Source organism: Sorex fumeus, unplaced genomic scaffold, assembly GCF_029834395.1.
Source record: "Sorex fumeus unplaced genomic scaffold, SorFum_2.1 ptg000171l, whole genome shotgun sequence".
Taxonomy (NCBI): Eukaryota; Metazoa; Chordata; class Mammalia; order Eulipotyphla; family Soricidae; genus Sorex; species Sorex fumeus.
This window is the reverse complement of record NW_026606228.1, coordinates 6711638-6855816: the sequence shown is the minus strand read 5'-3', so window position 1 is coordinate 6855816 and position 144179 is coordinate 6711638. Positions and strand designations below refer to the sequence as shown.

At 43.0% G+C, this 144179-nt stretch overlaps 1 protein-coding gene across 1 annotated transcript; it reads right to left on the bottom strand.

Moving 5' to 3' along the window:
* Positions 1–60320: 60320 nt before the first annotated feature.
* OCRL (OCRL inositol polyphosphate-5-phosphatase) lies at positions 60321–143862 on the bottom strand. The gene is made up of 25 exons (XM_056107754.1): positions 143790–143862; positions 138109–138304; positions 131282–131361; positions 128295–128333; positions 114606–114716; positions 114095–114184; positions 113726–113846; positions 113467–113637; positions 111763–111864; positions 111091–111205; positions 108683–108799; positions 108383–108585; positions 105555–105666; positions 103832–103941; positions 101762–101897; positions 86630–86740; positions 85815–85980; positions 85309–85544; positions 71992–72078; positions 71442–71465; positions 66103–66219; positions 64963–65047; positions 64231–64358; positions 63114–63225; positions 60321–62915 (listed from the first exon to the last, which is right to left on the bottom strand). The coding sequence occupies exons 1-25, from the start codon at positions 143860–143862 to the stop codon at positions 62791–62793; spliced, it is 2967 nt and encodes a 988-aa protein (XP_055963729.1). The 3' UTR covers positions 60321–62790.
* Positions 143863–144179: the final 317 nt, after the last annotated feature.

Genomic DNA, 144179 nt, shown 5'->3' with positions numbered 1-144179 from the left:
CTTCCTTCCTTCCTTACTTTCATCACACCCAGTGACAGTCAGAGGTTACTCCTGGCTCTGCACTCAAGAATTATTCCTGAAAGTGCTTGGGGGACCATATGAGATGCTAGGGATTGAAGCTGGGTCGACTGTGTACAAGGCAAATGCCTTCCTTCCTAAATGTTCAGCCCCCATAGTCTTTTCTGATTTGGGCCATAATAACACTGGGCTGCTTGAGGACAAGAACCTGAATGTCTGCACCTTTTATAACACTTGTTTGTTATTGTCCCTCCAAGTTGCAAGAAAGTAGGATCCATCTTACTAGTCTCAGCAAACAAAATCCTTTGGTGATATCATTAGCCATAAGTTAAAAAACCTTGAGCACTGTGCTGGGAACAACAATCCCCAATGAGAGTCTGAGTATTTTCTTGGACTTTGCCCAAGAGTGTAGCTTTCAGAATGAGCTCCGAATGATGGACAGAAAGATTCAAGTTCAAATGCTCAAGACCTAGCCTGTGCTTTGTCCTTCGTCCTTTGTCCTCTAACCACACCTGTAGCACTTCTAAGGGAAAAACCAACAACAAGCCTCTTCTGCTCCCTGGGTTTGGCCTCAGTTCCTCCTCAGACAAATGAATGGAGTGGGAGCTGCACTCCCCTATAGGTTACTGCCTGGAGGGCTCCTCCTCTTCCCATCCCATAGGGGTAGTGACAGGGGAAAGCTTTCAAGTTTCTATCACTTGGTGACTGTATTACTCTCCTAAGCTTCCCCTCTCTTATCTATAAATAACATGCAAGTGGCCATTGTACCTCCTATGTTGTTCTCTTCAGGTCCAACTAGACACTGAATCAGGGGACCCAGGTCTATGGCTCAGTGGCAGAGCACATGGAGCATTGGTCATGAGTTCCACTTCTGCCTCTGTCCCACATGCCGAAGCTGGTCTCAGTAGCTCTGCCCTTTGTGATTCCCAGCACCTAGGCCACGCACTTGTGAGAATTATAGTGGAGAAAAGAAGTGTACAAGCACCTCAACCAAGTAGCAGACCCCCAGCAAGCAGAAGTGTGTGAGCTCCGTGATTAAGTGAGCGACCCCTGGTCTTTACAATAACGACAAAAGGAAAGGGAGGGGGACACTGGATGTGACTAGAAGAAATATTTGCTCACCACTCATCTGACAAAGGGTTAATAGCCAAGATATATAAAGCACTGTAAAACTGAACAACCAGCCCCTTCTAAACATGGTGAGAAGAGATGAATAGACATTTCCTCAAGAGAGACATAGAGACAGATGGCCCAGAGGTAAAAGAAAAGTGGTCTGTTCCTCCACTGCTGGCAGGAATGCCAACTGCTTCAGCTCTTTTGGAAAACAGTATGGACGATCCTCCAAAAATTAGAAATTGAGCTCCCATTTGACCCAGCAATACCACTCCTGGGAATATATCCCAGAGAGGCAAAGAAGTATAGTCAAAGTGACACCTGCACTTGTTTGTTCATTGCAGCACTGTTTACTATAGCCAGAATCTGGAAAATACCTGAGTGCCCGAGAACAGATGACTGGTTAAAGAAACTTTGGTACATTTACACAATGGAGTACTATGTAGCTGTTAGAAAAGATGAAGTCGTTAAATTTACATACAAGTGGTACTACATGGAAAGTACCATGTTAAGCGAAATGAGTCAGGAAGAGAGGGATAGACATAGAAAGATTGCATTCATCTGGGGAACATAAAGTAACAAAATAGGAGACTAACACCCAAGAATAGCTGAGATAAGTACCAGGAGGTTTACTCCATGACTTGGAGGCCAGCCACACATGCTAGGGGAAAAGGCAGCTCACATAGAGAAGGGAGCACCAAATAAAGGGCACCAGGATGGGAGATGCATGCTGAAAGTAGACTATAGACCGAACATGATTGCCACTCAATGCCTCTTTTGCAAACCACAGCACCCAAAAGGAGAGAGAGAACAAAAGGGAATGCCCTGCCACAGAGACAGGGTGGGATGGGGGGGTTGGGGGGTGGGAGGGATACTAGGATCAGTGGTGGTGGAAAATGGGCACTGGTGGAGAGATGGGCACTCGAACATTGTATAATTGAAACCCAAGCACAAAAATCTGTAAGTCTACAACTGTACCTCATGATGTTTCACTAATAAAAATTAAAAAAAAAAAGAAAAAGAAAAGTGGTCTGTCTCACTGAGAATCCAGGGGATGCACAGCCCTAGAAACACCATAATGTCAGTTTAGTTCAGACTTCTCACTTCCACAACTATAAGATGACACAGTTTTATTTCTTTGCACCACAATGCTGTGACTTTCTATTACAGTCCCAGCTTCTTAAACATTTTCCACTCATGACTCCTTTTTATCTGAAAAAAAAAATGTAACACAGATGAGCAGTGCCAGAAACAGTTGGGATTTATGATGTGTTTGCCTTCACTTATGGGCCATACCTAACCCTGCTCCTGACTTAGTGCTCTGAGGTCAGACCATGTGATGATGAGAACCCAGGGTCCCATAAATGAAAGCAAGTGCTCACTACTGAGTCACATCTTCCAGCTTTATGTGTTTGAATTTCAGCTACTTTTGCACATTCAGAAACCATTAACTCTGGCCATGGTTTGGGGGATCCCCCCCATAGAGTAGAGGGCTGTGACCTACAATTTAAGAAGCTTGGAGCTAGACTGTACAAAGATTCCAATTCTCTGGAGACCCGAGCAGGAGCTAGGCCTCCCAAAAGATACTATAGAGGGAAAACATTCTCCCTGTACCCCCAAAACACATAGACTTACTGGCCCCAGACCTTCTCTTCCTTCAGTGGAGCCTGAAGTAAGGAGTAAGGTGGTTTCCCTACCTCACTCTTCCTCCTTCAACTGGAGAATATGATGGATATGCCATGTTTCTCTAGCAGACAACATGACACTCGTTGTATTAATAGGTGCTCAATAAATGCTGGATGAATGAATGAATGGACATGCCAACGAAAAATAGGCCACAGTCTCCTTCCTGCCAGCCTCCATCTCCTAAAAATTAGTTCAGCACCAAGGTTTGAGAGACTTCAAAGCAACCTTTCCATGGAAAACAACCATGGATCTGCCCTATCATAGGGCCCAATTCTTGCCTGTCACACTGACTTCGTGTCTGCTCCAGAAAAAATCCTGTCTTCAGTGTCTGTGGAACAATTCACTGGCAATGGGGAGCCCTGTGTAGTGGATACTGCCAAGGGCGCATCCTGTCGGCCCCCCCTCCGTGCACATCTCCTGGGGGGGAGTTCCCAGGCAGAACGACCTTGCTGGAGTTTCCATGGTAACAACACTAGGCTAATGGGTTGCCAGGGTGATGGTCTGCTATTGCTAAGATTGCACGGGACCGGACCACACAGGGCCAAGGAGTTGAAAAGATGCTAATAACACCTTTCGAAGTCTCCATGGCAACAACGCTCCAGCACCGGGTAGGCTTTGTCCCAAATGCAGATTAAGCCCCCACCTTCCACAGTCCTCCTGGAAGGCCTTGGGAGGGAGGCCATGGGCCCAGCGTCCTGGGGTGCTGGCTCCTGCAGCTCCTCCCTAGGAGGAAGAGCCAGGTCAGAGGCTTGGTCCCCCTTTGAAGATCCCTTTCTGCCCCAAGTCTCCTCTCCATATTGCTCTTTGAGTGTTTGGTTAAAGAAGCCTGAGTCTGGGCAGTTAGGACTGTCAGGGAAAAGGCTGGGGCAGAAAAAGAACATAGGCTAGGTGAAAGAAAATGGAATTTTGAAGCAATTAGGGGGCTTGGTCATGTCTTGGTGAGACTGCTCCCATACCACAGGGTTCAGGTATATTCTGCAAAGCAGCAAAACTAAGTGTCTTCTCCCGTTAGGAGATCCAGGAACGTGTGTGTGTGTGTGTGTGTGTGTGTGTGTGTGTGTGTGTGTGTGAGAGAGAGAGAGAGAGAGAGATGAGACAGAGAGACAGAGACAAGAGAGACAGACAGAGAATAGAGGTATTAAAGCACTTGCCCTACACACAGCTCACCCTGGTTCAATCCCCGGCATGGCATAGCGACTCCCAAGCATGGCCAGGAGTGAGCCCTGAACACAGAGCAAGGAGTAAACTCTGAGCTTTACAGATGATGGCTCAAAAACCTAATTCTTCGACCGCCTCCCAACAAAACAGAAAGAGAAAATTCAGGTATATGGAGCCAGCCTTAAAGCTGTGTTTAGCCCCGTGGCACCCAGGAGTTCCATGGAACCAGGGCAGGAGTGGGCAGGTGGCCAAGTCTGCTCCTTTCAGGTTTATTCTTCTCCCCACCACAGTACCTCTTGAGACCGCTGTGAAATACAATCTGAAAAAAGTGTGTTTTACTTAGGTAAGTTCCTCATAGTCCAGACGGAGAAGCTCACTGGGAAGCAGGAAGGGCAGGTGGTCGCATAGCCAGTTATTACTGTAACCAGAGCTAAAACCAGGACTGTTTGGGACTGAAGAAATAGTACAACAGCTAGGGCGCTAGCTTTGCATGCAGCTGAGTGGAGTTTGATCCCCGGCGTCCTATATAGTCCCTGGTGTACCATCAGGAGAAATTCCCGAGTTAGAGAGCCAGGAGTAATTGAGGAAGCATTACTCCCCATAAACCCGGGAACTATGAACTTCTAGATGACACATAACTAGAGTTCTTGGAGTTCCCGAGAACCACTGGGGCTTCTGTCTTTATCTCTCTTCATGGAGATCATACTAAGGATCCAGCATGAGGAAAAGGTTTCCATCGCAGTGACAGGGCAAGAATGTTCTCAATGGATCTTCCAGATTGGGCACTAAAGCTTTTTAATTGAAATACTTTTAATTAAAAACTTAAAAGATTGAGATTCTGCAGTTTCCAGTGTTGTTAATAAACGATTTCTCATGTACATCATCCTAACACCATATCTATCACCAGTGTACCTCCTCTATCTCTCAGGAACCCCAACACTGCTCCTTCCCAACCCTCTTCTGCCAACTCAGATGGGGCACTTTGACCAAGTGTGCTTTCTGTCCTAGGCAGCATCTGATTTCTGTAGAACAGGCTGCTTAGGCATCAGTAATGATCTTCATTTGGCAGATGAGAGGAAGGGTGCTTTAAGGATGAGCTGGAGTGGGTGGCTTAACTAATAAGCATTGCTGGAGTGCCAACACCTCCTCGCTTGTTCCAGCAGTCAGCATGTGGGATGCATGCTGACCTAGGGCCACACTCTGGTTACTGTGAACTGAGGTGGGTGGACACATCAGAAGCATCAGAATCTTCTCTCCTCCAGCTGCTCTCTGTCTAACAGCACCTCCAAGCCTTTCCCCTTCAAGGATAATAGTCCAAATAGTCAAAGTCCAAGCACCTATGACTTATTCACACCCCAACACAGCCAGAACAGGCTGCAAAGTAAGTTGTGCACTAGGGTGGGGGAGTGTGTGATGGCAAAGATGGCTGGGGGACAAGCTTGGCTTCCCAGGGAGTTGCCCAGAGCATGCATAGGGGATTCCTCTGGGGTTCAAGGAACACCGATGTCCTCCTCTGGACACTCTTCAACCCTCTCTTGGACTCTAGCTCTAGTCAGATTGCTTTTCCTCCCATCCCTGTGTGCCTCACCCCTCTCCACACGACAGAGTGCCCCCTTTTCCAAGAGCTGGTTGAATCTGAGAAGTTAAAAGGAATACATATCCAAATCTTAGACTCAACAGTACTGAAAACATGAGTTCTAATCTTCAACCAGTGAATTTTTTCATGTGCCTGTCAAGGTGGCAGGTGTGGGGTGGGGTGGTGGGGTGAGGGGGGGTGGATGGTGCATGGTCACACTGGTGGAAGGGAAGTTGACACTGGTGGTGGGATTGGTGCTGAAACATTATATGCCTAACATTCAACTATCTTTGTAAGTCATGGTTCTTTACATTTTTAAAAAATTTGAGGGCTGGAGCAATAGCACAGCGGGTAGGGCGTTTGCCTTGCACACGGCCAACCCAGGTTCGATTCCCAGCATCCCATATGGTCCTCTGAGCACCGCCAGGAGTAATTCCTGAGTGCAGAGCCAGGAGTAACCCCTGTGCATCGCCAGGTGTGACTCAAAAAGCCAAAAAAATTTAAAAAGAAGAAGAAAGAATAAAAAGAAGAATGTATAAATGAATGCTTACTGGGGCTATAGCACAGTAAATGGTAGGGCACATGCCTGCATGCAGCTGACCTGAGTTCAATCCCTGACACCCCATAAGATCCTCTGAGCATCACCAGGAATGATATCTGAGGAGCAGAGCTAGGGGTAAGCCCTGAGCACTGCTGGGAGTAGCCTTCAGAGATAGATAGATAGATTTTGTAACGTGTGGTGTGTTGTATTAATGACAGGATTACCATATTCTTCTCCAAACAATCTGACTCCAAGCTGTCCCCTTCCCCACCATCAACTGCAATGTTCCCCTCTCCAGCGGCTCCTTCCCCTCTGCCTTCTAATGCACATCGAGCTCCCTTGACTCTCCATTGACATGTTTTACTTTCACCACCCAAGTTCTGAAATGAATGGTTTTTGTCAGCTGCCTTCATTTACTCAGTTTATAGTCTGTCATCTGACTTCTGTTCTCTGACTTTCAGCTCTGTTCCACCTCCCACCCCATCATCCTCCTGGAGAGCTCTGCAGGCATTTGATGTTTCTGCTCCTGCGTCCACCTAAGGCCTTAGGTCTGGGTGGTAGAGAGCCCTCTACGATGCTTCCCGTGATCCTGGCCAAAAATCCTCCTCTCCTATATGAACCGGACCCGGTGGCTGGCTTCTCAGGGAAGATAGCACAGGAGAGGGACACTCATTTCCAAGCTAGATCCTAAGATTGTGACTCCTGGCTTCCTGGCACTCTCCTGCCAGCTCTACAGCAGCTAAGTGCCACATTTTGAGCTGCTCTATGGATAGTTCACATGACTGGGGATTTAGGGCAGCTGACAGCAGGCAAGACCCTTAGGGTTTCAGTATAAGGGCCAGTGCATGCCTCTGAGGGCTCCTCCCAGCAGTCTCAGAAATGAGCTAGAAGTAAGCCTCTCCCAATTGTGGTATTTGCAGTTTGGGCTAACACTTGGACCACAGCTTGTGGGAGATCTTGAGATAAAGGGTCCTGGGAAACTGAACTCCATTCCTGTCCTATACAAACATGTCCTATATATTTCAGTCCTATTTATTAAATCATTAGTAGCTGCCAGTTTTTTTAAGCTATGAAGTTTGGGGGGGTAACTTGAAAATAAGCAAATCGTTAGTTGTTACTTTCCAGTTTTGTATCTGTTTTGTATTTTGGCTAACCAATTAATACCAAAGAGAAATCTGTTGAGTTTAGTGAATAGGGCACAATGAAATCAACAGATAAAAGTTCATTGCCTATTGTCTGGGAATTAATGATCCCCAACACACAGGTGAACATGAATATAAGCACTCAATCATATAGTATCTGTGTACCTAGTATCAGAAAGCATTGTGTCACCCTTGCCCCATGAAAGCAGAAAAATATCTAGAAATTCAGACAATTTAAATCTATTCATGGGAGAATGACAACATAAATTGGTGTACAATTAGACAAACTACAAAATGTCATGTAGTTTGCAAGAACAATATGCCTCAATATGATAATTTTTAAAGACCTGAAAGTTTAGTGGATTAAGTTGCAAAAAACATTGTGTAGATGCTATCATTAATGTAAAGTTTAAATTATTTCTATACAGTTTATATTCTTTACACAATCTAGAAATTGATTGCAGACATAATCTAGCAACAAGCATAAAACATGCTCCGGAAGGATCGGAAAGGTAGTCGAGGAGATAAGGCATCTTTTCTTTTACACTCCCTGCCCCCAGTAACAGCTCATTGACTGGCAAATCCTTTCTTGTTCACCTTTCAACAATATCTAGATTCTACTCAGGCCTCACCACACCCACAATTTTCATAACATGAAAGATGCCATCACCTGGATTCTTTGACATGGTTGTTTGGTTTTGGTTTTGAAACTACGCCTGGTTGTGATCAGGGATAATTCCTGGCTCTGAGCTCAGGGATCATGCCTGGCAGCCTCAGGGGACTAAATGGGGTGTCAGAGATTGGATCTGGGTCAGTCGTGTGCAAGGCAAGTACCCTACCCATTGTACTATCTCGCCTGCATAAATAAATAAGTAAATAAATAAATAAATTTCTTTTGTAAAGTAGTTCACAATATTTGATTACATTTAATATTCAAACACCAATCCCACCACCTTCCCACCACCACATTTTAGATGTTTCCTTCCTGAACCCCTACCCCTGCCCCTAAGTAGAACTGAAATCATATATTTTGTATTGTTTGTTATGAAAAACCACTGAAAATGCTACAAAAAAAGTTTGCTTAAAGAAAGAGTGTGAATATTGTTGTATTTCACCCAGGGGCCATTAAACCCTTCTGTAAGTGATCACTAACATGTTGTTAAAGGTTGAGCCTTGTGAGCTTATGTGTGTGTGTGTGTGTGTGTATCTGTAAAAAACTTTCCCTTTAAGATTGGTTGCCTCCTACTTTGAATCCCATCAAGTGTGGTGTGGCACTCTTGGAGTATGGTTAGGGTATGTGGTATGAAGTGTTGTGCAGCCAGAAATGCGGCCCCACATTCCAAGAATAGATTGACTCATGGGTGAGGCTTGGCCAGAAGCATGTGGAAAGTGGCCGTGAGCATGGCAGTGGGTGTCGCCTGCATTTTTTCAAGAGTCTCCAGATTTGTCTCCTTGTTTCTGTCCATGTCCCCCTATAGTCTAGTCTCAGTATGGCAGACTGTAATCATCCTTTACAATCTAAGTCAGAACATGACCAGGTCTTATTTTTCTCAGACCCTCTAGTAACTCCACCTCCCTCTTTAGAATAACAAAAAAGTCCCTACAGGATGTGGCCTCCATTTGTCTTCCAACCTAACTGCTGCTATTCCTCCTTCGGGCCTTCCCCTGCAGCTACATTACCTCCTTGTTTTCTGTTGTTCACTCTAGTCATATTGTGACTATTGGAACTTTGTACCTCTAATTCTTGGTTCCTGAATGTTTCCTATAGATCATATTGGTCTCCTTCCACCTATCCTTTTGTTTTTTGTGTGTTTTTGGGTCACAACCAGCAATGTTGGGTTTACTCCTGGCTCTGTACTTAGGAATTACTCTTGGCAGTGCTTGAGGGATCATATAGGATACCAGAGATTGAACCTGGGTAGGCCACATGCAAGAGAAGCACTCTACCCACCCTATTGTTCCAACCCCTACTTCCTCATCTCCTTCAGTATTGTTTAAATGCCATCTTCTTGTAACTATTCCCTATCCACCATATTAAAAATCACAACTTGTTTCCTTACTATTCTTTCTTCCTTTATTCTATGTGTTACAGATAAATAATATGCATATCACTTCTTTGTATATGGTCCTTCCCTCCTGCCACTTGGATGGAAACTCTGGAAGGCCAAGGGCTATTGTCTAGTGTGTTCTCTATTGCATTTCCAAGTTCTATGAACCTGACACACAGTAGGCAGGGTTGGGGGGTCGCCTCAACCCAGAAAGGTTTTGTCACTGTTAAAGACTTTCTAGAAGAATCTTGCCCACAGCACGCAAAAGGAACTTTTGGTTCTGCCTCACTTGATGATTTCTCTGAACAACATGGTTTGAGTGAGAAAGCATATGAAAGTGTGCAGAACTGTGCGGCAATGGGTAAGATGCGGAAGAGGGGTATGACTGTGTGTGCTTATGTGTGTGTACTTTTGTGCCTGTGCTTAGTGCAGAGAAGGGTCTTTAAGGTAAATAGGAGACGGAGGTCCTATTAGTCCCTCAGATTCAGTCTTTGGTCTCTAACAGGTGTATTTGTGCTGCTATGGCCATTTTAACCGGATCCTGTCAAGCAGTGTCCCCTGAGGGGTCAGGAATGGCAGTGACTCTTTGGCCAAGCATCTCTGAGGAGGTGAGGGGAAGCTTCAGGCATTTCCCTTCAAGAGTCAAAGGAATGCCGGAGAAACCCCGAGAACAATGGGGAGCTGACAGCCCCTCTGAAGACCTGTGACGTGGGCCCTGAGGGGGGCGCACAGCTGTTTGCTAGAACTTGGGGCAGAGGAGAGGGGCTGGCCGGGATACAGAGGAGCCACAGAATCCTTGAAGGAGGAAGCCGGAAGCAGCTGGGGATGACACCGATAGGCATTTCCCCCCTCAGGATGCCCTCCCGCTTTCTTTACTGCCGCTGCAGCTGCAAAAGCAAAAGCCATTACTTCCCTCTTGCCCCAAATAGTCATCCTAGTTGTAGGACTCCCAGCGTCCAGCCTCCCTCCCTGTCCCTGAAGAATGCCCGACAATTCCCTCAACCCAAAGTTGAGCGCCCTGTGGGTCAAACAGAAAGCTACGCTACTCTACTCAGAGGTGATTGTCTTCCACTGACTCCATGCCTGACCCCAGGCTGGTGCTTCATTTGCTACAAATGCTAGTTCTGTGGGCCTCTGGCTCTGGAAGAGGACTAGTCCTCTTGCCTCTTCATGGAAGCCCACAGCAGTGTGGTCTTGCTCACAAAGAGCTTAGTCAACAGCAAGCTGGGGCTCAGGACACAGAGACTTCTCTCTCAGTAAACAGAGACTAACCCACCTCAGGGGGGTTGTTACAAGACTTCCCAATCCCACTTGGCACTTCTTTCCAATCTGTTTGGCACCTCAGAAAGCTGGAATCAGGTTTTCATTGACAATTCAGGTGATTACATCACCTCCCCGACTTAAGTTTATGGATGTCATAGCCATACCTCATAGTGATTCTTAAGTACTACCCAACGGGAGCTGGGAAGGAAGGTTGGGGTAGTTCTATGCAATTTTTAGTAGAGAACTTCTGTCTGCCCCCTTTCTCTAACACTTTAGAATGAAGTGAAAGGGTGAAGCGGTAATATAATATGTAGGGCATTGGCCTTGCATGCTGCTGACCAGAGTTCAATCCCAAGCAATCCAAATGGTCACCTGAGTCTACCAGGAGTGATCCCTTTTATTGCAGAGCCAGGAGCAAAGCCTGAGCACTTCTGGGTGTGGCCGAAACAAAATAAAATAATAGAGTGGGGTGAAAATGACCTTTATCTGATGTCCTGATTAATAGTACTGCCAACAGCCTCTCTGGCTCCCGATCAAGCTGCTTAATAGCCATGATCCCAGAGACTCAGAAACAAATCTCGAAACCCAATGGTTTTTGGCAGAAATGTGTCTGGACCCTGCAGTAGGTTACTGTCGCCGGGCCATCCCGGGGGGAAAGGGTGCTGCCCTCCGCCTGCTCCCCCTTGGTGGCTCAGTGGCCGCCATCCTCCAGAGGCCATTGGACAGTCATGTTTGGGCCCGCAGTGACGAGACATGTTGGGCCTCACGGGATGGGGGTGGAACCGGTCCTTTCCTCCCCACCCCAACGAGACCCCAAGTCATCGTCAACAAACAGCTTCTCTGGCTCCTGATCAAGCTGCTTAATGGCCATGATCCAAGAGATTCAGAAACAAATCTCGGAACCCAGTGGCTTTTGGCAGAAATGCATCCGGACCCCGCAGTAGGTTACTATCACCAGGCCACTCCAGGGGGGATAGGGTGTTGTCCCTCTGCCTGATCCCCCTAGCCGGCTTGGTGGCCACCATTCTCCAGAGGCCACTGGACAGTCAGGTTTGGGCCCTCAGTGATGAGACACATGGGGCCTCGTGGGATGGGGGTGGAGCCAGCCCTTTCCTCCCTGTCCCAACGAGACCCCAAGTTGCCGCCCATGAATGGCCTTTCTGGCTCCTGATCAAGCTGCTTAACGGCCATGATACCAGAGATTCAGGAGCAAATCTCGGAACCCAGCAGGTTTTGGCAAAAATCCCTCCAGATTTAAGTGTTTAAATTTCAGAATTTCAAAATCGCTCGGCCTCTACTGCAGCCATGCGACATCATATGTTATTCATAACCAGCAGTAGAAAACAAATTGTCTATGGTTGCCTTTTCAGCAGATCTGAGTGTTGGGGTAAAATCTCAAATAATAATGGTGGGTCTGGTGTCAAAATAATGAATGCGATCAAAGTAAAGAAAGAGTAAGGTGGAAATCATCTGCCCCACAGGTAGGAGGAGGGTGTGGGATGGGGGTATACTGGGGTTGTTTGGGGTGGAGAATGGGCACTGGTGAAGGTACGGGTATTTCATTGTATGACCGAGACTTAGACCCGAAAGCTTTGTAACTGCTCTCATGGTGATTCAATAAACAAAATTATAGAAAATGAAAAAAAAGCAAGGTGGAGTTCATGCCCAATTCAATCAGCTAATCAGTGGCTGAATAAATAGCATTATTCCTACATAAAAAAAGAAAAAAACAGTACTCCCAGATGTAGCCCACAAACCAAAAAAGAAAGGAAAAAGAAAATGACTTTGATATAGGGGTGGCTCTGATTTAACGCTTAATTTTCTGGGGACACACCCAGCAGTATTCAAGGTACCATAGACTGAACCCAGGCCTCTTGCCTGCAAAGCATTGCTCCGTCTCTTCAGTTGTTTCTCTGGCCTTCTACTCTTAATTATAATAAGAATAAATCCCGAACTCAACCTTGTTTCTAACAAAAAGTTGCTCATTTGTGAACTTTGGTACTTTAATTGTAGTTACACATCTCACAGCAGATCTGTTGTTGATAGAAATAGTACCATCCAGAATCTGCTCTGAAATTTGATTGTATAAGAAGAGTTCCAACCAGCGGCCTCCCCTGGATGACTCAGTTAGGGTGGGGGGTGAATATGGGTCCAGACAGCAGGCTGTACCCCAGGACAGCACCCAGGCTATGCATGTCAGAAATAGCTTTCTTCAAGTCACCTTGGATACTGGGAGAGCGCCTGCTCACTAGCGCTCTGGGTAAATAGCATGAAGTGAAGCTATTTCAGCATCAGTGAAATGATGTAGGGACACAAACAAGCACCAGAAAGCTTGAAGGCAAAAGACTAGCATCTGTTGTAGGCGAGGTCCGGGAGACATGCAGACACAGGGAGCCCTCCAGGAGAGAAAGGAAAGGGTACTGAGAACACTCTGCTCTTCCAAACCATCACAGACCATGCCATGTCACTTTAGATCTCTCAGACCCGGGGCTGGGGGAGAGGTGGGAGAGAAACGGGATATGCTGTCAGTGTAAAACATACTGGGATTTGAAAGCTTGGTACAAAGAAGAATGTTAGGCTTGAGGTCAGAGAGATAGCACTTGCAGGTAAGGTGCTTACCTTAACATGCCTGACCCCAGTTTGATCACCAATATCACAATACGATCCCCAAAGCACTGCCAGCATTGATCCCTGAGCACAGAGCCAGGGGTAAGCCCTGAGCACAACTGGGTGTGACTCCCTCCAAAAACTGAAAAAAAAAACCCCGCAAATAATGTTAGGCCAGAGATATTGTTTAATGGGCTAAGCACATTCCACACCTGGCAGTGCTCAGGGTTTACTCCTTGATTAAGTAATTGATCTGAATTCAGGCTCTGAACTCATTCCTGGTGGTCTTGGAGGACCACATAGGGTACCATTTGCAAGGCAAATGCCCAACCTACTGTACTGTCTCTGGTCCTACACAAAGACACTTATGAGGGTGATGGGGATGTTCATCATCTTGATTATGGGGTATGGTGTCACAGTGTCACAGGAGCATTCATATGTGAAAAATTAACAAATGATACACTTTATTTTCAGTTTAGGATCAGGAATATAAGTGCTCAAAGGTGGAGTGCTTGCCTGGTATGTGTGAGGCTCTGCATTGAATCCCTAGTTTAAACCTCCAAGATTATTATTTGTTTATGATTTGTTTATTATACCCTAATAATTCAGTTAAAACATTCTTTGGTAGTTCTTCCATTGCTTCCTGAGAGGATACAACACTAAATTCACCCATCTGTGTTTTCAACGTAGCTATCAGAAAATTTTAAATTACATGTGTGGTTTGCATTGTATTTCACTGAGACAAGGCATTTCTTTCTTTTAAAAATATTTTTTGATCTAGCATTTCTAAGTCCTTTTATAGATCATGAAATTGAGGCTCGGAGAGGATAAAGAGTGTACTTGTTGGATGAGTTTAATAAAGAAAAGCATTACTAATAACAAAAACCCCACAGAACAAGAACTGCTGATATTGGTTTAAAAGAAATCTTAGGGGGCTAGGTGTACCCACCATCCACCCCAACAGAGTCCTGGCAGCTGAAAACCTCCAGAACCCAATTGACACCTGCTCATAGCTGATCTCCATAGGCTCAGGATGAGCCCCTTATGAATGAGAATGAATCTTCTGGAAAAACCAGGTACACAGCTTTTGTGACTGAAATCTCCAGGCTGGCATGGAGTCAGGAAAGGGTGACCTCTCCCACATCTCCCTGTTCTTCCAGGAGCCTGACAGTCATGCCCAAGAACTGCCTCTGGTGCCATATAAGTTCATTAATGGTCACGGTCCAGAGACTCACAAATAAATCTCAGAAGAGACCAACAAGCTGCAGAGATGCCTCTGGACTCCAAAGTCACCATCCAGTTAAAATTTTAGCACCAGCTCTATCACCCTATTTAAATTTTTAGAGTATCTGAAGCGTGCGACATCTCATACTCTATGCCCCTGATGTGTCAAGAGTAACACACCACATTTGATGGGGTATAAAGTAGAAGGCAACAGATCTTGATTTAAAAATAAATATACAACAATTTTCATACGCTTTCCTCTAAGGAAATCTTTTTAGATCATTTTTAGCAGATTATTCATGACAAGCAATACAAAATAAATTATTTAGGATCTGCCTTTGGGGCAGGCTTAGTGATGGTGGGAAAATTCAAAATAATGGCTGTGGTATTGGTGTTGTAATATTGAATGTAATAAATTATTGTGAACAACTTTATAAAAATAAAATTGAAATAAATAACAATAAAAGAAATGTTAGCTGAGTTATTAAGTGTAGAAAAGAATACCTTCATGCCCTGTTTTGGTGCCAAAGGTTGAAGGGGCAGGGGATGAATGTGGATCTCAGAATCTCTGAATGAAAAACATGAGGGACAGAGTAAAAGGGGGCCAGGAAAAGAAAAGAGACAGAAGTTTGGGCTGTTTGTGATGAACTCCCACTCCCTTAGATTCCACCTGCTAAAGACTTTCAAGAAATCTGCTGTTCTCATTTTCTTGGTGGCAGCTAAGAACAGGCTTTGGTTTCATGCCTTAGTTAAGGTCGTAAAAACAGAGCAGGCCTAAATCCTGTAGGTATCTGGGTGTCCCAAGGGAATATGTCTTCTCTTTTCCTCCACCTCCCCTTCAATTCACAAATCCCTTAGGTGGAGTTCTCATTTTGCACAGGTCATTGGCATAGGGCACAAGAGGGCTTCAAAGCAGTGGTACTTCAATTTCTTTCATTTCAATTGTTTTTCAAATCACAGTAACTCAGGATCCATTAGCATAATGCAAATGGTAAAAGTTAGGCAAATGATTTGAGTGACAAGCTGCCTCCCTGCCCTTCATTAAGTAATTGAACCAACCTTTCCCTTCACCATGCTAGGCCCTCAAAAGTACACAAAGCATCCATGGTCACTTGAAGCCTACAGAGAAATCATTTCAGCAAGAGGTGACACAAGCAAAGAACAGAAACATAGAATCAGAATACTCAAGGTATAGGGAGATGTTGTAGGGCTCCTAGAAAATAACATGGTGCCAGAGAGAGGTCAAGTTCAGCCTCAGTGGATAATGGGCAGGACACTGGCTGTGTCCATAATCCCTGCTCTAGAGTGATAGGGGTGGGAGGACAAGTGGGTGGCATCTGAAGGTCTAAGATCACTAGCAAGTGGTTTAATGCATGGGAAAGTGAGCAATGGGTTGCATTTCTTGGGAAGGGTATGTGAGGCCTATGGCTCTGATTTCCTGAATTATCTGACTACAATTGGTGAGAATAGCAGGATTAGAGCTGTCATAAAGCAGCCAAGATCTGGGTCAGATATGTGGCTCAGGGACCAACATGGTAGAAACTTTGATGCATCCAATCACTATGTCCTGTCAATCGTGCCCCAGTCATGCCAAAGCTTTCAAGGAAGGCATGATCAGGAACTAGCAGTGGATGGTATGAGCCATTCCCAGCAGTTCACACATCATAAATAGCTGGTGTTGTGTCCTTCAGCTCCTCTTGGGGAGGTCTTCCAGGGCTGAAGAGTGATGGTGCTGTCATCTCTTATCTTCCCTTTCTAACTTCACTTAATCATTCAATAACAATCTACAGGTGCCTCCTGGATGGAGGTGGAAGGAGTTCTGTTACAGTGAGCTCCCACCCCAGGCTCACTGACATAAATGCATATACTGTTGTTATCCCAAGTGGTTTTCCAGGACAGATTCAGCTAAAAAGCTTAGGGGAGTTAGAATAAGGAGAGACCAATGCTAGTGGGGTAGATAAGAAAAACTTAATGAGAGAGGCTGCACCTGAATTTGACTTTGAAAGAGGGAAAGGGCTGAAGTGATAATATGGTGGATAAGGTGCTTGCTTGCCTTGCATGCTGCTGACTGAGTTTCATTTGTGACACCACCCAACTTCCCTCAAGCACTGACAGCAGTGGTCCCTGAGCACAGAGATAGGAGTGAGCTTATAAGCCCTGAGCACTGTTGGGTGCAGCCTCAAAACCAAAAACAGAAGAAGAAGAAGAAGAAGAAGAAGAAGAAGAAGAAGAAGAAGAAGAAGAAGAAGAAGAAGAAGAAGAAGAAGGAGGAGGAGGAGGAGGAGGAGGAGGAGGAGGAGGAGGAGGAGGAGGAGGAGGAGGAGGAGGAGGAGGAGGAGGAGGAGAAGGAGGAGGAGGAGAAGGAGAAGGAGAAGGAGAAGGAGAAGGAGGAGGAGGAGGAGGAGAATGGGAAGAAGAAGGAGAAAAAGAAGGAGAAGGAAGATAAGAGAAGGAAAGGGGGAAGAAGGAGAAGGGGAACAGGAAGGAGGAGAAGGGGAAGAGGAAGTACAGGAGAAGGAGAAGGAGAAGAGAAGGAAAAGGAGAAGAAGGGGAAGGGGAAGTGTAGAGGAAAGGGGAAGGAGGAGAAGGAGGAAAAGAAGGAGAAGAAGGAGAAGGAGGAGAAGTAGAAGAAGAAGAACAAGGAGGAGGAGGAGGAGGAGGAGGAGGAGGAGGAGGAGAAAAGAGGGTAAGATGTGGATACTAATTCCTAGCCCTTTATGTAGTTCTTACAACATGAGATATCTAAATATACTTGTGAGTTCTAACCGTAAACCTATGAAATAAGTTCATCATACTTTCTCCATTTAACAGATTGGGAAGTCGAAGACTAGAAAGGTTAAATGATATTTCCAAGGTGACACAGTTGGAGGCTGATGAAGCTCTGAATTAAATCTAGACTGAGTCTATGCTCAAATCTGTGATGCTACATGCCTCTTGAGTGGACAGAAACAAAGTAGAAGAAGAATGGTCTGAGAAAGAGCAATAAAAGAGTCACGGTTGCAAGAAAACATGTGGTCGCCTTGTGGAAGCAGAGATGAGTCTGTTATGGCTGGAGGGGTTGGTGCATGAAGGGGAATAGTTCTAGATGTGCTAAAAAAGTAAGGCATCTGAAAGCCTTAGCTTTCACTCCTGGTCTGACTGAAGCAAGGAGGCATGTGTCTCTGAGTCCAGGCCCTGATAAACCACTGCTATCCACTTGCCTGGGTGCCTTGCTGAGCCCCACTGCCATCCACTAGGCTTTCAGGTGGGGGTGTTCATATGGGGACATGAATGGAAAATCCATCATGTTCAAGGCAGGAAATTCCACAGTGAAGGCCTCTTATGCCGCCTCATTGCAGCAAGACTCATCACCCATGTGAGGCAGAGACTGTTCCTGTTTTGTTTGTTTGGGGACTGCGTGTTGTTATTCCTTACTCTGCCTGTGTTTATATCCAGGGGAATGTTTGCCATCCAAAAAAAGTCCAAAAAAACAAAGTCCAGGCCGCGCCCCGCCAACACAGCAACTACAAGCCCTTCATTCTGGCATTTCCGCCTCACTCCCACCTGATGGATTTCTTGATTGAACAACATCAAAGATTTTCTCTGGCTTCCTTCGCATCTTCAAGGGACTGATGCTGACAGGAAGCTATTTGGCTCTGCGAGAAAAGCAACGTATAGACTTGACATCCTTGACTGTCTCAAGCCTGGGGAAGAAGCAGAAGCAGCCTGCTGGGCAATCCACAGCCAACAGGACCAGGGAAGGCAAGGCATGAACAGTCAACCCCCTCCACCACCCACCTGGGGCACCGGGGCACCATCTGCAGGAGCTAGCAGAGCCAAGACCAGGGCAGGCATCCTCAAGCAAAGGTTATATTGAATCAGATTTGAATTTTGTTTTGTTTTCTTGGGGGGATCACACATGGGGTGCTCAGAGCTCACTTCTAGCTCTGTGCTCAGGACTTACTTCTAGCTCTGTGCTCAGGGATTGCTCCTGGCAAGGCTCGGGGAAACATATGTGGTGTTGGGGATCAAACCCAGGACAGCCATGTGCAAGGCCATGTACTTTACCTACTGTACTATCTCTGGTTCCAGATTTTATTTTATACTCCTAGGTGGGAGACGGCTTGGGCTATATACCCAGTAGTGCTCAGCTGCTATTCCTGGCTCTGTGCTCAGGATCGACCCCTGGTAGTGCTTAGGGAAATATATATGGCATTAGGGATTTGATCCAGGGTTGGTGGGGTGTAAGGCTAGAGCCTTAAACTCTGCACTGTCTCTAAGTTCCTTGAATCTGATTTTGCAAGTGGAATAGAAAGCAGCAAAGAGAACACCATTGACCTCCTGATGAAGTTCTGTAATTTGCAGGGGGAAAGACTGAGACTCAGAAGGAAAAGAGGAGGAATATGAAGAGGCCCCAACTGAGAAATTAGGGAGAATGGTGCAGAAAAATGAAGGAATAGGGCCATAGCGATAGTACAGTGGGTAGGGCATTCGCCTGGAATGTGGCCAATTTTGGTCCGATTCCAAGAACCCTAGATGGTCTCCCAAGCTCCTCCAGGAATGATCCCTGAGTACAGAGCTAGGAGCACCACCGTTGTGGCCCAGAAGTCAGAAGAAAAATGCCAAAAGGTAAAACGAGACTACAGAGGGGGTAGGAGAGAAAGAGCTTTGCTCCAAGTCTTCTCCAAAACCTCTACCACCATCTGGCCAACGCTGCCTCTTGTGACTTTCTTTTGTGCCCACATCTGGCCCCGACCTGGGTACTCTTCTCATGTTCAGGCCAAACCTATAACTCTTCCACGCTTTTCTACCTGCTGGTCCCAGCTCTCAGCTCTCCAACAGCTGACTGTGTCCCTTTGATCCCCTCCTTGTCTGCCACCTCATCCAATTCTGCCTCTCCTTCAAGGTCCAGCCCTAATCCCACTTTCTCTGATGCTCTTCAACATTTCTTTGACACAAACTCCAGGCAGCCTAGTTTATCACTGGGCCATATAGGAAATACTCCATGGGTTTTTTCTCTCCCTCCGGTGGAAGATTCCATACTCCATGAGTCTGGCTAGATAGCAAGTCCTACTCCCCCTTCCTTCCCTCCTCTTGCTGGCAGTAGCCCAAAGTGAGGCAGTCCTGTTGGCCACTAAAACATACTGATATGATTGGAGCAGAAAGAGAGTACAGGGAATTAAGGCAGTTGCCTTCCATGTGTTGGACCCAGGTTCGATCCCTGACACCTTATATGATGCCCTGAGCATTTCCAGGAGTGATCCTTGAGCACAGAATCAGTAGTAAGACCTGAGTACCGCTGGTTGTGGCCTAACCTATACCCCTACTGGAAAAAAAACATACAAACATTATTCCATGAGCTTCCCATCAACATTGACCTGGGAGGTGGGAGATTGGAAAGTTAGCACAAAGAAAGGGGTCCCGGAAAATAATCAAAAGAGTCTCTGTCTGGGAGAAGAAACTACTTCTCAAGGAAAGATAGAGAGGGAAGACACATTTCCAGTAGCCAAGATGCCCAGGGTAGGGGTTGGGGGAGGAAGAGAAAACTAGTGGACTTAGGATAGTACAGTGGGTAAGCACTTGCCTTGCACCGGGCTGACCTGGGTTCTATCTCAGGCATCCCATATGGTCTCCTGAACACTTGTAGGTGTAATTTCTGAGTCCAGAGCCAGGAGTAACCTCTGAATATCACCAGGTGTGACTTAAAACCAAAAAGAGAAAGAAAACTAGTTGTCCAATAATGATTTCCATTGCACAGGCAACTTCACCTCCTGTCAGAGGCACAGCTAGAAATGCAGCCCTGCTTCATTACTGGTTTTTTTTTTTTAGTTTTTTGTGTCACACCCAGCGATGCACAGGGGTTACTCCTGGCTCATGCACTCAGGAATTACTCCTGGCAGTGCTTGGGGAACTATATGGGATGCCTGGGATAGAACCCAGGTCAACCCGGTGCAAGGCAAACGTCCTACCTGCTGTGCTATCACTCCAGCACCCCATTACTGTTTCCAATCCACTCCTTATGCCTCTAGCTGAGCGGGAGCCTGTGAGATGGGAGTATGGCGGGGCAGACAACACTCTCTGGCCTGGACCCTGTAAGTTATGATAGATTGGGGGCTGGTGAGGAGCAAGACCAAATTGGCCCTTGCATGACACACCTCTGGATTTCTCCTCCTAATCTTCCTGGCATCTAGCACAGTGCCAAGTGCACAGCCAGACGTTGCTCATTTATGAGACATTTGCTGTGTGACCTTTCCACAGCCCTGCACTGTGCTGGGCACCTTACAAGGGTTATATTCTTTCATTTTGACACCCCTATGAGGAAGATGCTGATTTTCTTGTTTCTTGTTTTGGAGGAAAAGGTGTTGAGTCACACCTGGTACTGCTCAGGGTCTATTCCTGGCTCTGTACTCAGGAGTGACCCCTAGAGGTGCTTGGGGGACCATGTGGTGCCAGGAATGAAACAAGTGTCGGTGGTGTGTCAAGGCAAATGCCTGAACCCCTGTGTTATTTCTCTGGTTTGTGCTGCTGATTTGGGGGGGGGTGGATTGCTTTTTTGGGGTTCAACTCAGGGCCTTGCACAGAGGCGATATTTGCTACATATGTGCCACACCCCCAGCCCAAAGGTTCTGCTTCTCCCCTCTCTCTCTTATTTTGGGGCCACATTCGGTAGTGCTCAGGGCTTACTTCGGTCTCTGCACTCAGGGATCATTTCTGGCTCTAAGTGACCATATGCAGTAACAGAAATTGAACCTGTGTCAGCCACGATAGAAGGCAAGCACCGTACCCATTGTACTCTCTGGCCCCCTTGAGTCTCATACATGAGAAATTGGGGTCTGGGGAGATATTACAGTGGGTAAGGTGCTTGTCTTGCAATCAGTCAGCCCAGATTCAATTCCTGGCACCCAAAATGGTACTCTGAGACCCCCAGAAATGATTCCTGAGCACAGAAGCAAGAGTAAGACTTGTACCCCCACCAAATCACTTGATCACTTAATCACTTATCATTTGACATCCCATTACTCATCAATTTGCTCGAGCAGGCACCAGTAATGTCTCCATTGGTCCCTGTCGCTTGCTAGTGTAGCCCAATGACGTCTGCTTGCTCCAGGAACACGAAGAGTTTCAAACTGATCATTCAGGGCCTTGATGAAGAAGTCTAACCATTTCGTAGGTGGATGGCCATACAATCTTTTGATGTTCCGTGGATTCCAATTGGTAATGACTCTAGTCCAGCGGTCATCTCCAAATCACGTTACATGTCCAGCCCATCTGATTTTCGACGCCTTGGCAAACGACACAGCATCCATGATTCTTGATCGTCGATGGAGGTCGGAACTCTGGATTCTTTCTCTCACTTGAGAGAAGCATGATACTCCAAGCATAGCTCTTTCGAATCCTTTTTGGGAGACCCAAATAGCATTCCCATCCTGTTTTCATAGGGCCCAGGTTTCTGAGGCATATGTTAATGCAGGAAGAACAGTGGAATTGAAGAGATGTGCCCAGAGCCGGAGGTTCTTCATCCTCCTAGCTATTTCTTCGATGCTCTTGAAGGCGTTCCAAGTCGCTCTCTTTGTGCTGTGCAACTCAGGTGCCAGGTCATTCGTCATGTTGACTTCTTGAACTAGGTACACATAACTGTTGCATTCAGAGATGTTCGTTCTGTTGATAGCGAATGGAATGTCAGGAGTGAGACAGTTTCTCATGAACATTGTCTTCGTGAGATTAAGCTGGAGTGGGACCTTTCCATATTCATGGTCGAAGTCGGCCAGCATTTGTGCTGCTTGGCTAATGTTTGGTGTTATTAGAATGATGTCATCACTGAAGCAGAGGTGGTGTAGTTGTCGACCATCTATCTTCACTCCCATTTCTTCCCATTCCAGTCATCGCATGAAGTTCTTGAGGGTGGCACTGAAGAGTTTCGATGAAATGGTATCACCCTGCCAAACCCCTCTCTTGACATCGATGATCACCTCCCTGTAGAATGGTGAGTCCTGGTAATGAATCCGTAATACAGCTCACAGAGAATCCTGATGTACTGAGTTTGAATGCCCTCTTTGGCTAGGGCTTCAATGACCGCTTCAGTCTCAACAGGATCAAAGGCCTTCTTTAAATCAATGAACGTTAGACAGCGGCATCTTGAGCTCCTGAGAAACCTCAATGAGATTGGTTATCATGTGGATATGGTCGATCGTGCTGAATCCTTTTTGGAACCCGGCTTGCTCACGTGGTTGTCTTTCATCTAGTGTTCTACTAATCCTATTCAGGGTGACTGGAGCTTGTAGACTACAGACAACAAGCAGATGGGGCGATAGTCGCCAACGTCGTGGATGTCTCCCTTCTTGTACAGTAGTACAGTCCTGCTGGCTTTCCACTTGGATGGAACCTTGCATTCAGACAGGTAGCATGTGAAGAGCTGAGTCAGTGTATTGATGAGTACTGACGGCAGATTCTTCAGGTATTCGGGTCTGACCTGGTCTGGGCCAGTTGCTGTTCACTTCTTTACTGCCAAAATTGCGTGTCGAATTTTGGAAGAGAGAACATTGGGAATGACATATTTATGTTGTGGAATTTGGTATGTGGGCAGGTGGATGTGGCTATTGAAGAGATTCAAGTAGAAGTCATGTATAATCTTCTCCATTGCCCTTATGGAAGATGTGATAGATCCATCAGGACATTGGAGGGCAGTCATCTTGGTCTTGTAGTTGGTGAAGGACAGGCAGGTGTTGCGAATGCTTTTCCCGGCTTCTGCTACATCTGCCAGCACTGCTGCTCTTCTCTCTTTGAGGTCTTCATTTATCGCTTCTCTGCACTGCTTTGTGAGCTCAGATGTTCTCTTGCGGTTGCCTGAGGCAAATGAGCTCAAGAGTTTTCGAAGACAAGCGTCTTTTTGTGGCTCTCTCTCTCTCAGAGTTCCTCGCACAATCATGAAGGTGCTGAACGAGTCGATCGTATTCTTCATCAATGTTCCCAATGACGGCATCTTCCCATGTTGCCCCAATAGTGCCAAAGAGCTCCCAGTTGGTGGTCATTCTGGGAGTTCTCTTCTTAAACTTTGCAGCCCTTTCTCCTCGCTCTGTGAAGAAATTTTTCACGAAAGAGATGGTGGTCCAATCCCGTTCGGATTTTGTGACAACAGCGATATCGGTCAGGCAAAACCATAGATTGAATATGATGTGGTCAATTTCATTGTGGAACCGTCCATCGGGAGATTCTCATGTCCAAAGTTTAGATTCGGCCTTCTGGAACTGTGAGTTACCATGAATGGTCTTGGTCGACATGATGAACTCAGATAGTCTCTCACCTTGTTCCTTCCATTCTAGGCCATGGGTCCCGATGTGGAGTTCTTCAGCTGATCTTCTTGGTACTATCTTGGCATCAAAATCACCGACAATGATCTTGTAGAAGGTGTGGTCTTCTTTATAGAACTTTTCCTGCTCCATGTAGAACTTCTCAATTTCTTCTTCATCATAATTGGATGTTGGTGCATAGACAACGAAGATAGAAACTGCTGGCAGTGAGCCACATATATTTAAGTGTAATCATCCAATTTGGGTTGTTAGGCATTTGAATGAATCAATGCTCATGGCCAAGTTCGTGTTGACAAGGACACCAACACCACCAATGCCTCTTTTGTCGCATGTTCCGAGGAACAGTTCTTCTCCAGTGTCAAAAACGACATGATGTGATTGATGCCTTCTTGTCTTGTTCAGACCAATGATGTCGTACTTGATCTTTCTCACTTGCACCGTCAGATCCTCGATAGATGCATCTGATGCCAGTGTACGTGCACTGAAAGTATAGACGGTCATTTTTGTCCTTCTTCATTTTGGCAGCCTAGTTCGGCCTTGAGATTTTATCAGCCTCTCCTTCCTCATCCTTCTTTTTTTTTTTTTTTTTTTTGCTTTTTGGGTCACACCCGGCGATGCACAGGGGTCACTCCTGGCTCTTCACTCAGGAATTATCCCTGGCGGTGCTCAGGGGACCATATGTGATGATGGGAATCACACCTGGGTTGGCCACGTGCAAGGCAAATGCCCTACCCGCTATGCTATCACTCCAGCCCCCTTCCTCATCTTTCTTAATGCGGCCGTATTGGTGTCTCTTTCAGGGATAGGGGAATGAGACCCATTGTATTTACTGTTTTTGGCATATCGAATATGCCATGGATATCTTGCCAGGCTCTGCCGTGCATGCAGGATACTCTTGATAGCTTGCCAGGCTCTCCGCGAGTGATAAAGGCTTTTAGGGCAGCCTCTAATCACCCTTGCAGGTGTTCCCATGGTTCAAACTATATTTGAACCCCGTCAAATATGGAGTGGCAATCTTGAAAGATGGATATGAAGTGTGTTATGATGTGTCAGTTCGGAAAGCATCCTGGAGTGTGGCGGCTGCTGGGTAGTGGAGGTAGTGGAGGTAGTGGAGGAAGTGGAGGTCTGCTGATGAGGTACCGGTAGGGTGGGGTTTCTGGGTGTAATCCCTGGGTCCCGAAGATTGGTGGAAGCAGGCAGAGGGCAGGGTAGGGTGGGGTTTCTGGGTTTAATCTGGGTCACCAGAGATTGGTGGGAGCAGGCAGAGGATCTCTGTTCCTGGGTCCCATTGAGCCTGGAGTCCAAGGTCACAAGGTGACGAAAAATAACAATACAGAACTCTTTCGAGACCCTGTAATTGGAATGAGTCCACTTTAAATCCTTTAACGAGGATTCATTGGAGGGCAAGTCTGGTGCCAGCAGCCACGGTAATTCCAGCTCCAATAGCATACATTAAAGTTGCTGCAGTAAAAAATAGCTGCCCCCACCAAATAATAATAATAATAATAATAATAATAATTTTATTCAGATATAGATGAGAAGGGACTTTGTGCCAGGCTGTTTCCACTTGGGGAGCCCCAGAGGGGGGTGGGCAAGAACCCTCCCTGCCCCAAGGGACCCAGCCCCGGCAGCCAACTTCCACTACCCAACCGCTGCCATGTTCCAGACCACTTTCTGGATCGCTTTGCGGTCATGTGACACATCATGGAACACTTCCTACCCATTGACCATAATTACCACACCATGTTTGGTGGAGTTCAGACAGTAGGCAACAGAATAAATAAAATAAATAAAGGCCCTCCCGTTGATCATCGATTTGCTCGAGCGGGCCCAGTAACGTCTCCATTGGAGACTTTGTTGTTACTGTGTCTGGCATATCGAATACGTCACAGGGAGCTTGCCAGGCTCTGCCGTGCGGGCGAGATACTCTCAGCAGCTTGCCGGCAACAGAATATATATATATATATATATATATATATATATATATATATATATATCTCGGAGTGCCCAGCAAGCTACTGAGAGTATCCTGCCTGCAGGGACAGAACCTGGCAAGCTACCCATATAGTATTCAATATGCCAAAACCAGTAACTATAATGGGTCTCATTCCCCTGACCCTGAAAAAACCTCCAATCATTGGGAAAGACGAGTAAGGAGAGGTTGCTGAAATCTCAAGCTGGGACAAATAGAGACATTACTGGCGCCTGCTTGAGTAAATTGATAAACAACAGGATGTCAGTGATACAGTGATAGATGAGAAAAATAAATGCCCCAAAAGTTTAAAAAGACTTGTCTGAAGGCATAATATTCAAGTTTCAAGTGCCACTGATGCTACAGTATGATTCGAAATTCCATTCTGTTGAACAAAGAGACTGGAACCTATGAATAGGATCTCCTCAGTCCTACTCCCAAGCAAAATATGCAAATATATGAATCACAATACACCTTCCAATGCACATGCATGCACACAGACTCACCTACATACATGCTGGGCTTTGTGAACATCTCCCTTAGGGTAAATGTTGCAATCCCTAGGACGGAAGTTTTTCTCCAGAGCCAAAACTATTGGGATTGGAAAGGGAGGGAGGCCCTATGCCAACACAACCTTCCTTGAAAGCTTCAAAGCCAGGACATGATCAGCTGCGCCTCTCAGCAGGGAACAGATAAACTGGCCCTTTAAGATTTCACTAAATCTCTTGAGTTTCCCCCTCACCCACCATATTTGTTATAGGAGGGACCAGGGAATGTGCTCCTTTCATCATAGCAGCTTCCCAAGCCTCTGTCTGTGAAGCAAGACTATGAGGTAGGTGCCTAAATGGGGCCATGTCCATGGTGTTTATGCTAAACTCCACCCAACAATTGCAGAACCGGATCAAACATGAGACCTACTGCTTAGGCATTGGCAAGCCCAAGGTTTTGTAAGTACAGTTAGGCCCTCAAGAAGCACCTTCGCTCTAGATCTCTGTCTGGATCTCTGCTCACAGTTTCTGAGACTTTTCTTTTTTGCTTTATTTATTTTTGGGGCTGGAGCGATAGCATGGCGGGTAGGACATTTACCTTGCACGCGGCCAACCTGGATTCGATTCCTCCGCTCCTCTAGGAGAGCCCGGCAAGCTACCAAGAATATCCCGCCCACACGGCAAAGCCAGGCAAGCTACCGATGGGGTGTTAGAGATGCCAAAAACAGTAACAACAAGTCTCACAATGGAGACGTTACTGGTGCTCATTTGAGCAAATCGATGAACAATGGGACGACAGAGCTACAGTGCTATATATTTATGTATTTATTTATTTTGCTTTTCGGGTCACACCCAGCGATGCTCAGGGATCCTGACTTTGCACTCAGGAATTACTCCTGGCGGTACTTGGGGCACCATATGGGATGCCGGGGATTGAAGCCAGGTCAGCCGCGTACAGGCAAATGCCCTACCCGCTGTACTATCACTCCGGCCCCAGTTTCTGAGACTTAACCGAGATTTTCCCGAGCTGCACTGTTCCTGAGAGTTATCCCAGACATCCTGATTAAAATCGTGTCTGTCTCTCATGCTTCCTACCCCCCACTAGTTATTTTTAGGCCTTTGGGCCACACTTGGTGATACTCAGGCTTTACTCCTGGCAAGCTTGGGGGGACCATATGGGTTGTTGGAGAGAAAATCTTGGTCGGCTGCATGCAAGACAAATGCCCTACCTGCTGTACTATCTCTTCAGTCCTGTGAAGCCCCCATCCCTGTTCCCCTATTACTTCCCTTTCTCAACTTCTTCCTTCTCCCTGAATTTCTTTGTTTCTCCAGGAGGATTTCTCATCGAATCATGTTTTCCATAGCTTCATTTTCTTCATCATCAGTCTTTTATTTGCATAAAAATACCATGAGGTTATTGTTGTCCTTGCACCAAGAATAGGCTCATACACATAGCTGTCACTCCAGAAATGTGTGTTGGAATGATTGCACAGATTCCCATAAGTTCTGGGCATGCTACAAAATATTGGTGCAACACTTTGTAGCAGTGACCTGATCACACTGCGTAAATGATGACATTGATGCAAGTCTCCATCCTCAGCCATTTCTAGGGAGCAGGGCTGATGCTGGGAAATGTAGCCATGAAACTGACCAGAGTGAGATCTACACTTAGAACAAAGAAAAATTCTTCTAAACATGGCTTCCCTGCCAAGATTAGTGACTGTGATCATGACGCTGGAGGAAGGGCCCTCCTGACGGAGGTTCCAAACTATTCAATCATCTACTAAATCAATGAGAGAACTCAGCAGTGCTCAGGGAGCATAGAGAGCACGCATCATTGTTTATCAGTAGACAGGATCTAAACTGCAAGAGGAGCTGATGTAGCACTTCCTAAGCAACCTAAGTAAACAACAACCACAACAGAAATAGGGGAATTCCCCTGATACAGGCTAATAATAGCCCATTTCACTCCAGCACCCTGATTCACCATGTGACTTCAAGTGACTCAGTTCACTTCTCTGGGCCTCCGGGTCTTTGTTGGTAAAAATAGGAACCAGAAGGTTAGAAATGAGAATGCTCCAAGGGGCCAGCACATCAAAAGCATACTCTGCATGTAGGAGGCCCACATTCCATCCCTGACACAGCATAGTCTCACAAGCATCCAATGGCAGTGACCTCCAAGCACAGAATTGTCCCAAAGCACTTCTGGGTGTGGTTCCCCCACCACCACCAAAATTAGGAACCCTAATGGTGCCTATAGGGCTGCTGTGTGGCTTAAATGATTTAATAAGTTCTTAGAACAATACATGCAACATACTAACAGGCTCTGTATAAATGTTACTGATTTGAAAACAAGTAAGTGTGTCTAGGAAAAATCTATACTCTCCCTCTACCTGTATCCAGAGCAAAAGCTGTAAGCACAGTCTAATGTTAGCTATTACTATAGCTGTCAGCAGACGATGCTCTGCTGTTGCTGAGGAGTACTATTTATATTTGATTTATGTATCTTCTGTAAGACACCACCAACTCCATGAAGCTGCCAATGACCATGACCACCTAGAGCAGAGTGTGTTAAACTTACACACGGGAAGATACTCACTTCAATCTCTCATGAGGCTTTCACTCAGGACTTTGCTAACTCTCCTGCTACTTTAGAAATCAAATATTAATTTTCTGTGTGTTTTTTGAGCCATACTCAGTGGTTCTTGGAGGATGCTCCTGGATCTGTTTTGGGGGTCACTCCCAGCAATGCTCATGATACCATGTGGTACCAGGGGTCAAACCTGGGCCTCCTGCGGACAAAGTGTGTGCTCAGGCCACTGAGTTATTTCTCTGATCAGAAATCATACATACTCTTCCAGAGGAGTAAACAAGAGTGCATCCTCTCGTAGGGGAGACTTAATTTCATTTTTAAAAAGTATTCTCCTGGGGCTGGAGTGATAGCACAGCGGGTAGGGCATTTGCCTTGCACGCAGCTGATCCGGGCTCGATTCTCAGCATCCCAGATGGTCTGCCAAGCACCTCCAGGAGTAATTCCTGAGTGCCTGAGCCAGGAGTAAGCCCTGTGCATCGCTGGGTATGGCCCAAAAAGAAAAAGAAAAGATAAAAAAGTATGCTCCTAGTGTCAGAGAAATATTATAGGGGTTTAGATGTTTGTCTTTCAATTGAACTCACTGGTTTGAATGCCAGCACTGTGTGGGGCCTTACCTTGCATGTGGTTGACCCAGGTTTGGTCACTGGCACTGCATGTGGTCTCCCAGGCAATGCTAGAAGTGATCCCTGAGCACAGAACTAGGAATAAGTCCTGAGTCAGGTCCAGAAACAAAAAATATATTTTCTTCTCTTTCCCTTTTGTGGCTGTTGTGGTGATAAGAACACACACACACTTGATTGTGAAGCTTGCACACTTGCCTTGGATCTATGCCAGGGGTTGCACACTTGACATTAGTACTCACACACTTTTACCTGTCGTGCTTTCTGGGGACCCCACATTCCAGTTACCGTACTCACACATAGTCAGTTGTGGTATACTGAAAATCACACACCTAGATGTGGCCCTGGGGCCCCCCAGTAGCATAGTCTTGGGGCTGGAGCGATAGCACAGCAGGTAGGGCATTTGCCTTGCATGCAGCCCACCCGGGTTCAATTCCCAGCATCCCATATGGTTCCCCGAGCACTGCCAGGAGTAATTCCTGAGTGCAGAGCCAGGAGTAATCCCTGTGCATCACCGGGTGTGACCCAAAAAGCAAAAAACAAACAAACAAAAAAACCAACAGTATAGTCTTTGGGATTACATTTAGCTTGTCATTCCAGAGATGAAACTTGTGGCCTCACTGGCCTTCATTTTGCAAGGCAGGAGATTTTTGTCGTTGAGCTATCCCCCAGCATCCTATTGTTGACTACTGTCCCTAGACGATTTATTGCATCTCCTTACCTTATTTAGTTTTTACCCAGAAGTTTGTACCTCTTGATTGTCTCCACCTATTCCTCCCTCCATTCCTCTGTATTCTACCAATCTGATTTTTCTTGATAGTTTCTGTTTTGATTAGTTTTGCTTGTTTGGGAATATTAATTTAGGGAGCCTCCCTAGTGGTACTCCCAATTCTGTCCAGAGTCCCCCAGATGATTCTCAGCAAACTGGGCAAGTGATTCAGTGCAAAGGAATGAGGGTGTGATGCTACTTGGGCCCTGCAGTGTCAGGAATGCTCGGGCCACCTCGGTGATGCTCAGGGACTTGCAGGGCTGCACGCAGCAATGCTCAGGGACCATGTGATGCTGGGAATTGAACCTAGGTTTGGGGCATGTGCCCTGCTGTGCTATCTCCTGTCCCTGGAAAATGATTTTTTGAAAGATAAAAACAGGGCTCATTTCCTTTTTATTGTGGTTTACATAACAGGTCACAATAGTGTTAACATTTATGGTTTTATTGTACAAAGCTACTGAGTCTTCACAGCATCAAAATGCCAAAGATCCTCCACCACTTTTTTATGTCACTTCCAGTCTCCCTATTCCTTCCACACCCAACCTACTTCCCCATGACCATTTACACTTAGTACTTAGAAATCTCTGGGCTGGAGCGATAGCACAGCGGTAGGGCGTTTGCCTTGCACGCAGCCAACATGGCTGACTCGAGTTTGATTCCTCCGCCCCTCTCGGAGAGCCCGGCAAGCTACCGAGAGTATCTCGCCGGCATGGCAGAGCCTGGCAGTACCCGTGACATACTCGACATGCCAAACACAGTAACAAGTTTCATGATGGGGACGTTACTAGGCCCGCTCGAGCAAATCTATGAACAACAGGAAGGACCGTGAAGGACCGTGACTTAGAAATCTCTATCTTGCAATCAAAGGTCAAGGGTTTGTCCTCATTCAATACTGCTCTCTTGTTTTCTGTCTTTATAGAGAATCATAAAGATATCATATCATAAAGACAGCCTGACTGTCTCCACCAGGGCCCAACAGCTGAAGACCACCGAGGCCCAGCCAAGGCCATGCTGGGAGCACTCTCCACACACTTGGATGAGCCTCACGCATAAAAGAACTGACAGAGGAACCCAGGTGTGTGGGACCCGGGGCTGAGATCTCCAAGCCTGCACAGTTTGGGACTGGACCTGCCAGTAACTAGACAGTTACACCCACCAACTGCCGTGTAACTCCAACAACGGCCAGGATCCAGAGATCATCACACTCAGCTCCCGCATTCTCGGCCGAGCGACATCTTATCATCTCATTCCTAATTTGGTCAAACTGGCAGGCTACCAAATGTAACATGCCCACACGGCAGAGTCTGGCAAACTCCCCGTGGTATACCCAATATGCCAAATACCAGTAACAATGATGGGTCTCATTCTCCTAACCCTGAAAAAGCCTTGAATATGGCACTTAAAAAAAAAAAAATCTCAGGGCTAGGACGAAGAAGACGTTACTGGCACCTGCTCGAGGCAATCGACGAACAACAGGGTGGTCGTGATCGTGATCGTGATAGAGAATCATCTGGTATTTTGTTGCTCTTCCTCTGGCTTGTTTCACTTATTATGGTGCCTTCTAGTTTGATCCAAGTCACAGCAAACTGCAAGATTTTATCTTTCCTTATAATTGTGTAACATTTCATTGTGTATATATTCTACTTCATTATTTATTAGTATGTCTTTAGGCATTTGGGTTGTTTTCATATCCTGGCTATTGTGCGTAGCACAACAATGAACATACCTATGTATGCACAGATCTTTTCAAGTTAGTTTTTTGTGTTTTTGGAGCTGATGCCAAGAAGTGGGATTGCTGGGTTATACAGAAGCTCTGTTCTTACTTTTATGTTTATTTGTTTTTAATGTGTATTTTGATTTGGGGTTTTTTGTTTGGTTTGGTTTGGGGCCACATCCGGCAGTGCTCAGGGTTTATTCCTGGCTTTGCACTTAGGGATCTTTCTTGGCAGTGCTCAGGAGACCCTATGGTGTGCCATTTGTCAAACCCACATCAACTACGTGCAAGTGTCCTAACCACTCATTATCTGTCCAACCCTCTTACTCTTACTTTTAATTAATTTTGGGCCACACCCTGTGATGCTCAGTGCTTATTCCTTGCTCTGTGCTCAGAAATCACTCCTGAAAGTGATCAAGGGACCATATGTGGTGCCAGGGATTGAATTCAGGTCAGCCACAGCAAGGCAACAGTCTGGCCCATTACATTTTCTCACTGGCTCTGTTCATCTTAAAATTTTATTATACTTGGGGGCTGGAGCTATAGTACAGCAGGTAGGGCATTTGCCTTGCACACGGCTCACCTGGGTTTGATCCCTACCATCCATATGGTCCCCCGAGCACCACCAGGAGTAATTCCTGAGTGCAGAGCTAGGAGTAACCCCTGAGCACCGCTGGGTGTGATCCAAAAAAGCAAAAAGAAAAAAAAATTATACTTAAGGCAATGTGCTTATAATTGTGTTGACATTTGTTCTATTCTTACTTTTCTGAGAAATATTCATATTGTTTTCCATAGAGATTGAATGAGACAACTTTTCCCACCAACAGTAAGAGAGGATTTATTTTTCACTGCATCCCTACCAACACGGGTTGTTTCTAGTATTCCTGATATATGTCATTCTCTTGGGTGTGAGGTGATAGCTTATTTTCATTCTTATTTGCAGCTCCCAGGCAATAAGTGACCATGAAAACTTTTTTTATATGCTTACTAACAAATCATATACCTCTTTGGGAAATAATGTCTATTCATCTCCTCTCCCCATTTTTTGAAAGGGTTATTGGTTCTTCATTGTTTTCTACTTTTGTGAGTACTTTACATATCTTAGGAATTAACACTATATCTGATTTATGGAAAGCAGATCTTTTCTTCTGGCCTAATGGTGTGATTTTAAACAAAAATTTAACAAAATTTTCTTTTGTTTGGCAAAACCTTTTATTTTTTTAAATTTTTATTAGTGAGACACCATAAGGTACAGTTGTAGACTTACATATTTTGTGCTTGGGTTTCAATTATACAACGATCAAATACCCATCCCTCCACTAGTACCCATTTCCCACCACCGCGGATCCCAGTATCCCTCCCACCCCCCATCCCCCCATCCCACACTACCTCTGTGGCAGGGCATTCCCCTCTGTTCTCTCTCTCTTTTTGGGTGAGGCAAAAACTTTTAAATCTGATGTTGTCCCAAATTTTTTATATCTGTTGATGTATGATTATCTGTGTAACATTTGTGTTCACATCTTGAGCAGAAGGCAGAATCAGCTTTAAAATAAACATAGGGGTTGTTTTTCCTACACCTTCCCTGAAGGATCTTATTCAGAATTAGGTCCCAGGTCCTGGCTCCTTAAACCTGTGTGCCAGACAGTCTTAGGTGTGTGTATTATTTTATTTAATTTTTAATTGATTTTATTTAGTGTGATATTATCTTATTTCAGAGTTGATGTTTGACCTTCAATATTTTCCTTCATAGGCACAGCTCCATCCAGAGGAGAGTGTATATCAAAGATGGTGCTCAACAGATGTCCATCAGCTTCCCAGCATTTCCCAGCCTCCTGTTTGGCTAATTTTGGACCACATGACTTGTTCTGTCCAATGAGGAAGCACTGAGAATTATGCACGTAATTTCTGGGCTGCATTTGTATGAAGGATATTATCACTGTATCACTTTCAGCCTGTTGTTCATAGATTTATTTGAGCAGGTGCCAATAACATCTCTATTCGTCCCAGCCCTGAGATTTTAGCCACCTCTCCCTACTCATCTTTCCCAACAATTGGAAACTCTTTCAGGGTCAGGGGAATGAGACCTGCTATAGTTACTGGTTTTAGCATATCGAATACACCACGGAGAGCTTTCCAGACTCTGCCCATGTAGGTGGGATACTCTTGGTAGTTAGCCGGGCTCTCTGAGAGGCATATATATATATATATATATATATATATATATATATATATATAATTTGTTGCCTACTGTCTGAACTCCATCAAACATGGTGTGGAAAATGTGTAGGAAGTGTCTTATGATATGTTGTGCAACCACTTTGCATCCACGCGGTCTGGAAAGTGGCCTGGAGCATGGCGGTGGTTGGGTTGTGGAGGTCGGCTTCCGGGGTGGGTCCCTTGGGGCGGGGAGGGCTCTCGCCCACCCCCCGTCTGGAGTGCCCCTGTTAGGGCACAACTCTGGATCTCCGATGGGCCTGTCCCTCACACCCCGAGTGAAGTCAGCCTGGTGCAGAGTCCGGAGGCACGGTTATGGGAGCCTCATTTATATTCCTGTCTGGGAGGAGCAGCCATGAGTTCTGGAGGGTGATCAATGAGATTATCTGGTGCTGGTAGGGTGTGGCTTATGGGTGTGACCCATGGGTCACGGGAGACTGAGGGAAGCAGGCAGATGATCTCTGCTCCCGGGTTTGTTGAGTCCAGAGTATAAGGTCACAAAGTTCCGCATTACCTGGTAATGAAGGATATTAATTCAGGTTAAATGAGTCCATGAGATTGGGACTCTGATAGGATAAAATGGGAGCGCTTGTGAGAGGAGACACCAGAGAGTTCTCAAAGACATGCAAGCCAAGAAGAATCCTCACCGGAACCATGAGGACACCTTGATCCAGGCTTTCCTAGCCTGCAAAAGTTCTCTTGGTTATGCCACTGCATTTGGTATTTTTGTCATGGAATCTCAAGCTAGTACAAATCAACTTCTCCATTGCTCTCTTCCTTTGCTCCAAGGTTATCTATCATCCAATCTGCAGATTTATTTCGGCGTCACATCTAGGAGTGCTTAAGTCTTACTTCTGGTTCTGCACTCAGGAATCACTTTTGGTGCACAGGGGACCATATGCAGGGCTAGATATCTTACTGGGGACAGCCATGTGCAAGGGGAATGCCTTGCCCCCCTGTATTATATCTCTGGGATGCTGCATTAGATTTTGTATAACCAAGAACAGTCCTCTCTGGTGTTAAACCACTGTATTTCTTTGTTGCTGCAGCATTACCCAGACTCTCCTGTACAGTAGCAGAGGAAAGGTTATGGTTGACCATGTTTTTCCAAACAAGATCAAAATCAGATGAGTGCCACCAGCTGTTTTTCCTCTGGCTCAGCTTGTGTAGAGACTAGGTGTAGCCTCGGTGAGTTCTGGATATACAGATAGAAGCAAACTGCTTTAAAAAAAAAAGAAGCAACAGCAGCAAGCTGTGCTTACCGGGCCTTGGGATTCAGCCAACAATAAAGATGTAAACTGCTCAAGGAATTCATTGAGGTTTCAAGCAAGAAAACAAGAGCTCCAGCTGCAGAAAAGTCTGGGAAACCCTGGGAGGTAAAGCATTGTTTCCAACAGCCCCCATTGAAATGCATACCAGCTCTCTGGAAGGGGGGGTGTTCACATGTATTCACTAACAACCAGGAGGCACATTCTTAAGGACCAATTTCTTTGGGGAGGGCTCTAGGGACTGACCGGGGCCTCAGGGCCACCCTGGGTCACAAAGTAGGAGGTAGACCACACAACTTGGCCCAGGATCCCCTCCCTCCCCCCCCCCCCCACCCTGGCCTGCCTTGAGGAGCTTTGAATTTCACTAGGAAATGGAGGCCATATCAAACTTCAATTCCCGAGTCTTTTCTTACTGATATGTGCCTCTTGGGCCAGGTCACCTGCACCGTCGCACCTTTTTTTTTCCAAGTAAGTGGCAAAAGCATTTGTACCCATCTGATTTTAGCTTCAAACTCCATCTCCTTTTTCAAAGCCTAACTCAAACTTGATCTCCTCCCCCATCACCACTTATGTAATGCCTGCTGATTTCCTAATAACAATAGCTATAACCAACATGCTTTTGTAGTGTTGAGGATGCAGAACAGGGTCTCACATCTATAAGACAATGTGCAATATATATATATATATATATATATATATATATATATATATATATAATTGGGGGCACACCTGGCTGAGTTCAGGGCTTACTGTTGGCTCTGCCCTTAGGAATTCTGTCCTCCGGGACCTATATGCAGTGACATGGATTGAACCAGGGTCACCAGCATGCAAGGCAAATGCCTTAACTCCTGTATGATCTCTCCATTCTGCTCCCTACTCTTTGTATACAACTCCTACCATTTTTTCTTCATTTTACTCTATGTCATATCATGTCCTCTTTTCAGCTCCTGAGGAAGATGTTATCATTATTTATGTCAGAGGAAACTGAGGTTCAGTGGGGGAGAAGAGAGGATTATTTAGCTAAAGACATTTAGTTTAGTTCATGGCAGAGTTGGAACTCTGCTTTAACCATCATTCCACCCTGTCCCCTACAGCTCAGTCACCATATAATTTATTTTTAATTGCCACCCAATTTCTGTAGTCTTTTTTGAGGTTAGGAATGGCTTCTGCCAACTGGTTACTAATTAGTTTTTTTTTGAGCGGCACTTTACTGTTTATCTAGGGCTTCTACATATTTAGATACTATCTAATTTTGGGTATATTTCCAAGACATCATTCTCAGTTGATAAACTGAGGCACAGAGACTTCCAGGAGTTGCACATCATGCATCTAATGAGGGACAAGGGGATGTTCTTTGGACTACCCCGGGTGCCTCTCACTTGCAATTTGGATCTAGCTAATTTCTTTCTGTTTTCCTGGCCCTACAGCGTTCTAGGCCTCATTTTCATTCACCTCTCCATCCTTAGGGTTTGGAGCTGAGTTATGCCGATTCAACTGGGCTTGAGTGGAACTTCCCCAGTAGCCCCTGAACTGGCAACTAGGGCCCAAACCTGAAAACAGTCTCATAAGACAACTTCCAACAACTAAGTTGGAGGGTGGTTAATGCTTCTCTTGGGGTTTATTAAAGGACCTCAGAATACACTCTACTGCTCCCAGTCCACCTCCCCCCCCCCGCCCACACAGGCAGAACAGGGGAATCAGGAGGCTTAAAACTAGTACTGTGGATTCTCCCTCCTTGACAGTGAGAAGGTGCCAATGAAATTTCTATCAACGATGTCATCATTATTCATTGCTGCACTTAGTACAATAGCTAAGATAGGGAATCAACCTAAGTTCCAATAACAGATGAATGGATTTTGAAGATGTGGTATATATACACAATGGAATACTAAGCAGCTCCAAGTAATGATGCAACCACATAATTTGATGGAACCTAGTTAGAACTGGGAGATAGCATTCTGAGTGAAGTAAGTCAGAAGAAGGACAAACACAGAAAGATCTCATTCATCTGTGGCATATAGAATAACTGGATGGGGAAATGTAATGTAGTAAAGGTAGGGTTTCCTAGATCACTGTTGACCCCCAGACTATAGGGTGAAGGACAGAGAAGGAAAGAAATTGAGGAGGGAAGTAATGGGGACATAGAAGTCAGGGGCCTCAGGTATATTAAAAAACAACAGCTCAAATTAAAACAACGACAAAAACACCGAGGGATCCGTGAGAACAGAATGCCATGTCATTCCTGATTAGACATCTCCTTTAGGCATTTTGAACTTTGTGGCTCTGCCCAGAGCCTCCAAGAACCAAGGGAAAAGGGAATAGAGGGAAATAGAAGGGCAACAAATAGGGGCAGCGGACATGAGAGGGCTGGACACATTTTTTTTTGATTCACCGTGAGGTACAGTAACAAAGCTTTCATGATTGACCTTCGATCATACAGTCATCAAACACCCATCCCTTCACCAGTGCACGTTTTCCACCACCAAAATCCCCAGTATCACCCCCATTCCACACCTCCCCCTGCCTGTGTGGCAGATAATTTGCACAATACTCTAAAGTAGAGAAAGGGCTGGACACATTTTCCTCAGTGGGCATCCCTGAGGGAAAAGGGGCTTCAGTAATATTACCTTATTCCACCAAAGACGACTGGCTTTTGGATAAGGGGACCCAAGTAATGGGGGACATTGGGGGTACTATTGGTAGCAGGTGTGTGTGTGTTTGTGTTTGTGTGTGTGTGACATGGGAAAGGGTGGTGGTTGGAAGTGTTAGAGTCCGAACGAGCACCCATCAAGGGCAGAGAACAGAGCCGGTAATGCAAATCACATAGCGAGGTTTATTGTTCCAGCTAGCTGGGGTCCAAGTATCTGCCTGATGCAGCGGGGTTCAACAAGGACCTCAAGCACTAAATTCAGTGAGTTCTTAGACCTTTTTTGGTCCACGACATCCAGTCCACTCCCTAACAGTTACATTCCGGAGATCTAATCTTATTCCGGGGATGTAATCTTTGATAAAAGCATCTGCTTTTTCTGCCTTTCTTTTTTTTTCCCAAGTGGTAAAGGTTTTTTTTAAAATTTTTATTAGTGAAACACCATGAGGTACAGTTGTAGACATAATTTTTTGTGCTTGGGTTTCAATTATACAATGATCAAATACCCATCCCTCCACCAGTGCCCATTCTCCACCACCACGGATCCTAGTATTCCTACCACCCCCTCATTCCCCCCATCCCACCCTGCCTCTGTGGCAGGGCATTCCCTTTTGTTCTCTCTCTCCTTTTGGGTGCTGTGATTTGCAAAAGATTTCTGCCTTTCTTGTTCCTGGAAGAAGCCTAGGTCACTCAGAAGGCAACAGAGCCTGTCATGGTGGTTCTCATGCCAAGTGGGTCCTAACAGAAGAAGTGCTGCCTGCCTCCTATCTCCTCCCAATCAGGGAACTCTGAAGGGGGGAAACCTCAAGAACCTTCTCAGTTTCGAGGAATAACTGAAGGTAAAGAAAATCATTGTATGTCAGTACCCCCATTGAATTGACACAATACTAGATCAGCTACCCAGTGGCAAACCTCATGCATGTGACCCTTCCAAAGTCAGACAGGTTTAACAGCTGTTGAAGGGGGAAACAGGACTTCATTTTTTTTTAGGATTTCATTTTTCATTGCTGTGCCCATGCAAGAGCTGGTGAGCATTTCCCAAAGATTTCCACACCAGTCACTGCACCTGCTTCACCCTTATCGCTCCTGTGTATAGGTGCTGCAGGACTCTTGGGTCAGGGCCCAGAGTTTCCGTCTGGATTCATGGACTCGTGCAAGTCCCTGGGAATACTTTAGCCATGGGTGGTAAGGATCCAGGGATATGAGCTTAGCACAACAGCCACCCTTGACTGGGATGTGCAGCCCAGATGATACTGGCAGCAATGTGGTGGGGGAAATACACACCCCTAGCAGACACGAAAGCCTAGGAGAGATTGATGAGTAAAAGAGTAGGGACTGGACAGTGGACAGTGTGGTTGTGTCACCGTGATCGGCTGAAATGACAGTCTCTCTATAGGTTTCTTATGCAGACTCAATGAAATGGGATCCTTTCTACTGCGCTGGGGCTTCCTGTCACTGAACGAACACCTTGGGGCAAGTCTGCCATTGGCCTCTAATGAACCAAAGTATGCTTTTAACTACCTGAAAGCAGGTGTTAAAGTGACAAAGGATTTCTTAACTACTAGAAGGCAGAGGCTGGCCTGAATGGGCTCGTAAGAGACTTCCCTGTTTTGTGTTTCTCCGTTTTAAACAAAACAACAGCCCAAACTCTCCTCAGAACCGAAGAGTGGTGTCAAGGGCCAAGGCGGCCCTTTCTCCATTAGGCAGCCAGCAACTGAAGAAAATTGAGGTTATTTTGCCCCCTAGTGTCCACTACTGTCAATGCACTCACCACCCAGAGCCAATCTGGGTTATAGGAGCGTTAGAACCATTGAACTTCAAGCACTCATTCACAAATTCATTATGTGCCTTTTTCATTGAGTGTCCCAGTCTGGGAAAGCTGTATCGTACACTGTGGGTACAAGGATCAATAATGCCGCCACCTCGTCCTTCAAGATGGTGCAGTCAAGAGGGGGCAGATGATTTCTAGAGGGAGGAGATGATTTTGATGCAATTAGGTGCTCTCTCTTGTTATGTGTCACAAGAGGGTGTTCTTGGACTGAAGAGACAGTACAGAGGTTAAGATGCTGACCTTGCACGCGACCGACCCCAGTTCGATCCCCAGCACCGCATATGGTGCCTGAGCACCATCAGGAGTGATCCCTGAGCACAGAAAAATGACTTGTCCCTGAGCACCACTGGATATAGAACCCAAACTGAAAACAACAACAAACACAATTGGATATTCCCTTGTTAACTCAGTAGTTCTATCTGAGAGTCATCCAGAAGACAAAGCAGTGACAGGCTAAGGGAGTAGTAGTAGAGTTGGACAGAAGTTGAAAAATTCAGGAAGTAGTCAGGACCTAGAAATGAGAGATCTTGGGGTTTTTTGCAGTTTTTTGTTTTGGGGCCATGCCTGGTGATGCTCAGGGGTAACTCCTGGCTCTACACTTAAGAATCACCCCTGGTGGTGCTCGGGGACCATATGGGATGTCAGGGATTGAACCCAGGTTGACTGCATGCAAGGCAAGTGCCCTACCCACTGTGTTATCTCTCATACCCTGAAGAAGTTAGAGATTGTGGGCACATGGCTGACCCGGGCTTACCCCCTTTACCTAACAGAGTTCTTAAGCTGTGCTAGGAGTTATCTCTGAGAATAGTCCGTGAGCACTTTCAAAAGTGACCCAAAACACCCCCCCCCATATATTTTTTTTTTAAAGATTAAGGATAATGAAAGCGAGGTATCACATAGATACCTGTTTCCTGTTTGGGATGTTTGTTGTGTTGGGTCTTCTAATTGCATCCCAACAGCAACCACAACACACACTGACACCAAAGGTCTTTCCAAAAGCATCAGAGATAACTGTTGAACCTAGGAGTCAAGATCCCCATCCTGATCTTGGCCTACCTCCTTCCCGGCAACTCTCTGTTTTGTGCTTGCTTGGTTCTGTGGTTTGGTCTCACCCACTTGGCCTCACTCATCATCAGTCAGAGCGTGGCACCTGGAATCAAGCTGCAGTCACTTTAGGGCGCTGTCTTTGCCTCTTTGGTTACAGTGAAATCAAATCAGAGAGTTGCAGGACACCCACCCAGGGGCACCAATGAGCTACAGCGAGTGCTGGCTAAAGTGTAGTTAGTGGTCCTTGTAAATGAAGTGTAAGCACAGCATCCTGAACATCAGAGGTCATTGATGTCTCTTTATTTCACAGCAATTTCCATGCTCAGCATCAGCAAAATCTCCCTCTTTCCTTTCAACGGTGGAAGTCACAAGTAAAAACAGGAGAAAACTAGAAACGGCAAAAGCTGATAAAAGATCAGAAGCAGCGAAATTCAGGGGGAAAAATACCCAAACAGCAAAAGCCACAGAGGTCACCAAAGCAGCTTACAGTCCCAGTAGCAAGAGGGAACAGGAGGAGCAGATGTAGAGGTAGTGGCCCCACTTCTGGGTAGCAGCAGCAGCAGCAGCAGCATCTACAGAAGTAGCAGGAACAGTAATAAGGGAAAAGCCGTCCAGGAAAAATCCAGGAGAAAAGTCCATCAGAAGAAAGGAAAACGACTCTCAGTGGATAGGGAACTATCCTTCAGAGAAGAGGGGAAAAGGGGGTGATATCCTGGAGCTCAGGAGACCCCTCCTTATATAGGTTAGCTATCCCCTGTAGTCCTCTGATACGTTGCCCCTCAAACAATCAGATAGCATAGGGATTAATAGAAAATTTTCATTATCTGGCACCACCCTCCTCACTTTCTTTGTAACTTCTGCACCACCTTTTACAGCAACGAGCATGGGACCACCCAGTCCAGTCCTGGCTAGCACAGACCTATCCTTTCGGAGAGGAAAATCCCAAACATTCCCAGAACACCACAGATTTCCCTAGAGACTACACACACACACACATACACACACATGTGTATGCCACACATACACACAGACACGCACACACACAGACACGCACACACGCACACACACAGACACGCACACAGACACACATAGACACAAACACAGACACAGACACACAGACACACACAAACACACAAACACACAAACAGACACGCACACAGATACACATGGACACAAACACAGACACAGACACACACAGACACAGACACACAAAGACACACAGAGAGACACAAACACACACAGACACAAACACACAGACACACAGAGACATACACAGAGACACAGACACACACAGACGCACACAAACACACACAACACAAAAACACACAGAGAAACACACACAGACACAAAGACACAGACACATACAGAGACGCACAGAAACACACAGAGACACACAGAGACACAAAGACACAGACACATACTGAGACAGAGACACACACAGAGGCACACACAGATACAGACACAAAGACACAGACACATAGACACACACCCCAGCACAGAGGCATACACGCATACACACATTTTTGCACACACCCAGAAAGCTGGGATTAGAATGGTGGACCAGCTCGGCAAGTATCCACATCTCATGATGCAACACTGCCGTCCAGTGGTCACATAGTACACTGCATGCTGACAGGAAGCTAGACACTGGTTTGAAAATAGGGAAAAGTTTACACTCCAGATCTGTGACCAGGCAGGATCCCTGTGTCCTGCCCCCACCTCCTCAACATGGTCCTGCCCTGGTGGTGTCCATCGATCAAGAATGCTGTGATGGACCCAGTCTTATGAATTGTTTGGAGCTCTTGCTGGTAACAAGGCGGTCTAAGACGACAGATACCTAAAAAAATTAATCAACTAGCTCCTGAGTGCTTCTGTCTTGAACATGACCCAGGGAGGTGCTTCCGGGTCAGTGTTCAAAATCCTGAGCTCCCCATGTTTGAAAGATACCAGCTTACAGATAAAAGGAGCTATGTGATTGAGAACCACACATACCTGCGTGTGGACATTCTCATATAGAAAACAGGGGCTCTCCACTGTGGGCTCACTGACAGTCAAACACTGGGGCGAGCCCCCAGAGACAGTGACTACTGAACTCTTTAGCAAACCTGTACCCTTGCTTGGGGATCCAGTCAGAAAAAAAAACCTATCATCAATGGGGCACTAGAGAGTGCCTCCCCTCTACACCAGAGCCTGTAAGTCTGGAGCAAGAGCCAAGGTTCTTCGGAACTGAGAGGTAGCCAGGCCTCAACTGACCTTGAATGCTGGAGCGCAGGGCTGATATAGAGAGTAATTTAAAGAGTCTCTTAAGGGGCCCAGTGCAGGAAATTCAGTTTCTGGCTTTAATTTAACTCTGACTCAATGGGAGCCGAAGAACACTCCAGGCTATGGCAAGGAGGCTGACATGAATCACTGCTGGATTCTCCAACATCATGTGCCGTGAGGGAGTGAGGCCCCTCTTGCTTAGAAAGGCATGCTTGGGCAGGAGCAATAGCACAGCAGGTAGGGCATTTGCCTTGCATGCGGCCGACCTGGGTTTGATTCCCAGCATCTCATATGGTCCCCTGAGTACCGCCTGAGTGAAGAGCCAGGAGTAACCCCTGAACATCGCCGGATGTGACCCAAAAAGCAAAAAAAGAAAAAAAAAGAGAGAAAGAAAAGTAAAGAAAGCCATGTCTTCTCACTAGCTAGTAATTTGGGGCCATCACCTTTTGTAAAGCCCCCTGGAAATTTCTGCGAGCAACAGAGACATAATCCCATAGACTAGTCCCGAGGTGAATGACCTATGGCCAGTCTACAAGAGAAGATGATATCCAATAGTGACTATTATACATTCCCTGGCTTTGAGTGGTCAGGAAGGTGAGCCCATTCACATCTGTGCTACCCCTTCCTCCAGCTGTCTTGCCTCAGCACCACTGTCCTTCCTCCCTATCACCCCCCTCTGTAAAGCTCTGATTCAGCAGCTTCCCACTGAGGCAATGACCTTCCCATTTGCCTTGAAACTTTCTAAATCATTTGAAACATCATGGGATAGTAAAAGAGGCAAGGGAAGAGAATGTTCCTGCATTCTTTTGGTGTTCAGCAAAAGATAACGGTGAAGCCTCCATAAACTTTAGACATTTCAATCTAGCCCCAGGGACCAGAAAGGTTTTGTTGACTTTTGAGGCTATAAATAAGGACTCTTAATTAAGGCGCCTAGTCAATCAAGTACCAGAAAATAGAAAGACATGATCATGAAACCCCAAAATTAACAGCGGCTTTAAATACCGGTTTTCTAATGGGGGAATAGTCATTCTCCTCTGCCATCTACTAGTCGCAGCTGCAATCAGTAAAATCCTTGCCTTTGGAAGCCGGAGCCTCTGTGGGAGGCAGAGGAGTAACCCTTGCTGCCAAACGGCCCTGGCAAACTTGCTTCGTGTACTGCCATGACACTGAGTGCTAATACTCCTTAACTTCTAAGGATCGCAGTCAAGAGGGGACCTTGACTAGCCAAGAGATCCCGAAGCTGTCTGCTGTCAAGTTGGCCCTGACTGCTAGAAGCTCAAGGGCGAGAAGCCTGCAGATTCGAGGGACAGATCTAGCCTGGGATTTAAGGGAGTGGCATAAGGAAGACCTAGCTCCATGCCCACAAGGCTCCTTCCAACTACCCACGTGCCTGAGCAGGACACTGTGCCCATTCATCCCAACACACAGATGCTTCTTTCTTTGATGCAATAATATTTTCTTCATTGTCTGCCCGTTTCTAAAAAGTAATATATGGTTGCTGTAAAATGTTTGGAAAACCATACAGGCGAGTCTAAAATAAAATCACTAAGGGAACAGGGACAAAGATTAACACTAGAGCGCTTGCTTTGTTATTTTGGGTTTTTGGGCCACACCCAGCGATGCTCAGGGCTTATTCCTGGCTCTGCGCTCAGGGATTACTCCTGGTGGTACACGGGGGATCAAATGGAATATCGAGGACTGAACCCAGGTTGGCTGCATGCAAGGTAAATGCCCTAGCCGCTGTCTTATCGCTCCGGCCCCCTGAAGCACTTGCTTTGAGTGTGTGAGACTCTGGGTTTTATCCCCAGCACGGCCAAAAAAAAATCATTTATGTTGGCACCAAAGCATGACTTGGGGAACTTTAATGTGATCTCCCTCAGCATCCCCATAGACACCCCCAATACACATACAATTTGAGGAAAACCTCTGCTTGCTATACAATGGTAGCTTGCAATTTTTAAAAAATTTTTTTTTATTAGTGAAACACCATGAGGTACAGTTGTAGATTTACATTTTTTTGTGCTTGGGTTTGATTATACAATGATCAGATACCCAACCTTCCACCAGTGCCCATTTTCCACCACCATGGAGAATATCCCCCCACCCCCATGTCCCCATCCCCCCCTGCCTCTGTGGCAGGGCAATCCCCTGTGTTCTCTCTCTCCTTTTGGGTGTTGTGGTCTGCAAAAGAGGCATTGAGTGGCAAACATGTTCAGTCCATAGTCCACTTTCGACATGCATCTCCCCTCCTGGGAGGATCCTCCAAACACCCTTTATTTGGTGCTCCCTTCTCTATCTGAGCTGCCCTTTCCTCTAGAATGCCCGACTGGCCACTAAGCTATGGAGTAATCCTCCTGGTGCTGATCTCAGCTATTCTTGGGTATTAATCTCATATTTTGTTACTTTATGTCCCCCAGATGAATGCAATCTTTCTATGTCTATCCCTCTCTTTCTGACTCATTTCGCTTAGCATGATACTTTCCATGTTGTACCACTTGTATGTAAATTTCATGACTTCATCTTTTCTAACAGCTACATAGTAGGTAGCTTGCAATTTTAAGGCAAATTCCCTTGAAAAAAATCTTGGGGGGGGGTGTAGCACTGTAGCACTGTCCTCCTGTTGTTCATCGTTTTGCTCAAGTGGGCCCAGTAATGACTCCATCATGAGACTTGTTGTTACTGTGTTTGGCATATTAAATACGTCACGGGTAGCTTGCCAGGCTTTGCCATGTGGGCGAGAGACTCTCAGTAGCTTGCTGGGCTCTCCAAGAGGGGTGGAGGAATCGAACTTGCATCGGCCGGGTCGGCCGCATGCAAGGCAAACGCCCTACCCACTGTGCTATCACTCCAGCCGGGTTGGGGGCGTGTACTGTACTTTATTAACGGTATATGACAAGGTGGGGCTCCCTAAGCCCCTCCTCTTCTCCAGGGGGTCTGGAATGGAAACTCAAAGTCAGGAGATTCTCAGTGTTGGATGAGTGGGGGAAGGACACCTCAGCAGCTGAGGGCCTCTCTCTTCTGCTGAGTGCTCTCACTGGGGCTGGTGGTCCTGGGTGGTGCTTCCTTCTTAGGGGCCATGTGGACCATGAGGTCCAACACCTTATTGATGTAGCCAAACTCGTTGTTGTAGCAGGAAATGAGCTGGATGAAGTGGTCATTGAGGTCAATACCAGCCCCAGCATAGAAGAATGGAGGAGTGTGTGATGATGTCGCAGGAGACAACCTGATCCTCAGTGTAGCCCAGGATGCTCTTGAGGAACCTCTGCGAGGTCTGTTCCTGATTTTATCCTATTTGGCAGGTCAGATCCAGGACAGACATGTTGGGAGTGGGGACATGGAGGGCCATACCAGTCAACTTCTCGTTCGTCTCTGGGATGACCTTGCCCACAGCCTTGGCAGCGGCAGTCACACCAGTTTCCCAGAGGGGCCGTTCATGGCCTTCTGGGTGTCAGTGATGGCTTCCTTTGTGGTCATGAGTCCGTCCATGATGCCTAAATTGTCATTGATGACCTTTGAATGGTTTCTAAACCTTCGGGAAACCACAATGCCACTACCAGAGTTATTGCTGTATATAGAATGGAACATTGACTCCTGCGTTTTTGTGCCCATGAATTATTGGATAACATTGAGTTGAACTTGCTCCTCCCACAGGGAGCTTAGGTTTATTGAGTTTCAGTCAAGGCACACCCAATTCCATCAGACACTTCTAATCCTATATTGCTTCTCTCTTCCTTTATGTACTTTGCATGGTTTAGCAATGTCCTTTTTGTATAGACACACAAAGACAGTTGATGCTATGCTTTTGTAACATGGGAATTAATTGACTCCGAATAATATTTACTCCTGGGCATCAATCATATTACTTGACTTAAACCTCAGTTGACCTTACTTCTTAACATCCCCAAAAGGGGGGTCCTGTGAGGGACTTGGATGGACCCAGGGCAAGCTATAAGCTACCCTTGCATAGAAAAGGGACAAGCTAAGCACCATACGAAGTATAATTTAGAGCACGGTCATAGAACAAACTCTGTTATGACCCAAAAAGAAGTAACTGAATAAGGCCTTGCTGGGGTTAGGAAAGACTAACCTGGCCTGAGGATTGTAGTCTGAGATACTAGTGAGATGTCCTCAGGAAGTGCCACTCTTTAAGCTTAATATATCTCTTACTCTGTTCATACAAAATAACTAGAAATATTAGTAAGAAATAAAGTTAGTATGATTGCTTAAATGGATTTCTAGCTAAGGAAATGAGAAAGCAATATACCCTTAGATGGAATCCCGCCCTGAGCAGATCTCCTAGTAATCTAGAGTGCTGAATCCCCAATTGAGATTTTGTCCTTGATTTAATCTCCTAGAACAACTTCTCCTGAAGGAGGGGCTTTGCATCTGTTTATTATGATAATGTTCAACCACGCCTATGTGTACCCCCACCCTTCACGATTTCTATATAACTACGCTGTGAGAGAAAAATAAGTGGTTGTTAATTACCAACCAGCTTGTGGCCCCATTCCTTTGCTCTGTTCCTGTTTGTTCATTCATCTGTTGTCATCGACTGGCAAGGGGATGGTTCTCAGCCACCGGATGTACCCACAGTTTGAACTCACAGTGAAGTATTTATTTTTATTAAGGTTTAACTGACATATGACTTTATAGTAGTTTCTGACATACCATGTACAGATTTGATATTTGCAGATATTTCTTAATTATCAATACAATAACTCTAGTTATTGATGGATAGCATCACCATACACTTGCACTTTCAAAATTTTTGATATTTGAGCTATACCCAGCAGCGCTCAGGGCTTCCCCCTGGTTTTGTACTCCAGGAATCATTCCTGGTGGGGCTCAGAGGGCCATATGCGATGCTGTGGATCAAACTGGGGTTGGCTTCATACAAGGCAAGTGCCTTAACTCCTACACTATCTCTCCAGCCCTAGTTAACATTTTTTGAGATGACATCAGCTCTCTTCACAACTTTTAATTAGACAGTATATTATTATTAATTAGTGTCACCATGCACCTAGTGATCTGTATTAGCTTTATATCTGACTTTTCAAATGTTGGTATAGTCTACAAACCTATCCTTAATTTCCATTCACTGTCATATCTTCATATTGTTACAGTGGATAACTGGCTAACTTTTGGGTCCTTGTGAACAGTATGGAAGATGAGCAAGCCAAGCACCCAATTTTGTCACTGTTGCGACTCTTTTATAGCTATTTATTTCCTAGCTCTGTATAGGTAGGTATATTTCAGCAGGCTGCAGGAACCACAGATATGGGAACTTCTGCTTCTGGGACAGCAACCCCATGACTGTTCACTACTTCTCACTGCTGCTCTGCCACTTGCTACTTCTTGCTTCTGTCGCCTTCTTGGTTTTTGCTGCCTGGGTCCTTGCCATCTATCTCAGTCCATGCGTGGCTGCTTGCTGCTTCCTGCAGCCCATAGCTCCACCTTTCTGCTACCATGTGTCTGTCAGTCCTGTCATTGCTGTTCGCATCTCACAGCATCTTCTCTCTGTTGTGTTTTTCCTACCATACTTCTGTACCATCTGCCAATCTGGTCTCGTATGCTGTTTTCTATGCTGTATATGTTATTTATCCCCATCCTTAGCTGTTTCTACAGTCTGACTGGGTGTTTTTATAGTACACACTGACACTCAATGCAAGAAATGTTGAAAATTACTGGGTTATCTTATCTGTGCCCACTCCATACTTCTGCATTAACAATATTTTTCCATGTCACTATTTCTTAGCCAACAACATTTATAAATGCTGTGTAATACTCCAGTTCTGGAATGGGTTTACTTGCTTTCTGATTCTGATGGCTCTATAGATGGTTTCCAGCTTTTTTGCTCTAACGTGTCATGCTAGGATGATCATTTGTGATCTGACACCTTTATGATCCTCCAGGATCATTTTCTTGAAGCAGAATTACCAGGATGACTATTTCCTTCCATAGCAATGTTTCCCCACACATATTGCCACTTGGCTCCCAAAAGGGGATGTTCATTTCCTCTTCAATAAGCAGCAGGTATGGGTAAGGGGAAGGTGATACTGGAGTAACATAGGACACAGATTGTTGTGTCCCAACAGATCAATGTCCAGTGTAAGTGTGGGATATCACAGTAAGAAGAGGCAGGAAGTTGTCTCAGGAAGTTCCCAATCTACTGGAGAGAACAAGTTGGATCAGATAATCTAAGTGTACTTACAAATAGTGATGCATGCTTGGAGGAGAGGAAAGGGTGCAAGGAGAGGGTTGGCTCCAGGTGAGAGGGAACAGACAGCAGCCATGGGCAGAAGGTCCCTCATGGCTGAAATCCAGACAATGAGGTGACAGAACATGAAAGGAGACTGGAGTTTATGACAGACCCATGTTAGGTCTTGTGGGTTCTAGAAAGAATTCTGAGGAGCTACTGACAGAATGGGTTTAAATAGGTGATGTGGTCTCACTTGCCTTGGGAGGATCACTCGTCAAAACAAATAAAAGTTTTAAATTTAAGCCATGGTAAGATGGGTGTGAAGGGGCTTAAGAAAATTTACCATTGGAGCCATTGTTAGGGCCAGATGCTAGGAATGGAATGATCAGCCAGCCACATACAATGCAAAGCCTTAACCCTTATACTGTCTGGTGCCTCAGAATAGCCTTTTATGTTTGGTTAGTTGGGCCACATCCAGCGGTGCCCAGGGCTTATTCCTGTGTTGGGAGCTAATATGGAGTGCCGGGAACTGAGCCTGGGTTGACGGTGTGCAAGGCAAACGCCCTACACGCTGTCCTGTCCCTCTGACCCCCCATTTTTAAACTTACCTTAGTATGAAGAACATTCCATTGTATTGTTGAACAAAGTGTTTTCATCATGCAAAACTGCAATTACACTTATTAAACAAGCCTGTCCCATTTCCCAACCTCTCCACCCCTTGGCAACCACCATTCTACTTTCTATCTCTTTAAATTCCACTATTATGGATGCCTCATGTAAGGAAGATTGTGCAGTATTTGTACTCCTGTGACTGGCTTATGTCACTTAGCATAATGTTCTCATGCTTATCTTCGTAGTATGTGTCAGAATTCCCTTTTTTAAATCCCCCCCCCATTTTTTTGCTTTTTTTTGGGTCACACCTGGTGTTGCACAGGGGTTACTTCTGGTTCATGCACTCAGGAATTACTCCTGTGGTGCTCAGGGAACCATATGGGATGCTGGAAATCGAACCCGGGTCAGTCGGGTGCAAGGCAAACGCCCTACCTGCTGTGCTATTACTCCAGCCCTCTAAATCCCCCTTTTAAATTATGAGTTTACCTCTTGGTTAATACTTAACCTAGCAGTGTAGACTTGGACCCAACAGTGCTGGAGGGTGGAGTGTGGGTGGGAATGATGGCCAGGGCCACACCCAGAAGTTTTGGGGGAGGAGGCATTGATGCCATGGATTGAAATTTTGCACATGCAAGGCACGAGCTCCATCCCTTTGAGCTATATCCTTGGCAATTCCCTTTATTTTAAAGGCAGAAGGATATTCTGTTTTTCCTTTGGTGGGCAGTTGTGTTACTTCCACCCTTGAGCTATTGTGAGTGAAAATGCTACGGATATGGGTATGCAAATATCTGTTGAAGTGCTGGCTTTCGATTCTTTTGCATCTATACTCTGAAGTGCAATTGCTGGATCATATGGCAGTTCTATTTTAAATTTTTGAAGAACCTTGAAAATCATTTTTGAAAAGCAGATTCAGCAAGAACGATTTTTCTGCCTACAAAATTATAGACAAGAGTACTGAATGGGGGCTGGGGAGAATATTGAGCACAAAAGCAGTGAGCCAAGGTCAGGTTATCTGCAATCTCCCACGTTTGGACCTTATTTTAAAAATTAAGTCATGATGTCCAAAAAGGAGAAGGGGGAGAGGGAGGGAGACGGGGAGAGAGAGGCATAGAGGCAGGAGGCAGGCTCGGGGTGGTGATGGGAAGGAAACTGGGGACACTGATAATGGGAAACGTACACTGGTGGAGGTATGGGTGTTTAAACACTGTATGACTGAAACCTAATCACGAACAGCTTTGTAATGGTCTATCTCACAGAGATTCAATACAAAATCTTTAAAAAATTTACAGTGAGATATAGTTACAAAATCATTCATGATTGGGTTTCAGTTACACAATGTTCCAACACCCATCCCTTCACACGTGTTCCTTTCCCACCACCAATGTCCCCCATTTCCCTCCCACCCCACCCCACCCCATCTTGTCTCTATGGCAGAAACCTCTCTCTCTCCCCCCTCCCTCTCCTTATAAGCACTGTGGTTTGCAATACTGTTATTGAAAGGTCATCATGTATGTTACCTCCTTTGAGCACTCAGGTCTTGTCCAGAGAGATCATTTCCAATTATCATTGTCATAGTTGGTCACAGCCATCACCAAATTCAAACTCTATGGGCCTGGGGTATCTCTTTGAATCCATTTCTAACACAATTTTCAGCTTCCAGTTTCTTTCCATCTCAGTTTCCTCTGCACTGTCAGAATAACCTTTCCAACGCATTGCTTTGATATGGGTCTCTTTCCATCACATCGCTTCTTTCCTACTTGTTGTCTTACCTTCCTTTCCTCCCTTCCTCCTGCCTTCGTTTGTTCCTCCCTTTCCTTCACCCTTCCTTTCTTCCCTACATCCTTCCTAGAGGCAATCAATCACCTAGCTAGTTATGCTAGGAAGCCCAAGAATGGGATCGAGAGATAATGGGATGAGGAGTGTGACTGAAGGTTAGGCACAGCATGGAGGCTGAAACATTCTAGGGTGTGTACAAGCAGGGATTTCTGGGTAGAGAAAACATAAGCACAGGCCCAGAGGTAGAGTGGCAGGAAGGGGAGAAGATTCCGAGGTGGCAGGAGTCAGATCCTTCAGAGTTTACCTCTAAGTGTGGCTGAAGCATTCGAGTATCAGTATGATACTGGGTACTTTTAAAAACGTGCACATCAGAACCATATGAGTCAATATATTGGAAACATGTGACTTAATCTATGATTATAATTTTGAAAAATGAGCTTCCTAAGGAGGTGGCGTGGGAAGTGGGAGGGTATTTGAGACATTGGTGGAGGGATGCTGACACTGGTGGTGAGATTGGAGTTGAAGCATTGCATGTCTGAAACGCTATTATTCATATCAGTGTGCCCAAATTAAAAAAATTGAAAAATAAAGAAAAACAAAAAAGAAATAAAATGTGGCTTTCTTTCTTCTTCTTCTTCTTTTTTTTTTTTTGATTTGGGGCCACTCCTAGCAGTCCCCAGGGCTTACTCCTGACTCTGTTCAGGGATCACTTTTGGCAGGCTCGAGGGACCATATGGGGTCCAAGGGATTGAACTGTGTTGGCCACATGCAAGGCAAAAATACCCTACCTGCTGTCGTGTCTCTGGCCCCAAATGTGGACTTCTATACCCCATTTAAGACTACTGAATTAGGGGTAGGGGAGATAGTATGGAGATAAAGACACTTACCTTGGATGTGACTGGTGACTATCACCATGGTTCACATCCTCAGCACCACATAGAGTATCCTGAGCACCACCAGGGATCACTCCTGAGCACAGAGCCATGAATAATTTCTGATCACTGTCATTGTAGCCACCCCCCCCACCAAAGCAAAGGAAATACATAGACCTACTGAACTAGAGTTCCTACGGCTGGGGTCTGGAATCCTGTGTGTTAACAGTTCCAGGTGGTTATCCTGAACTCTAAAATTAGAGACCACTGATGCAGGGCCTGGGAGGGCATGGGAAAGTTCAGGTATTATGGAAAATGCACAGAGAAATCACCAAAGGGATACTTGCTATGGGGAGAATGGATTGTAGGGTAGCAAATTTAGAATCCAGAAGACCCTCTCAGAGTTGGGGTGGGTGGCCTGCCCCACCACTCTCCCATACTTCTGGAAGCCCTAGCAACTACACTCACATCCCATAGCCACAGCTATGTAAACAAACCCTTCGATCCAGCTCTACAGATACTGGAGTTTCTGGTGTGTTGTGCTGCATATGCCACATATGCGGCCTTATCATGCCTCCAAATTCCATGATACTAACATCCCTGGTATAAGCACATCAAATTAGACTGGGAAAGTAACACAGAAGCCAACTAAGATCAATAAATGGAAACAATGAAACAGAAGGCTCAACTAGCAACAAACATCTCAGCAAACCCTCAGACAAGGAGTCAGTGACCCATGGTGAGATTAACAATTTTTACAAATTTTCTTTTACTGAATTATTTTTTGATAATTCCATTAACCATTTAGTTATAACAAGCAATATAAAATAAATTATTTTGTGCCTGCTAAGGGGACAGGTTTGGGGTGGGGGAGTGGTTGATAAATGGGAAAAATGGTGGAAGGAAAGTTGCTATGGTGGTAGGATTGGTGTTGGAACATCGAATGGTCGTAACAACTGTATTATGAAGAACATTGTAAACTATGGTGTTTAAATAAATTAAAAACACAAAACCAAGAAGGCACTAACAAGGGATGCTGGTGGCTTTGAGCAGTGTAACAGCAGCGAGGTGATGAGAAGGATGTGAATGGGGCCAGGTTGTTGAGGTAGAGTTGACAGGAATAGGAGAAATCAAGGCTAATTCTTAGATGTTTAACCTGAGTGCCTGGGTAGATAGATAATGTTGACATTCTCTCAGGATAACAGAGGATCTGGGTTAGGAAGCTGTCAAGAGATGAGTTGTAAAGGGCTGGAGCAATAGCACAGCGGGTAGGGAGTTTGCCTTGTACGTGGCAGAACCGGGTTCGTTTCCCAGCATCCCATATGGTCCCCTGAGCACTGCCAAGAGTAATTCCTGAGTGCAGAGCCAGGAGTAACCCCTGAGTATCGCCGGATGTTACCCAAAAAGCAAAAAACAAAAACAAAACAAAAAAACAAGATAAGCTGTAAAAGAATTCTAAGGACATGAGAAGTTGGATATGGCTTGAAAGCCGTACCTGCTGAGTGGAGTTATTATTTAATTTGATACATGGGAGAGGGAATCCAAAGTGGTTACAAACTGAAGGGAAATACTTGAATTTTCAGGCATTTTAGACTATGCCCCCAATTAATTAATTCATGCCCCATTTCCTTGTTGCTGTGATGATTGGAGGTCACATATACTTGTTTGTGGTGCTTTCACCTTTAGCTGCAGTACTTGCCCACACATCATTGCACCAGAGACTAAACATTTTTGTTGCATCCCTGGGACTGTACTTGGGGGTTTGGGGTGGTATTGAGGACTAAACTCATAGCAAGGGAGGAACTCTACCAATGAACTATCCCTAGGCCCTACTAATGGTTTTTAAAGTCTCAGAAATTGACAAGGTTCCATAAAAGACATGAACAGACAGAAGTGTTTGGGAAAATGGTGGCCGCTGTCAGGATGAAGAGGTTACATAGGCACAGAGGAATGGGGTGAATTAAGGGACCAGGTCTGAAAGAGGGGACGATGGATGAGGTAAGGCTGTGTGCTGAGTGGATGAGTGGACATAAACATCTAACGGTCTCCGAACTAAATGTAACACACTCCTAGTGTAGCTATTGAAGACCTCAAGGGTAACATGCCAGGAATGTTAGGCTTCTCCCCCAGCACACGTTGCCTTTGGCTCAATGTGTTTACATGCCTGATTGTGTACTTGAGGAGGGGATGAGTCCTTGGGCACCTGCTTGCTTGCACATCTGGGATCTGGGAGAAAGAATGTCCTTGGATACTGTGCCAGCTTTGTTCTGCTTTCAATAAGAGAGCCCTGAGACTGTGTTGCTTGGTTACAAGAGAACGGATGCAATGTAGAAGCAACTGTACAAAAGTGGCCATAATGTGACAGTAGCTAAAATAAAGCTTATTAACCTCCACATGGCTGGTTTCTTCCTTTTGGGTGTTCAATTCCCAGATTGAGACCCCAGGATCAAACCAGGTGCTCTACAGATGGCAGAACTGATGTGATACATTATGACATTGGATGATGGAGAGAGGACAACTTGGACGCACAGAATAACAAAACTGAGTGTGGAGATCAACAGCTGAGTCACTGAGTCTGAATGTGGCCCCCAGCTCAGTGGACTTTTCATGATCTAGGAATTTAGGAAGGTAACATCACAGGTCCCAAAACAGACCTTTGGTATGAGGCAGAGTCCTCCAAGTGATTTTGATGCACAATCCAGTCTGAGAAGTGCAAGGCTAGGGAGTTTTATTTTTTTTCTGGTGCTCAGGGGACCATATGGGGCACCAGGGAATTCAAGCAGAGGTTGGCTATGTCCAATGTAAGAGTCTTACCTCCTATATTATCTCTCTGGCTCCTGGTCTAAGGTGTTTAAAAATATTTCTACTTAGGGACTGGAGCGATAGCACAGTTGCTTTTTGGGTCATACCCGGCGATGCACAGGGGTTACTGCTGGCTCTGCACTCAGGAATTACCCCTGGCGGTGCTCAGGGGATCACACGGGATGCTAGGAATCAAACCTGGGTTGGCCGTGTGCAAGGCAAGGGTAGTCCTACCCACTGTGCTATTGCTCCAGCCCCAAGGATCACTCTTGATGCTGATCATAGCACCATATGGGGTGCTGGGAATCAAACCCGGGTTGGCCACGTACAATGCATGCACCTTACCTGTTGTACTACCTCCCGGCCCCTGCATGGGTATCCACTTGTCTAAATCACAGCTTCTTAAAATTTTTCCCACTAGCAATTACTTTTTGCCCACATACTACAACACGAACAAGCACTGCAGTAACATCTTGAATTCATGATATTGTTGAATTAGAATCAATTTTTGGTCATGTGTTCTAAGAAACCTTTCACTTTGGCCAAATGCTCTCCTGATGCCCACATTCAGCTAACATATGGGGCTGCAACCCACAGTTTAAGAAGCTAAGCAGAGTTAGTGACTTTTGAATACTTTACACCCATAGACTGGCAGTTGACACCACTGGTCTAAACAGGTGACAGAAAAGTGAAAGAAAAAGTTATAGACACAGGGCAGAGTGAAGAAAGTAGTACTGGTTGGGTGAGAATGGATTTATGAGGGCAGAACAAGAGAAAATATCAGAGCTAGAGCTGGGCTTTTCCCATAAGGCAGACAAGGGCTAGGAACCATGCACTCAAGGCAGGGCCAGGTATGAGATAGGCAAGAGCCAAGGAAGCATGCGACTGAGAAACGGTACAGGGGGTAGATGCTAGTCACGATTGCATCTATGTCCCTGTTTTGAACCTCGGCGATACATACGGAACTCTGAGCACTTCCAGTTGTGGTCCCAGATGCACCTCCCTCAAAAATAATCAAAGGAATCAGTTGGAGCCATGGGCAGGTGGCACGAGTGTCCACAGTGGCTCAACAGCAGCCAGGAGCCACAGGCTGGTGATGGAACTTGTTATTTATTCTTTTAACCTCACCCCATTTCCAAAAGATATGCAGTAAAACTCTGAAATAGAGAAGTATGGGAGGTGGCTGAATACAGGGCGGGATTTTTCTGAACTGGCAAGGTTGTTGCATCAAACAAAAACCAGAAAGTCTTTGGTAGAGTGGAAGACTCCATGTAACATAAGGAGGTGTAGAACAAGCCCTCACTTAATGACTGTGGATAGTCTTGAAGACTGTGGCTTTATGTAGGAAGCCAGGGTGACAGTACAGAGGTTAAGGCACTTACCTTGTACAAGGCCAACTCTAGTTCAATCCCTGGTGCCACATATGGTTCCCTGAGCACTGCCAAGAGTAATCCATGAGTACAGAGCCAGGAATAAGCTCTGTGTACTGCCAGCTGTGTTCCCCCAGACCAAAACAACCCTGTAAAGAACTATGATGATTATTTATAACTATGTATAATAAAACCAGGTCCTCAAATAATGTTTTAGTGATGGCCAGAAATAAAAAAATGTTAACTAAAGCAACACTTGTCATGGCACCCAACATAAACCAGAATCTATTTCTTGCTTCTTAGTTTTGTTCTCAACTAATATTGTACTACTTAGGAGGCCAGGGGAAGCTCTGAATTTTCTTCTATACTTTGAAAACACATCTTTTTTTCTATTGTGATGTTAGTTTACCACACTGTATACTAGTTAGGAACAAAGGTGTACATCTCATCAAATGTTACCACCAAGTCCACCACCCTTTAGCCAATAACCCTTTACCACAATTCCTTGAAGTCCCATCATCCTTTGCTCCCACCATGCACAACCTCCCAAAAACTTTAGTTCTGTTAGTATTCAAGGATTTGTTTTTGTCTGTTTGCATTTTCTTCTAAATGCATTGGGAAGTAATTAAAAGATTTTTGTCAGGAATGTGGTGATGTTGATGCAATTAAATCATGCAAGTTTAGCACCATGTCCATTCTGTTTTATAGGTCAGTTAATTGGAAGTTAGCTAATTTAAGGTCACATAGACGACGAAGTCCCTGATGCTACAATGAAAACCAAGTGTCACTGACATGATGAAATCAGTGAAAAATGTTAACAGTTGATAATTTATTTGACTATATGGTTTGAAAATGAAATTGATAATGTTAAAATGTAGGGTTATTTTGATAAAAACTATTTTTTTGGTGAGGGGGCACACCTGGCTGTACTAGGGGCTTTCTTCTGGATCTATAGTCAGGGATCACTCCTGTTGGTCTCAGGTGACCACATGAGATACTGGGGATTGAACCTGGGTCAGCCATGTGCAAGACAAGTGCCCATCCTCTCTATTATCTCTCTGGAACCATAAAAATTCTTTTTAAGTTGGACAAAGAACTATTTTAAGTCCAAAGCTTAAGCTCTTTTTGACAATATGTTGTGCTATGTCATTGACCAAAGTGATTATTTTTTTTTGTTTTTGGGGCCACATCTAGCACTCCTCTGGGTTTTCCCCTGACTCTGACAGGGATGACTCCACATGGTGCTTGAGTCTACAGTTATTGGTAAGAGTGATCTTAAGTACTTCTTTGTCTCCTGTGAGTCTGACTTTGTCCATTGGAACAATGGGCTTGGATTTGACCATCATTAATATTCTCTCCCTAACATTCAACATCCCCTTTATATTAGGCTTCAGCAAGAGCAAGGGGCTTGCTCTGTAGTCAGAAAGACTCTAACGGTGGGGCAGAAGAGATAGCACAGTAGGTAGGGCACTTGCCTTGCACATGGTTGATCTGGATTCGATCCCTGGAATCCCATATGGTTCCCGAATATCATCAGGAGTAATTCCTGAGCGTGAAGCCAGGAGATACCCCTGAGCATCGCTCGGTGTAACACCAAAACAAAACAAAACAAGACCTTAAAGGCTGTACTGTAGCAGCAGCCCCCAAATCTCTAAGTGTTGCAACTATTAGCCTCTGGGAAAGTGACTACTGATCATGCCTTGCTGCCTGGCAGAAACAGCGGGGTGTCAGTCTCCATCCACTGGGGAGATTCACTAGCAAAAGGGAATACATCCTTCTGCAAGGTCTCCAGGGGGTGGGGGGGCTAAACTAACCTTTTACAACAACACTGAATCAGCACAATCATCAAAGTTAAGCTTACGCTTGGAGGAAACTGGACGAGGGAGGGCCCTAGTTGAAAACAAACATCCAGCTGAGGTCTCTTCAGTCAAAAAGGAATGGATTCTGAAACCCCAAGTCTCTAAAGGAGTTCACAAGCCATCAATGGCAGCATGCTCCTATGAGGGGGTTCCTCTGAAAGTGGAACGTTTCTTCCAAGAATTGTAATCTTCTTGCCCCTGCTTCCTTGCAAAGTACTAAGTTTTGAATTTCATCACACTGGAAGTAGAAAAAACTGGATTTCAATGGTTGTAAAATGAAATGTGTGAAAATAGGCTCTTTCGTGGGGGCATGTCTCTATTTCTGAGGCTACTGGCAAGAACAGCTGGGTTCATAATGCCCAAAAGTAGAGAGAGATTATGGGGAATATTGTCTGCTATGGAGGCAGGGGGAGGGTGGGAAAGGGGGGGTATACCGGGGATATTGGTGGTGGTGAATGTGCACTGGTGGGGGGATGGGTGTCTGACCATTGTGTGATTGTAACCCAAACATGAAAGCTTGTAACTATCTCATGGTGATTCAATAAAATAAAAAAAAAAAAAGAACAGCTGGGTTCTCCCAAAATGTATACATTAGGAATTGCCAGATTTCAGATAATTTGGAGCAATCATGGATTTGACCCAGACTGATTTTCAGAATCATTATCAAAATACTAGGATAGAGAGAGAGCACAGGAAGTTAAGGCATGCAGCTGACCCCAGTTTAATCCCTGGCACCACATATGGTCTTGTGAATCCCACCCAGAGCGATCTCTGAGAACAGCGCCAGGAAGAAGCCCTGAACTCAGCTGGGTGTGCCCCAGGAAAAAAGAACCAACATCCTTAAGGGATGAGTAGTTAGGGTACATACCTACCATGCACCCAGTTCAGCTTCTATGCCTGGCGCTACATGGCCTCCTTAGCACTGCTAGGTGTGGCCCTGACCACCACAGGGTCAAGAAATTCTATATCCTCCGGCCCAAGCATTGAAGCAAAAAAGAATCAATATCCTTACAAGGACTCAGAGGGAGTCAATTTTATTCACTGGGTTTGGGGGCCACACCCAGCAATGAATGCCCAGGGCTTACTCTTGGCTTTGTGCTCAGGATTCACTCCTGGCAGGGTTCCGAGGACAATACAGAGTGCTGGGGGTCAAAGTCAATCATGTGCAAGGCAGATGCCCTACCTGCTGTACTTTCTCTCTGGTCCCAAGAGGAAGTTAACTTTACAGGGTAATTGCACTAGAAATGTGGGGCATGGGATGTGGCTCATGCTTTTCATGTATGAGGTTTTGTTGAACCCTAGCACCCTTAAAAACAAAATAACAAACAAAAAAATCCCCTTTCTTTTGTGCACTAGGATTTGGATGCTGAGTGAGCAAAGCACATAAATACAGTGAGGTCTGGAACTGGATTCTAGAAAGTATACAGTACTGGAAAACATTGGTTAATCAATAACATTTGAATAAAAAACTGATATCTTGAATGTGGTGTGGTAATGTACATCTAAAGATGTATGACTCTGTATTCCAAAACATATTATTGTGTAGTAAGCCATTATTACCTCAATTAAAAAAATCAATATCCTTTTTCCCAACAATTAATTCGTTACCTGAATCCTCAAGGTAAAAATAAGAATCCTTGGCTTTCTCTGAAAGCATAGGACTTTAAAAAATTAGTTTATGAAAATATGTGAGTTCTCATCTTTAAAGTCAAATGCATAAAATATTCTTATGAGATTTCTCTGTGAGACAGTAAATGATAATTATAGGCAGAGCTGTGTGGACTCCAGCACTCAAATGGGACCCAAACTTAACTTCCCTCTTTGATTCTTCCCCACCGAAATAATGCTCTGTTTTTTCACACAACATATATTTATTCAGAAAAAAATTTGCAATAAATTATAATAAAAAAAGATGATACGGAATACGGAATTCCACTAGCAGCTTTGCTTAGTGACCAAGACATTTTGGGGAAATAGAACAATTACAGAATAAGAATCAGAAAACAGTAAAAGGGAGACTAATGTAACTTCACCATGTGGGTTTGAATCATTTCTTCCCCCAAACAGCAGATGCAGGGTCCTTTCCTACCAACGGGAGCTGAACTCCTTACTTTAGAGAGGCTATGAAAGAACACGTTAGAGGTACTTAGGAATTAGCGGTTGAGTGCTGGAGGAGGCACAGGAGGGAAGCAGATTTCTTATGCCCCTCTACTTAGAGATTGTCTGATGTCCTTAACCCCTAGACAAATGGTTGTGGCAGTAAATTAACGGAGATCATCTGACTTCTAAAGAAACAGCTAGGAAGCTGCACACAGCACGCTAACCACGTCTTTGAACATCTCAAGGTCCCAGGTTGGTAATAAACTAGAAAACGTTGCCTAGGAGACGTTCTACCCTGTCTTTGTGTTAGGACTTTGCCACAGCAATGAAAATCTGCCTCTGCTGTGGCAGTTATATTGCTACTGTAGATGACAGAAGGTTCTGCTCAAGTCCCCCACTAACTTTTTTTTTCTGGACTACACCCAGAGGTGCTCAGAACATACTCCTAGCTTTGTGCTCAGGGATCACTCCTGGTGGGCTCAGGGGACCATATAGGGTACCGGGAACCAAACAATCACATGGCAAGTGACCTACCCCCCATACTATCACTCAGCCCCTCCCATTAACCAATTAATTCAACATCTAGCCCCTGATATGTCAGATCTGCGGCTATTTGGCAGTAACTTGATTCTGAGCTCCACAACTCCCCATCAGGAAAATGCTGAATTATATATTATAGGAATATATCCTCTCTTATCTCAAAGAACTCAACCAATGGGAGATGGGAGATCTGGAGAACCATTCAGTGGTGGTGTTGTCCTGGCTCTCTCCTTAAACGGTCTGAGGAGTTAGGGCTCAATGCTTAAGGTTAGATAGAAAGTCTGTCTGTAACAGACAAGAATAAGTTGATTCGGTGGTTTTGAAGAAAGCAAACCAGGAGAAAGTCAACTGCACTGATACACTCAGTGATTGGTGGCTGTTTTTTCAAGCAATCTAAATTTTCCAAAAGGCTACCCCAGAGCTTGAGTAAATGAAAAGCTCAGAGGGTTGTCTTGGGTGGGAGAGAAAGATGCTTGGTTGGTTCCACTGCCCAGTTTCTTTTATGCAGCCTGAATAAGATGCCTGAACTGCTGGGAGCTGGTGGACTAGCTGAGAGTCAGCTCTGCTGAAGGAGAGAGTGATAGCCAGCCTGAGACTTCAGAGACCTCCATGTCCTCATTGGTGAAAGCAACAGCATCTCTAAAGAGGCCCCTGGAGATGCAGGTTTTGCTTTTGACTGTAGTGTAAGAGTTGCTCCTGAGATGGATTTCTAAGTGGGGGGGTGGGTGCTATAGACATCCAGGATACTTATTACATAACATGTGACTAAGAACAAAAAGGGACAGTAGGAAGCAAGACTTGTCAAGCACAAATATTCTTACTCCTGAAATGCTCAAAGTGCTTCCACTCTGTGATTCTCTCACATCAATGAGATGTGATCCCTAACACTCCTGAAAATTCCGCTACTAAATACGGTAGCAGAGAATATTTATAGGATATGGTTCCACCCAGTGCCAACATTGCAGAGACATACAGATGCCATTTAGTAGAAATGCACAAATGCAGGTAATAATCACATGGAGACAGTTAGGCCACACTGTTGAGGACACTCAGAGAGTCACTAACCTGACTCAGACGTCCTTTGGCATGGTAGGAACTAATGGAGTAGAGTGCAAAGGGGCGGTACCGGGAGGGGTGGGGCAAAAGTGCTTGACCGTGGACAAGTCTGAGCTATTATTAAGTAGTGCCTGTAGGCCTAGAATGGGAACATCTCAGAATCTAGACCTAGGGTGCAAAGGATTATCATGACAGCTGGGCAGGAGGGCAACAAATACATCCCCAGGTAAAGGAGTGTAAATACAGATCTCTTTGTTGTATAAAGAGAAAACACATAAACACCAAAATACGGTAACTTTGGCTTGGCAATATAAGTCTAAAAGTATTCTGCTGTGTAGAATATGGTAAAGGAGTGACTAGGAAACTCTTTGTTTTGCACTAGAAATAGTAGGTTTTGTTTTCAATGCCAACAGTTTGAGGCCCCTTTCTGTAGCATGATTTTTCATGTTAGTCTAAAATACTTGGTGCAAAAGGTCTTCTTCCTCTAGACTCTTGAAGAGTAGAAGGGGAAGAGGCTTAGTCTTCATCACTTCCAAGCAGAAATCCCAGAAGGAACTGGATAGCACGTTGGCGGTCACTTGGAGTCTGTCTTGCCATAAGGTTGGGTGGAGGCCTCAGGAGAAGACTAGTGAAGAGAGTAGCTAGAAGAAGAGAGAAAGGAAACCAGCGGAACCCTTTGTGAGATACATCCTAAACAAAACCTTTGGGATGAGTTTTGGGGCTAGGGGATAAGGCTGACAGGAGTGGCAGGAGTGTGCCTGGTTATTTAGAAAGTTATTAAGAACTATGTACACGATTGTCCTTAGCCCCTGTGCCCCTTTTGGAGGAAGCAGTCTTACCAATCATGTTGGCGTTGACATTGTTATACTCAGAGAATTTTAAGAGTTCGCGGAGGAATGCCATCAAGTAACGGAAAACATTTCTGTGGCATCTTGGAAGCTGGGAAATCACCTGTTTTTTAAAAAACGGCAAAGTGGGCAGTGAGAACAAACGAAAGGGAGGTAGGAAAAGCTGCTATAAAAGTAGTTCATAATCCAACCTTTAGAAGACTCCACACATCTGTCACAGCCTGACCCAATGTTAATATAGAAGGTGTCTGGTTGTACCTGTTTACTCAATGACAAGGCCACATGGCCAGCCACATTCAAATGCATACCCCACCTCAAAAGCAGATTAAGATTAATCTGCTTGCTTCACATTTCTCCAGGTGGGTAGTCATGGCATTTGTTAGGGGTACGGTCATCTTTGTGATGTTAGTTAACATGAATGGGATTCATCCCAATACTCCGAAGTGTCGTATTCAGATGGAATCTCAGCTAGTGCGCATCAAAGCATTTCAGGATTAAAAACAAACACCAAAAAGATTTAAAAAAAACAGGGTCCTGGGGCTGGAGCGATATCACAGTGGGTAGGGCATTTGCCTTGCATGCGGCCGACCCAGGTTCGACTCCCAGCATCCGATTTGGTCCCCTGAGCACCGCCAGGAGTAGCTCCTGAGTGCATGAGCCAAGAGTAACCCCTAAGCATCGTCAGGTGTGACCCAAAAAGCAAAAAAACAAAACAAAACAAAAACCCCAGGGTCTCTATTGTTTGACTGAAACCCAGTCATGAACAACTTTGTAACTGTGTATTTCATGGAAATTCAATTAAAAAAAGGTCCCCACGTGTCACTCTCCCTGGTAATGTCAGATTTCCCCATGTACATTTAGCCTCCTTAACCTTATCCTGAAGCTGAGGTTTCCACCCCAGGTTTTCTGTAAACATAAACTGGGTGGTGGCATGTCTAATACGAAATCAAACAACCTAAAGTGTATGGATCCCAGCTCTCCGTGTGGGTGCTCTGTCATGGAAAAAACAAACGGATGTAGGTGGTGCCTACTGGCTGGCTTTGTATAGCTGATGATGTCCCCGTGGGAAAACCTGCCCCAAACATATCCCCAAAGAACGAACACACACCTGCCGGCATATCCGGGGATCTTGAGAAGAGTCGAGGCACCGCTGATACAACTCATAACAGATGACAGGCTCTGGTAGGGCTTCCAAGAAAATGACCAGTGCTTCTGCCACAGAGTGATTAGAGCCAGCTGGATAAACTGAAGTCAAGGGAAAGGGATTCCAGGAAAAAGACCACGAAGAGGCCCTGTGTGTTCTGTTCTTCAAACTCCCTCATGGGCTGTTCTCCTTCCTCTTTTTCAGAGAGGCCCTGACTGGGGTTTGCTATTTCACTGGTCCAGGAATGCTGTAGCCGAATTGTGGTAGAACTGATGAAAGATTCTTGGGAGGCTAGACCCTGTCTGAGGGGCAGGAGAACAGGGCCTGCAGAATGACAGTTCACACTAGATGAATCCTCGAAACTAGCTGCCATCTTCCTCCTTGTCCTGAAGACAGGACATGCGGTGGCAGGAATAATCACTGCATGAAGCAGAACAAACCTGGTAGATTCTCTATTCCATGCTTATTAAAATGTTGTTACTATTGCCTGATTCCTTTTAGTAAGACAATGACACAGAAAGAGGTCAAAAGTTCCCAGAAGGAAGAGAGAAACACAACTGGGTAGTCAATGGGTACTCTACAATAAAAGACAGTGATGAAGGAAAGAAAGATGGAAACACAAAAAGTCGAATGTAGATGGGAAGAAGTTTGGTCAAGTCCTCATCCAGCTTCTTCAGCCATTTAAAAAAAAGATACGAACTTTCTCAGGAATGGTGGTATCCAGACATTCAATGATTGCCTTTAACTCATCTTGCAACCCAGGCTCCTGGAACAGGTCCTCCTATGGAAGAGGTTACAATGAATGGGAAAAAGCAAAATAATTAGGGTGATAAGCACCCTAGGTTCCAGAAAGCAGCAGAAAATAAAGGGACAGGGGCTGGAGCAATAGCACAGCAGGTAGGGCGTTTGCTTTGCACGTGACTGACCCGGTTTGGTTCCCAGCATCCCATATGGTCCCCCGAGTACCACCAGGAGTAATTCCTGAGTGGAGAGCCAGGAGTAACCCTGTGCATCACCGTATGTGACTCAAAAAGTAAAAAAAAAAAGAAAAGAAAGGGACAAATGGAATACACATCGACAATTGGGAACAAGGAGCAAAAATGGCACCCTTTCTGCTTATCATCTCAGTAATTCGTGTGAAATTTTATTTCAAATCAGAAGACTCTTCTCAAAGGTTTTAGCCTTTTCCTGAAGTGGTAGGAGAATAGAGATGGTTGGATCTAAAGACTAGGTATTCCTACTTCTAGCTTCTTGCTAAGAAGAAGTAGGGTCCAGTCAGGAGCACTGCACTCTAATCCTATGGGATGCTCAGGGTGGTATAAATGTCATCGCCATACTAAATCTTGAAGTTGCATTATTCTTCAGTAAGTAAGAAAATATTATCTTTCAATTTGGCTCCAAGAAACCTCTTTTGTGTGGGGAAATGGGCTAGGGGTGGCTAGTATATCAGAAACAATTGAAGAGTGATGAAAACCAAGCTGAAAATATGGGCTTGAAGTTTGCTTTGAATAATAAAATCTGCAATGCTAATATGACAGCTAAAACTGGCATGACAGACATTTTGCCCCGGTCCAGGGGAAAAGGTGTAACCAGAAGACATGCATAATTACTTTGGGTTTCAGCTCTGCCAAAGTTTCTATCATTGGCTTAGCTGAGGTGCTTTACCTCCCTCATCTGTACATAGGAATACTTCTATCTGCTAAGGTGATCTGACAGTGCTATTGTATGTAGGTAGCTTGGGAAAGTCAAAAGTACTCTACTGACAGGCATTCTTATTTCCTACCAGACTCACACACCTCCCAAAGTTGCAGGGCAAGTCCGTCCCTGCTCACTTACTTGTTGAGAGGCATACTTGAATAAGTGATCTACCAGAAGCCAGATCTCCTTGGGGATCTGAAGGGGTCTCTCACTGGCACCATCATCCAAGGGAACCATATGCAGAAGGGACTTCTCCTAATACATAAAAAGAAATAAGAATTAAATGGGTCTGAGAATAACAACTTCTATGTGCCACTTAATCTCCTTCAAACTCTGCTTATGTGGGTACAATCAGAACTCCACTGCTAAGAGTTTTATGTTTTTATTACTAAGGACAGATACTATAGGACAGAAGGCACTTGGTACTTCCTGATCCCCACGGTTCAAGGCTTTCCTATTCTAGACAGGCTCACTGACCCATCAAGCATGTCATCTGGGTTTATTGTGGTTATCATGTGGCTGCATTGTGAGTTATAAATCCTTTCCAGGATGCCACTGAGAACCAGCTCTCCACTGAGATAGTCACGGTCTGCATGCACCCAGGGACTTAAGGGCCATTAAATTACAATCGCCGGTACAGTACTTTCAGACACTAGTGCCCACACTTCCGTTTTGTTGATTTTTATCCAATTCTTCTTTCAGGTCTCACCATAAATTTACTCCAGTTCTCATTGTTGATTTAAATGAGATTCTTTGGTTCTCTGGAACTAAAGATAATAATACTCCACATTAAATCTACATTCATGAACCCTTTAATGCCAGTTTGATGGAGGTTCTGATGTTAATGCGCTAAAACTCACAAGCCTCAAGATCCCCAAATAGCAAACTGAAGATGGCCTACCAAATGCTGAAAATGCTAGGAAAAGCTTAGGGTCTGAGTCCCAACTTATATTCTTTACATTAACCACTCAACCAAGATTTTGAGGAGTTCTGACTTCTTGCAACTCTCTTCCTTACTTACTGTTTGATTCTCCAGAAATCATCTAAGAGAAAAAATCCAGAAGTGATGTAAATTCGATGAATAACTAAATTTGAACGTGAAATTGGCTGAGGAATAAAATCAATTATCCTATATTTAGTCAAATATAAATTATATTGGGGTTGGGGATGTATCTCTGTGAGGCCTGGGTTAGATCCCTGATACCACCTAGGCATAATATGTTATACTATATACTATACCTAGAATAGGTAAAAGGGAATTAGAAGGCAGTCCTCAGAAACTCCCAAGTGGTGAATGGTTGAGCATTTTTGTGCCTCTTCCCCCTTCTCCATCTCTGCTTAAGTTATATATTCTCTATGTTCAACTTTTTCTATAACAAGTTGTGAAGACTGTAAAATTCATCTATAACCTCTGCCCAGTAGTTTTAAGAGAAAGAAAAAAACATCTGGGGCCAAGAAAATAGCGCAATGGTCAGGGGTGCATATCTGCATTGCCTGTGCAGAGACCTGAGTTTGTGCCCTGGAACCATAGGGCCCCCTGAGCAGCACTGAGTGTGATCCTGTTGGCCCTCAACATAGTCAGGCCAGGCTAGAGCAGCACCACATTGCTGGGCCTGAGCACTGAACCATCTGACCACACCGGTCAAGTGTCACTAGGAATGGCTTCCAGCCAAGTCCCCCACCCACATCCCCAGCGCAACCACCACCCACCCAGCAACGTGTGGGAGCCCTCCCTATTTCATAAAAGAGAAATATTTAACTACTTTGAGATCATATCGTGTAGAACAAAGCTGAGAGCTCTTAATATTATGATCTTCAAAGAGCACTGGTATGCTTTTAATGTCACTTTGAAATGGTATAAGAAGAGAAGGAAATATGAGTTGATTATTATTTGATATTGATTTTCTTCAAATGTATTCTACTCCCGTTGTTTCTTAACTTGGGGTTCTTTCATTTGATGTTCATGCTCCCTAGAGCTGCCAGAATTTTTACGAGTGACCGATCTACTAGCTTCTTTCTGGCTATATTAGGTCCAGGCCTCCATATGATGTCAGAGCCAAAATATTGTCCATAATGCACTGTTAACTTTCTGGACCAAGTGCAACACATGTATGGATTCTTCTAGTGGAGGCCCCCAAACTTAACATACATAAATTATTCAGTACTGATTTATCCAATTGTTGATTTTCTTGTACTGAGAGGTAAAGAAACCAAAAGGCACTTTCCAAGATGAATAGACAGACCATGGCCAATGATGAATAGGGAGGGCCTGGAAGTGGAGTCTTCTCAATCTTTATTTTATTTTATTTTTTGCTTTTTGGGTCACACCTAGCAATGCTCAGGGGTTACTCCCGGCTCTGCACTCAGGAATTATTCCAGGCAGCCTGGCAGTGCTCGGGGGACCATGTGGGACACCGGGGATCGAACCCGAGTCAGCCGCATGCAAGGCAAACGCCCTACCCACTGTGCTGTCGCTCAGGTCCCATTTATTTATTTATTTATTTGCCTTCTCAATCTTTAGGGGCTTAAAATGGTTAATAAAATGTCAATAGGTTAAATTCACCGTCAATTTTCAAATTCATGTATGACAATATAGGACATCATCATTTTGTCTGTGAAGTCTTGAGGAAGACCTTGATAAGGAAATGTTACTTTAAAAGAAGTCTACAAAGTGGGAACAGGGACATTGGAGACGGGTCAGGACATATGGTGTCCGATGTAGGTTAGATCCCCAGCACCACTTGGTCTCCCCAGCATCCCTGGGTATAGTCCTGAAGGCCCCAGAGCATTCTCAGGGTGGCCCTGGTGGTCTCTGTCATTGTGGCCCAAGCAGCAACACACCCTCAGGCCTGGATGGCAGAATGGCCAGGAGAGGTCCTCTGAACACTGCTAGAGAGCCCCCTGAACATTTTTCTTTCGTTTTGGGTCACACCTGGCTGCTCAGGGATTTCCCTCCCATATTTTCTCCCTCCTTTTCTCCCTTCCTTCCTCCCTCCCTCCTTCCCTCCTTTCCGCCATACCTGATGGTGCTCTGGGCTTACTCCTAGCTCTGGTCTCAGGGATCACTCCTGATGGTGCTAGGGGGACCATATGGGGTACCAGGATCAAAGCCGGGTCAGACGTGTGCAAGGCAAGTGCCCTACTCACTTTACTATGGCTTTAGCACCTGATCCTGAATTTTTCCAGGGAGAATGGGTACACTTTGCTCTCTTGCAGCTAGGTAAATTGGTCCTTGATAAGGACACACTTCTTAACCATCATACTAAGAAGTAAAGCACAAAAATAGTATACCCTCTCACCATCAAACTGCCCCAAACTCTATGAAATGGAAACTTTATGGGCGAGACTACGTGAAAGTGCTTTAAGAATACGTCTCAGCGACAGCACAGTGTGCTGGAGTGCATGTTTTTCCACACAGAGAGGGCATGGATTCAGTACCCGTCACTTCACGGTCCCAGGAGCACCGCCAGGAGTGACCTCTGAGCACTGAGTCAGGAGTAACCACAGGGCTCTGCTGGGTGTGGTCAAAAAATAAAAACATTTCTCGGGCAGGGCATAAAACTCCAAGGGCTGGGATGAATGTTGCAACTCTGGCATCACATGGTTTCTCTGAGTACACCGCTGGCTGTGAACCTACCTACCCCCCAAAAAATACATGAATAAATAATAAAAAGAAACTTTCTCAAGCTCATGTGTCGAGCAGGGGCGCTCTCCAGGTTGACTGAAGACAGAAGTGGTGAAGCACCCCGGAAGGAGAGAATTCACTAGGTCCCTTTTCTAGGCATTCAGGAGAACCCAGTAGCTTCTACCCACACCCCAACGTCAGGAGCAAGTAAGACTGTTTCTTTAATTTTAAAAAAATTTATCTATTGGCTTTTTGGGGTCACACCTGGCAATGTTCAGGGGTTCTCCTGGCTCTGCACTCAGGAGACCATATGGGAAACCGGGGATGGAATGTGGGTTGGCCAGGTACAAGGCAAACACCTTACCCACTGAACTATCGCTCTGGCCTAAGCAATTAGACTTTAGATAATTTCTCTACCTTCCTGGGCCTTGGTTGGCTCACCTGTTAAGAGTGGAGAAAATACTGTCCCCTGTGTGAAGGTGAAGAGCTGGAACAGATGATCCTAAGGCTCTTGTTCAGCTCTATGCTGTGTTCTATTTCTCGAACAAGTGTATACTTTTCCAGTAATGAATCACTCAATCAGGAACACAAATCACTTTCACTTCAACAAAACCCATGTTATCTACACTTCTTTGTCTTGGGGCATACCCGGCAGTGCTCAGGGCTTACTCCTGGCTCTGTGCTCAGAGGATCATATTGGGTTCTAGTGCTAGAACCCAGGTTGCCTGCATGCAAGGCAAGCACCCAGCCTACCTGTACTACCTCTCCAGCTCCCTTTTCAGTTTTATTCCCCCCGGAAACGGAGGACAGTAGTATCCTTCTCCTTCACTTCATAAATTTTCAGATACTTCAAGGCATCTTCTTAGCTACTTTTTCCATTAAAAGATAGTTAAGTGTATGTGTGTGTGTGTGTGTGTGTGTATACACACACACACACACACACACACACATATATATAAACTATCAGGATAACCTCAAGTAGTTTTTATTACTCCCTAAATATCTGTTCTGGCTACTTCATATAGCTAAATCATATACTGTGACTTTTTTTTCTTTTTGGGTCACACCTGGCGATGCACAGGGGTTACTCCTGGCTCTGCACCTGGAGGTGCTCAGGGGACCATATGGGATGTTGGGAATAGAACCCAGGTTGGCAAGTGTAAGGCAAACGCCCTACCTGCTGTGCTATCACTCCAGCCCCTATTGTGACTGTTTTGACTGATTTTTTGAACTAAGCATGCTTTCAGGGTTCACCCATACTGCACATGAATCAGTACTTCATTTCTCCTTATCGCTGAATAACATTGCATGTGTGATTATATTTTATTAATGTATCAGTTATTGAACAAGCATTTCCCTTATTCCTAAGTTCTGGCCATGTTAGATAATGCTACTATAAACATCTGTATAAAAGGAAAAAAAATACAGATAGTGAACCTTAGTCCTACAGCTTTTCATATAAAGGGTACTAATACTTGATCGAGTGGGCACCAATAACATCTCCATTGTGAGACTTCTTGTTACTGTTGTTACTGGTGCCCGCTCAAGCAAATTGATGAACAACGGGAGGACCATGCTACAGTGCTACAATACTTGATCAGTGTAGCAAATATTTTTCTTGTACCTAAGACACACTTGAACACAGAGGGACACAAGTCTAGAGCCTTGAGTCCTACTGCTTTTTATGTATTGAATTTCCATATGTTGTTCCACCAGTAAATATCTTCCCTGTGCAGCAGACATGGTTAAACACAACAGGCTGATTTTGGCAGGATTCTCTCTCAGATCCCCAGGAGAGCCTAGGGACATATCTCAGGGACCAGCACTCATAACCACCAATGTGTTTCATTACCTTTTCTAGGAGGTTGTCTTCTTCCTGAGAGCAGAGCAGGAAAAGAAAGTCATTGACAGACAGAAAATGATTTAAGGTTAATTCACAGAATTAGACACAGATAAGTATTATTAGAACTCACTAACTTACTAGATAGGCAGAGCTACATGCTTTAAATAGCTTTACGTTTGCCAAACAAACTGCAACTGTTCAAAGTGGAACACATTCTCATACACTAATTTCTCACTGTGCATATTCAATGGCTGTGCAGTTGACATGTGCATGCCTCGACTGTTGGCAGCTGCCAGCTAACCCGACCAAATGCCCCCTGGTATCTCCTTCGACATGCTGCTGGAGGCAGGATGCACTGTGCAGCGTCTCCTCTCACCCTGATGCCCTTTCAGTGGAAAATTTGCTCGTTGAGCCTGCCGGTGGCCACGTGTAGAGGAGAGGGGAACCTCTTTCTCTTCTACTGCCACTCCTCTGGTCTGGCTAGTTCCTCAGCAATAACCCCCATTCCTGTTCATCTCCCACACCCACTCCCCGCTTCAAAGGGCCCTAGAGTTCTCACATTTGAAGGTCCCTCTGGAATGAAAAGGAATTTCCTTTCAGACCACTGTGGGCCAGAGGATCCATCATTATCCCCTACGGTGTTTTCCTATAAGGTGTGAGAGAAAAAAAGAGAGTAGCAAGGAAAGGGAAGAGAAAGCACCTCTTTAGTTGTCTCTGTTTCTTTTGCTGTTATTTGTTTGCTTTTGAGACTCACTCGGCAGTGCTCAGGGCTTATTCCTGCTAGGGCTTAGGGGGCAATATGGGGTGCTGAAGATCAAACCTGGGTCTGCTGCATGCGTGGTGACCATCTTACCTGCTGTATCATCTTGCAGGGTTGCATCCATGGCACCACATGCTCCTCCAAGCACCACCGGGAGCAACCCCCAAACATTGAGCAGACCCCAAAAACCACTTGGGTGTGCATCCAAACCAACAGACCCAAACATATAATTCAGCAACAACTATAGTGGCGACTTAGGGAGTATCTGCCACATGGTAGGAGCTGTGCCAAGTGCTCATTCACATTTACTCTCCACATATGCAGTACATATTGCTCTCATTTTACAGATGAGGAGGGACCAGGTTTCGAGCGGACCGATTCCTTGGCCAAGGCCATGCTATTTTCTGGTAGTTAAAATGCTAAACCAGGATTGGTACTCAGGTCTGACTGACTCCACTGTTGTGACCACTGAGCTCCCCATGAAAAACTCAAAAACCACAAGCTGACTGCTTTCTCTAGAGAGAGCGCTATACCATGTGAGCAAGGCGTGAGGAAGTACTTCACTCTCCAGCGGGGAGAGCGATACGGTCAGGAACCCATTACACAGCACTGCGGTAAGTAGTAAGAGGGCAAGTCTGACCATCAGGGGACAAATCTTCTTTCTGTCTCTTATTAACTTTACAAAGATGTCTGGCAAGTTACTAGACTTTGCCTCGGGGTTCTTCTACAACACAGACCATGATGTTGACCTCACGGAACAAGGAAATGATCTAAGATCTAAGATCTAAGGGGTGGTGGGAGAATGTCGGGCCGAATGCCAGCAGAAAGGCTGCATCTCTCAAAGCTCTTCTCACCTCCCCTGCAATTCCTGCTTGGGATCTTCGCGGTGTTACCGAGGGTCACCCAGAACATGAGACATGGGCCGCATGTCTCAAGTCTCAAGAGTAAGAGTAAGCCCAATCTGACTGTCAGAACTGTGATGGGGGCAGGGGGCTGGCAGAGCACATATTTCCTGACATGTCCCTGGATGACTGCTCAATGGTTAGGTTTGTTTTAGTATTATTAGATATATTATGGATTAAACATGGTGCTGTGGGTTTACCTGGACTTTAAAATACCACATGAAAGATGAGATTAAAGTCATCAAGGGTCAACTCGTCAAGAGTCACAGGTTTCATTAACTGTGCACTACTTACACTAGTATGATTGCAATTATTATTTTGCTTTTTGGGTCACAGTCGGCAATGCACAGGGGTTACTCCTGGCTCTGCACTCAGGAGTTACTCCTGGCAGTGCTCAGGGGACCATATGGGATGCTGGGAATTGAACCCGGGTCAGCCGCGTGCAAGGCAAACACCCTACCCACTGTGCTATCTCTCCAGCCCATTATTGCAATTATTTTTTATTCTCTTTTTTTTTTTTTGCTTTTTGGGTCACACTTGGCGATGCACAGGGATTACTTCTGGTTTTGCACTAAGGAATTACTCCTGGCGGTGCTCAGAGGACCATATGGGATGCTGGGAATCGAACCCTGGTTGGCCGCGTGCAAGGCAAATGCCCTACCCGCTGTGCTATTGCTCCAGCCCCGTGCAATTATTTTTTTATGTGAAAATATTTCAGAGTGCCAAATACCTCCTTTAAGATAATGCGGGAGCAAAACCTTTCCCCATAATTTAGGACTACAAATAGACAAACTGCCAGTCTGCAGACCTCTTGATTTTTCTGTTCCATGAATAAATGTCACATGTCAAAATGAGTCAAACTACACAGATTTTTTTATATTATATACTACCCTGTCAAATGAGACCCTCAAAGATATTTTCCTTTGAGTAGCAACCAATGACCAGTATAATGTCACTGTCCTCCTGTTGTTCATCGATTTTCTCGAGCGGGCCCAGTAACATCTCCAATATGAGACTTTGTTGTTACTGTGTTTGGCATATCGAATATGTCACGGGTAGCTTGCCAGGCTTTGCCGTGCGGGCGAGATACTCTGGTAGCTTGCCAGGCTCTCCGAGAGGGGCGGAGGAATCGAACCTGGGTCGACCACGTTGGCCGCGTGCAAGGCAAGCACCCTACCCGCTGTGCTATTGCTCCAGCCCCGTGCAATTATTTTTTTATGTGAAAATATTTCAGAGTGCCAAATACCTCCTTTAAGATAATGCGGGAGCAAAACCTTTCCCCATAATTTAGGACTACAAATAGACAAACTGCCAGTCTGCAGACCTCTTGATTTTTCTGTTCCATGAATAAATGCCACATGTCAAAATGAGTCAAACTACACAGATTTTTTTATATTATATACTACCCTGTCAAATGAGACCCTCAAAGATATTTTCCTTTGAGTAGCAACCAATGACCAGTATAATGTCACTGTCCTCCCGTTGTTCATCGATTTTCTCGAGCGGGCCCAGTAACATCTCCAATATGAGACTTTGTTGTTACTGTGTTTGGCATATCGAATACATCACGGGTAGCTTGCCAGGTTTTGTCGTGCGGGCGAGATACTCTGGTAGCTTGCCAGGCTCTCCGAGAGGGGCGGAGGAATCGAACCTGGGTCGACCACGTTGGCTGCTTGCAAGGCAAGCACCCTACCCACTGTGCTATCATTCCAGCCCGACCAGTATAAGGTATTGTATTAAATGCCTTTGGTGGGGAGGACATGAGATGAGAATACACAAGGAAGAAAAACATGTTCTCTGATGTGGGTTTGTAGTTGAATTTTAGGAAGCCCAGACTTTATGGCCCAACATTAATATCTTTCATGAATTAAAAGTAATTAGTAAATGGCTACAACTAAAAACAAAACAGGGACCCGAAGGAAGGTGAGATGGCTTACAGCTGGGGCTATCAGGAGCCCTTTATCTGTTGATTTTTGGTTTGGGGGCCATAGCTGGCAGTGCTCAGGGCTTCCTCCTGGTTCTACGTTCAGGGATCACTCCTGTTGGGGCTCAGGGGACCATATGCCATTCTGGGGACTGAACCCAGGCTGGCCATGTGCAAGGCAAGCACCTTAATCCTTGTACTATCGCTCCGTACCTTTTACTTGTTTTTCTTTATCTTAGACTGGGGCCACCATCAGCAGCTCATTGCTTACTTCTTTCTAACTCTGTGCTCAGGGATCACTCTTGGTGCTGTTCAGGGGTGATAGCTGTCCTTGCCAGGGCCCCTTGGAGGGGAGCGGGTTGAGTTTTCTTCCCCGCCCCGACCAGGGCTTTGGCAGCCGAAGACCTCCAGAACCAGCCACCACCATGCTGAGACCACTCTCCGCACACATGAAGGTACCGGCAGAGGGCCAAAGCCACGCGGGTTGTGGGGCCGAGATCTCCAAGCCTACTCGGATCGGGGCTGAGCATTCCTCCACCCAGATCCTCCAAACTCCAGTAGGCGGGGGTCACACCCACCAACTGGCCCCCTGGCGCCGTGTAATCCCATCAACGGCCAAGATTCAGAGACTATAAAACCCAGCTCCCTGAAGCGCACGACATCTTATCATCTCATTCCTACTTTAGACAAACTGGCAGGCTACCGAATGTAACCTGCCCACACAGCAGAGTCTGGCAAACTCCCCGTGGCGTACCCAATATGCCAAATATCAGTAACAATGAAGGGTCTCATTCTCCTAACTCTGAAAGAGCCTTGAATATGGCACTTTCTAAAAAAAAATCTCAGGGCTAGGACGAAGAGACGTTACTGGGGCCTGCTCGAGGCAATCGACGAATAACAGGATGGTTGTGATTGTGTGATTTGTGATAGCAAGTGCCTGAATCCCTGTAATAGCTCTCCGGCCCTGTTAGGGGGTTTATAACAACAGAAATGAGAAATGACTAGCCCTTATAAGAGTCTCTGAACTTTTAGGTTAGACATAGGGAGGGGACATCACAAGTGAAACGAGCAGAAATAAACAAAGGAGTAGCAAGGGCGAAGCACCAGGTGGAAAAGCAAGGAAAAAGTTGCTCATTGGCTTCCTGGGGTGCATGACAAATGTTACAAAAAACAGTGAGAAAAAAACTAAAAAGGTCAAGAAGGGGGAAAGGTGCTGCCCTACAGGTTAACTTGTACCTGCAGGGTGAGTGCATTAGCAGCTTGATGGTGCCTTCAGGCTTCTTGATATCCCAAAATTGCTGCTGTGCTTCTGGCAGCACCCCAACAACTTGAGACCAAGTTTCCTGAGAAATTAAATGGCCAAAAGTTAGGTATATGGGAGTCATGCCCACATACCACCTCCGGCTCATCTATACAAAGCCGATATGTATATATCAGCCTTGCTTCAGAGACCCATAAATAAATCTCGAAAGAGATCAAAATCAGGCCTCTAAGCACATTAATGGCCATGATTCAGAGACTCACAAATGAATCTCGGAAAAGAGCAGCACCCGCAGAGATGTCTTCAGACTCCCAAATATTAAAAAAAAATTAGAATTCCAGGAGCGCTCAGCTGCTTTCATGACTGCATGACATCTTATACTATTCATAACAAGCAATACAAAATAAATTACTTAGCATCTGCCTATGGGGCAGGCTTTAGTGGTGGTGGAAAAATTTAAAATAATGGTGGTGGGAAGGTGCAATGGTGGTGGCAGTGGTGTTGAAATGTTGAATGCAAACAATTATTGTGAACAACCTTATGAAAATAATATTTTAAAAAATTTTGAAAAGTAATGTGGAGTTCATGCCTGCTTCTGTCAGCTTAATCAATGGCTGAATAAACAGCTCTACTCCTAAATTTAAAAAAAAACTAAAAAGGTGTTTCGAAGACAGATTGTGGGGGACCTTGAGTGACAGGTAAAGCTACTTGGATTATATTTTGCTGCAGAGCTTCTTAAACTTTTTCCACTTGTGACACCTTTACACGGGAGAAACATAACGTGGGTGAGGTCATCATATGCATTTGATTTTCAATTAATTTCTGGCTGTTCTGAGTTCAGAAACCTTTTCCTGTTGCCAACATTTTAGGAACCCTCCCATTTAGTTATGAGACTCCGATTCCTACAGTTTTAGAAACCAGGCATTAGGAGTGTAATGACAGAGCCCAAAGCTAAATTATTAGAAGAGCTTCTAGCTCTGAAGAGGCTAAAATGGGAGGGGAGAGACTGAAGCAAAGGAAGTCAATCATTCAAGTTAATAAAAGCAGGGCAACCAAATAAAGGATGTTGGGAGGATCCTTCCAGGATGGGAGAAGCATGCTTAAAGTAGACTATAGACCAAACATGATTGCCACTCAATGCGTCTTTTGCAAACCACAACACCCAAAATGAGAGAGAGAACAAAAGGGAATGCCCTGCCACAGAGGCAGAGTGGGATGGGGGGTTGGAGGGTGGGAGGGATACTGGGACCCGTGATGGTGGAAAATGGGCACTGGTGGAGGGATGGGTGCTTGATCAATGTATAATTGAAACCCAAGCACAAAAATTTGTAAGTCTACAACTGTACCTCATGGTGTTTCACTAACAAAAATTTAAAAAAATAAAAATTAAAAAAAATAAAAGCAGAGCAAGCAGGGGAGAGAAAACATTTTAGATAATAATGGAAAAAAATATTTTTTAAAGAACAAATAGAAAAGAAAACCTGAAAAAAATCAGAAAGTCACTGGGGCTGGGACAACAGCAAAGGAAAATGGAGAGTTCATTTTCCTGGCTAGGGGGATAAAGTTGTCAGATGCAGACCATCTTTGTTTCAATGCTAGGCTAAACTGTGAAAACCAACACACCATTCAGTTCCCTTGAATACACATCTTCTAAGTGAATCCTAAGGCTACTGCTCATCACATTCTGCATATCTGTTGCATGTTAAATAGGGAACCTAATTCCTTGGCATCTACACTGAGAAGAAAAAGTAATAATTTGAAAAAATATGTGCACACTTAAGTTCACAGCAACCCTATTTAAGATAGCCAAGATCTAGAAACAAACCAAATGACAAATGAGTGGATAAAGAAGTTGTGGCACACGCACACAGAGGAATACTCAGCTGTAAGAAAAAATGAAATCTCATCCTGCCCTACAACTTGGATGGAAGTAGAGTGTCACGTCAAGTGAAGTAAGTCAGAGGGAGAAGGTCAAATGCTAGATATCATTCACATATGCATGCAAAGAAACAAAGAAAGAGGACAATGTCCAGTAAAAATAAAACCTTGGACTTAGAAGATCTGAGCTACCAAAGGAGGGCAGGAGGAGTAAGGAGGAAAGGGTGGAAAAAAGGGGAACCTAACCTAGATTATCCCAGTGGGCAACTTTAGTACATGGCAATTATAATGCAAATCACTTCTCCTGCGGGGGTCCCCCTCCCCCGTTTTTGGGTGACACCCAGTGATGCTCAGGGGTTACTCCTGGCTCTGTGCTCAGGAATCACTCCTGGTGGTGAGCTTGGGAGACCATATGGGATGCCAGGGATCAAAACTGGTTTGGCCACATACAAGACAAATGCCCTACTCACTGTACCTTTATTCCAGCCCTGGAAATCACTCAAACTCAAATATTCACCCTTTCAGGTATTGACCCCAGTAGTAACAGCAAAATAATGTAAAAGAGTCATTTCGAGGTATAATCATTTTTCCTGCTTTTTTGAGTGGAGGCAGGAATCAAATCCAGGGCCTGGCACATGCAGCAAGTGCTCTATTGCAGAATTATATCCCCAGCTCCCAGATATATGATTTTAAATAAGCAGAAAACCAAATAGAAACTAAAGTTCTAAGAAAAGGATGTCACTGTCACTGTCCTCCCGTTGTTCATCAATTTGCTCGAGTGGGCCCAGTAACATCTCTATTGGAGACTTTGTTGTTACTGTGTTTGGCATATCGAATACATCACGGGGAGCTTGCCAGGCTCTGCCGTGTGGGCGAGATACTCTCGGTAGCTTGCCGGGCTCTCCAAGAGGGGCGGAGGAATCAAACTCGGGTCGGCCATGTTGGCTGCGTGCAAGGCAAACGCCCTACCGCTGTGCTATCACCTCCAGCCCAAGAAAAGGATAGTACTGTGAAATATAAAGAAAAGAAATACAATCCATATACTAAGCAGAATAACAAAAGGCTGGTTAGATCAGCAAAACAAAGTAAACACATGGTAAAGTGATCATTGGGGATGAATTAATCACCAAATCATTATTTATTTTTATACGGCACTAGAGATATGTCCCCTTGTAAATAGTTTATCTATCCCTCAACTTTTTTCAGGGGGTTGAGGAGGTAGGGCTATACCTAGCTCTGTGCTCACTGCCTGTGGTGCTGGGGATAGAAACAGGGTGGGTTGGCCACATGCAAGGCAAGTGCCTTAATCCCTGTGCTACACGGTGACCTCTCAACTTATTTTTTTTATCTCTGTTGACAAGTAAAATCTTTAACTAGAACCGGTGAGTTCAAATCTGGTCTCTCCATTAGTCTGATCTACAAGCAACACCAGAATATTTCTCCAGATGTGTTTTTACACATATTACACAACCATATACACTGTTCATAAAAGCCTTTGGCAGGCTCTAGATGTCTACTTGATTTTATGACTTCAGCATAAACTCCTTAACTGGCTTTGAGATTCTTATTCCCTGCTCTGCCTAATGCTGGCTGCTAATCTTTTTGCCTCCAAGTTATACACAAGGTCGGTTGGACCACTCTCTACAATTCTCAGCCAACCAGGCCAAGAGTTCAATGTGAGGGCCTTTGGGCTACACCTGGCAGTGTTCAAGGGATCATATGGTGCCTATGCCTCTAGTCCCAGTTATTCTTAATTTTCACTCCAGGGTAGTAATTTTTTCTTACCTTTTCCTTTTCACTTTCATGATGTCCTGGAACCTAAATAACCTTCATAACCTTCCTTTACACACACACACACACACACACACACACAAACACACACAATCTATATAAATTTTGGGGGGGAGTGGGCCACACCTGTGATGCCAGGGGGCTATACCCAGCTCTGTCATTCGGGGTTGTCCCCAGTGCTGCCTTGCTGACCACGTGGTGCTGGGGATCAAAAAACTTAATCCCTGGCCTAGCTCCCTAGTGGAGTCTGGGGATTCATATGGTGCCAGGGATTGAACCTAGGCTTCCGACATACATAGCATACACTTCAATCCTTTGAGCCATTTGCATGGTCCTAATGTATGTCTCTTAAATACTTGGACCTCATTCAAAATACTTTTATAATGAACCCCAAACCACTATGTTAGACACTTTATTCTTTTCTGCTAACTTATTTCTGGTCATGTTAATGTTGACTGCATCAAATATTCATTGAAGCCAAAACAGGCTGATTGTGAGATTGATTTTCACAGAGATAAGCTGAGCAATCAATAAGCTTTTATAGCATATTCAGGACTTGAGTGAATAGCACAGGAAAGGATGCTATTGCTACTACAAATTATAAGATCTCTACCTCCCATTCTAAAGGCTTTCTAAAATATTGACCTATCAAACGCATTGGACATTATCTAGTAAAGGTGGTAAATGTTTAGATCATCTCTAGTCAAACTCCCTATTAACCTTGATTTAGAATTTGGGTACAATGTACATACAAATAAACTTTCATCACCACTATAGTAAATTAACCTACATTAATGAAATGACAGTAACTTACATAAACTCTATAAAACTTTGTATTTAATGTATAATGAATAAATACTGACTGTCAGCTATTTAATAAGCAAAAATTATTAGTTTTGAAAAAACAAAGGTAATTATAGATTCTCCTTGGCTTGCCACTTGTGTTAATCCCAACTGTTCTAGGAAGGCAAAGTCACTGACATTGTAAAGAGCAGAGAGATGAGAAGGACTCATATCAACAACTTCATTCCACATTTGGTGGGAAGGTGTGACACAAGAAAGTATCTCTCTGAAACAGTACATGAAGCATCAACACAGGCACTAAACTTACTTCTGGATTCACTGAAATGTCAGAGTACAACAGGTACCATTATTCATAGCATTGTAAAGAGGCCAACAGGTAGGTACCATTATTCGTAGCATTGTTTCATAGGTTTGAAACATCATTATTGGTCTTGAACCAAAAAACTTAAGAAAGAATTACAGAAATCTAAAGTCAAAGAGGGCCAGACGGGGGCGAGAGAAAAAGCACTGTACAGTCCCCTGAACCCTGCCAGGAGTAAGTACTGAACACAGAGCCAGGAGTAAGCCTTGAGCACTGCAGACTTAGACCACAAAACCCAACCAGACAAAAGGAGCTGGAGAGATAATACAGGGGTTAAAGTACTTTATTTGCATGAAGTCCATGCTATTTCAATTCCTGCTACCAAATATGGTCCTCTGCACATCACATGAAGTGATCCCCAAGCACAGACCTAGGAGTAAGCCCTGAGCACAACTGGGGATAGCCAAAAAACAAAAAAACAAGAACAAAATAAAAAGGGAAAAAATTACAAATGGGGTACTTGATAAGGGCCAGAGAGATAGCAGGTAAGCTGCTTGCCTTGTATACAGCCGATCCTGGTTTGATTTCCTGCACTGCATAAAGTCTCCTGGGAATCTCTAGGAGTGCCACCTGAGCCCATATACAGGAGTAAGCCCTGAGAACTTCCAGATGTGGTTCAAATACGAAAAGCCAAAACAAAACAAGAAACAAATGGGGTACTGAAAATCTGCCCTATACTAGTATGGATAAATTTCTTATCAATGAGACAAAGGTATTGAATGATACTGATTTTACAATAAAGTATGAAAAGAATCTGAATTCTAAATCCTACAAAACAAAACTTTTAGAGATGCACGTATTATCTTCCCAAAACTTAGGAATTTTATGAATAACTATGATAAAATGTTATCAGGGATCTATTTTTTAAACCATGAACTATTTGTGCACAAAAGGAAGGAAAAGAGCTTTCTGCAAAGCCATTAACACCATTAGATTCTAGTTATTTCCTAGTCACAGTTGAATATAGTTGGATTACCTAATATTTTACTTTATTTTTTTGTCCTACTGATAATAAGTTCATTATTTAAAAGGTAAAGGTAAAGGCCCTCCCATTGATCATCGATTTGCTCGAGCGGGCCCAGTAACGTCTCCACTGGAGACTTTGTTGTTACTGTTTAAAATTTTATTTTATTTTACTTTTTGCTTTTTGGGTCACAGCCAGCGATGCACAGGGGTTACTCCTGGCTCTTTACTCAGGAATTACTCCTGGCAGTGCTCGGGGGACCGTATAGGATGCTGGGAATAGATTGCGGGTTGGCCACATGCAAGGCAAACGCCCTACTTGCTGTGCTATCGCTCCAGCCCCTTTATTTTAAAAAATTAAACCACCATGAGTTAGTTACAAAGTTGGTCATGATTGGGTTTCAGTCATACAATGCTCCAACACCTGTCCCTATCAGCAACATTCCCAATTCCCCCTGCCTGCCTGATATTTTAAATAATTTTTTTTCTCATTGAGTTTCCTTCCAGTCACTTTAATGTGGCAGTTACAGTAAGACTTTATATGCCTCTGCCAACTGACCAAAAATAAAGCTAGGTTCAAGTTTATAGGAAACAGGTGGGAGGAGGGAGTATGACAGGATAAGTTTTTACCAAGAGGAAACAGTCAGACAAGTTTAGAAAATGGTGAATCCTGGGCTAGATAATTGCCCTGGACTCTTAAAAAGTCACAAAAAATTGGGAGAACTGTCCTAGTCTCTAAGAGATTTGTGAGACCTCACTAGATTGCCATGTAGATTTTGATTTTTAAAAATACTAAAAGAGAGACACACAGAGAGAAAGGCTACTAGAGCCCGAGAGAGAACTGAACAGACTGAGCACGAGCTTTGCATGCAGGAGACCCTGGTGTGATCCCCAAGCACAATGCATAAGAGTAGCTCCTGTGCACTACTGGTATGGTGCCCTAAATAAAGTAAAAAACAAAAACGGCTACCCTGGGCACTCTGGGAGGGAAACTGCCTCTGCTGGTGGGGTTAATGTTGGAATATTGTATGCCTAAGATTCAACTAGCAATAACTTTGTAAATCATGACTCTTTAAATTGTTTATAAATTAAATTCTTGGAACAACTGGAAAAATCTGAAGACAGATTGGTTAGGGGCTGGAGGTGAGCACAGGTGTTAGGGAAGATGTCTGGCATGCACCAGACCTGGATTCAATCCCGGCACCATATGTTCCTCCAAGCATTGCCAGGTGTGGCCCTGGAAGCCTCCACCTCTGGGGTGGCCTGGGTATTCCAGCATAGCAGGGCCTGAGCATATCACATTCTTGGACTTTTGTGCTAAACTGATGGCTCAGTTGGCTGAGAATAGACTGTGGGGCCCCTGGAACTCCTTAGCACTGCTTAGGAACCCTCCATCCTCCCCCCACCCCAGATATATAGATTAGTTCATTTTCTTAGCTACGACAATGGTATTGTGGTTATAAAGAAGTTGCTTTAAAGATATATCGGTTAAGATTCACTGGTGAAGTGACCAATGATCTTGATTTCAAATGGAACAGAAAAAAGTTTGTGTGTGCATGCGCACAGGTGTGTGTGTGTGTGTGTGTGTGTGTATGCATATGGCATGTGAATGATCATTGTACTGTTCTTTCAATTCTGCAAATTTGTCACTTAAAAATTTAAAAAGGTGGGGAAAGAAAGCTGAGAGATAGCATTTGGGATGGCAGAAAAGGTACCGGGAGAAGGGGAATGTAACATTACTTGAATTCTAAAAAGTGAAATATTAAATTCGAAAGACTGATGATAGAGGAAAAATCAAGGGTCACGAAAAAAAAAAAAAACAACAGAACGCTCAAATAGGAATTTCTGAGGAAAATGGCTTCCTCTCAAATAAAGGTAAGGCATTCAGTCACAAGGCTCTGGGGAAACAAGCTTAATTCCAAGAAAGAATGCTAGGCCTGGACTCAAGTGTTTTTCATCTGGCATCTAAGTCACAGTTAAACAATTCCATGGCAACAGAACACTTCACTCAGACAAGCCAGCAGCCTACCCAGTGGTTTAGTCGTCCTTGGTAGATGGCACAATAGTGGCTCAAACAGGATAAAAGGATCAGCATGCAAAGTTTATGGTAATGGTAATACAGAGCTGTTATGTCACATCATTTTCTCTGGTAAAAAGACTGAGAGTATTCTTTTCTCACCCAAAGAAGTCTGCACAAATCCTCTACTTCCATTTAGAAGAGAATTTCTTAGTAAGATGAACTTATTACTAAATTAATGTTACTGAGGATGAGAAATGTTTTCCCTATAAGAACACTGATATTACCACTTGGCATGGAGAGTGGACTTTTCTTTCTTAAATGAATGACATAAAAATGTACCAAGATTTTAGGGCTGGAGAGAAAAAACAATGGGCTACTTAGTATGTCTGAAGTCCAGCACCATATATGAGGTTCCCTAGGCATTGCAAGAGTAGTCCCTGAGCATTGCCAGTGTGACCCCCATCAAATCTTCCTGCATATTTTAACCACTGAAATGTTGATAAAATGCAGATTTCTAGGCATCACAGTCCGAAATTCTGACTCTGTTGCCCCAAATGGGGAGAGTAACCTGTATTTTTGGTACACCCTGGTGCATTTATAGTCCTCGCTACTGATTAGAAATGATGACAATGAGGAATATTGGTCTAGGAGTCAGAAATTCTGGACTCAGATCTGTCATTACCTCAATCAACTCTGGGCAAGTAACTGTCACTGTCTTAGTTTTCTCATATTTGATTGAGGGGCCTCCCTCTCATTTATCCAACCTCACATACATTTTGATTTACACAACAGGCACCTAAAAGCATGAAGAACATAACAAACAGACACTGGATCTTTAAGAAGGGAACCTTGCATTCAGCAAATTCACTATTATCTATGATATTCTGACCAAGAACCAATTACAGACAATCCTTTCCTGTTTCATTTTAGACTTGATCTAATCAAAGAAGTACTACAGCAGAGGTTCTGTAGTACTTATTTGATCTACTGCCCCCTTTCGAAAGACTAAGTGCACCTAGAAATCTACCTTCTTTAAGCAAACAAATAAAAAAGTACCCCCCACTACATGCAAGGTGAGACATTCTTATTAACTGGTTGAGAGTTCCCCTCTGTCCTCCAACAAAAAAGAAAGCACAAGACATAATAAGGACATCATTAAATATTGTGAAAATCCTATCTAAAATGAGGTTCACAACACAGGATGTTTCTTACCAAGTCTATGAGTTTGGTAACAGGAACTTCTCGAATAGGTCTTTTCATACGGCACAAAGCCTCTAAGGATGTGCCGAAACAACTGGGGAGGTAATTTCCACTGATCGTCAAGAAGTAATCCTTGCCTCGGTCCAGGTGAAGGACAAGAATATCTTCAATCTTATCTTCTCCTGAGTTCAGGATGGTCACAGAATCTTTGCTGACGTGCACATTAAGGGAAATATCTATTGTTTCATCTGAAATGTGAGAGATGACACATAGTAATAGAGCATCACTCTCCCCAATCCCCGAGGAAAAGTAAAAGGGGATGAGGACCACTAGACAGAACCTCTCAACAAAATCAGCATGTGATGGAGGAGAGACTGGATCCACAACAGAGGTATCCCCAATCTGAGAGTGATGGTAAGAGACAAGGGGTTAGAAAAGAAGAAGTTAAAAAAGGGAGGGCATGGGAGTCATGAGGAGACAACACATCGCATGCAGACGAGGGGACAGGGGAAACTCACTTGGCTCCAAGTAGCCCTCAAAAGGTTCAGCCCGAAGCCATGGCTTGCAGTACTGTGAGTCATTAAGTTTTGGGATGAAAGAAAAATGGCAGGCAACCTGTCCATTGTTGCTGATCTGAAACGTCTCCTTCTGTAGTTCCCGAAACTTCACATTCTCAAACACAAACTGGGAAATAACAGACAGACACAAACATGCATCACGAGTAGGGGAAGTCAGTCAGTTGGATTATTCCAGAGAGAGTATGAATAAGGTAATGATTAACCAGGTACACAGTTGCCCTGTACGTTCACTAATTGAGTTAGCTGTTTACTATCGCTTAGCGTGTATTATACTCACATCAGCAGAGAGGTTAGGCTGCTCTTGCTACTTCTCTAGTCTACTCTGTTCCTGGGATCCTAAGAGGTAAACCCAAACTTTGAGTCAAGGTATTCAGTCCATGGCTAAGCTCTGGTTCATGAGATATGAATTAACCAGCATCTTTGAAATATTAAAATAAGGCAGCTAACATCTGAGAGCTGACTGCATGCCAGGCACTGTTCCAAAGGTGTTGCATGTATTGCATGTATTAAATTCATGTAATCATCACAACTACCCTCTGTCAGAAGAGAACACTGTGCTTTGAGAGGGCGAGAAACTTGCCCACAGTCTCATAATCTATTAAATGGCAGCGATGAGACAGGAATGGTGACATTTTGACTTCAGTCCACATGATCTGCACCCACTTTTTTTTGTTGCCTGCTCTAAGTAATAACATGGTTTGCCCTTAGTTAACCACAGTAGGCAGTAGATGGGGTAACTCAGTACTTTTGCTCACCTCTCTCCTGCTGAGTTCTAAGGAAGGAAGGAAATCATTTTCCATTCGGTCCATAATGCGCACAATATCTTCAAACACTTTTCGATACCTCTGTTCATCTACAACCTTCACCTGAAAAAAATTAATCTTTGTTTCAGTCTTACATGCTTTGAGCTTCTCCTCCTTTAAGATTATCTAACAATTTAATTTAAAACTGTTCATTACAGCAATTATTAAGATAAACTGTGATGCCAACAATATTCTCAAACACTTTTTTATGTAGGAATATTGATATTTATTCAGCCATTGATTAGGCCTCAAACATTTTCTGGTATCTCATTTCATCTACAAATTTTATATAAAAAACCATATCCTTATTTTTTGTCTGTATACCATCAATTCAGATATCTCTAAGAGTCTCTACCATTTCTTAAAAGGTCAGTAAAACAAATCCAATTAAGTGTTATAGAGTCAAACACCTTAAAGGCACGGTTAACTGGTTAGTATTCTGGAAAACTCAAACCTCTGTGTTAAGAAGCTTGGTAAGAATAACTATCTAGGGAGAATTATTTTCTTGTTCTATTGGTAAGTAATTTGGTAGTGGAGAAAGTCTAACAATTGTGGCATAATAATTCTTGCATTGTACAAAAAAGGTATCTATTACTATTTTAAAATTATTTTCCCAAGCTAAGCATGACCCATTTGTTTGACATAACAACCAGTTTTATGCAGATTGCATTGCCTCTACTGTTATTCTTGACACACAATCTCTACTGGGTAGCATGTTCACTCTCAGAAATTAGTACAGAATGGTTCTATCGTCATAAAACATTAAAGCATTTTATCGTTGAGACTCATGAATGGCATAATCTACTCATGAGGCTTCCTGTTTGACCCTTTCTTCTTGAAGATCAAAGACGAAAATAAAATTCAGTTATAGGAATTTATGTGCTCCAAGCGAGAACTCAGGATGCTCCTCCCAGACGGGAGTATAAAATGAGGCTCCCAGAACCATGCCACCAGACCCTGTGCCAGGCTGTGGGGCTGGTAAGAGCCCTCCCCACCCCAAGGACCCAGCCCGGGCAGCCGACCTCCACTACCCAACCACCACTATGCTCCAGGCTGCTTTCTGGACACATTATAAGATACTTCCTACCCATTTTCCACAATTATTACACCATATCTGATGAGGTTCAGATAGTAGGCAACAAACCATAGAGAAAAATATATAAATACATGCCTCTTGGAGAGCCTGGCAAGCTACTGAGAGTATCCCGCCTGCACGGGCAGAGCCTGGCAAGCTCCCTGTGGCGTATTCCATATGCCAAATACAGTAAGGACAACAGGTCTCATTCCCCTGACCCTGAAAGAGCTTCCAATTGTTGGAAAAAGATGAGTAAGAAGAGGCTGCTAAAATCTCAGGGCTGGGAGGAAGAGAGACGTTACTGGCACCCGCTTGAGTAATTTGATGATCAACAGGATGACAGTGATACAGTGACACAGTGATGTGCTCCAACCATGAAACAGCTCTGGTCACCAACACAGGCATCAAGGCAAGATGAACAAAAGACCATAAAAATGGTATAGACTGTTAAAGATACCTGAGTTGATGGTACGCAGACTAGAATAAGGATCTGACTGATATAATAATAGCAACACCACGAAGAGGTGTCTTTTTGCCCATTGTCAGTCATATATCTATTATTATTTCTAAAGTGATCATAAAGTGGTGAAACAGCACAAAAACAAAGATTTCAGCACAAAAATGACGAAAGATTTTAGTACAAAGCTGAGCTTATACAATGATAATGGTATATCAGTAAATAGAACCGATCGGATATTTTAGAAAGGAATCAACAGGAAATGTTCTAGGTAGAAAATAACAACATCAAAGTGGAAACAAATTTCTTAAAGACTGGAGAGGTTTCTACACAGTTTAAACAATAACTCTCAAGCCTGTGACTTCTTTCTGGGTACCCCAGATCAAAAAAACCCTCTGAAAAACTATCTAGAACCCAGAGAATGCCCTCAGGGACCCAGAAAGCTGAGTTTGGTCTCCTTTGTCACTGTCACCCAGGTGCCTCAAGGACTCCAACCCCCATGCTGCCCAGTGACTCCTGTGCCATCTGTGACCTCCTCTTGGGTCCCCTGGACTGAAGAGGAAGAGTCCATCAAACCCCTCTAGAGCTCCAAACCACCAATACATACCTTACTGTTTATTATCAACAGACAATGCCACCCTTTCATTCCCACCAATTCCAAGGGTTCTTCTGTCTTATATATTTCCTCAAATATGTCTATTTTAACCCTTCTATAGAAATGGAAATATTAGACACTGAACTGCATGACCAGGGAAGTAACATTCTAAGGACACAGACACTGATAGAGTAATAGTATGAAGAGCACTGCTTGCTGTAAAGAAACAAATTAGGTCAGACTTAAGATAGCTGTGAATCCAAAACTCAAATCATAACACTCACACATCTTTAGGAAAGATTTCAAAGGATTTCACCTGCTCTAGAAGGGGTGGAAGTCCTGACAAATCACTGAGCTCAAATAAACCCCCAAGCCTCACTGATGAGGAACTCAAATCAATGCTCCAGACAATGGGCACGGAACTAAAGCAATCACTGGAAGAAAAATTCAACTAACTTAAAGATGAACTGAACCAGGGCATCAAAGAATCTATACAAATGGAATTGAAGGAATTAAAAAGTACAACAGCAAATCACAGCAACAGAATTCAACACAGTGTAGACCATATCAATGATACTGAAGACAAAATACTTGCCATTACAAGTAATGAAGTGAAAAAAAGAAAAGTAAACGAATGGAACAGAATATAAGATTTGTGATAGATAACAGCAAGAGAAATAACCTTCAAATCATAGAAATACCAGGAGAAGAAAAAGATAAAGGGGAAGAACAGCTGGTGAAAGAAATATTAACTGAGAACTTTGCTGAAATCTTGAGACAGGATTTTGTACAAATTCAAGAGGCTCAAAGAGTAATAAAAAAAAAAAAGACTCAAACAAAAGAACTCCAAGACACATAGTAATCGGGCCCAGAGCAGATAGGGCACTTGCCTTGCACACAACCGATCTGGGTTCGATCCCCGAAATTCCATATGGTCCCCAGAGCTCTTCCAGGAGTGATTCCTGAATGCAGAGTCAGGAATAACCCCTGAACATCACTGGGTGTGCCCACTCTCCAAAAAAAAAAAAGACACATAGCAATCAAAATGGTAAACTCCAAAGACTAAGATTATTTAAAGCAGGAAGAGAGAAGAAAACCCTCAAATCACTATAAGGGAAACAACATAAGAATCACAACAGACCTCCCATCCAACATCTTACAAGCCAGGAAAGAGTGTAATGACATATTCAAAGTACTGACTGAAAAAAATCTTCTAGCCTAGAGTCTAATATCCTGCAAAGCTATCATTTAGACTTGAGGCAGGAATAAGAACTTTTTCAGACAAACAAAAGCTGGAAGCATTTGTGACAACTAAACCAGTCCTGCAACAATTATTGAAAGGCTGATTATTAAAAAAAACCAGACTCTTGCGAAAATAAAACTGACCACACACAACACAACCCTTTATGTCAATAATCTCTCTGAATGTCAATGGACTAAATTCCCCTATAAAAAGGCAAAAAGTAGCTGGATGAATTAGGAAAGAAAATCTATACATTGTGCTGAAGGTAGGTAAAGGACAAACGTGATAGTCTCTTGGTATCTATAGTGAAAACCATAATGCCCAATAGTAGAAAGAGAGTATGGGGGAAATTGTCTGCCAAAGAGGCAGGGGGAGGGGTGGAAAAGGGGCTGGTGATACTGCGGGGACATTGGTGGTGGAGAATGTGCACTGGTGGAGGGATGGGTGTTCGATCACTGTATGACTGAAACGCAAACATGAAAGTCTTGTAACTGTATCTCACGGTGATTCCATTAAAAAAATAGAAAATCTGTCCATTTGTTGCCTACAGGAAGCACAACCTAAACTCAGGATAAATAAAGACTTAAGAATCAAAGGATGTAAAACAATCATACAAGCCAATGAAAGACAAAAAAAAACTTAGACACACTTACATCAGACCAAATTCAATTTAATATATACAAATTAATTAGAGACAATGATTAACAGTACTAATTGGTAAAGGGAACAATAGATCAAAAAATACTTTTCTCAACATTTATGCACCAAATGAAGGCTCAGCAAAGTTCATAAAACTGCTCACAAATCTAAAGAAACACATTGACAAAACACAATAGTAATGGGAGATTTTAACACACCACTTTCCCCAGTAGACAGATAAACTAGACAGAATATCAGTAAAAAGACAAGAGCCCTAAATGAGGAGCTGAAAGAACTGCATCCCCCAAAACAAGAATATACATTCTTCCCTAATGTACAGAATATTCTCCAAGATACATAACATATTAGGGTATGACTCAAACACACCTAAATTTACAAATTTAGATATAACACAAACTACTTTCTCAGGCCCCAATGCCATGCAAGTAGAAATTAACCACAGAAAGAAGATGTGGAAAACTTCCGACACATGAAAGCTGAACAAAACACCGCTAAACAACAACTGGATCAAAGAGAAAATCAGATAAGAAATAAAAAAGATTCCTTTAAACTAACGAGAATGAAGACACAAACCATCATTCTGTATGGGATACAGCAAAAGCTGCAGTAAGGGGGAAATTAATAGAAATGCAGGACTACAATAAGAAAAAATTTGAATAAAGGCCAAATCAACAACCTAAACACACATAAAAAATCTAAACAAGGAACAATAAACAAATCCAAAAAGTAGTAGAAGGAGGGAAAAATAATAAAAACTAGAGCAGAAATCAACAAAACAGAAACCAGGAAAGCAATTCAAAGAATCAATGAAACCAGGAGTTTGTTCTTGGAAAAAATAAACAAGATAGATAAAACTTTAGCTAGATTCACAAAGGAAAAGAGACAGTGTTCAAATAAATTGGATCATATATGAAAGGGGAGAAATTACAATGAATCTTTCAGAAATTTAAAACATTATAGAGGTTACTATCAACAATTTTATGTTGTTAAGCTAGAGAACCTAGAAGAAATGCATAAATTCTTAGTCATGTAATCTCCCAAAGTTGAATGAGGAAGAAGCAGAAAGACTATATAGACCAATACAAGGAAGAATATTGAAAAAAGTTATCAAAATATCCCCAAGAACAAAAGTCCAAGTCCAGATGATTTCACTGGTGAGTTCTATTAAACCTTCAAAGATTTACTGCCTACACTCCTGAAGTTTTTCCAAAATATCAAAGATATAGGAATCCTTCCTAACACCTTCTATGAAGGTAACATTAAACTAATACCCAAAGCAGATAGAGATGTTTCCAGAAAAGAACATTTCAGACCAATCTCCCTGATGCATATTGATGCAAAAGTCCTTAACAAAATCTTAGCTGACCAAATCCAAAAACATACCAAAAAAATCACACATCCCAATCAAGTGGGATTCATCTCATGGATGCAAGGGTGGTTCAACATACACAAATCAATGAACATAATACAGCATATTAGTAAAAGGAAAGATAAACATCATGTGATCATTTCAACTGATGCAGAGAAAGCCTTTGAGAAGATACAAGATTCATTCATGATAAAAACCCTCAGCAAGATAGGGGTGAAAGGAATCTTCCTCAAGAAAACAACAGCCAACTACAAAATCCCACAGCCACGATCATCCTTAAAGGTGAAAACCTGAAAGAATTCCCTGTGAGATCAGGTACAAGGCAAGGATGTCCACTCTCTCCACTTCTATTCAACATAGTATTAGAAATCCTGACTACAGCAATCAGGCAATAAAAACAAATCAAAGGAATCTAAATTGGAAAAGAACTCAAATTATTATTATTTGCAGATGACATGATTATATACATAGAGGACCTTAAAGAATCCACAAAAACACTCCTAAAATTAAAAATCAATATAGCAAAGTGGCTGTCTACAAAGCCAACACACAAAAAAATGGTTACATTTTTAAATATAAAGAATGAGTCAGAGAAGAAAGTGATAAAGGAGTCTATTCCATTAAAAACAGTATCCAAAAACATCAAGTATTTAAGAATCAGCTTAAAAAAAGATGTGGTATCATTAATACCATGATAACTTTAAATCAATCAAGAAAGAGATAGACGACCTTAGGAAATGAAAAAATATCTCATGCTCAAGGATTTGAAGAATCAATATTATTAAAATGACTATCCTCCATAAGCTATTACATAGATTCAATGCAATCCCCATCCAAATTCTGATCACATTCTTCCAGGATCTAAAATATCAATAATAAAGTTTGTATGAAAAATCACAAAGAGCCAAAGCCATACTGAAAAATAAGAAATTGGGAGGTATTTCATTACCTAGTTTGAAATTAGGTAATGAAATTGTAAAGTATTATAATTTATAAAGTTTTATAAAGTATTATAAAGTTATAGTGATTAACTTTATAATTAATAAAGTTATAGTGATCAGAACTGACAGAGGAACCCAGGTGTGTGGGACCCGGGGCTGAGATCTCCAAGCCTGCACAGTTTGGGACTGGATCTGCCAGTAACTAGACAGTTACACCCACCAACTGCCGTGTAACTCCAACAACGGCCAGGATCCAGAGATCATCACACTCAGCTCCCGGAAGCGCGCGGCCGCGCGACATCTTATCATCTCATTCCTAATTTGGTCAAACTGGCCGGCTACCAAATGTAACATGCCCATACGGCAGAGTCTGGCAAACTCCCCGTGGTATACCCAATATGCCAAATACCAGTAACAATGATGGGTCTCATTCTCCTAACCCTGAAAAAGCCTTGAATATGGCACTTTAAAAAAAAAAAATCTCAGGGTTAGGACGAAGAAGACGTTACTGGCACCTGCTCGAGGCAATCGACGAACAACAGGGTGGTCGTGATCGTCGTGATCGTGATCAGAACTGCATGGTACTGGAATAACTGTTGGTAAGGATGTGGTGAAAAAGGGACTCTCATCCAATGCTGGTGAGAATGTTGTCTGATACAATCCATGTTGAAAACAGTATGGAGAGTTCTCAGTAAACTTAGAATTGAACTGCCATTTGACCCAGCAATTCCATTTTGGGGCATCTACCCCCAGGACATAAAAACACAATCTCAAAATGATGTATGCACATCATTATTTATTGCTGCACTCAGTAAAACAGCTAAGATATGAAATCAACCTAGGCATTCAACAACGAATGAATGGATTATGAAGATGTATGCATACATACACAATAGAATACTATGCAGCCGCAAGGAATGATGAAATCATGCAATTTGCTGCAACCTGATTGGAACTGGAAGATATCATGTTGAGTGAAGTAAGCCAGAAGAAGAAAGATAAATACACAATGATCTTGCTTATCTGTGGTATACAGAACACTGGATGAGGAAATGTACTGCAGTAAAGGGGGATGCCTAGATAACCTTGACTCCAGTGTTCAGAGAGGAGGACAGGGAAGGAAAGAAATCAATTGAAGATTGATTCCAGTGTTCCCAAAAGAAATCCAGGGAACACTGGAAAGGAAGATGATACTAGTAATGGGATTGGTGTCAAAATATTTTATGTCTATAACTCATCTATCAATAACTTTGTTAATTTAAAAAAGAACAAAAAGCAAAATAAATTAAAAAATAAACCATGACACTCAGAGCACTGAGGAGCAAGCAATTATTAGTGTTACCAGGGTCCAGATTTAATGTTAGGTCAAAAAGAGTTTTATTTTATTTGAAGCTTATTTAAATATATTCCCTTTTAAACAATTAATTTTATTAAAGCACTGTGATTTATAAAGTTATTTATAGTTCAGTTTTAGACATACAGTGTTCCAGCACTAGTGTCAACTTCCCTCCACCAATGTTTCCAGGTTCCCCCCGCCCCTTCCACCCCTCCACCACCAGCTTGCCATCTTGAGAGATATCTTTATGTTTGGTTATTAAAGTTCAAGTCTCAGGATTTTAGTGTTGCTGACTCTATGGTTTGGCTCTTTAGTTCTATCATTCCTTAACGCCACCAATGTACTTGGTCCCCCTGTCTTGGCCCCTGTTGTTTCTCGTCTATCTCTTCTCCCGCTCCCGTCCACTCTCTTTCCTCCTTCTCCCTATACTCTGGGGCCAACATTGATCATGGTATCCCCCCTTTAAGCCATTGCACTCTCTCATCCATTTATGCTAAATACCACATATATATGATACCATCCTGTGTTTACCCTTCTTCTGGCTTACTTCATTTAACACGATGTCTTCCAGTTCCAAAAATAAATTTACTTAGAGAAATGTGATGGTAGAGAATGAAAGAGAAATGTGTTCAAGAGAGAACATGGGCTTCTCGGGGAGGGGGGGGGGAGAACGACAGAGTATTGTATTTGAAAAAATATTTTTGCTGGAGTCAGAGCAAATAGTACAGCAGGTAGGGTGCTTGACTTTGTGTTCTATCCCTGGCACCACATACGGTCTCGAGCACCACCAGCAGTGGTCTAAGCCTCTGAGTACTATTGGGTGTGGCCCCCCTCAAACTACATATTTATATCTATATATCTTTGGCTCTTCGGTTGAGCCAGAAAAGATACTACAGTGGATAAGGTGCTTGTTTTTCATGAAAATCCAGATTTGATCCCTGACACTGCATAGGGTCCCCTCAGCCCTACCAGGAATTATTTCTAAGCACAGCACCCCACTAAAAATAAAAAAAAACTGTTGTTAAAATTTGCAATTTCTTCCTTCAAAAAGCATTTATTGGGCATCTTATTTTCATCCGTGAGTCTACTAAAATAGGAACTTATTCTTCTGATACCAAGAGATCAACTAAGGGCCAGGGAAGGGATTCAAAAGGCTAGAGCAGTGTCAATCAACTGCTGGTCTATGGACTGGTGTTGGTCTGATGGTGTAGAAAGGCTATCACCGCTGTTCCACAGACCGGTATGCAGAGCAGGTGTTGGTCTGCAGGTATCAAAATCTAAAGAACACGGGACTGGGGTAGAGCCTATGCTTTGGGTACTGGAAACCTTAGGATCGATCTCTGCCACCTCATGGCCTCCCCCCACCCAGCGCCACGGGGGAGTGGCCTTGAAGCCTGCCGGGTGTGACTCCCAAACTAAAAATAAATAAAAATTAAATTGCCCCCCTCTTGGACGGGGGTGAAAGTCAACTAACTCACTGTCATGGCTAATGCAGAGGTAATAGCTGAGTCTCTAGTGTAAGAGCCTTTCAAAGTACCAGGGAGGCAACAGGATCCAGTCAAGCAGGTCTCAGTCAAGCAGCCACAGTCTCCAAGAACGGCTCTGCACTTGTAGTTTCCAAGGCTCGCTGTAGTTTTCAATTGCTATGTCTATGGAGGTTTAGAATCAATGCCGACAGATCCCTTTTCTGAAAGCAGAGGAGGGAACCTTATCTCAGCTTACTCGCAGCTAGCCCACAGTAAGTACTGTGAAGTTAATTGACCATTAGCACTCAGCTCCTTTGTAAACGGTCATTGATGCCAATGGCGGTAAAAATATAATGTGGTTTTTAAAGTCTGTAATCATAGCGTGCCCAAGAGTCTAAACCATGGGGTTCAATAAAGAAATAAAGCTTTTTCTCAGTGGGCTCTCCTGATCATAGTCCTTAATAGTGCATTAAGGATAATGAAGGGGGAAAACATCATAAAATATCACCACCTGATACATCCACTTTGGCAAAGGGATTTTTACCAACAAAGCCAGGAATTAAGAAACAGTACCATGAGCTAATCTTTATGTAATGATCTAAATAGCTATGACACAACAATGAATTTAAATTAAAAAAGCCACGGGAACTGCTAGCAAAATGGCGGAGAGAAGTTGGCCTACGTGCCTTCCTGCTAAATTCCAACCAGAAATCACCTCTGCATCACAGGGAAGGCCTGGTCTGCCTGAAAGACATCCGCATTCAACACACAGCAACACTCCTGCAAGTTAGCTAACAGGGACCAAAACTGTAGAAAGAATAGCCCCCTTCCCCTGGTTGCAGTCTGAGGTAAATTCTAGGTTGCTGGCAATCCAAGCTCATAAAAGAAAAAAAAAAACAACAAAAACAGAATCCTGGAGTTTTAGGCAAATTAGTGTCCCCTCTCCTTTCAATCAGTGATCAGCAACAAACAGCCATCCAGCTGGGTAGTGGTGGAAACAGTGACATAGGCTGTTGACAGGAAGAGGGGAGGAAAAGGGAGACATATAGAGGTTTGGGGGTGTTTCATAGTCTGGTTGTTTTTCTCCCATTTGTGTTTTTTCAGGTGGATGGCTTATACCCTGGTGCTTCTCTCTGTTTCTTCACTTTTCTCCTCTGTAGATGTGTCTATTTCAAATATGTGTTTTGTGGTTACCATGGAAACTGTATTATCCTTTCTGTATTTTGGATACAGAAAAGTGTTTATCAGGGGAGCTGGCCCCCGTACATCATTTGACTAGATTGGTTCTATCTTTCGCTCCTCCTGTTATTTTCTGTTATTTTATGTTACTGCTGGTTCTGTTCCTACTACTATATTACTATTTAACCCCTTCCTCAGGGTTTTCGTGACATGTTTCTTTCCATGTACTAGAACTCCTGCCACCATTTACTATATAGCAGGTCTAGTGGTGGTAAGACAAGGTTTTTGTATGTCTGAAAAAGCAATTATTAGTAGAAGTTTGATGAAAAGTCTGTGGGAGCTATCTGAAAACTAGCAGCCTTCATTATTTTGTCTTTATTACTGGTGGGGCCAGTTTTTTGTTATTTGGTGGGGGCCCCCTAAACAATATGCAGGGAACCTTCAGTCCACTTCCAGCAATACTTGGCCAACCAGGTAGAATGATTCAAAACTAGGGCCTGGTCGAGCAATGCAGCCTGGGCCCAGTGATGCTGAAGGACTCCATGATCACAGTGCTGATGGCCCTCTGGGGTCCTCTGGGGCTATACCCACAGTGTTCAGGGAGACACGCCGTACCAGTAACTCAGGTTTTTTTGCATGCAAGATACGGTTCTTGAGCTATCTCTTTGCCCCCCATTTATCTACCTTTTTGTTTTGTTTGGGGGCCAGATTTGGCAATATTCAAGAATTACTCCTGGCTCATATTCAAGAATTACTCAGGAATCACTCCTGGCAAGTTCGGGGAACCAGAAGGGATGCTGGGGATTGAATTTGGGTCTGCAGCACACAGGGCAAGCGCCATAGCTGCTGTACTGTCTCTCTTATCCAATGGACCCTTTATCTCTGACTCTTGATAATTTAACAGTGGTGTATGTTGGTATGGATTGTCTTGCATTAAAAATATTGCGTGTTATCTTAGCTTCCTTAGATATCCATGGCTATATCTTTCCTTAGGTTTGGAAACGCCTCACTATTATTTCTTTGAATATGACCTCTGCCTACTTCTCTATCTCTGTTCACCTTCTGATACTCCCTTAACTTTGAGGGTTACTTTCTAATAGAAAGATATTTCATGTAGACTTCTTTTCCCCCTCTAAATCTTGTTTTTCTTCTCCTCTTCCATTAAAATAATTTCTGTGATTTTATCTTAAATTTCTTGTTTTTATTCCTCTATGAGATTGTGTCTACATGAGACACTTTCCATTTTAGACTGAATTTTACCAAGTTGTTCTTTACATCCAGTCTCTCTGTTTGGAATTTTTTTCACTTCTGTTTTGGAGACTCCTGGCTGTGCTCAGGGATTATTCCTTGCTCTGTGTTCAGGGGGTTACATCTACCTGTACTGCAGGAACCACACACGATTCTGGGATTGAACTGGGGATGGTTGGTTGCAAGGCAAACACCTTAACCCCTGTGCTATTTCTCCAGATCCTGGAACAATTTTAAAATTTGTATAGAACTTGCATAGTAAATTCTCATACTCTCTTGCTTCAAACTATATTATAAAGCAACAGTACTTTAAATTACTAGTAAAATTAATTACAAAGTAACTCGAGCAGTATACTACTGGAACAAAAACAGGCCAAGAGTCCAGTCTAGAACTCAACTGAGAAAGAAACATATAAACACATACAGACATCTAAGATAAAGGAATCATGTACATACACAGTACAGTGAGCGAGAGAGATAGTATAGGAGGTAAGGTGATTGCCTTGAACGCAGCAGACCCCAGTTCAAATCCCTGACACCATACATAGTCCCCTGAGTATCACCAGGTGTCACTCCTGAGCACTGCTGGGTGTGTGCTACCCCCTCCCCCTCAAACACAAACACACAGTTGAGTAAGGAAAGCCTTCAATAAGGGTGCTGGGAAAACTGGACTGCTAAAAAAAGAAAACTGATAACTATTTAACACTATACACAAAAATTTACTCCAAATATATTAAAGACTTAGATATCTGACCTGAAACCATAAAATATAAAGAAGAAAATATAGGTGATACACTGCAGATCTTCAGTATTGGAGATACTTTCAGAAACTCAATTCTTTTTTTTTTTGGCTTTTCGGGTCACATCCAGCGATGCTCAGGGGTTACTCCTGGTTCTGCACTCAGGAGTCACTCCTGGCAGTGCTGGGGGACCATATGGGATGCTGCAGATCGAACCCGGGTTGGCCGTGTGCAAGGCAAATGCTATCACTGCTGTACTATCACTCCGGCCCCCAGAAACTCAATTCTAAAGGCAAGGGAAAGGAGATCAGAAAGAAACAAATGGGAGGGCTGGAGAGATAGTACAGTGGGTAAGGAGCTTGCCTTGCATATAGCCAACCAAGGTTCAATCCGCAGCATCCCATATTGTCCCCTGAACTCCCCGGGAGTGCAGTGACTCCTGAATGCAGTTAGAGGTAACCCCTGAAGACTGCTGGGTGTGGTTCAAAAATTTAAAAAATAAACAAATGGGGGTGGGAGCAGAGATAGGACAGGTGGCAAGAAGCTTGCCTTACATGAAGCCAATCCAAGTTCAATTCCTAGCACTGCAAAAAGTCTTCCAAACACGTCCAGGAGTGATCCATGAACACAGAGGCAGGAGTAAGCCCTGAACACAGCCAGGTGTGGTCTAGACCACCACCAAAGAAACAAATGGTATGATTTCAAATTAAAAGGCTTTACATAGCCAAAGAAAATGCCACAAAAACAAAAAGGAAACCTAGCAATTGGGAAAAGATATTTACACATCATAAGACAGAGATGTGGTTAATAACCTAACTATATGAAGAACTCACACAATTTCCCAACAAATTATCAATCCACCCAGTTGAAATTGTCTATTCATAGGCAAAACACAACAGACAACTCTACAAAGGAGACATACAGATGACTCATAGACACACAAAAATATTCCATAAATTGTAATATTACAGAACTGATAATCAAACCTACAATGAGATATCACCTCACATCCACAAGGATGATGTAAACCAAAAAAGTTTGGATAGGACCAGGTATGTGCTTTGTATACGTAAGACTCTGGTTTTGATCTCTAGCATTATATGATCCTTTAGCACATTTGGTTGTGGCCCCCAAGCACCACCGGGTATCTGAAACAATACCATCAAAACAAAAAAAGGGAAGGGGGGGTACAGTGCTGCCGAGAAGGTCAACCTGTACCTGCGGGGCAAGTACTTCAGCAGCCTGATGGTGCTTTCAGGCTTCCTGATACCCTAAAATTGCCACTGTGCCTCTGGCTAGATCCCAACAACTTAGGACCAAATTTCCTGAGAAATTAAACGGCATAAGTTAATTATGTGGGAGTCATGCCACAAACCACCTCCAGCTCAGCTATACAAACCCATTATTGACCTTGTTTCAGAGACCCATAAACAAATCTCAAAAGAGATCAAAATAAGGCCATTTAAGCAAATTAACGGCCATGATTAAGAGATTCACAAATGAATCTCAGAAGAGAGCAGCATGCCACAGAGATGTCTCCCTACCCCATGCCAGGTTTATTTCACCGGGGCACTCAGAGGGGGCAGGTGTGTCTCTCTGCCTGCCCCAAATGAACTTGATAACCACAAACCTCCAGAACCTGATTGATTACCACCACCCTCAGGGCTGATCTTCACACGCTTGTCCTGGGCTCATCCCAAGCCTCCCCAACATGAGAATGAATCCACTAAAAAACCCAAGTATGCTGGACTAGTGACTGAAAACTCCAGACTTCATGGAGTCAGGGATGGGTGACTTCACCACATCTTCCTGCCCTTCCAGTTTTCTAGGTAGTCATACCCAAAAAAGCCACTGGGTGCCATTTAAGCTCATTAATGGTCATGATTGAGTGACTCATAATTGATTCTTGGAAGAGAGCAGCACTCACAAAGATATCTCTGGACCCCAAATACTTAAAAAAAAAAGTTTAGAATTTCAGGAGTGCACGATTGTCTTCACAGCCGCATGAGATATCATACTATTTATTCATAACAAGAAACACAAAATAAACTATTTAGCATCTGCCTATGGCACAGGTTTGGGGAGTGGTGGGAAAACTTGAAATAATGGTGGTGGGAAGGTGTAATGGTGGTGCAAGTGATGTTGAAATGTTGAATGTAAACAATTATTGTACACTTTATGAAAATAAAATTTAAAAATTAATTAAAAAAGATCAGAAGCAGGGATGTTGGCAGGGATGTTAAAAAAGGAATCTCTGTATATTCACTTTTGGTGAGAATGCACATTGGTGCAGATGCTATAGAAAATGGTATGGAGATTTTCTTAAAAAGTAAAATGGAAATTCTATATGATCAAGCAATATCATTCCTACGCATTTATCGAAAAGTTCTTTTTGATGGTGAGAGCAGTGATAATTACACAAAAATAGAGCTATGAAGTGAACCCCTAAAATTCCATAATACCGTAAACCAATGGTATATCAATTAACACACCAAAGACATATAAAGAATAAAGAACTTAAGGCTACTTTAGGAAGGTAAGGTTACTGACCAACCATTATGTAGTATGAGAAACCTGTATCATTAAAATGCCTGATGTGTCAAGGGTCATAAGGACAGCATTTAGGAAGGCACTAACTTCTCAATGCTATAAATGATAATTTCATTATGGAAACATTTATTGCTCAACAAATTGCCTATCTTCTGTGGTTATAGATAATTCCCTCAGAATGAAGATATTTAAGAAAAATAAAAGAATGATCAAACAAGTCTTTACCCCAATATTGAAGAGAGCACTAACGGGCTTATGGTCACTGGTTTTCAGTTCCATGTGACTCCGGTAGTGAAGCTGATTAACATTTGTTCCTCTCCAAAGAATTCGGTCACACCAGGCTGGAACTCGGCATTTTCCACTGTATATGAAAAAAGGAATTATAAAGAGAACATACCACACAAGAATTTTATACCTACCACAATGGTTAAGATCTGGGTCATGCTCTTTGGTTATATGCTTCTCATTTTCCAGTGATCTCAACTATTAAACTACCTCAGTGCATTAAAAGCTCTGTGAAAGGAACTATGTCTGCGCATCTGTCATGACTTTGGAACCCCTAGCACTGTTATCTGTTCAATAAAAAATTAGTATATATAGGTGTCCAATAAGGGGGCTTCTAAGATTGGGATTACATTTTCTTTTTTGTTTTATTTATTTATTTATTTATTTATTTATTTATTTATTTTGCTCCTTGGGTCATACCCAGCAATGCTCAGGGGTTACTCCTGACTCATGCACTCAGGAATTACTCCTGGCAGTGCTCGGGGACCAATGGGATGTTGAGAATTGAACCTGGGTCGGCCATGTGCAAAGCAAATGCCCTACCTGCTGTGCTATTGCTCCAGCCCTGGGATTAAATTTTCAATAATATTGCCATGGGGGAAGATATAGTGGCTGGCACCTTCTTAAAAGATCCTCAGAAGGTCATTATTATGTTATTGGGAGCACTTCTACTTCCTTTGCTCTACAAACTGTAACAATACTTTACAACAGAAACATAACTAATAAAATCTAAAAATCCTATATTCCTGGTGTGGGCTTAATTTCAAAAGATGACTAACAGTAGAGAATTATCCTTTAAACTCCTTTAAACTGGGGCTTTTTAGCTTTTTCTAATAGAGATAACTATCTAAGCAGGCAAACAGGAATATATAACCACAGAATACAAAGGGTAGGTGAAAGTCTATTAAAATGAGGAACACCAGTACAGATAAACCAGATGGTGATGCAAGTAAGTTCTTATCAATAGCTTTTTCGCTGACACTTAGTGGTGAGTGGAAGAAACAAGGAAAAGTACAGAAGACCTGTCAGTGTCTCTTCATTTGTTGACCAGTTCCCTTGGGCAAAGATAAAGACAACTCTCTCCATCCCAGTGCACTCTGAATCTAAAGAAGCTACACATATCCAGGGAGTCTCTTTCTTTTTAAGATTAAGGGCTCACCCAGCTACGAAACCACAAGAAACAAAGAGAATGTAGGTAGAAACTAAACAATTAATAGGAATACACTGAGAGGGGTCCTTTGCTGGATAACTGGGAAATCACAGGATCCTTTCAACGGTGGTACTCAGCTTCCTCCTGTAGTAGCAGAAGTCAGGCCCACGCATCAGTGATTTGTAAAGTCCCCTAAGAGACTCTAAGGTGTACTCAGGTCTGAGTACCACAGTGTTAAATCTCAAGGCTCTTTATTTTTACCTTCTGGTATCCTGTGTTAAATAGTTGAGAAACAGTTTGAAAAAAAGTCTGAACAGGGGGCAGGGAGACATCTCAAAGAGTTGGAGTGCATACCTTGCATCCACAAGGCCCTGAATCTAATCCCTGTTACTACATGGCCCCTCATGAACCAAAAGGAGTAACCACTGGAGACCCCCAAGCACCAGCAGGTTTGAACTGTCAGATCTACACAGCTGGACTGAGTATTGCCTAAGACCTGGGCCCCAAGCACTGTTGAGAGACACCGTCCCCTCCCCCCACAAAAACACATTTTTTAAAAGGAGCCAGAACAGAGCAAGAAAGTACAGAAATCTAAGCAAATTGGCCAGACTGGCCTTTATCCCATAGAAATATAGGTAGGCCATAAAATAAGAACCCTGACATAGAAGAAATACTTTCCTAATATAAACTTACATTTGAGTACTCATGAATTAAACCCTATTCTGTAATAGCACTAAGCCATTATCAGGTTTTTATATCTGTATATGGCACAGCCAAAAATTTTCTAGTCCTTCAATATGGAGGTACACAGAGAAGATCAGGCCTTAACTGATTTCATGAGAAGGTTCTCATAACTTTACCTGGAATCCCAACGGTCTGTTTTAGAATCATACTTATAAGTGGGAGCAAACTTGATTTCCCCTTCAACGAAGTCAACAAAAGCTTTTTTCTGAGTGCGTTGAATATTTAGCTAGAGATAGAAAGCAGCATCATTTAAGCAGGGTAGCACCATGTTAATATATGCGATAATCAGGTTGATCAGCAATTTCAAAGTATATAGCTCCATAGCCTTTGCAACTGTTAGGGTACGTAAGTAAATTCCACATCTCCCTAGTTAGTAGAGTATTGCTGGGAGTAGACCCTGGGTCCCCTGAGCTCTGCCTGGGAATGCCTCCAAAATTTCTAAACCTCATGAATTAAATCTTGCCTTTCCCTAAGTATTTAAACTCACCCTCAGATCAGATACTCAGTATGAGCACATCGCTAACCTTTTTATTGCTAAATGAAAGAACAAAAAGGGAAAACAAAATCTGGATAATAATAACTTCAGAAACTATACGGAACCATTTTAACTGTACTTAAAAAGACATAAAAGGCCAAGGGAGAAAATGAAAAAGGACAGGAATGCATTCTTTGCATTTAGAATCTCATGTTTGCTTGATCTCTAGCACCATATGGTCCCCTGAATACTGCCAAGATTGACCCTGAAGCAACCTGAGCTACCAGGTGTGCCCCCATCAAAATACACAATTTTTGAATGGGTAACTTAAAAATCCAATAATCTGAATACCTTATTTGATAATTCCAAATTTAGTATATAGTTACAAATATCCTGAAAGTTATTTTCACTAAAAAATTTTATGAGAACCACATAAGGCCCAGAATTTGTTCCAACTTTATTCCCTTTGGAGGCAAGGCAGAGGAAGAAATTAGCTAGCTAGCCTTGATGGAAAAAAAACACAGCCAACAAAGTTTCACAAACCACTTGGATTTTGACTGTTTGAATGTTAAAAAGTCTCAGATAAGGATAGAAAAACACTCAAAGAAAGACATTCCCCCCAAGTCAAAAAAGTTCCTTCCCTCAATAAGAAGCATTTACTCTTAGCAGCTGGTCTCCACATAGTGAACTAACAATTCAAGACATGTGCCAAGCTTCTTAGCAAATTTACAGAAAAACCAGGACCATGGATATAAATGTTACCAAATCCATGCTTCCCCCCAGGTTCTAACATATATATATATATATATATATATATATATATATATATATATACACACCAGCTCGTTTTAACTTCTCGGTCAGTTCCCATTAGACCATAACTGATGCTATCTGTCAGAGACAAATATCTTCTTTACTTCCCAATCCCCTCACAGGGCCTCCCCTCTTTTACCTCCAAGCTACTGCAGAGCCTGCCAAGAGATCATAGAAGCAGCTTTCCCTGTTCCGTTTGCCAAACCACATCAACAGAGCTGAATGCCCACTTCCTCCAGGAAGTGTTTTCCAATTAACCCCACCGGTCCTCCAATTTATTTAAACAAATCTCTAAAATCTCTTCTTGATAAAGGCTTAATGAATAAACATCATATTACTTTTAGTCACTAATGTTATCTCCCCTCTTCCCACCAGGCACTTTAATATAAACACTACAAACCTGGTATAAGTAAGCTCACCACCATCCACTACCAACATTGTTTTCCCAAGATCTACTTTCAGTAAAACACACTCCCAGGTATCTATCTCATAAGTCTAACCGTCTTACCTGCTATCTAGGGAAGTACCTATCAAATGAAAAATCTACTTACCTGGTCAAATTTCAAGAGTCTCTGAAGGTCATTCTTGTTAATAAAACTCTTCACTTCATTGGCGTCTGGCATGCACAGTCTGTAGTTCAAATCTCCCAGCCAGATGACAACACTGAGGATCAAGAGATATATGAACAGAACTAGTAATGTCTGGCATAAAAATCAATCAGAGAAGAATGAAGAGAAGAAAAGTGGAGAGATTACTGGTAGAGACCCATTTATCACTATTTGACAAGGGTAAGCTCCAACTATCCTTTACGGACAAGTGTTATCAACACCTGAAAGGGACAAGGGATTACAAAACAGACAGGACGGATAGGCTCCCTACACAGAGAACAAGACTGAGAGCAACAGTATTAGCTTGCAGTATTATTCAGAAGTCAAGGAGTTAACTGTCTGAGAGAAGCTGTAGTTTATTTGCTGGACTGGCGTCAAAATTTTTCCTGGCTGCCTGCCAGGTCTCCAGGGAAAGAGAATCTGCATGTTTTCTGCCTCCCTGAGTCCTGATGTTCGGCAGGCTCTCCGCTCAAGTCTGCATCGTCTAAATGACATCTCTCCCAGGCAGGGCCCACCAGGGCTCTCCACGGTGGCCAGTCTATCTACCCTTGCCCCCCTTTCACTGTCCAAGTGCCTGGCAGGAGACAACTTACATACCATGGGATCCTCATGCTCTGGGATCTAGAAACAGGTCCCTAGATATGTGGAGAACCCCACCACAGATGAAACTGAATTAACTACACGCACATGGATTTTTCCTATGAGCTACCTAAAGTTCTCAATGGGTCTCTTTGCCAGCTGTAAATGCAACATAACATTTCTGGAATCCTGAGGAAATAACTTTAAAGAATTTCAGACTCTGTGACCAATACAGTCATGGCCTTGACTTTACCACTGTGAAATAATTCATTTTGACGCTAATTACTGAGACAACATGAAAACAGCTCAATATCATTAGTCTCCCCTGCATTCTCTTCAATTATCCTGCTCTCCACTGATTCTAATACCTTTATATTATCTTTAGTTTTTCTAAGAAATCCCATCTCAAATTTCAAATCACATCACCCTCTCTCAGAATTCAATTACCAGTATTAATTTCTTTACAAAAAATCATTTTCTACCACCTGATCCATTTCTCAACTGATTGCTTCTACCCTTATTAAGTCCCACTCTTTACTGACCTTTCTTTTCTATTATCCTATCGATCCTCTGTGTCTTTACTTCCCCTATTCTTAATACAGTCATTACAAAGAATAATGTAGGTCTACAGGTAGAGAGATAGTACAGTTGGTAGAGTGCTTCCCTTGCTCGCTTGCTTCCCTTGGACCTGGGTTCCATCCCTAGCACCCCTGTGGTCTTCAGGTCCTGCTAAGAGTGATCCCTGGGTGCCGAGTCAGGAGTAAACCCTAAACACCACCAGGTGCAGTCCGCAAACCAAGCAAACAGGGCTGAAGCAATAGTACAAAGGATAGGGTGCTTGCCTTGCACACAGCAACCAGGGTTCAATCCCCAGCACTCCATTTGGTCCCCTGAGCCCCTCTGGGAGTAATTCCTAAGCACAACACCAGCACAACACCATAATGTAGACCTATATATGCTGGCTTGGAAAGAGATCCTACATAAAGAGAATAAATATATTCTTATCTAACAAGAAAATGTGTATTAAAATTTGCATAGTCTATAGTAGCATCAGGGCTGGAGCGATAGCACACCGGGCAGGGCGTTTGCCTTGCATGCGGCCGACCTGGCTAACCCCAGTTCGATTCTTCCACCCCGCTCAGAGAGCGCAGCAAGTTACCAAGAGTATCTCGCCCGCATGGCAAAGCCTGGCAAGCTACCTGTGACGTTTTTGATATGCCAAACACAGTAACAAGTGTCATAATGGAGATGTTACTGGGCCCGCTTGAGCAAATCGATGAACAACGGGAGTGACAGTGATAGTAGCATCATTCACAAGAAATACAACATACATCAAAAGTTTCTAGTAACAAAATTTAAAAGGTAACAGAAACAAGTAAAAATAACTTTAACAGTAAAATTCATTTAACTATCCATATGGCTTTAAGGCATAATTATATTTTAAAATCTAGCTATTTCCCCAAATAGCTATTTCCCCAGGAGCGATATTACAGTGAACAGGGCATTTGCCTTCCACGCAGCTGACCCGAGTTCAATCCCCGGCATCCCATATGGTCCCCTGAGCACTGCCAGGAGTGAATCCTGAGTGCAGAACCAGGAGTAACCCCTGAGCATCGCCAGGTGTGACCAAAAAAGACAAAATAAGTAAATAATTTTAAAATACAAATAAAAATCTAGCTATTTTACATATTTTCTACTAAATCTCTGAAATTCAGTGTATGATTGCTTTTTGGAGGCCACACTGGTGGTGCTCAGGGGTTATGAGGTGCTGAGGGTCGAACCAGGCAGGGTTGGTTACATACAAGGAAAGCACCCGACCTGCTACACTACTGCTCTGGCCCCATTAGTGTATAATTTTTCGCACAGCATATGAAATCTAATTTCTTTGCCCCAATAAATCCACTATTCCTCAAACACTTGAGCCAGAGAGTTAGTACATAGGATAAGGTGCTTGCCTAGCATGTGTTTTGGCTGCAATCCTGGTTCAAATCGTGGTGCTGCATGTGGTTCTGAATACAGAGCCAGGAGTGCTTCCTGAGCACTGTGGGGTATTGAGCAACAAACAAACAAAAAAACACTCCCAACTTCTCTTATGGAATGAGATCACAAAGAAGAGAGGTTTTACTCTTCATAATTTCTTTCATATTTCAACAGTTCTCACATTTAAACTCTTCTAGAACTTAAACACTCACTCATGTTTCATGATGTTCAGCTGTGGAGCAGTTGGATTTGGGCCCACTGGGTTTGGGACTATGAAGCTCATTCGTGCACAAATGTCCTTATAATCTTGATTCCTCCTCTCAAAGTCCTCCACATGGGCAGCCAGGTGGGAATTGACAATGCAAAAGGTTGTGTTGTAAAAAACGAATCTCACAGCTACTCCACCTTTGTTCCCCTGTTACCAAGAGTGATTATTCAGTCAGTACAAATGCACGATGAGCAACTGAACACAAATGGACACGACAATCAAGCTCACTTCCCAAGAAGCTCACCATTTTCCCCATGATTCCAGTTCCAACTGTTTCTGCAGCAACATCACGGATATATTGATACTGATCCTTCTTGGCAAATATCAGGAGCATCATCCCAACAAGGCGGACTAGCTGGACCTAATAGTCCCAGGGAATTAGAAGAGGTTCAAGTCAATACTCTCTCTGCCACATATCTAGTTTCCTATAATTTTTTCAACAGGAAGAAATGAAGTAATGGTGCCCAAATCTGAATGTAAATCCCAATTTCCCAGTGGGCTCCCTATAAGGAAGAAACAGTTTCTCTGGGAAGTTCTAATGTGGCTCTAACCAATTAGTTAAAAATCTTTGGGGACAACAGCACATTTGGTTCTAATCCATTATTGTCATCACTTTTTAGCCTACCAGGAGAAAGCAACATTAAAAATTCAAATAAGAAACATAATGCCTGTAGTCCAGCTTGTTCCATTTGTTTCTCCTTACTTTTCGATTTTCAATTTTCTAAGGAATTAAAATACATACAGTGGCAATCCTATATACTTTGATTATTTTAATCTGCAAGCAATAGCTAGATATATGTCTGAAATATTTATTAGTCAAAACCTGTTTGAGAAAAATTACATCTTTAGGAGTCTTATTACCTATACCAACAAGCTATTAATAAAAATTCTCAGAGGATTCCTAATAAAAGACTTAGTATGCTAGCCATGTAATTAAAATAACTCTTCTAGTAGCCTCGGCCACATGTCTTTCTAAAGACCGAGTTAGCATACCTTGCTAAAGTGAACTCCTGACTTACAATTAAACTTATAACTCACTTCAGTTACACAACACTTTTATTATTGCTCTGATTCCAAGGCTTATCCATCAAATTAAAAAAAATCAACAAACTCCAAACTGCCTATCTATAAACCATGTCAGTGAATAACTTTAACCTGAAACTTACTACACAAACTATCTTGTATGCAATTATTTTTAGTTTCTTATTGTAATAAAAAGACTAAAATTCATTTCACCCTAAAAAGTTGTCTAAGTAATAAAAACAAAAGATCAGAAAACTTAGGGAATTTTATCCCCATGAAACAGGCATAAAGGATTAGTCTGTCCTATTCCGGTATTACACGTGGAAAATAATTCATGGAAATGGTTCTTTTGGAACAAACTGTAGATAACAGAATAACTTTCAAGTGCAGTTTGATTTAGTCGTGTACTAAAAAGGAGGGGGGTTACTGGCAGTGGGTATGGTGTTAAAGATGTACCTCTAAATCAGAGGCTCACAAATTTATTTGGCCTACTATCCCGTTCAGAAAAAGAAAAATCACAGAACCCTCCTAGAAATAACTTTCTTTATTTCATTTCATCATCCTGTTATTCGTCGATTGCCTCGAGCAGGCCCCAGTAACGTCTCTTTCATCCTAGCCCTGAGATTATATTCAAGGCTATTTAGGAGAATGAGACCCATCATTGTTACTGGTATTTGGCATATTTGGTACACCACGGGGAGTTTGCCAGACTCTGCCCTGTGGGCAGGCTACATTTCTTTAAGAGAAAAAAAATAACAAAAAGTGTCCCCCAAAGGCACCAATGCTACTACTGCCCCCTGGATTATTCCAGCATCCCCACTGGGTGAAATCACCCACTTTGGGAACCACTGCTGTAAAGCATATAAACATTTACAATCTTGTAAAGTAATATTACTGCAAAAGAAAGGAAGGGAGGGACAGAGAGAGGGAGGAAAGAAGAAAGCGAGGAAGAGAGGGAGGGAGGGAGGAAAGGGAGGAAGGAAGGAAGGAAAGGAGGGAGGGAGGGAGGGAGGGAGGGAGGGAGGGAGGGAGGGAGGGAGAGAGGGAGGATGGAAGAATGGTAGGTAGGTAGGAAGGAAGGAAGAGAGAGAGGGAGGAAGGAAAGAAGACAAAGGTGAGAAAAATGAAAAAAATCTTACAGCTTAAAATCTAAAAGGACAGGGGCTGGAGCAATAATACAGCGGGTAGGGTGCTTGTCTTGCACGAGGCCGACCCGGGTTCCATCCCCAGCAGCACATATGGTCCTCCAAGCCCCGCAGGAGTAATCCCTGAGTGCAGAGCCAAGAGTAAGCCCAGATCACCGCCAGGTGTCATCCCCCCAAACCAAAAAAGAAACAAATTAATAAATCTAAAAGGACTTCCAAGATAAGAAAGCACAGGGTTGAAGGAGTACATGCAAAACATGAGTACACGCTCCTCAAGCATGGCCAGGTATAGACTTGGAGGCCTCCAAGCATGGCCGTCTATGGCCCAAGTGATCCCTGGCATTGCAAGGCCCGATCACAGCTACATATACTCTAGCCCTAGCACTGAACCTCTGGTAGGCTGAGTATCAGCAAAAGTGGCCTCCAGGTTCCCTGAGCACTGCCTGGGAGCACCTTCAAAACCAGATAATTAATTGAGGCTTACTTTCTTATACTTGGCTTTAACATGCAAGCCCCTCTCTACAGCCATGGTCCACTCCTGTTCTTTCACAGAGTCAAAGTAGAAAAAGGCTTCTGTACTCAAGTCCAGCTCCTGGAATCTGAGAAAATATGAAGAGGTGAGAGCTGTATATATTCCATTATCATCTTTTGAATACCTGTGTCATTTTCTGAGTTGAAAACAGAAAGAAAAATTTCAAACAATTTTTATGAAACTGCTCTGTTGACCCAGGTGATCAATAAGGACAAGGCACTTTCCTTCAAAAAGACTCCCCAGCAGTCTACTCATAAACTATGCAAACTTATAAACATAAAAGCTTCTATGAAGGACAACAGTAGAGTTTTGCTCACATATCCCACAAATTCTCATTGTTAGAAGTGATCTTATGTCTTGGTTTGTATGACAGGACAAACACAGTTTTCTGCGGATTTTCAAGAGTATGTTTTCAAGAGGACTAGATGCTTTCTAACACTATTTAAAGTATCTGTTCCTGTCTGATCTCACAAATTTGATCCTCACCAATTTCACCCACAACTTAACTCCCATAGGTAGTTTACATTAGCTTCCTACTGAAGAGTTTAAAAGAGTGAAAGTAGAATGTCATGTAAATTAACACCAAACATATAGCCCAAAGTAAATTCCAGATGTGTTCTTTACCCAATGCAGTAGATATCAGGAGGAGTCGGATCACAGTTCAGCCAAGGTTCTAACCCACTATCTGGAGACTGGCCATTCACGTTCCAAGTTCCAACAAAAAATCTAATACATAATATCAAGAAATAACTTGAAAACAAGTGTCAGTTATGAATCAAAAGAAATTCTCTTATCACATCTACAAAAGAGTTATGGTTACAGTAAGCCAACATAATTCTTCAAAATGTTTTGCCAAATACATATGTAAAAATTCTAGAATATAAAACACCAGGCAGAGGGTTTATTTTCAGTTAATTTTATATCCAGTGAACCTTTAGCAAAGAACCAAGTCTTTATTCAAAAATAACAGTTAATTGCTCTACCACTTTCTTTTCAATTAAACTCCATAGAAACTCATACTTGAAAGGACAGCTTGCATTAGGATAGAGGTATCTTCAGGCTGTAAGTGCATTTAACATGGAAAAATGTTCCATAAGAAACTGTAGTGAATTTCATTTCCCTCAAGGATTACAAGGACATCGGTATAGCAAATTTGTTGAAGCAGATATAGTATGAAGGGGGCAAACAGAAGAGAAAATTCATGACAGCCTTTGCTGTTTACATACAAATATAAGCATCATAAAGGAACATGGGGAGCCGGAGTTTTTAACACAGGGTAAAAGTTTTGACTGAATTGGTATAACAGAGGCATGTATACCAATAAGTCTCATACCAAGTGAGACTGGAATCTTGGATTAGAAAGGTACATAAAGAAGTACAATAGAAGGGTTCAGGAATGACAAAGAGACATGCTGGCTTTCATTTATTCATTTATTTGCACATCAGGAGTACATGCCATGCCATGCCACATAAATTTAGTCCAGAAAAGTGAACATCAACAAGGTGAATTGAAAATTCATACAGAAGAAAAAAAGTATGGCTGACCTCTAGTCAAGAGGACTGGGTAAAACTTTTAATTTACCAAGTAACTAAGTTAAGTAACTAAATTAAGGGGCTCATAATGGTGGGTTTTAATTTTCCAGTATTGAAAGGGCAAAACAACTCACCAAGTCAGAGAGATTTGACACACTTGCTTATGGCATGTGATAGGGAACAATTCTCTAGTACATGTGAATTTGATTGGGTATGCCAAGAGTAGACAGAAATGTTAGCAGAATGGTATCATTAATAGTTAGAAAACCCAAAGGAGGGGTCTTTGCAATTGCAATAGAGGGCAGGGAGCTTGCCTTGTGTGTAGCCAACCCAGATTTGATTTCCAGCACCCGATATGGTCCCCCAAGCCCTGCCAGGAGTGATCCCTGAGCACAGAAACAGGAGTAATCCCTGTGCATTGCTGAGTATGACCCAAAAGCAAAAAAAGGGGAAAAAACAAAGTAGCATTTGCGTTATTTTGGATAATACACACACATCTCTCTAATATATCTAATAAATATATAAATAATAAATATAATATATCTAATATATGATCAACACAAGGGACAGGGGTTGAATCAGCTGATATTTCTTTTTATTATGCTTGAATTCTTTTTATTTTACCAGGAATCTAACCCAGAGACTCACAAACATAAAGCAAGTGCTCAACTGCTGAGCCATATCCTTGGCGCCTTATGCTTTGATTCTTAATTAAGCGAACTCTTACATGGCGAAAAGGCTTTTGCTATACCTGCTAATTTTTAACTCCAGTAGAGACAAGAGAGACTGACTAACCTGAAAGTCTGAAGGTTGACATATTCTTTCTCTCGCTTTGCCAGGATATGTTTGATGATACCTTCCCGCTGGACGGAAGGGGAAGTATTAGTATTAGGTGTAAAGAGCTTCCGCATGGTGTTGGTCACTTTAGGCTGTTCCTTGCTAGATGTTTCTTTTTCACGTGGAAGCCTATTAAATCAATAAGGAATTTATAAGTGAAATTGCTTTAAAAATGAAAATCTTCTATAGAAGAAGTATGTCTTGACAGAGGACTTACATTCTACCCATGGAATGGGGTGGTGGTGGTGGTTCCCGATGAATCCCCGGAGGATGATTTTGTGAACTTATTTTCTTGTCCAAATTCATGGAGGCAAAGTTATCCTCAAATCCAAGAAGCCCTAAATAGTACAGAATTGGAGTTAGAAGGATGGGGAAAGTACATACAAACATATCAAGTCTAAATAGGACTTTGCTCTTGACTGGTAGTTGATTGATCAGTGGCATTACTAAATAGGTATTATTTATTACTAAATAGATGAGTGAAAGTTTCTGACTTAAAATAATTTGTATAATCTTATCTGTCCAAATACAATCAATGTATTCTGCCAAGATTATGCAACCAGGACAAAAAGAATTCCTTGAGTACCTGTAATATCAGATGACTGGTCTTTAGTATCTAATTTCTGATACCAGCTGGATGAATCCTTTTGCTCTGGAATAAGAAGTTTTGACTGAGCTGGAAAGATAAAGGTCATGATTAGAAACTGGGTGTCCTTTAAGTGGAATAACCAAAAGTAACTCATTCAGCACTCCTTAAATGCAGTGGACAGAACCCTTCTTGAAAAAGAGGGATACGGAGGATGTGGCTAAGAAAATAAGGGCTATTCTGGGATAATCTGGGAGTAAAAGATTGACGACCTACAGTAAACAGTCCATGCTATGACTGAAGATTCTGTAAAATGGCTCAGCGCCCCTAAAGCTGAAGAGTCAGTCTTATTCCCTAATTTATTCCAGGGCTCACTATTAAAGAGAAAAAGATCACCTGCCAAGTCTCAGGGGTGAGGTATTTTGCTAAAGGACACTTTTGCCTCTGTCTACAAGTTAGAAACTTATTTCCATTCAAATAGTAGAAAGAAATCTGCCGAATCTTGAGTTACCTTCCTGAGCAGCGAAGACATCTGAGAGAAACTTTAAACAGTGCTCCTCATCGGGAATTTCAAAGCGGCGCTCTCTGGTCCAGGCCCCCTGAACTCGAATTTTGCAGCCGCCTAAAAAGTAATTGAAATCCATATACATTTAGCTATGGAATACAACGTTTTCTTGGGATGACAGTTTCAACTTACCAGTTTAATAGAAGGTGCAGATCACAATTATTTTAGATCTCTAACACAGGAGATACATGTACAAGATGGAGGGATTTGGTGTGGTGGTGGTGGTGGAAATGTTGTAGGGAGGAAAATTTAAGGAACTGGTAAGCTGTGTAAATTAACAGTCGAACCTTGTGATCACTGTCACTGTCACTGTCATCCTGTTGTTCATCGATTTGCTCGAGTGGGCGCCAGTAATGTCTCCATTCGTCCTAGCCCTAAGATTTTAGCAGCGTCTCTTTACTCATCCTTCCCAATGGTGCCGCATTGGAGGTTCTTTCAGAGTCAGGGGAATGAGACCCATTATTGTTACTGTTTTTGGCATTATCGAATATGCCACAAGGAGCTTGCCAGGCTCTGCAGTGGGGACAGGATACTCTCGGTATACTAAAATCATACTTCAGCCATAGACACCAATATTCTGCTTAATCTCTCAGGCATTAATGGAGGGACCTCCAAATTCCAACAAAAGATTATTTCCCCAACTACCCTCCTGTCTACAAGTTAGATTCCTTCCATTTCCAATCTACAGCATAATATTCCTGTGAAGCATGCGAGGAATAAAGGCAGCTGGATGGTTTGTTCCAGGATACAGAGTGTAGCAGGCAAAGTGAATGTGTAAATTAAATACAAAGAAAGGAATGATAGTTTGGCCTGAATTGTCCTGAAAAAAGAACCTATATTGCATTATCGCAAGAGGAAAATGTATGTCTTAAACTTAGAAAAGGAATATCATCACGACATCCGAGAATACTCAGATTCAAGAACAGCCAACTGAAAATAGTCTAATGAGAAGCAAAGCTATCTAGGACTTTAGGTTCAATACATGTACCATAATATCTCTTTTTCTGATATTCAGTAATTACCTATCAATCAACTAGATATAGTGACCCAGGAATTCCAGGTGTTTGTTTATGTTATTAATTTAACTGATGCATTACATATATTCTCATGCCCCTGGAAGTGGCAAGTTTTCTGAGAGCAGAAACAGGCTGCGTATATAGTTTCTCCAACACGCCACTTTGAAAAGTCTCACAGAATTGCATGGGATCAAAGGACTTCCCAGAACTTTCAAAGTTAGGACTGGGAAAATTCCAGGCAAACTGGGAGAGCTGGACACTCCACTACTACCAATGATGTCAGACTTCAGAGAAAGAGGCAGTTAAAAAAATGACTGTTGGACTAGACTCCACATTTGTAAATAAATAGATGGGGAAACAAAATGAAAACACTAGCTTCTTATAGCAGAAATCCATTCCTGAGCCTTTTACTCTCTTTCAATTTTATTTCTGTAAATTTCTATGCAATTCTTACTTTCATATGTATTCCTGGAAGTTTCTGGAGGTTCAGTGATCCGAAGAAGAGATAAAAATAGAAAAAAAAAGGCGCCCAAGTAGAGCATGAATAAGAAAATTAACAAGGGTGCTACTAGAAAGAAGATGGGTGGGTGAAAGGCAATGAATAAAAAAATGTCAATTAGCAGCCACTACATCCAACCTCCTCTGACATACAAAATGCGTAGCTCTATAACTAATCTGTAAAGCTGCCAAGCCTCTGGATTGTCCCATGTAGATGGATCTCTGGGATGAAAACTTTGAGGCCTTTCAGGAATAGGGTTAGGCATAACACCTCCCCCATCCAGAGTGGCCCAGCCACCACAGCCAACAGCCTTTGACATATAAACGGCCCAGATCCACAACTTCTGGAGTGTGAGGCCACATATGTGGCCTTTAAACGCTTCCTCCATATTTCACAGTAGGACCACAGAAAATTTGATGGGAAAATTGGGAAGAAGCCCACCAAGTTCAATGAGTGAAAACAATACCATAACAGGCTCAACTAGTACCAACTATCTTAGTAAATCCTCAATGAGTTTAGTCACATCATTGTGAGATAACAATTACCACAAACTGACTTTTAAACAAATCTTTTATTAGTGAAACAGCATGAGGTACAGTTATAGACATACAAATTTTGTGCTTGGGTTTCAGTTATACAATGATTGAGTACCCATCCCTCCACCTCCAATGCTCCGAGTATCCCTCCCACCCGCATCCCCACATCCCACCCCACCCCTGTGGCAGGGCATTCCCTTTTGTTTTCTCTCTCCTTTTGTGTGCTGTGGTTTGCAAAAGAGGCATTGAGTGGCAATCATGTTTGGTCTATAGTCCACTTTCAGCATGCATCTCTCATCCTGGGAGGGTCCTCCCAAAACCCTTTATTTGGTGCTCCCTTCTCTGAGCTGCCTTTTCCCCCAGCATGAGTGGCTGGCCTTCAATTCATGGAGTGAACCTCCTGGTACTTATCTCAGCTATTCTTGGGTGTTAAGTCTCCTATTTTGTTACTTTATATACCCCAGATGAATGCAATCTTTCTATGTCTGTCCCTCTCTTTCTGACTCATTTCACCCAGCATGGTACTTTCCATGTAGTATCACTTGTATGTAAATTTCATGACTTCATCTTTTCTAACAGCTGCATAGTACTCCATTGTGTGGATGTACCAAATTCATCTATTTTCTCATAGTTTCATTTGCCATTTTGTTGTAATAATCAATATGAAGTAAATTTATCTGTGCTTCATAAAGGGGCAGTCTTGGGGGTCGGGAAATTGGGGATCCTGGTGGAGGGAAGGTCACACTGGTGGTGGAAATGGTATTGGAACATTGAGTGCCTGAATGCCTGAAACAACTGTATTATGAACAACTTTGTAAATCACAGTGCTTAAATTAAAAACAAACAAATGAACTTTAAAAATGTCAATTAGGAGAAATTTCGCTGATAGAGGGAAATATTCCTTTGGGTACAAGCTGTTCTTACATTTACATTTAATAATTTATATTAAAAGAATTTTTTTAAAAAGAAACTACAAGAGGGGAAAGGGTGTTCGTCTCTTCCGCCTTCTCCCCTCTGGAAAGAAAGATGGCAGCCGCTTGGGAGCCTTGTGGAAAGCCAGGTATGAGCCGGTGGTGACGCGGCGACTAAAACCTCATGGGAAGGGCGTTCCCGGCTCATCCTTCATGCCCTACCGAGGTCACCAGTTGCCCCCCACAAGCAGCTCTCCAGCACGGCCATGGCTGCAGAGCACAGAAACCAATCTCTTAATTATCTGACTCTCAGTAGAAATACTTCCATGGTTAATAAGTAAAATAGCAGAAATCCAAAACCGCGCAGTCGCAATAGCGGCTGCACGACATCATTTAATTCTTGAACCCAGCTATAGAAAGCAAATCATTTCACGATGCTTTCTCAGCATGTCTTATTTGGGGGGGGGGTAAACTCTAAATAATAATGGTGCATCTTTTATTGAAACAATGAATCTAGTCAAAGTAGATAGAGTGTTAACTAGAATTCATCTGCCTCACAGGCATTGGGAGGGGTGGGAGGTGGGGGTTTATTGGGGTTCTTCGTGGTGAAAAATAAGTATTGGTAAAGGGAAATGTGTTTGATATTTGCATGACTGAGACCTAAACCTGAAAGCTTTGTAACTTTTCCCACAGTGATTCAATAAATGAATAAATTATAAAAAAAAGAGAGAAAAAAACTACAAAAAAAGAAACTACAAGAAATGTAGAGAAAAAACACATTTTCTCCTACAATTACTAAAAGATATATCTTAGCAAACATTAAAATAAATTTACACACAAGTGGTACTACATGGAAAGTATCATGGTAAGCAAAGTGAGTCAGTATAGTAGAGGTATAAAATGCTGAAAGTAGACTATAAACCGAACATGACTGCCACTCAATGCTTCTTTTGCAAACCACAGCACCCAAAAGGAGAGAGAGAACAAAAGGGAATGCTCTGCCACGGAGGCAGGGTGGGATGGGAGTGATGGGAGTGGGAGGGATACTGGGATCAGTGGTGGTGGAGAATGGACACTGGTGGAGGGATGGGTACTCTATCATTGTATAACTGAAACCCAAGCACAAAAATCTGTAAGTCTACAACTGCACTTCATGGTGTTTCACTAATAAAAATTTAAAAAAAAGTGAATCACAAAAAATAAGAAAAAATAACTGAACCATTTATTGGATAGAAGATTCTACAAACTGTTTACCCAAGTAACAATTAGGTACTTGCTCATCATGTTGCATGCAAAACCATTTTTCTAAGACTCAGACTTCTACTCTCCTGCCTCCCAAAACATTTCCACTTCAAATTCTAGCCACAACATCTAGAAACATTCCAGAAGTTCTCTCAGTCCTTACCTGTGGTGCCTTAGAATTATCAGAGGTGCTTTTAGAAAATATTAACACATGAGTCCCATTCCAGACCTATAAAAAAGAACAGCTGGGGATGAAGCCCAAGCATTGGTAGTTTTTAAAACAGTCCTTGGGTGATTTGAAAGTGCACCCAGATTGAAAATCAGAGTTACAAGGATTCTGACTGGTCCCTGAGAGTCGCACTCCCTCTGCAGCTGTTTGGAGTGGAGGCTGTTTATAGTCTATCACATCCGATATAATTTAAGGCTGGTGTCCTTATTTAATACATCTCCAGACAGTCCCTCTCTTCCCTCAGAAAAATTCCTTCCTCTTTTGATGCTTGCTCATTGAATGTCCTAGAAACTTCTGACACCAGGATTCAATAAATTAATTCCTAAAGACTTTCTATCCACTCAACAATTGAACCTTAATTTTTTATCCCTGTAAAATTTACACCGAAATCCCAACTTTCAACTTTAGCTCAGTCACCTACTCTCTCTGTCTCTACTAGGGATTTCATCAATTATTCCCCGTAGCTGTCATCATAGAAATATTACCAGCTCCAAAATCTCTAATTCAAATATCCCATTCTCACTTGCTATTCCTTCCAGTTTACTTTCTCATATGGGAACCTCTAGCCCATTGATTCTTCCACTTTCTTAGAAACCATTAACTTCTTCCTGCTTTCACTTTCCTTTTTATCAGATCTCATCATTATAACTCTTGGAGGAGCTCAGAACTGCCTCATCTGTTTGTTCATGGTACCTATCTGGCCAAATTCCAACACTCAGAAATCCAACTTAACTTACTTCTGTGTACTTACACCTGAATAAACAGAAGAAATGACCACATACACACACAGAGAGAGCCTTATAATTATCAGTTCTTGATTGCCAATGTCAACTGGACCTTCCATGACAGGAAGCAATCTAAGTTTCCCTGGTCAGATATTCTCCTATTTGAAGACTATCTCAAGCAACTATTTTATACCTCATTTATTCTCAATCTTTGGGTTCCCATCTCCCCAAGTCCTTTCCTTCTAAGTAGATTTCTTTAACTCATACTTCAGAGGAAAATAGAAACCATTACAAGGAAACTTATCTATTTCTGTATTCATCTCTTTCCCCATCTGATACAAGAAAAAAAATTCCTATGAAAGGTCCCCTTCTCTGTCATTAGAGGGAATTACAACCTTTCCTGGGACTCTTACATTTACACTTATTCCCTAGACACCTCCTCCATATATTTAACCTTTGCCCTTTACAGGCTTCTTCACATCAGCACTAAATAAAACTACATTTTACAACCCTTCCCATAAAAAAACAACACCTGAACCCTGTATTCTTCCCAACTCCAGTCCATCTCTACATGTCCTACCCGCAGGAAAGCTTCTGGAAAAAAGTCACTACTTATCTACCTCCTCTGTTGTTTATCTACTCCAGTATGTCTTCAGTTTGTACAGTCCCTCGGAAATTGCTTTGTTAAGGTTGCCAATAACCTCCACATTGCTAAATACAGTCATTTGATTAGACTTCTCAGCATAAATCAACAGTTCCCTGCTTCTTGAAGTAATCGCTTTCAAAGACGCAGCTCATCTAGTTTGCCTCACTCTTTGACAACTAATCTTTAGTGCCCTTTGAAGTATCTCTGTTTTTACCTAAGCTTTAAAAAAAATAGAGTTCCTGGGGCCAGAGAGATAGTACAGTGAGTGGAGCACTTGTTTTGCATGTGGTCAACCTAGGTTCAATCCCTGGTATCCTATAGGCTCCTCCAAACTCTACCAGAAGTGATCCCTAAGAGAACCTTTGTGGGGAGTGATGCTATCCTGGAGCAAGCTTTGAGCTTACCAGTGTGTGACCCCTCAAAACAAGCAAACAAACAAAAAAGTAGAGCTCCTTAGAGTGCAATCCTAAGACTTTTTCTTATTCTACATCTTAACTGTCTAATAGGACTTCTTTTTTTTGGGGGGGGGTCACACCTGGAGGTGCACAGGGGTTACTCCTGGCTCTTCACTCAGAAATTACTCCTGGTGGTGCTCAGGGTACCATACGGGATGCTGGGAATTGAACCCGGGTCGGCTGCATGCAAGGCAAACTCCCCACCCGCTGTGCTATTGCTCCAGCCCCTAACAGGACTTCTTATATTTATCTGTATCTGCACTGTTAGTACAGTAACCAAAGATTATAGAGAGCTAATATGTACTTGAAATATTGACTAGTGCAACCGAGGAACTGAATTTCTAATTAAACAAGAACATGTAACTCGTGGCTACTGTATGGGACAATACAGTCATATCATCTCTCATGATTCCAAAGACCTTCGATGTGCTACCAATGCCAACTTTCCTTCTTAGCTTCAGCTGCATAAATTCAATGGTCAATGTACCAACTGACTCAAATATCTCAAAGAAATCTCCAACTAAGCATAGCTAAAACTGAATTCATGCCATCTTCCAACTCCCATAAAGAAAACTCATTCCTCCTGCAGTGTTCTTATTTCTACAAGTGGTAAATTATACACAATCATGCCAGAAACCTGGGATCTATCCTTGACATTTATCTTCTCCTCATTCCCACATACCCAAACCAATCTCTGTAAATTTAACCTCCAAAAAATTGATCAAAACTGTCAGTTTTTCTCCATTTTTTACGGCCACTATACTATACTCTCTAACATAAAATACTGAGACAGATTTCTAATAGGTTTTCTGTTTTCATGCGAATAATGTCATCTGCATCAATTCTTTCATATTCCTTTTATGTTTTGTTTTTTAGGTCACACCTGGTGGAGCACAGGGTTCACTGCTGTTTTTGCACTGATAGAACACTTCTAGAAGTGCTCAGGGGACCATATGTGGTATCAAGGATCGAACCAGGGTTGGTCACATGCAAGGCAAGTGCCTTACCTTCTTTCCAGTCTGAAAGTTCCAGTACCATCTTTCCAGTCTGAAAATCTTTCCTATTCTTCCCATCTTTGTTGTTACTGTGTCTGGCATATCGAATACTCTCGGTAGCTTGCCGGGCTCTCCGAGAGGGGCAGAGGAATCGAACTCGGGTCGGCCATGTTGGCCGCTTGTAAGGCGAACGCCCTACCCGCTGTGCTATCGCTCCAGCCCTTAAAAATCCATATTCTTTACATATGCCCTAACTTATTTAACTGTGGGTAACAAAATGTAGGAATTATTATAAAGTAAGTTTCTTTGTGGATTTATTATCAGTAAATGTGACTTATGCACCTAGTCTACATATCCGATTTTACATTTTTTTTTTAATCCAGGGTTGTGTACAAAAATTTTCAGGTAGAAAGAAGTCACAAGTGGAAGTTTAAGAAGCCCTAAGCCTAGATGATTCTACTAGATTTTGCCTTACTTTTTCCTATTTTTTTATCCAGGCCTTGTTCCAGACACCCTGGCCCTTTGTCAAAAAATTTCCTAGCTTGTGTTCTTCAACATGTAGTTTCCTTTACCTCGGACACTTCTCTCTCTTATTTTAACCTCTTACTTAGCCCTGACATTCATTCTTCAAAGGGGCTTTCCTTTACCACCCTGCCCTGTAATGTAGTTAGCCTTCTTTTAAACTCTGCACTTCTCCATGATGGCATTAACCAAAACAGCAATTTTGTATGTATCCATGCCTTATTAGTTTATCTGATTTTTTTACTGGTTTTTGTTTGTTTGGGAGTCCCACCTTGTAGTGCTAGAAGCTTACTATTTTAACTCGATGCTAGGCATCACTCCTGGCAGGGCTCAGGGAACCATATGGGGTGCCTGGGATCAAACCTGGCTCAGCTATATTCAAGACAAGCATCTTATCCGCTGTACTATTTCTCTGGTTCCCATGGCTTAGTAGTCTAACGTCTGTTTCTGGCACAAAGTTTGATGAAGCACTATAATGTTCTCTGCTATATCCCTAGAGCACAAAAGAGTATCTAGCACATAAAAAGAAGTTCATACTTTTATAGAATATATTAGTAGATCACAGTCACCTATGTAAGTGTTCTTCAATCCTTCTATACTTGTGGATCAGCACCTGCTCTGCATACTGGTCCATGGACCAGCAGTGATAACCAAGGCAGTGGAACAATGATTTCCAACTTTTCTACACTTGTGGACCAGTGGATGAAGAATGCTGATCTATGCAGCACTAGTGCCAAACAGTACAGAGAAACAAGCAAAGTTAGCAACCTTATCTATATTATTGTCACCAGATTGGGAGGCATTTCAAAAAAAATTACCACTGGGACAGAGTGATAGCATAGCAGGTAAGGCACTTGCCTTGCATGTGGCTGACCTAGGTTCGCTCTCTGGTATCCATATGGTCCCCTGAACACCACCAGGAATAACCCCTGAGCATTGATGAGTGTGGCCCAAAAACAAACAAGAAGTCAAGTCTGGCAAACAGAAGGCACTCAAGAAATACCTGTGGAGGGGCCAAAGAGATAGATCAACAGGCTGAGAGCATGCTTTACATACAAGAGGCCCATGTTCAGCATCCATCACTGCATGGCCCCCAAGTACTTTCAGGAGTGACCCATGAGTATGGATTTGGGACTAGTACCTGAGCACTAATGGGGATTCCAACTCCCTCCACCCCAAATCACCAAATATTTAATGAATAATGAATAAATTAGAGAGGTTTTATTTTTAATTTTTTATGTTTTTTTGGGGTCACACCCAGTGATGCTCAGGGGTTACTTCTGGCTCTGCACTAAGGAATAATTCCTGGCAGTGTGTGCTCAAAGGACCATAAGGGATGCTGGAGATCAAACCTGGATCGGCTGTACTATCACTCTGCTGTACTATGATCTGGTCTCAATAAATTAGAGGTTTTACTATCAAGAAGGGCTGGAGCGATAGCACAGAGGGTAAGGCATTTGCCTTGCAAGCGGCCAACATGGCCGACCTGAGCTCGATTCCTCTGCCCCTCTGGGAGAGCCCAGCAAGCTACTGAGAGTATCTTGCCCGCACAGCAAAGCCTGGCAAGCTACCTGTGACGTATTCTATATGCCAAACACAGTAACAATTGTCAGATGGAGACATTACTGGGCCCACTCGAGAAAATCGATGAACAATGGGAGGACAATGACAGTGACTAACAAGAAATTAATATCAAGAAATAACTATCCATCAATAGTTCAAATAAGAATAATATAACCATCTCTAAAATACTGAAAAGACATCTGACAAAACTCAGAATACAAATTACAATTTAAAAAACACACAAACTGGGGCCAAAGCAATAGTACAGTTGGTAGGGTGCTTGCCTTGCACACAGCTGACCTGGGTTAGATCCTTGGCACTGCATACAGTCACCTGAGCCTGCCAGAAGTAATCCCGGAGGCAGAGCCAGAGTTCTGGGTGTGGCTCAAAAGCAAAAATATCCCAAACTATGCAAATTTGAAATAAGTGCATTTTCTTAACCGGGGTTAAAAAGCAACCTGCCAAATCAACAGGCAGTAATATAGTCAACAGTGACACAGCAATTGATGCAGTTTCACTGAAATCAGAAGCTAAACAAGCATACATTGTCTAACAAGTCTCAAAAATTCTTATTCATGTAACTGGAGATAAAACAGAATAGTGATAGCTACTAAAAAAGACAATTATTTGTAGATGACTAGACCTGTTCTGCTAGAACAAACAACACAATGAAATAAACAGCAAAAAAAATTACAAATGACTTTATGTGAAGTGGCTGAATAGAAGACAAAAATCTAGAACTCAGTAATTGTACCACGTACTGTAGCACTGTCCTCCCATTGTTCATCGATTTGCTCGAGTGGGCCCAGTAACGCCTCCATTGTGAGACTTGTTACTGTGTTTGGCATATGGAATACGTCACGGGTAGCTTGCCAGGCTTTACCGTGCAGGCAAGACACTCTCGGTAGCTTGCTGGGCTCTCCAAGAGGGGTGGAGGAATCGAACCTGGGCTGACCGGGTCAGCCACATGCAAGGCTAATGCCTTACCCACTGTGCATATGTACATAATTGTACCATAAGCAATTAAAAAGTCAGAGTGAAAATGTTTCACTGATAATAGCAGCAGATGAAATCCACATGAAATACTGAACCTACAAATGTTTTGAAGTGGAGCTGGAGCCATAGCACAGCAGGTAGCGTATTTGCCTTGCACACGACCAACCCGGGTTCAATTCCTAGCATCCCATATGGTCCCCCAAGCATCACCAGGAGTAGTTCCTGAGTGCAGAGTCAGGAGTAACCCCTGTGCATTGCTGATGCGACCCAAAATGCAAAAAACAAAAACAAAATATCTCAAAGAAACTACAGAATGTTACTGAGAAATAAAAAGAGGATCTTAATACAAAAAGCCTTACCAGATCCAATGAAGAGTCTTAACTTTATTAAAAAGTTAATTTAATAAAACTTGGCATATAGAGGAATATGAGCTACAAAAAGTCAGGCTTGAAAAATCATTTTAGATAGCTGGAGAAGGTTATAACATGTCAAAATGAGAACGCAGAATAAAAAAGACATGAAAGGAGGGGATTGAGGTGACAGCTCAGTGGGTCATGTGCCTGCCTCACAAATGTGAAGCCATGAATTCAACCCCTAGTGTCACAAGTGTGCAAGCGTGAGCCTGGCAACTGCTGTCTGTGCCAGTATGCTTGGCTGTTGTGATTCTTGGTATCACAAGCACCACCAATAAATGCATGCAACACCAGTAAGAAGCACAACTAAACAGAAGTTCTAGCACCCTGGGCAGTGGCTCAATGCCCTACTGAGCATACGCGTGAGTACAGCTAATGAGTGTGATATCCGGCAAGCACTAGAACCAGCATGTGTGTGAACATCACCATTAGGGAGTGTGACACCCCACCCCTGCCATGCTATGAGCACACACACAAGCACCACAACTAAAGAGCACAACTCCCAGCAGGTAGTATACAAGCATTGCCAGAAAACAAAATGGCAAGTGCCAGGCACTGTAGACTAGTGTGTGAGCAGCACTATCTAATGTGCAACACTTGGCAAGAGCCATCACCATATGTGGGAGCACCAGACACAAGTGTGTGCAACCCTGGTCATCGCAACAGTCACAGAGAGGAGGAATGACGCGGGGGTGGAGAGGGGGATGTTGGAATCCAACATTAGAGGATTCCAAGTGTGTCAGAATATAAGACTGGAAGGACACAGATCATTGGTTCGGCCTAGATTTCAGGAACAAAAATTTTCATTTGCCATTTTTAAGCTCTGCAGCATTTTTCTAATTGTATATATGAAAGAATAACACCTCTGGGAGAATAAAATTAATTTAAAATGTCTATACCAACATCCAGACAATGAGAAAATTTCTAGTTACACTAAAATCAGGTCTGCCTGACAAACTTGGGGTCCTCCTCCTGCAGTGCACTGTGTGTACTAAAGTGTTATGCATGAAGTCCAAGGATCAAGATAAAATCCGGTTTCCATGCAAATATTACTACGTGGGCAGAAATAACACAGGATTTTATCCAAGTGGTTCCTTAACTATTTATCCCCTACAGTTCAGTAACTTGAACTCTGAACAGAACAACATCTGGCTAATTTTTACATAGGTGCGACCAATAACTAGTGCCTTAAATCAGGTGTTTATAAGAGAAAAGGCACAGCTCAATTTTCACATCAAGAATTTCCACATCAAGGATGTTTTGGTATCTTATTTCCACAGTAATATCAGTCAATGATTAACTACCCTTGCCCAAACTTTGCTTTTTTTTAAAAAAAATGTTGCTGTTGCCTTCTCCCCTCTAAGCACATTGAAAGCAAAGATAACAACTTACTTCTCTCAAGGTTACTTGGTAGTAGAAACCAGCATCTGGGTTTACTTAGGCTTTCAGGACCAACCTTTAAAGTTTCCGAAATCCACGACCAAAGTAAAGTAGAATAAAAAAAAAAAATCAAACCAGAAAATGCCTACCTATTCAGTAAGAATTAATGATGCCAACAACAGGGACTGCAGCTAAACAAAATCATGTATAAATCCTATCCTAAAGATAAGAGCCAACCACCACTCATTCAAGGACTCAACCCAAAGATAAGGCAAAACCATTTGCTTCAAAATTCATGTGGTCACAACTCTCGTCTCCATAGCAACCACAGAGCAGTCACAGTAGCAGTCAAGTGCCCATTTTCTCTTCCTCATAATACAGTACAATTAGATGATAAACAAAGAACAGCTTGCACAGACAGTCAATGATGACTTGCTTCAAACAGATTACAAGGAAAGAACAGAAACAGTGAGAAGATCATGTTCTTTCTGATTTAGGAGTGCCTTGAGGGAATGGGGCTTAAAATAAACGACCAAAATTATTTGAAGGGGAAAAAAGGTACGACTGGTACAAGCATCAGAGGGACACTGCAGCTTCCGAAAATACAGTAACAAATAAAGGAAAACATTACGATTTTGATACGCAGAAATTTAAAACGAGCTTAAAACGTAGTAAGTCAAGAAATGAAAGACAACTATCAGATGGTTCATTCTCGAAAGTGGAAGGCAAGTGAAGCAAATAAACTGGCAAAGTGCAACCAAAACAACTTTTAGATTCTGTAAAACAGAGGGGCTACCAGAGAAAAGGCAAAGGGGGTGGGAAGAATAAGTAGAGGGGCTCACACGTTGATCATGTGATGGCACTGAAATTTTGGCAAGGCAGGTGGTGGGTCTCATACACATGAAGAGGAATGAAGCTGTACTCCTGAAAATGTTATAGTAGTATAAGCCAGTGACAAATCAATAAAATTTGTTTAAAAATAAACATAATAGTAGTTTCCTAAAAACTCTCATACACATTATGTGCTTTAAACATTTGCTGGCCCTTCCTACAACCATCAGTTCCACAACAGTGATTTAGCTGACAGCAATCATAGTTGCTAGCTCAAAGAATGCAGCAGTAGACAAGCAGATCAGGGCTGGAAAGAAGAGCTCATTAGCTGTAGCTCATGTTTTGCTTGCAAAAGGTCAGGAGTGACCACGGAACACAGAGTCTAGAGTAAATCCAGAGCACCTCTGAGTATGGCTCAAAAACAAGGGAAAAAAAGCAAGAAAGTAAAGCAAATCCTATTTTCAATTTCACAAAGATTCTTGCCAGCCACTTTTCTTTTCTGCTTATCCTAAATGTTTTGTGAAGGCAATGTTGATTTGCATGGTGCCTTGAGAAAATAGGGAACACAGGCTAAGATGGTAAGATAAAAGATATGAAAAAGGTATCTTCAATATAGTGGGGTTTCAAGTTAATATTTGTCAAATGAAAAATCAACGTCATTCAGAAAGATACTCACTGTCTGAAGCTATATCAATCAAAAGAGTTTCTTCTGCTTCTGAGGGAAAAGAAGAAAGAGAAGAATCAGGGAAGAGAAAACCATTCATTAAAAACCAAAAGAAGTAGATGACAAACTAAACAACTTCTCTTAATCACTACCTCTATATCATGGAACACACTTTTTTTTTTCACGGAACACACTTTTAAAAGTTCTTTGCCTTTTTGGTTAAGCAGTTTAAAAAGGGGATTTTAATAGCTCCAGGTTCTAAAAATTATGAGCAACTCCTCTAAAGGAAAAATGAACCGACGAAGTAATCAAATGGAATGCTTTGAAGTTAATCAAGGAATGCAAATTAATAGTAGGGAATAAAACATTAATTCAAGTGAAGGTGAGTTCGATTCCCTTCAATTATAACTTATGTATTTAATAAAAACTAAACTATATCATTTAGATATTTCTTAGAGTCAAGGAGATAACTCAAAAGCCGAAAATCTAGGTTCAAAAGCTTCTCAGTGTACTAATTACCTCTTTTGCCAGTCCCATATAAAGATCAGAGTTTATCTGACATTCTTTGCCTTCAGGCTATAATTAAGACCTGTAGGTCTATGGCCAACCACACTTAAACGGTAAATATAAAACTGGGCAAAGCTGCCTTCAAATCCAGAGTTCTCTTTTCTCTCAGTGGTTCTCCTGAATTTGCTTCCTTCCCTCTAATGTTGAGACCCAACACATGTCATATCTTGTCTTCTCTGACTTCCTTGCATTTGGTTGACAAACCTTGGCACCCCCTTCTGGCTAGCTGAACTGTGGGTTCTGACTTCTCAGTCTGAGCCTGGATCCACTTTGGCCAGATGATGTAGTATCAGTTAGTTCAAGTGTCTTCACAAGCTTGGTTCCATTATGCAGGTACAACAGAAATCACAGGTAAGGAACTAAGTTGTCTAATGCTCAGAAATAGTCTCAACCCTTAGCAGCTGAGGAAGCACAGATACTAGGGCATCAGGCACAGGTGTTGTATGTTCACCCTTGTTATACAATAAACTTTAATTCTTCAAAACTTGAAGGGCCAGTGAGATAGCTCAAATGGCTAGTGAGCATCCCTGGCAGGAGCATCCCTGAGCACAGCTGCGTGTGGCCCAAAAGACCAAAACAAAACAAAACAAGAAAACCCAAAAAACGGAAAAATAAAAAAACAACTAAATCTTGAGTCTGCACAGACTTTTCAAAATAGTTACAGGTTGGGAAACAGGAAGGATGTGAAAATGCAAGGAGGAAACTGTTTTTTTTCTTTTGTCATGGGGAACTACTGTGTGCAAGCATACATGCTTTCTTAGGCTGCAACTTAACCATCTATTTCTTTAGGGGGTAGGGGTTCTGGGCCATACCTGTTGGTTCTCAGAGCCTATTCCTGGCTCTATGCTCAGGATTGTCCCCTGGAGGTGCTTGGGGGACCTTATGTGGTACTGGGATCAGACTGGATTTGTTGGCATAGTAGGCAACTGCTTTACCTTCTGTACTCTCTATTTCTCTGGCCCTCTATTTTCAATAAAAAATACTGACAGGAACAGGGTAAAAGATTTTAATTGTAGTATAAGAAGAAATAGACCTTAATAGAATACTAAAGTCTTGTTCTTTGGCTCCTCTCCTTAAAGGGCTGGGTAAATAACAAAGGGTACTATACTATGAAAAGTAAAGTAACCATAGCAGCTCACTACATCACACATGTGCCTTGTTTGATACGCCTTCATCACACAGACAGGCTTGCGTATCCCTCACACACGACTTCTTTTATACACTATGGATACTATTTATTGTGGGTATTTTTCATTATTTTATTTTTCATTCTTAATAGATGTTATCTTATAAAGGCATACCCACTTAGTACTGGTACATATGCACAAAAATCTTCCTGAGATAGATGTATAGGAAGACTGATATATAGAGATGTTCGTCACATTACTACACTAGTGAAAAAGAACCAAATGTCAAACAAAGGGAGCTTCAGGGAGGGGAGCTATAGATTAGATGGAACAGTATGCGGTTCTCAATAGCATGGAAAAGTCATGCAGAATGGGAAAAATGTTATGTATACAAGTGTAAGCCCCACCAACCCTAAAAAAGCCATATGTAGAAAAAAAGAAAAACAGTAGTTTATTAAGGAGGGATGAGGATGCACTTGTTTTCTTTATACATTTCCATTCTTTTCAAACTCTAATGATAAAAAAGTTCAATGCCATTTGAGAAAGAATCCATGCAAGACAAGATTCAAGTTTCTCCAGGGAAGGTCCAGCTGATGCAAGAAGACCTCTGTCTCTAGAAGCCTCTGGAGTCACCATAATGCATGTGTTCTCTAGTAATCTATTTCCTTTCTGGAGCACTGGGAGATGACAGAACCAACACCTCCTACACAATACACTCAATTTTTGACTCATTGTAGCAGATGAAACAACAGATTTTCTGTTCTCAGTCCTCAGATTTGAGGGCAGGAAGTCAAATATTTCCTCTTGGAGTCAATTTTCTCATGATTTACCACTGTCAGTGTTTGAAAACAGTGTAAGGTATTATTATGATCTGGAAAGGTATATGGTCAAATGGTTTAATTTCAAATGGTGTGAGGATAAAGCACCGAATGTATGTGAATCCAATGACCTTTCCAAACTTTACAATGAGCAGTGTGCCAATTAAGCCCCCAAACGGCATTTAAATCCACATACAGGTCTGGCAGCATGAAAAACTATACATGCAACAAACTATATACGACTCTAACCCAGGTCAAGAAAGCAGATGAGAAAAAATTTCATTTTCACATATATTTCAAAATAGCCCTACAGAAGAACTCTTAGGTAAATTACCATTTTCTCTGTGGTAGACTAACAATGCACCTTTTAGTGCAAAGACTAAACACTTAAGTTTTATACGCCATGCTAAACTTCAACATATATGATATAACAATACAACAATGACCAAATAAAAACATAAACCAGGTCAGCAATTAAAGCTAGTACCTTGAACACATCTAAAGTGGCTATTTATAGGAATGATATCTTGAACATGCTGTTCCTTCTGGTACAACTGGATTATTAACCTAGGAAACAGAACAATATATCAACGAATAGCTTCTAAAAAATGAAAACATTTAACGAACAAATAAATGCATTACTGTTAGAAAAATTTAGCATTTATTAGATTTGCCATATCTTGGTCTCTGGATCACAGACAGCTAATTATTGCTCAAGGTCTAAAGGGATCTTAGCAGTGACGAACACAAAAATACTCTTTTTCTGTTTTATACAGAAAAAGAGCCTACAATCTTAAAAGCAGGAATCGCAACGCATACACCTTTAGAGTACACCTACCAGTGTATACTTCACAACTGTATGAAGTCCCTAAGTGCAGGGACATTTCTTTTTCCACAGCAACAAACAGATGTATTAGAGCAGTGTGGGTCCTAGGTAAACCCCTTTAGCCAGTAAACCGCATTTTGTTTTCCATTGATAAAAGGTAACAACTCTAGTAGTATGCACAATACCTGACACAGAGTGATGACACAAATTTGTTATATTAAAATTGGAAAACAATTAATGTTTTTTTAAATTTTGTGGTCACACTCAGTAGTGCTCAGGGCTTCTTCAAAGTTCTGTGCTCAGGAGTGATCCATGGTTGGTTACATGTAAGGCAAGCACCTTATCTCCTAAACCACCACTCCAGCCCAGAACTGAAAAAATTCTTGAGCTAGATTTCCAATTATATTTCCATGTCTCTGTCTCTGTCTCTGTCTCTGTCTCTCTCTCTCTCACACACACACACCCACACACACACACAAGTTCTATCTCTTTAAACAAATTTGTACAGGTCCATGGAGGAATAAGAAGAGGTGCCCAGGTAGCTCCATGAACAGGTTGCCTTTTCATTCCTTGAGTTTTCACTCTGGTTTCCAACTTCATATTACTATTTTCTAGGTAAACACGACAAATCTGGCATCTCCAGCATGCAATATGAGACTTCTAAATGCTGACTTGAGGGGCTGGGGTGATAGTACAGTGGTAGGGCGTTTGCCTTACATGTGGCTAACCTGGGTTTGATCCCCAGCATCCCATATGGTTCCCCCAAGCACCGCCAGGAGTAATTCCTCAGTTCAGAGCCAAGAGTAACCCCTGAGACTTAATGCAGAAAACCAGCAGCTTGGAGCAGAAAAACGAAAGGACTATGTGTTAATCCACACCATCATGCCTGCCTGGAGGGGAAAGGATGTTGCTCCATTCGCCCTCTCCTCTCTAGAAAGAAAGATGGCGGCCGCATGGGAGCCTTGTGGACAGCAGGTATGAGCCGGGGGTCTGGGGGCGACGAAAACCTCATGGGAAGGGGGGTGTTCCGGCCCATCCTTCATGCCCTACCGAGGTCACCAGTTGCCCCCCACGAGCGGCTCTCCGGCACGACCACGACTCCAGAGCACAGAAACCAATCTCTTAATTATCTGACTTTTAGTAGAAATACTTCCAGGGTTAATAAGTAAAATAGCAGAAATCTACAACATTTAATTCTTGAACCCAGCTGTAGAAAGCAAATCATTTCACAACGCTTTTTCAGCATGTCTGATTTCGGGGGGGGGGGTAAACTAAATAATAATGGTGCATCTTTTATCGAAACAATGAATCTAGTCAAAGTAGATAGAGTGTTAACTAGAACTCATCTGCCTCACAGGCATTGGGAGGGGTGGGAGGTGGGGTTTTATTGGGGTTCGTGGTAAAAAATAAGTATTGGTAAAGGGAAATGTGTCTGATATTTGCATGACTGAGACCTAAACCTGAAAGCTTTGTAACTTTTCCCACAGTGATTCAATAAATAAATAAATTATTTAAAAAAAAAGAGTAACCCCTGAGCATCACCAGGTATGACTCAAAAAGAAAAAAAATGCTGACATGATTCTGAAATAAGAATTTTCATTGACTGGGTCTGGAGTGATAGCACAGCGGGTAGGACGTTTGCCTTGCATGCCGCCGACCTAGGTTTGATTCCCAGCATCCCATACGGTCCACCGAGCATCGCCAGGAGCAATTCCTGAGTGCATAAGCTAGGAGTAACCCCTGTGCAATGCCGAGTATGACCCAAAAAGCAAAATAATAATAATAATAATAATAATAATAATTTTCATTGACTACCTATGCACAGAGTATAAATACAATCAAGGGGGAAAATCCTTATAAACTTATTGGCAAACAGGCATTCTGAATGTTTTCTAGCTTGTGCCTAAATAAGCACTCCTTAGGTGGTTCTTTTTTACCAGGAACAGACAGTATTTTTTTTCTGCTGAGGACAAGCTCAAATATCATACCCTCATAGACTCATCATCTTTGCTTGCCTCTCTCTCTAGAAGGGCACTTATACACTCATAAGCAAGGACACTATCAGATTCAGTTTTGTCTCTGCCTAATAGATGGTTAAGTACTGATTAAGTTAATGAAGTAGCTTATTTAAGCTATTAGTAGTGATGGATTTATAAATATAGAACCAATCAACTTAATATTAAAATGTCAATGCTGGAGCCAGAGCAATAGTACAGCAGCTACGACGCTTTCTGGATTAATCCCCGGAACCCCATACAGTCTCCTGAACTCGTAGAGCCAGGAGTAAACCCTGAGCACTGGGTTTGGGTGTGGCCCCAAATACTGCTTTCCCCCAAAGTCACTGTTTCAAAAGGGTTGACTTCTATTTTGTTGTCTCGAATGCTCTGTTTTATTCTTTAAAAAATTTTTTTCAAATGTGACAACTTTAAAAGAGATAACCTGGGGAAAGGAATTGCTTAACTAGTAAAGTAAAAGTAAAGTAAAGGCCCTCCCGTTGATTGTCGATTTGCTCGAGCGGGCCCAGTAACGTCTCCATTGGAGACTTTGTTGTTACTGTGTCTGGCATATCGAATACTCTCGGTAGCTTGCCGGGCTCCAAAGGAAATAAAAGAATTTATGTTGCAGCACCAAGAGAGCTCAATGGGCTGAGCACATGCTTTGCATGCAGGAAGCAGCCCAAGTTTGGTCCCTGGCACCATATGGTCCCCTGGGCATTGAGTCTGGAGTGGTACTTCAGCAAAGCTGGCCATGGACCCAAAACAGCCCACCAAAAGAAAAAAAACTGTGTTGTCTTTCTGCTCTTATCTTGCTTGCCTCATCTGCAAACTATACATTTTAAGGTGATTAGCAGAATATGGGGCAGACTCCTTTCAAACTGCAAAGCTCTTAAGTTGAGCAGAGTCTCCTAAACCTAGATGGAAACCAAACACCAGATAGCAGGCTGACAAAGGGTCAAAGAGGTTACAGGGCTGGAAAGACAGTACAGCGGGTAGGGTGCTTGTCTTGCACACAGCTGGCCCTTGTTCAATACCCAACACCCCATATGGTTCCCTGACTTCACATCCAGGAGTAAGTTGGATGTGGCTCAAAAATAAAAATAAAAAATGTAGAGGTTACTTTGAGCAAAATGACCATAAATCAATATAACCTCAAAGTAATGTTAAAAACTATCACAAGGGGACAGAGGAGAGTATAGGGTAGAGGCACTTGCACATGGCTGACCCTTGTTCAATTCCAGCCACCTCCTAGGGTTCCCTGAGCACTGTCAGGAGTGTTCCTTGAGCACGGAACCAGAAGTAAGCCCTGAATACCATGTGTGCACCCCTCAAAAAAACCCTTTACAATACAAAGATAAAATAGGAATTTAAACCGTTACACAAATATTAATGGAAGATATTCTATGTACTAATATCCAAATGCACGGTAGCAAGAAAGTAGGGTTAAAACAATTAAACTTAATATCATTTCAAAAACAGAAAGATAAAAAAGAACAGGCATATGGATAAACAACAGAAATTATAATTTGATTGTACAACACACCACAATGGACAACTGCCAACTGAATGCTGAATCAGTATAATCCAAATGAAAGCAGGAGATACTCTGATTTGTTTACAAAAGGTCCATGATGAAACAGGAGACATCATAATCCATTTTTTCTTAAAAATAATGAATCTTAAGTATTCTAAAAAATTCAAAAAATATTTTTAACTATATCTTTAGTCTTTCAAGTACATTTCTCCTACAGCTGATAATAGGAGCAACAGAACAATATATTAAATAGGCTGGGGTCAGAGCAATAGTACAGCAGGTAGGTCACTTGCCTTGCACATGATCTACCTGGGTTTGATCCTTGGTACCCCATATGGTCCCCTGTGCCCCACCAGGAGTGATCCCTTGACAAAAAGCCAGCAGTAAGCCCTAAGCACCACAGGGTGTGCCTCCAAACCAAAAAAATAAATAAAAGAAATTATTGATTTACTGAAAGGCTGGGTCAAAACATTCAGGTTACCCTAGTCAGAGAATACACTTGAGACAAGAACTTGAAGATTACAGGCAATACTTCAGTACTAGGTGCTGTCAATAAATGGCCAAAAGAAACTTCTTAGACAATGTAACCCTGAGAGATGCTATCTGAACTCAACTATCAACTATCTATTATGCTACCTCCTAACTATGAAAAAGTCACAACCTCATATTGGTGCTGGATCACTATATGCCTAAAACTCAACTATAACTAACTTTATTTTTTTTACTTTTTTTAAATGTAGGAGTACTGCTATTTATTCAGCCACTGATTAACTGATTGAATTGGGATGAACTCGACATAACTGACTTTATAAATCACAAGCCTTTAATAAAAACAAAATAAGATTTTAAAAAGTGACCACCTCTGCGGCCAGAGAGACAGTGCAGAGGGTAGGGCGTTTGCCTTGCACACAGCCTAACGGGGTTTGATCCCCTGAACACCCTGAGCACCGCACCGCCAGAAGTAATTCCTGAGTGAAGAGCCAGAACTGAACACTGGCAGGTGTGACACCAAAACAAATAAACAGACAAGAACCAAAACATAAACAAGCAAGTGACCACCTCTGTACCTTATTTTTTTTTTATCTGCTAAAGGGGGATCATGTTAATATTACATTCCACAAAAATTCTCACCGGAAGATTAAATGAATTAATTCATGACAAATGTTTAGAACAGTACCTGGGACATATCAACCCATACAGTTGTTGCTATACCACCATAACTTGCACAGAACTGGAACATAAATAGTTTAATTTCTCCATGCAGAGGTCACAAATAGTTAGGAAAGCTACCAGTGCAAGTTTAAAAGTTCTTCTAGTACAAGAACCTCTAGATACAAGGAAACGGATTTTTTTTATATTTGGTCCACACCTGGCAATACTCAGGGTTTACTCCTGGCGTGCTCAGGGGACCATATGTGATGCGGGGTTTGAACCAGGTCTGCCTTATGCAACGCAAGTGCCCTACCTGCCGTATTAACGGTCCAGCCTGGAGGCATTTTTTCTTAAGGTCTGCTTAAGCCAGACCTACGAGGGCTACCAATGTCACCATTTTATTTACTCCTGATCATCATCTTTACAGAGGAGGAAACTAAGGCATAAATATTCTCATTTGCCCAACGGTCACATCCTTCCAACCCAACCTACCCCTTGGAAAGTGGCAGTGGTGTTACACTTTCCAAGTGACATGGATTTTCTGTGGAACTTCAGGGTTTGAAGAAATTTGGGGGAAATAACACAACCCTCCCATATCAACAGAACTGACCAAGCAGGACATAGAGGAGAGCTGTTATAGCAACAGCCATTTAGAGTGGTCCCAGAAAGTGACAAGGCTAGGGGCAGGAGATAGTACTCCCATTCACCTTGGCCCCTGGGGAAGGCTCTTACCTCTTCTGACCAGGGGCTGATCCCTAGCACCAAATATGATGTCCAACACCCCCAACCCATCACCACCAGTGATCCCTGATCACAGTGCAAGGAGTAAGCCCTGAGTATTGCAAGATGTGGCCCAATGTCCAGCCCCCTCAGAAAAAAAAGAAAGAAAAGAAAATCCCGAGGCTAGGCCTAGCAGGCAAAGTCAGTGGGAAATTGCATCAATTGGATTATGTCTGGACTCCCTAACTGCAGTCAGGGCCTGAGGAAAATGTGCAGGCAGAATCCAATTTGGGAGATTACAGGATTTAAATGATCAACTACTTTGCAACTCTGATGTGAAAAAACTGGTGCCTAAGGAGGAGGGGGTCACGATGGGCTTCAGCTATGCCATGATTACCAAGGCTACTTTAAAGATGGTAAAGTGCTGATAAAGGTGTCATATTGGCACACACTTCATTACTTTTCTCATACAGCCCCATCAGCAAGTGAGGCAGTTAAGTGGCCTATAAGTAAACCAGAGCTTAACTAACGAATATGCCTTCCAGCAAGTGGAATCAGGAGGTGGGGAGACTGGAGGAACCAGTTGAAATGGAGTGAGGGAAAAAAAGGCGCCTCTTGTGTGGTTAACAATGAAGCGTTGCTATTGGACTTTTACTTTTGCAAACCACTTGCACGTTCCGTGCTTCTCGGAGCCACCACTCCACAAGCTACACGGGTAAGGCAGTTGGGGTTTTTACTGAGCTGCTGAGGACAGTAAGGCCCCAAACGCTTTATTGACTCGCTCGTGGTTACACAATCCATGCCAGTTGGAGGAGAAGGAACCAAGAACCCAGGCTTCCTGCTCCCCGCCCACTGAGTCCCCCCCCCACTCCCCCCCCGCCACCCCACCCCCGACCCGCACGGTCTGCCAGGCGCGATCTAGCGGCTGGGAAGTTGGGGGACAGAGAGCCCGGGGCAGAGAGCACCGGCGGCGCTGCACACCTGGGGCTGGACCTGGGGGCCTGGAGGGAGCGAGAGTGGTTCTTGGGGCCAGGACGTAAAATGGAAAGCTCCTCGACCTCGGCGGCAATCAGGTGGTTACTTACTCATATTGCCCGTTTCTCTGGGCGAGAATCAGGGCGCAGGGCTCCCGGACTGGCCCCCTCAGCTCCATGCCCCGGATAGTATGTGAGCTCTGGTCAAGGGTCTCCTGGGAACTCGCGGCTCGGGAGGGGTGGGGGGGGGGAGGGCAGTGGGAACCGGAGGGAGACTCCCGCCCGCCCGGGTGCCCGATAGCACCTCCTGCGCCGACCCGTCTTTCCCGATCACCTGGGCCCCTGGGGCCTTCACAGCCGCCCCGCTCGCCCCCCCACCCCCACCCTCGCCGCCGCGTCCCGCAGTCCCCCGCTACCCCCCCCCCCCCCACGATCCTCCACCCCCGGCTCGGCGCCGCCTCCCCTCCCCCTTTTCTCAGGCGGATACAGCAAGGGGCTGGGTTCCGACCGGGAGCTGCGGCTCCATCCGGGCGGCACACACTGCGGGCGGATCCGACGACACTGCCTCCCGCGTCCTAACGGCCACCGGGTTCGGCCGCGCGTCGCCTACGGAACAGCGTTCCGTGCAGGGCGCCCGAAGCCAGAAACCGGGAGCAGGGCGACGGGCGTTGGGAGCCGAGAGCCTGGCCCGAGAGAGAGCGGCGCCTGGCGCCCCCGCCGGTTTTCCAGGCCGCCGCAGATTTCGCCCCCTGTGGCCAATCTGAGGAACTGCAGCTCGAGACCCGACAGACTGGGGTGTGGACTACCACGTCCAGCGAGGAATTCCTGGCGGGGGGTGGCGCGCGGGGTGGGGTGGAGGGACAGGGGGCGGGGTGGGGGCGGGAAGCAGAAGGTGAGAAAAGGAAGTAATGGGAAACAAGGGTCGGGACTTCAGTTATAGTGATGATGCGTGGGAGTGCTATAATTATATATCCACAGCACAAACTCAGTACTGAAAACATGAGATCTAAATTGCAACCAGTTAACTTTGTCATGTGCCTGTCCAGGTGGAGGTGGGCTTTGGCAAGTTGGAGTATGGCAACAGGGGTGGAGGACAGTTGACACTGGTGGGGGATTGGTGTTGAAATATGCCTAAAACTTAACTATCAATAACTTTGTAAATCACGGTTATTTAAATATTTTTTTAAAATAAAGGCTCTTGTCATTTTTCCGAAAACATAATATAAATAATAATTATAACATGGCACCTATTATACTTGGACAGATTTTGTTGCAACAAAGCCTTCCTATATATCTTAATAAGCATTTTCAGCTGAACAATTATAAAGTCTCTCTGAGACAGCAGAATCTTCTGGGGTCTTTGAAGATTGCCACAGAAACAAAACAGTCAGGGTGTAACTCAGATATGTTGAGCTAATAAGACCCACAACTACTCACCAAAAAATCTGGATTAAAGTTCCAAGGCACCACACCATCATACCATGCTACCCTGCTGGTTATCCTCTCTTTCCTCCCACACCTAAATCCCTGCAGACAAGGATAAGGATATATATGTATGTATGTGTATATATATACATATATACACATATATATGTGTGTATACCTAAATATATATATGTACATGCATATATCCACATACAACTGAGCTGAGGGTGTGGGGGACACTACTCCTGAGTTGGTGCTGAATGGTCACTTCTGGAGGTGCTCAAGTGAACTTGGAGTGCTGGACATTGGGTCTTGGGCTTCCTCCTGCAAAAACATGTGTACCAGCACAGCACTGACTGAAAAAAAGAACTCATAGTCATTCCACCCAGCCACTTAGAATCGATTCTTCAACACTATGTGCTTTCCCCGTCTTTCCTAATTCCTCTGTGTCCAGTCAACAAGCCTTGTGAATATTTCCTTTGGAATTGCTCCTAGATTGTTATGTTTCCATTTTTACTCCATCACTTGTGAATGGCAGAATTTATTGTCAGTCCTTGTGATATCTCTGTTAAACATTTAACTCTGTTGATAGTCATAAAAAAAATTCTTCCCAGAGAAAAGTTTCACTTGTGTCATTTATTTACTTAAAAACTTCAATGGACTAGATATTGCAACTAACTTTAAACCTATAATAATCAGGACTCTATGGTGTGGTGATAGAAAATAAAAAAAAACCATTCAGACACAGAAAAATTTATATTTAGCATATGCAATGTTGCAGATAAGTAGAGAAACTGAATTACTCACTAAACAGTGTGAGGCTCAACACCCAATAAGAGAGAGAGAACAAAAGGAAATGCCCTGCCACAGAGGCATGGTGGGATGGGGGGGATGGGGGAATGGGGGGAATGGGAGGGTGGGAGGAATACTGGGATCCGTGGTGGTGGGAAATGGGCACTGGTGGAGGGATGGGTATTTGATCATTGTATAATTGAAACTCAAGCACAAAAATTTGTAAGTCTACAACTGTACCTCATGATGTCTCACTAATAAAAAAAAAGAGGAAAATAAAACAAAAAAATAAAAAAAATTAAAAAGGCAAAAGAAAAAAAACAATGTGAGGCCTATTGGGAATTTCTATGGGAAAACATACAAATATATCCCTATCTCACACCATAGAGGGGGGAAGTAACGTCCAGGTGTATTAAAGATCTAAATGTGAAAAGACTCCATAGCTTTCCAAAGAAAATTGGATTGTATCTTGATGACATTGAAATGGGGAATGAGAATAACTACTACTAGTCAGCACAGAGAATAACTGATTACTACACAATAACTTACAAACATGCATATACTTCAAGACAACAGAAAAAGGTAAAACACAAACCACAGACTAGAAGATATCTTCAATGCACATAACTGACAGAGGGTAACTGACAAGATTCTGTGCTTTTTAACTGTCATGACTTTTCAGACTTTCTCTCCCACTACTCTTTCCAATTCATTGTTCTTGTCATGTTGCTTTTTGTGATTGCTTGGATTTTCCAGGTACACTCTTGAACTTCAGGATCTTTGTATTTGTTCATCACTCTCAATGCCTTCAGGTCTTTGCGTAAATGTCACTTTCTCAGGGAAGTCTTCTGAAACAACTTTATTTAAAATTGCTGTTCAACAACTTTTTCTTCCCTCTCCCATACATACACGCTTTCTATCCCTCTTCCCAATTTATTTTCCTCCAGTTCTCATTATCTATTATTCTATTTACTGATCTTTTATTTCTGAGGTGAGGGAAGGCACACCTGGCTGTGCTCAGGGTTTATTCCTGGTTCTGCACTCACGGATCATTCCTGGCAGGGTTCAGGGACCATACTGTTTGCCAGAGATAGAATACGGGTCAGATGCATGCAAGGCTGACCTACTTGCTGTGCTATCGCTCCAGGTCAGTAAGTTCCTTGATGGCAGGACTTTTTATCTGCTTTGTTTGTAGTTGCATCTCCAGTGCACAACACCATTCCTGGAACACAGTAGATGCTAGAAAAACATCGATTGTGTGAATAAAATAAAATCCCAAAAGTATAAAGACCTCTATAAATCTGTGAGAAATAACAGAAACCTAGTATAAATTTTGACAAAATATATGAGTAAGCAATTCATAATCAAGGAAACCCAAATTGCCAATAGAGACACGAAAGCATACTTCAAAAAAATTATTGTTGAGGGAAACAGAAGGTGTGGAGTAGTAGCATATATTTTGAAGAGATGTGAAATTGTATCCCTACATATAGCTTTGTAAGTCAGCAGTATTATGATAAAAATTAAAACATAAAAATTTACAATATAATGTGATAAAATTTCTCAAGCATAAATTTTGTTATACAATATATATACATATATATATATATATATATTTTGGGCGGGGGTGGTGCACTGGGGTGACGCATGATTGCTCAGTGCTTACTTGTGGCTCTGCGCTCAGGAATCACTTCTGGAGGGGCTTTATGGTTGCTCTGGTTCCAACACCAATTGATGTTATCTAATAAAGTTAAATATGTGTTACCATACAATCTAGAAATTCCAGTTCTGGCTATATACTTTGGGGAAACACTAAATTTTGTTTACAAGAAGACACGTGAAACATTGTTCACTGCAGCATTATTTTTAATTTCAAAAAATGGAGCTAAATTCAATGCCCATCAGCAACACTGCAATTTCTTCAACCATAATCTGAAAAATTGATGTTGCAAGATTTGATAGAACTAGGTGGTGGGTACGTATACTACTAGTATATCATTCCATGTGCTTTCCTACATATGAAATTTTTTAAATAAATGAAAGTGGAAAATGGATAACTAATATGTATGTGAGGGTTAACAGTGATAATTGATAAAAATAGAACAAGGAAAATGAAGATTGACTTTGGATGTGTCAAGGAGTTCACTGGAGACAGCTAATTAGGTAGCTTCAGTTAGTGTTGAGGGTAGTGACAAGGGAATTAAGGAGGCTGTATTGTGAGAATGGAATTGAGAAATCATGTATTAAAGATGTTTTAAAATCAAAAGAAGCAAAATAGAATTTTAATTAGTTAGAAGGGTTAAAGAGAAATTCTTGACAAAACCTCCTGCTACCTTAAAGAGCAAGGAGGTTTGAAGAGGGAGACGTTTAATGTGTGGGAAGGAAGCAGAAAGCTTGCAAGAAACAGTCCTCAGTCATTGAGAAGGACATGGATATAAAGTGGATATGGAGAAGTTGATTTCAGAAGAGGCAAGATACTTCTTTCTTTGATCTTCAGTATCCCTGGACATCTAAAATAGGGGCCAGTATCTTCTATATGTTAAGTGAAGAATAATGGAATATGTAGAAATGGAAATATATTGAGATGAGAAGACTTTAAAACAGTAATCTCTTCCAAGGGTGATTCTAATTTTCTTAAAAGCAAAAAGTTCTGGAGAGATAGCACAGCAGAGAGGGAGCTTGCCTTGCATGCGGTTGATCTGGGTTCAATCAATTCCCAGGACCCCATATTGTCTCCTGTGCCCCTCCAAAGCAAAGCCAGAAGCTCTGAGCACCACCATGTGTCACCCCAATGCTAAAAAGAAAAGAAAATTTGAAAAAAAGAAAACAAGTTCAAAAGTGTATGTTGCAACAGCAACAGCTGTTGGTGTCTAACCTTTAATACTTGTTATGTGACCAGCACTTTCCTCATAACTTTCCATACATACTTTCATTTAATGCTCACTTGAAGCCCTATACAGTCGTGGTATTATCAACACTTTAAAGATGACAAAAATGAGGCTCATAAAGATTTGGCAGCTTGCCAATTATCTGGTTAGTGACAGACTCAGGATTGAAATTTACATTTCTCTGACTCCAAAGTCCAAGTTTTTAAAACCAACACATTCAGCTGTTCATTCCATATTAACTGTTGGTTGAGAGTCTCCTATGTGTCACCACTGTGCTAACTGTTCTGCCTGATTTAATCTGATAACGTTGAAATTGAGAGTAGGCAGTTTGGGAACATGAAGGGGGCAGGGAAGGAGAGAGCAGGCACTGCTGGAGCGTGATTGCAGTCCAGAAAAATTAATAAAGGATTTCAGAGCAAAGGAGAGAACCCGGCTGGAGGCAGGCTGCATAAATTTCTACAGTATTTCCAAATCAGCATGGGGCTGTCTGTAACTTTTTCTGGCAATGTTCAGCAGATGGAAAGCAGGAGTAGAAAAAATGTGTAACAAGCAGATGTATTTGACTCATGGCTTAGTTCAGCAAGCAGAGCAGAGGTGAGGGATTCTCAAGCAGTGTCTGGGTTGCCTTGAATTAGCTGACCCTGAGCGTCAATGCTGGTTAAGCCATATATCCCCTCCAACTACTACCAGCAGAGCGGATGAAAGTACATTCTGTTAACGATTTCCCTAGGTTTAATTCTGTAGCAAACTGCTTCTTCATCTTAAGCGTTACTTAAGACTTAGGCTTACTGTACCTGTCAAGATTAAAGTTATTTTATCCAAACTGCCTTTTGATTTACCTGTGGTTATGATACCACTCTTCAATCATCCAAGTTTGAAATTTCAGGTTGATCAGTGAATCCTTTAGCTATGCTATCCAACAACTCATTTTGCCTACATTATAGAAAATCCCTTTATGTATAGCTCTTATCATCCTCGGCTATCATTAATACCTGGCATTGAGCCTCATCAAATAAAGGTCTCGTGTCCTATATTGGCTGTAGGGACAAGAGACAGCCGCTGAAAATAATTAAGTGG

What these genes read in the sequence shown, in the direction of transcription:
- OCRL (XM_056107754.1), bottom strand. Translation starts at nt 143,862, where the DNA reads ATGAAGAAGCAGTTTGCTACAGAATTAAACCTAGGGAAATCGTTAACA. An exon ending in TTAAAGCCAAGTATAAGAAA is followed by an intron (nt 108,800 to 111,090) that starts GTAAGCCTCAAT and finishes TGGGACTATTAG; the next exon opens with GTCCAGCTAGTCCGCCTTGT. An exon ending in TCAAGTATGCCTCTCAACAA is followed by an intron (nt 65,048 to 66,102) that starts GTAAGTGAGCAG and finishes CCTCTTCCATAG; the next exon opens with GAGGACCTGTTCCAGGAGCC.